The sequence below is a fragment of the Lithobates pipiens genome, unplaced genomic scaffold, assembly GCF_037356315.1.
Source record: "Lithobates pipiens isolate NorthernLeopardFrog02 unplaced genomic scaffold, aLitPip1_a1.2 Scaffold_25, whole genome shotgun sequence".
Taxonomy (NCBI): domain Eukaryota; kingdom Metazoa; phylum Chordata; class Amphibia; order Anura; family Ranidae; genus Lithobates; species Lithobates pipiens.
This window is the reverse complement of record NW_027507787.1, coordinates 205,188,970-205,310,865: the sequence shown is the minus strand read 5'-3', so window position 1 is coordinate 205,310,865 and position 121,896 is coordinate 205,188,970. Positions and strand designations below refer to the sequence as shown.

At 44.3% G+C, this 121,896-nt stretch overlaps 1 protein-coding gene across 1 annotated transcript; it reads right to left on the bottom strand.

Annotated features, from left to right (window-relative positions):
• Positions 1-4,483: 4,483 nt before the first annotated feature.
• On the bottom strand, positions 4,484-115,201 carry ABCC2 (ATP binding cassette subfamily C member 2). Its single transcript, XM_077455477.1, has 32 exons — positions 114,976-115,201; positions 96,917-97,090; positions 94,303-94,449; positions 92,809-92,943; positions 91,910-92,020; positions 88,854-88,909; positions 85,214-85,439; positions 84,178-84,353; positions 78,131-78,308; positions 71,766-72,020; positions 71,052-71,117; positions 68,395-68,532; positions 64,655-64,801; positions 63,291-63,375; positions 63,139-63,205; positions 62,746-62,872; positions 61,484-61,660; positions 58,574-58,741; positions 58,103-58,286; positions 56,152-56,278; positions 53,683-53,794; positions 52,016-52,235; positions 39,767-39,921; positions 34,187-34,342; positions 30,776-30,975; positions 28,174-28,300; positions 25,568-25,669; positions 23,804-23,947; positions 20,906-21,064; positions 12,154-12,320; positions 10,253-10,447; positions 4,484-5,255 (listed from the first exon to the last, which is right to left on the bottom strand). The coding sequence occupies exons 1-32, from the start codon at positions 115,015-115,017 to the stop codon at positions 5,126-5,128; spliced, it is 4,653 nt and encodes a 1,550-aa protein (XP_077311603.1). The 5' UTR covers positions 115,018-115,201; the 3' UTR covers positions 4,484-5,125.
• Positions 115,202-121,896: the final 6,695 nt, after the last annotated feature.

Sequence of the window (121,896 nt, the reverse complement as noted above, 5' to 3'; positions counted from 1 at the left end):
CGTATGTTTTTTATTTTAATAAATACTTTATCGTTTATACTGCACTTAGTCTGGCGCACCTTCTCCCTGTTTTTTGTGTTTTCAAAATCTTTAGAGAGCCCTGCTTCTCCTCTCAAGACTGTTGCTGCCGACGGTGCTTCTCCTATATTATTACAAATGCTATTGTTATTGACATTTTAAAATACTCATACTCAAATAGAGACTATACAGTGACTGATTCTTTGCGCCATCTGATCCCAAATATCTCTCTATTCTTAAGTGAGGTCTATGCCTGGGGAGCCACATCATTGTGAACCATGCTGCCTAGGAAAGATATGGTAGGTAGTAATCCCGCGATGGCGCTATAGAAGCCAAACTTTTATTGCCATACATACATAGTTCATAGACACATTCTGCAACTGAACTCGCAAGATTTCAAACCCACATTTCAGTGCAACTTCGGGGGTGATGTGAACGACGTCTGTGTGGGTTCATGCACAGATGTCTATAGAAATGACCCTCAAAGTCGTCAAAAAGTAGTGCAGGAACAACTTTTGTAAATTAGTACGGCTCCACAAAGTCGGCCTCTCCCTGATTGAGACAGTGCCGTTGCCAGCAATAGGCTCCGATTTGACATGTCAAATTGCTTTGATGTGAACCGGGACTTAAAGGGGAGTTCCACCCAAAAATGGAACTTCCACTTTAAGGAAGTTACCCCCTGACATGCCACATTTGGTATGTCATTTTTTTGGGGGGTGGGGGCGGAAACTTTTAGAGGGTTCCAGCTCCCACTTCCACCCGAAGCACCGATTGCCTGGCCATTCGCAGCACAGCTTGCACACGCGCAGTGGGTGCCTGGCCGTGAAGCCACAGCCGGGCACCCACAGTGACAATGCCGGCGCCGCAGAGAGGAGGGGGAGATGAGTGGGGGGGCTTCGTTCCCCTACATCACTGGACCCTGGGGCAGGTAAGTGTCCGATGATTAAAAGTCAGCAGCTGCAGTATTTGTAGCTGCTGACTTCATTGTTTTTTTTTCGGAACTTCACTTTAATCACACTTCCTAAAATATATTGCACTAATGAAATTGGAAAGATAGACTTCATATATTCAAAAACAATGTATCAGTTCTTCATAATAGAAAAAAAGTAATACCTATATAAAAACCTGTATCTAAGAAATATAGAACAAATAAAAATCAAACAGCATAAATAGTTTGTAGAGGAGAATGATCACTTGGTAAGCACAAAGGAAAATTCACTTATAATTACAATAACACCGTTTTATACCCCCAGATATGTAAAAAATTAAAAACAGACAGCACAGTTCATGTTTTTGCTGAACTATTTGGCTAAAGAGACCAGATCACAAACTTAAAAAATGTCAGGTAAAAACACACAAAAATCAAGCATTTGAAAGGTTTAATTCACCTTTTGCACCATGTTATATCCGTATTTAAGGCTGGGTTAACACTGCTGCAGCTAGGAGAACCCGGATGTGATTCGCACCGCACTGCAGTGCAAATCACATCCGATCTCTGTGCGATGCGAGTTCAGCCATACAGATAGTATGACTGAATTCGCATCGCACCCACCACAAACTCGCACAGGACCCTTTTTTTGGTCCGCAGCAGAATTGGTTTGCATGGGTGTTCACACCATGCGATCCGATTCCTGTCTGAGTTTGCAGATCGCACTGCGATATGCGTACTGATCCGGGGGCGTCATTAAGGTTTCACTGACACTCCCAGCAGTCCGCATAGGGCAGTGTGAACTGCCGGCGGGAGGCATGCGATGCGGGAACCCGCCGCGGATTCGCGGCGTTCCCGCATCGCTTCAGATGTAATGTGGTGCAAGTGCTTCCCCTGGTCACCGTTAAAGTTTGCAACGCACAACCACGAGACTCATTCACAGACATTCTCGATGGACTAGAAGTGCTGTAATCAGCTCACTCCTAGTCCAATGACACTTCTCTGGCTCCAGGTGAAAGAACTGACAGCCCATAGAGAGGTACAGATGGAAAGCTGGAGCAAGTGTCTGCAGGAGCCTGACATTGCACCCGCCGTCCACTAATCGCAGGTGCAATACTTTTGAAAGCTCCTGTTTAAAAAATATGCACATTTTGTACCGGCAAAAATATGTACTTTTTTTTAAGCTGCACTTTAAATGCTTACTTACAGGGTTTTATATTTACTTGCATGTGCCTTTGCAATTGCTAGAAAATTTGACTGCTTCAGAAAATGAACATTCTACCTGGTATGTTACAGCCCTCTCCTCTTCTGAGAGTTTTTCATTTCTGTCTGTGCTGGCCCAGCATCTCTTCACCGGGAGAGGAGTGGAGGGGAATATCAGAGATCTGTGGTTGTCAACTTGTTAGTAAGGATGAGCTCCGGCGTGTTCGCATGCGCCACATGCAGAGCCCGCCAGGAAGTCGACACGGCGCTGCGCTAATCACAGGCAGTGAGACATTTCCTGATCTCTGCAGCTGCACATTGGGAAAATGGCTCACTGCATGTGATTAGCACAGCGCTGTGCCGACTTCGTGGCGGGCTCTGCAGGTGGAGCATGCGAACACGCCGGAGCTCATCCTTACTAACAAGTTGACAACCACAGCTCTCTGATATTCCCCTCCACTCCTCCCCCGGTGAAGGGATGCTGGGCCAGCACAGACAGAAATGAAAAACTCTCAGAAGAGGAGAGGGCTGTGACATACCAGATAGAATGTTTATTTTCTGAAGCAGGCAAATTTTCTAGCAATTGTAAAGGCACATGCAAGTGTGTTAGCTAAAGTAGGCCTCAAATGCAGCCCCTCGCATTACCAAAGGGGCTGTACTTAGGGGGAGATTTACTAAAACTGGGGAGAGCAATATCTGGTGCAGCTCTGCATAAAAATCAATCAATCAGCTTCCAAGATTTTTTTTTTTTTTTGTCAGAGCTTAATTGAACAAGCTGAAGTTAGAAGCTGATTGGTTTCTATGCAGAGCTGCACCAGATTTTTCAATTTCCAGTTTTGGCAAATGAACCCGATAATGTTCAATATATGTAATGCATGAGAACACAGTAACTGCAGACCTGATATAGGAAATGAGGGTCAGGGAATGTGGACATGCTACATTTTTGGCTGGGGATATGCTGCAGGAGACAAAACGAAACTGGGAACCGTTACATGAGGCTAATAGAGATCAATGCTATTGCACCCTAAGCCACGTGTCAAACACAAGGCCTGCAGGTCGAATGCGGCCCGCCAGGACATTTCATGTGGTCCTCACATCTGTCCTGCAGCTGGAGAACCCCCCTTGTCTCCACCTACACCTTGTCTTAGCAGTTAGCAGCAGAGGGAAGGATAGAATGCCTCCTACAGATCCTGCACTTCTCTTTGCAGCCACAGCACCCCCTTTCCTCACCATTCACCAGACTCTGGCAGATGACTTCAGCCCTCTTCTGGTTCTCCTCCAAACCCTACACTTTCTGTTTCCCAGCAGAAGAACAAGGTAAGGGGTTGGGGGGGGGGGGGGGGTGCACTGTGATGTAAGAGACTCTTGACCTCTGATGGTGGAGCGCTCTTGACATCTGATGTGAGGTGGGGGGTTGTGGTTGGGTGCTCTGGACATCTAGCCCTTTGAGGGTAACTGTAATACTGATGCGGCCCACTATAAAATTGAGTTTGACGCCCCTGCCCTAAGCAATGTTCCCACTACAGACCGCTGAGGTCTGGGGGCCACACATCATAAACCAAAGGTTGGGCATCAGGGCTATAGAGTGTCACGAATTTGAGTCCACTGACATAACGGTAGTCTCCGGGCTTTTAGATGTCTACACAAGGAAGGATTTTACAGGCACCATGCATAAAATGTATTGAATGTACATACTGTATAATCTTATGGGAAGATTATTGTATGAAATGAATGATTTTGTAACATGGTCTCTTTAAGGCCCTTCTACAAGGGGTGGGCTCAGTTGGAGTCCATCTGCTCAGTGGGGAATCTGTCCACTGATCCTCGCTGAGCAGGTGGATGGCAGGTCTGACACGGCCCCCTCTTCTCTATCGGTGGTTGGGTGTCAATGGACTTCCTGTCTGTCCACGCCTAAATTGCCATCGGATCTGCCAGATGGATGGGGAACAGATCCCCGTCCATCAGTTTTCAGCCAATAGGATCAGATGTTGGTGGGTCTAAACAAGCACGTCCGTTTACACCCGCCGCTCCATTGATGAGAATGGAGGATCCGATCAGGCCCACCTAAAAGACTGACAGGTGCATCTGATCAGTCCGCTAGTGTGAAAGGAGCCTGAACTGTACAATAAGCCACTAAAAGATGAACTGGTGTCCAGGTAATCTGAGCTGGCCCATTGGTTTGCACCGATACAAGAGGAGCCGTAAAAAGCCCTTGTGCTCCCTACTAAACAGAACACGCCATGGATTTGTAGTGAACAGATATGGCCACGTCATGTTAACAAAAAAAAAAAAAGGTCACTTCCAGCATACACAAAGAAAACAAAAACACAGTGATAAAAAATCACATTATACTAGTATCATTCACAGTCATATCTAAAATAAGCTTTTTCTTAAGTCAATATTTGCATAATAGAGACCGCCCCCAGGCTCCCCAGACTCTCGAGGAGAAAGCTAGGTTACCAGAAGTATCTGGAGGTCTGCTATTAGATGGACGCGGTGGTTTGGTCGGTTTTTGAACCCAGTACAGGCTCAGCTTAGTAGTAGTGGGATCAGTTTTACTCAGCAAACGCATTTCTACTGATTATGAGGATCCATCTTGTGCAAAAAAATAAAAAAAATGCTAAAATATAAGCACCTTGCATTGCAGGAAAATGAATATGTTAATATCCTTCTGAAAATACAGCAGCGTTAGAATTCGGTTTTGTCTTCAGGATCCATTAAAGGCAAAACCACAGAAGCACCACGTATAGTCCAAGTCAGGGATCACATTCTCGGCAACTACCCACAATCCAATGGCACACACACAGCATGGCGTTAGTGTCATCTTAGTCCACATCCCCTATACTGGTATCCAACATTTATCCCAATGTTCTAGAAGTACTTCCAATTTCCAGCTCAGTTTAGTTCATTTGAGTTAATGCCATCCAGTCCTTGGTTGGCCGATGTGTGGTCTAACACACATGGGCTGTACAGTTCTCATAATGAAGTATTGTTAGTGCCTTCAATTCCAGCATCCTTGGTCATAGAAGCAAAGTGCCCATTGCTATGTAGGAGCTCCTCCGGCGCACCGTACTCTATGATTTTACCTGCGTCCAGCACCATGACCCTGAAAAGAAAAAAAAAACATTTAGTGCAATGTACATAGCCATAGCATTAGATATTACGCTAAGCTTCATTATGGGGTGCATATATATTTATATATATAAAAATAAAATAGATTTGTCCTGTGCAACTGCATGTATATTCTTTATGTAGGGCAAACATGAATTATTTAGGCTATTTTCTCTCCAGGTCAAATGTTTTTAACCGCTTACCACCCAGGCCAATTCTGACATTTCTCTCCTACATGTAAAATTCATCATTCTTTTGCTAGAAAATGACATAGAACCCCCAAACATTATATAGGTTTTTTTAGCAAAGACCCTAGAGAATACAATGGCGGTTGTTGCAACTTTATTATGGCACACGGTATTTGCGCAGCAATTTTTCAAAACTTTTAAATTTTTTTTGAAAAACAAAAAAATGTTCATGCTTTAAAAAAAAAAAACACATTAAAGTTAGCCCAATTTTTTAGCATAATGTGAAAGATGAAGTTACGCCAAGTAAAAAGATACCAAACATGTCGCTCTTCAAAATTGCACACGCTCGTGAAATGGCGCCAAACTTCGGTACATAAAAATCCCCATAGGCGACGCTTTAAATTTTTTTACTGGTTACATGTTTTGAGTTACAAAGGAGGTCTGGGGCTAGAATTATTGCTCTCACTCCAACGTTCGTGGCGATACCTCACATGTGTGATTTGAACACCGTTTTCATATGTGGGCGGGACTTGCGTATTATTGTTAATTTTTCTTTTCTTTTTTTTGTTTGACACTTTTTTAAAAAAAATCAAATTTTTGATCACTTTTATTCCTATTACAAGGAATGTAAACATCCCTTGTAATAGGAATATGGCATGACAGGTCCTCTTTACAGCGAGATATGGGGTCAATAAGACCCCACATCTCACCTCTAGGCTGGGAAGCCTGAAATAAATAAAAAAAAAACGATCCTGGCTTCCCAGCCGAGGCGACGCCATTTGTTTGAATGAAGAGGCCGGGCGTGATGTCATAACATTGTGCCCGGCCTTCGAATGATTATAGAGACTCCAGCGACCATCTGGTCCACCGAAAATCTTTATGGTAAACATCCGGGGCCGGCGGATCCGTTCTCCGACTCACTAATGGAAGTGGTGAGTCGGTAGAAGCGGGGAACGTCTCCTCTCGCCGCCTGTAAGAATGATCAAGCAGTGGAACAGCCACTATGATCATTCCTATGGTGTAGGGAATCGCTGGCTGAAAAAGTCGATATCTGAATGATGCCTGTAGCTGCACCCATCATTCAGATATCCCCGCACAAATTCAAGGACGTCCTATTACGTACCTTCAGAGGCAAGTGGTTAACTCATACAGAATTGAGTGAATCAGGAAATGACAGCTTTATGGCAATTAAAAACGATTATTATTGTATTCAATTCCTGCAATCAGCTCCATCTATTGGCCATAATGCTGTATTTTCCCAAATCACTCTCATCTATAATAATGAAGAACAATAGACATGGAGTAAAAATAGCCCGATAACATTTGAACGTACATGCAGTTTCACAGGAAGAATAGCTCTACAATTTTTATATATATATATATATATTTACACACACACATAAACACACATATACCTTTTCATGTGACAACGCTGAAGAAATGACACTTTGCTACAATGTAAAGTAGTGAGTGTACAGCTTGTATAACAGTGTAAATTTGCTGTCCCCTCAAAATAACTCAACACACAGCCATTAATGTCTAAACCGCTGGCAACAAGTGAAAATGTCCAAATTGGGCCCAAACTGTCAATATTTTTTTGAGGCCACCATTATTTTTCCAGCACTGCCTTAACCCTCTTGGGCATGGAGTTCACAGGTTGCCACCGGAGTCCTCTTCCACTCCTCCATGAGGACATCACGGGGCTGGTGGATGTTGGAGACTTTGCACTCCTCCTCCTTCCATTTGAGGATGCCCCACAGATGCTCAATAGGGTTTAGGTCTGGAGAGATGCTTGGCCAGTCCATCACCTTTACCCTCAGCTTCTTTAGCAAGTGGTTGTCTTGAAGGTGTGTTTGGGTATCATGTTGGAATGATGCCCTGTGGCCCAGTCTCTTAAGGGAGGGGGGATCATGCTCTGCTTCAGTATGTTCTTCTGGGAAGACAACCATTCAGACCAATTTGATGCAGTGTGTGGTGTATGGTTTGAACACTGACAGGCTGACCCCCCCACCCCTTCCACCTCTGCAGCAATGCTGGCAGCACTGATACGTCTATTTCCCAAAGACAGCTTCTGGATATGACGCTGAGCAAGTGCACTCAACTTGTTCAGTTGACCATGGCGAGACCTGTTCTGAGTGGAACCTGTCCCATTAAACTGCTGTATGGTCATGGCCACCGTGCTGCCATGACCATACAGTAGTTTAATGGGATAGGTTCCACTCAGAATAGGTCACGCCAGGGTCTTGGCAATCTTCTTATAGCCTAGGCCATCTTTATGTAGAGCAAAAATTATTTTCTTCAGATCCTCAGAGAGTTCTTTGCCATGAGGTGCCATGTTGAACCTCCAGTGACCAGTATGAGAGAGTGAGAGCGATAACATCAAATGTAACACACATGCTCCCCATTCACATCTGAGACCTTGTAACACTAACGAGTCACATGACACCGGGGAGGGAAAATGGCTAATTAGGCCCAATTTGGACATTTTCACTTAGGGGTGTACTCACTTTTGTTGCCAGCAATTTAGACATTGATGGCTGTGCGTTGCATTATTTTGAGGGGACAGCAAATGTACACTGTTATACAAGCTGTACACTCACTACTTTACATTGTATCAGAGTGTAAATTCTCCAGTGTTGTCACATGAGAAGATAAAATAAAATATTTACAAAAATGTGAGGGGTGTACTCACTTTTGTGAGATAATGTGTGTGTGTGTGTATATATATATATATATATATATACACACGCATTACTATGTCTACATGTGTCCTCTGCATAGCTACTTGCCTATGCATAAGAACATTAGCATTGTATATACTAATTGTATTCCTCTGCAGTTTATCTCAGTGCTGAATTCCAGAGACAAAAATGGTAATATAATTATATTCCTTAAAAGCCATAAATTATATAAATCCACTTTGTGTGCACCAAACTCCTTTAAAAACCCCAGATATCTGTAAAACTAGCAGTGACATCAGAGCTGTGCAGAAAGCAGAGCTGTGGGAGGGGTCTAGGAACTCCTCCCACTACAGGCTGCCTGCAGAAAATTACAGGAGGGGGCGGAGACCAGACTAATCACCCTGCACAAGAAGAGAGAGCAGCAGTGACCGGTCTTTATTACAGGAAGCTCCTACACAGAGGAGGCAAAGTGCAGAACTTACTTTATGCTGGATTACTGCACAATTTTAAACAAATAGGACACCAAGATTCAATTAAGAATACACATGCTTCTTGTTTTAACAACTTGCTGACCTGCTCACTCAGATATACTGTGGCAGGTCAGCTCTTCTGCCTAAACTTACATACCTGTACATCAGTCCGCAAAAGCAGGATAGCGGGCGGATCCCGCTGAATCAATGTCTGCCGGTGGCCCACAATTGCGGCAAGGAGAGGCAGAACGGAGAACAGCCTATGTAAATAAGGCATTTCCCTGTTCTGCCTAGTGACAGGACAGAGATCTTCTGTTCCCGGTGGTCAGGAACAGTGATCTCTGTCATGTTTCAGTAAATCCACCCCCACCCCCCCCCCCCTACAGTTAGAACACGCTGAGGGAACACACTTAACCCCTTGATCGCCCCCTAGTATTAACCCTTTCCCTGCCAGTGTCATTTATACATTGATCAGTGCATTGTCACTGGTCCCCAAAAAGTGTAATTTGGGGTCAGATTTGTCCGCCGCAATGTCGCAGTCTCGCTAAAAATCGCAGATCGCCATTACCAGTAAAAATAATAAAAAATAAATAAAAGTCCCTAAATCTATCCTATAGTTTGTAGACGCGATAACTTTTGCACAAACCATTCAATATATGCCTATTGCGTTTTTTTTTTTTTTAACCAAAAATATGTAGAAGAAAATATATCGGCCTAAACTGCTGAAACATTTTTTTTATATATATTCTATTTTGGATATTTATTATAGCAGAAAGTAAAACATTTAAATTTTTTTTAAATTGTCACTCTATTTTTGTTTATAGAGCAAAAAAAACAAAAACGCAGAGGTGATAAAATAGCACCAAAAGAAAACTCTATTTGTGGGAAAAAAAGGGCGTCAATTTTGTTTGGCTACAGCGTTGTACAACCGTGCAATTGTTAGTTAAAGCGGCGCAGTGCCATATCGCAAAAAATGCTCTGGTCATTAAGGGGGTAAAACCTTTCCGGAGCTGAAGTGGTTAAAGGATAAGTTCACCTTTGGGAGCATGTTACATGTTCCACCTGATTTTAGACCCCTTTCACACCACACCACCCATAGCATGGGCGTTTTAACGCCGGATTTGCGGCGCATTTCGGCCGCTAACGGGGCGCTTTTACCCCCCACTAGCAGCCGAGAAATAGCTATAGCGCCTGCAAAACGCCTTGGTGTGAAAGGGGTCTTAGGGTGGAACATGTAACATGTTTCCAGTGCTTCAGCAGCAGGCGCCTGCTTCCCCCCTCCCCATGGCAGCCATTTGAAAACAGCGCAGCTGTGCGGGGCTCAGCCCACATCGCTGCGTCATTCACACACACAGACAATATTTGTTTAGTTGGATCTTCATTTGAAGCTGCAGCATGATGCAGTTTTGATCCATCTTTTCTTCCAGTTTGACCCAGCAGTCTGGTGAAAGTGGATTAAAAATGTAAAGCATCAGTCAGGCTTTTGCTGTTTTGTCCCCAGCAGAGAGTTTTTTCTTTAATTCCTGTCCCAGTGAAATGAGAGCAAGTACAGGAAAATCTCCCCAGACAGAATAACAACTAACAAAGGTCCTATCCCTTTCACACGCTCTATACAAAGCAATAAAATGGTTTTCAGATGGGAAAAGTCCTTACTTGTTGCTGTCCATGATGGTGTGCAGGCGATGTGCGATGGTCAGCACCGTACAGTCCGCAAATTCACTGCGAATTGTCTTCTGAATCAAATTATCAGTCTCCAGGTCCACCGCCGCCGTGGCTTCATCAAGAATCAGAATTTTGGATTTGCGAAGCAAAGCCCGAGCCAGACACACCAACTGCCGCTGACCAACACTGCACAAAACGACAGTTGTCAATATTTCACAGGTATGCTTTTTACCGAACTATCCATACAGTATGATATACAGTATTTATTTATTGAAGTCTTCAAAAGGAGAAACTTTTAGTTGCCAACAATGGACAACCTGGGATCGTCTCCGAGAAGGAGATCATCTGACGCTATGGAATACATGAAGAATTCTTACTCTGGATATAGAACTAATGGTGGCCACGAGATGCTTGCTAAATGATTGATGCATCTCCTTTGATAGGAATATTTGATCTATAGTCAATAACCCATCACTGACTGGAGTAGGGTTTCTCAACCAGGGCTCCAAGGAACTCTAGGGTTCCTCCAGAGGTTTCTAGGGGTTCCTTGAACAATTAGCAATTTCTGCACCTCAGATAAGTTTCCAGTGACACCATTGATCTTTTTAGCTATCTGCCAGAGGTTAATTCTTCCCAATAACCACAAGTGTAAGGAAGATTCTTCCCATTGACCTTTACACCAATGTATCATGAGGTGTAGATATAGTCATTTTTAACAGGGATTACCTGAGACCTAAAAGTTATTTCAAGGCTTTCCCTGTGTTGAAAAGGTTGAGAAAGGCTGGGCTGGAGGATAGAAAGCACAACGCACAAAGTATATGTGTGCCATACCTGTCAGATCCCAGTGGAAATCATTGCAGTTGGCACCACTTCCACAGTGATCTCCACCAGCTTTCCATGTAGAGTGGCTGCCCTCCTGCACCATGAACAGTGCTTGCTTGGCATGGGCATCGTTCAGGGAACACTGTGTTTTCTAAGTGAATGCAAAGCATTCTCTGATTGGAGGAGGTGGAGCGGTGGGGCAACGATGTCATAATCTGCACCTGGTCCAATCAGAGAATGCTTTGTATTCATTCAGAAAATGCTAAGTGTTCCTTGAATGGTGTCCATGCTGAGCAAGCAACCTCCTGTGTCAGTAAGCAACATAGCCACTTGACACAGGATCCAGAAGCTATTATAGTAGTGGTGCCCACTCCAGTGATTTCCAGCTTCCACAGGGATCACACAGGTATGGTGTATGTATAGTCACATTGATCCAAGCTGGACAAATGTAACTATGTAAAAATTACCATATCTAAACTTCAGCTTCAAGTTATGTTTTTGGACATTCCGACCATTGTTTGTGTGACGGATGTAGTGCTGGTCCTGCACAGCAGTATAAGGCCTTGTATGCACAGGTGTACTATAGCCAGGGCTGGACTGGGACAAAAATTTGGCCCTGAACTTCATCCAGATCGGGCCACTTTAATTTTGTGAACACGCACAAAAACAGTGTATATATATATATATATATATATATATATATATATATATATATATATATATATATATATATATATATATACTGTTGGGGAGTGGGGTGGAGGACACAGGGGGACACAGTTGAACACTGTGGGGGGTGGAGGACACAGGGGGACACAGTGATAGGTGGAGGATATAGTGCGGGTGGAGGACACAGTGCGGGGTAGAGGACAGAGGGGGACAGCGTGGGGTGGAACAGGAGAGTATCATGGGGCCTCCTGTGATCCTGTTGGAGCCATTACTTTGACAGGCTGTCACTCAAAGTGGCCCACTGAGCCATCGGCCCACCGGGAAACTCCCGATAGTCCCAATGGCCAGTACATGCCTGACTATAGCACAGGGATGTTGTAGATATTACTTGAGTCTCTTACCTCAGGTTCTCTCCTCCCTCACTGATTTCATAGAAGAGCTTTTCTGGTAAACCTTCCACGTAAGGCTTGAGATGAGAGAGTTCCAGGGCTTTCCATACATCCTCGTCTGTGTATTCTTCAAACGGGTCCAGATTCATCCTCAGTGTGCCCGAGAACAGAATTGGATCCTGCAAAACCACATCTGAATTCAGCATATGATACACCCTTAGATTTATGAGCTCCCTGCTTATCGCTGCCAGCCAGTAGTGACCCAAGGAGTAAGTTTTCAGTAGGGACACCAGGGATATGCAGAGGTCCTATGTCTACAGACTACCTTACCAGAAGGAAAGGTGAATTAGCAGGAGAAAGGTAAAAAAGGTAAAAGATTCTACTTGCAAACTTGCCTTATTTGCCTAATATAAAGCTAAGAAATGGAACTTCACTCTCCCAGTCAACATGATTGATGAATATTTTTAATCCTCATGCTGCTGGCATTAGTAAATAGCTAGCAAGGTTTATCATATTTACTTTTTTTTTACATGTTTTTATATTGCTTCAGTTGCTTCCTGGTTTCGGGCCTAGGCAAATGATGTCATATAGTACGTCTAAGGAGTCTTCAGGAGGGGAGGAGGGGCTTCCTCAGCTAAGCACACTCTTCTGCATGTATGGCTCTCTGATTCCTCCTGTATTGAATTGCATTGTAACTGCACTGTCTGCCGCAAACTGTTGGCGCTATATAAATCCTGTATAATAATAATAATGTTTGAGCTAAGGGCTTACGGATTTTAGAAAGTAAATGTCACATTACTTGACGACCGACCCATAGTAAAAATAGGTTGTTACTTTGACGTTAAATACCATTGTTATGGCAGATAGCTGTATTGTTTTATTACTATGGCTGTTTTTCTGTAAGATAAAAGCGGTCTCATATGCGGATTCGCCACGGGATTACTTTTACACACAGCAGGAGGGGTGGTCGCTTCCCAGTGGTTCCCAAGCTTACCTGACATATCGGTAAAGCCCGAGCATGATCTGATGGGGTCATTAGCTGGACAAGGAGACAAGTGAGGCCAAGATGGCCACCACTCATCTCTATGCCCTTGGAGGCTTGGAGCAACGTCTGACGTCACTTCGGGTTCCCCGGCCATAGTAAACAATTTTTGTTTTTTAAAGTAAAAGTAAAAAAAAAAATGTCTTTTGCTTTTAAAGGTAAATGAGAGATTTGGGGTCTTTTTGATCCCAGATCTCTCAATAAATTGCACCGGTCATCTTTTATTTTTTTCTTACATGGGATGTTTACATTCCTTGTAATAGGAAGAAAAGCGATAGAAAAAATAAATAAATAATGGGACAGTGTAAAAAAAAAAAATTGTAAAAGTGCCTCGTCCCTCTGTGCTTGTGCGCAGCAGCGAATGCATACGTAAATTGCGCACGCATATGTAAACTGAGTTTGAACCACACATGTGAGTGAGAGAAATAATTCTGGAGCGAGACCTCCTCTATAACTCTAAAGAGGTAACCCGGAAAAAGGAAATAGGCATCGCCTATGAAGATTTTTTTATACCGTAGTTGAACCGGGTCTAATAAGAGGGTGTGCACACTTATGCAACCCCCCCTTTAAAGATTTCAGTTTATTTTTAGGCTGAGTTGTACAATTTATAGGTCACATTAAAGATGGAAAAGTTCTGAACTGATTTATCTTTGTCTCATTTTTTTTTACATCACAGAAACGTAATTTTGCATGGGAAGCCTTGGTAAGAAACTTCTCCCCATGTTTAGGCTGGAGGAGGAAATGATGACAGTAATATAAGTGTGTAGATACTGCCACCTAGTGTTGGCATTGGCTAGTGCACATATTTGTGGAAGTTTTACCTCCGCAATAAGACACAGTGCACATTATGTACAGCCAATCCCAAGTATTTTTTTTTGTAGAGAAAAGCATGTCAATGTAGTCTTACTAAATCTTTTTCAATTTAGCTGATTGTACACATGCTTTATATCTTGCATTAATAATCTGTTTTGTTTAGTTAAAGCGAAGCTTCAATCATTTTTTCATCTTTCCATCTATTAAATCTTCTGCCCTTGTTGTTTTAACTTTGGATAGTAAAACATTTTTTTTTTCTGCCAGTAAATACCTTATAGAGCCCACTTCCTGTTTCCTGTCTGGTAAAAAGCCTAGGCTTATGACATCATGCACAGCTTTCTCTTGTGAGAGTTTGGCAGGGAGGGAGGTGGGATGAGTCATAAGAGGGCTAATGAGAGCTGTAGAGCTGGAGGTGTGCCTGTGTAAATCCAGGAAGCTTCAGCTGCCCACAGTTAAAATGGTTGCAGCCAGACTCAGTGGAGGGAGATTTCTGCAGCATATTTGGCAAGCACGAAATCACAGTATATATAAAATATGCAAAGTGGTTGGAGGGAAGCTTCAGAATGGCAAAGATGTTTTTATTACAAATTATGTGAGCAGACTGCAGTTCCTCTTTAAAGTGTATCTATAGTCAATGTAAATGATATGTTAATTTGCACATTATATTTCAATTATTTCCAGTCTACTCCTATTAATCCAAATGATCTTGAAGTTTGTAGACTTTGATTGTGAAGATCCCCTCACATTTACTTTCTTGTACTCTGTGATATGTAGTCACCATTTCACAGAGCCTGTGCTCTGTTAGAATCAGCGAACCGTCAGATTAGGCAACGGAAGTGACGTGATGTCAGCTGCACATGCGTTCCACCGCTCCACTGCTACCAGGTTTGCTCATCTGAGCGGACATCTTACTACACCCAGCTCTGGCTTGAATTTCGGAATCATTTTAGCAATAAAGTGAGTGTATATAAATATATATAGTATATTGACACCTGTGATACTGTTTTGATGTGACATTTTGAGAGAAGCTGGACGGCAGCAGTAGGAAGGTGGCGGGGGCCATGTTGGTACACCCTGCATTGCTCAGCGCTAAACTTTCATCCAAACAGAATCACAGATGTCAATATACTATATTTATATTCGCTCATTTTATTGCTAAAATTACTGTTAAATTCAAGGCGTAGCTGGGTGTAGTAAGGCCGCGTACACACGGGCGGACTGTTCGCCCAACCTTGTCCGCTGAACAGTGTTTGGGCGGACAGTCCGCCCGTGTGTGGGCTTTCAGCGGACAGTTTCAGCGGACAGTTGGACGGACAAAGTCTTTCGGAAATTCCGAAAAACTGTCCGCTGAAACTGTGTTTGAGCGAACAGTCCGCCCGTGTGTAGGCTACTTTCGAAATGAGCAAACTGTTCCCGCTCGGAAAGTCCGCCCATTTCGAGCGCGTGTACAGGTAGGCGGGGCCCGCGAAGGAGACGTCGCGGGCTCCGCCGCCTGGAATGGGCTTAAAGGGGAACCCCAACGCCGAAAAAAATCGGCGTGGGGGTTCCCCCAAAGTCCACACCAGACCCTTGTCCGAGCACGCTACCCGGCCGGCCAGGAAAGGGGGGCGAGCGAGCGCGCCCCCCCTCCTGAGCCGCACCAGGCCGCGTGCCCTCAACATGGGGGGTGCCTTGGGGAAGGGGGGGCCGCGCGGCCCCCCCACCCCAAAGCACCTTGTCCCCATGTTGATGAGGACAAGGGCCTCTTCCCGACAACCCTGGCCGTTGGTTGTCGGGGTCTGCGGGCGGGGGGCTTATCGGAATCCGGGAGCCCCCTTTAAGAAGGGGGCCCCCGGATACCGGCCCCCCACCCTATGTGAATGAGTATGGGGTACAATGTACCCCTACCCATTCACCTGTGAAATAAAGTACAAAAAAAAACACAACACAGGGAAAAAATATTTTATTGCACAGCTCCGGGGGTCTTCCGTCTTCGGGGGTCTTCTCGCCGGACTCCTCCGCTATCTGTGTGTAGCTCTTTTACTAGCGGAGGAGTCCGGCTTTCTTCCTCCCCGCCGCCGGCCTCTTCTCCCGACTTCGGGGGTCTTGTCCCCCTCTTCGGTTCTTCTGCCGGGCCACCGCGCCTTCTTCTAGCTCTTTTACAGGCGGTGGCCCGGTCTTCTGTCGCCGCTGCCTTCCGTTCATCTGTCGCCGCCTTCGGTTCTTCTGCCGGGCCACCGCGCCTTCTTCTCTGGTACGGCTCAGGAGGGGGGGCGCGCTCGCTCGCCCCCCTTTCCTGGCCGGCCGGGTAGCGTGCTCGGACAAGGGTCTGGTGTGGACTTTGGGGGAACCCCCACGCCGATTTTTTTCGGCGTTGGGGTTCCCCTTTAAGCCCATTCCAGGCGGCGGAGCCCGCGACGTCTCCTTCGCGGGCCCCGCCTACCTGTACACGCGCTCGAAATGCGCGGATTTGTCTCCTCCTTACGTGGGCGAGTCCGTTCATTTCAAAAGTTGAGCGAACTGTTTGGCAAACAGTTCGCTGAAACAGTCCGCTCGTGTGTGGGCAAGTCCGCTCATGCAAATTTTGAGCGGACTGTTTGCCGAAACTGTTTGACGAACAAGGTTGGGCAAACAGTCCGCGCGTGTGTACGCGGCCTAAGATGTCCGCTGCCTTCTTCTGACTGTGGGTGTTCTGTCAGATGAGCGAACCTGGTAGCGGTGTACACATGCACAGTTGCCGAAAAGTCAGCAGGGAATCCAGGAAGTTGTGGAAAGACGGCCAGCAGACAGAACTCACAATATGAAAGGAGATTTTTCAGGTCTGGATTGTCAAAATAACAATAGTTTGTTTTGCTATTGTAATGCTCATGTTCTATATTCACAGCATACAATTTTTATAACTCCTTTAAAGAGGAAGTAAACCCTGATGAGTTTACTTCCTCTTTATTTCCCTGCAAAGGTAAAGCATAATGGACTACTATGCATCGCATAGTAGCCCATTATGTGTCACTTACCTGACACAGGAGCCAGCGAAGTCGCCGCTGTCCCCTGTAGTCCGCCGCATCCATCTTGCTTGTGGCGTCTCGCAGCTCCGCCGAATGACAGCGGCGAAGCCGCGATGAAGTCACTCCCGCGCATGCGCACGGGAGTCGACAAATGCGGCAGCTCCATTCTTGGAACTGCCGCGTTTAGTGCGCCTGCGCGCCGCTGTCTACGGCGCATGCGCCGTAGACAGCGGTGCCCGTTTTCGGGCAAATATCTCCTAAACCATATAGGTTTAGGAGATATTTCTTGGACCTACAGGTAAGCCTTAATCTAGGCTTACCTGTAGGTCAAAGTGGTTTGTAAGGGTTTACTTCCTCTTTAACACACACTGTATTATCATGACAACAGTGTCTGAGAAGAATATCTGTGGCAGCAACTAGATCTTTTCCTTGTCTTTGTAAACCAGATTGTTTTGACTTCTTCCGAGTGCTTTTATATGTAGCGCTGGCTCCTGACGAGCAGGCGCTATGGTTTTTGTAAAGTTAATTTGCTTGAAACCACAGTTGGGTTTCGGGATTATTTATCTAAATTTCTGGTTTCAGTACCAGTCCAGCTGGGTTGCACTGGGTTCTCCTTGACCACAGATGTCGCTGTCACCGCCGGCAAGAGTAGAAACGCAGTCTAGCTGGGTGCATTGAATGCCACAATTCTCTCGGAAACAGCCCTGTGGGAGTGTTTTCCTGCTGTGCATTCTGGGGGGTGGTATTTAAGGTACCGACGCCATGTTGGCAGGGATTATTTTCTGTCTGTTTGGGGTCCTCCTGACCCAGCCCCATGGCCCTCCTGGCCTGGGGTGCGGAACTATGCACCCTATGTCTCGGGGCTGGCTGCCCCGAGGAGATGCAACTGAAGGGATAGGCCCAAGCGAATTTCGGGGGCCTACTGATCCAGGGATGGTTCGGTGCCGTCTCATCAGAATGGAGAGACCCAGCAACTGACGAACCCCAGGGGAGGACTTTTTCAGGAGAAGACCGTGCGCACGGCTGGCTTCTCTGAAGGAGCCTGGAGACTTAGTTGAAGGACGCAACCTGGATCAACACTCATACGGTATCGCCGGATCGGCTGAGAGATACTGGTACCGTATGTCAGTTCTTTAAATTTATCCACATCCCTCAGTAACGCTCAAGTGTATCTCGCAAGTCTGTGGCAGAGACTTTACCGAGCATCCCACCGGCTGCTAGGCCTAGTGAGAGAAGCCTATCCGGGGGGTTGTTGAATCCAGTCGTGGAACAGTTTTAGTCTCTGGATTCTCTTAATACTTTCACCTTGCAATGTAAGTGGCTGAACTCACTCCTAACCCTCTACCCTCCATTAAGAGACTTTGTTTTTTCTAAATAAATAACCCAAAAGAGGATTCAGTGTCAGTTTCAACATTCTTTGGGCCATTTACCACGGGAACCCCAAGACGGAGAGGCGAGGAGTTGAGGTAACGGTAAGCTCAAATCAAACTAGCAGCTCCTTCGGGGGTCAGTGCTACATATACATTAGGACTCTCATACACTGTTTATTATAGCATGTGTATGTAGACTAATCTATATTTGGCTATACAGTGTATATTATGCACATGCAACTATTATGCCGCGTATACACAATCAGACTTTTCGGCAGACTTGGTCCGGCGGAACGCAATCCGTCGGACAATTTCATCGTGTGTGGGCTCCAGCGGACTTTTTTTTCCCCAAAAGTCCGATGGACCTAGAAATAGAACATGTTTCAAATCTATCCGACAAACTAAAAATCGGGAAAACTGTTCATCTGTGTGCTGGTCCGACGGACAAAATACGACACAAGGGCAGCTATTGGCTACTGGCTATTGAACTTCCTTGTTTAGTCCCATTTACGTCATCACGTTCAAAAATAACAGACTTTCAAACAGACTTAGTCCTGTCGTGTGTGGCCAAGTTCGTTCATTCAGAAAGTCTGTCGGACCTCTGCCGAAAGTCCGTCGGGAAGACTGTCGGACCTAGTCTGTCGAAAAGTCTGCATTAGGGATATAGAGAGAAATGTATCAAAACTGGAGGAGTCAGAATCTGGAGCAGTTGTGCATGGCATCCAGTTGGCTTCTATCCTTAAAGTGATTCTAAAAAGGTAAAACTAATTTCTTAAATAACAAACATGGATTTAACCACTTGCCGACCGCCGCACGCCGATGTACGTCCTATTTTTGAAGAGGTATATCTCGGTAACGGCAGCAGCTGCTGCCACAACGAGATATCCATCTCTTCAGGCGGCGGTCGGCTGTACGATAACGGTGGTCTCCGCGGCGGATTCGCCGTGAGATCACCGCTTTCGGTGGCGGGAGAGGTGCCACCCCCCCTCCCGCCGCCCACCCGCACCTTCCGCCGCTTACCGGAGCCGTCGGTAGCGGCGGAGGCAATCGGGTCCTCTTCCTAGCTGGGCATAGAGACAAGTGAGGCTAAGATGGCCCCCACTCGTCTCTATACCATAGGAGGGCGGAAGCGACGTCAAAATGTCACTTCCGCCCATACCTCTTAAAGGTATATTTTTTTTAAATGTCAGATTTTCTTCTTTTTTTTTTTGTTGCATTTTAGCCCAAATATGAGATCTGAGGACTTTTTGACCCCAGATCTCATATTTAAGAGGACCTGTCATGCTTTTTTCTATTACAAGGGATGTTTACATTCCTTGTAATAGGAATAAAAGTGATCCATTTTTTTTTTTTTTTTTAAAACAGTGTAAAAATAAATAAAATCAATTAAAATGAATAAGAAATTTTTTTTTTTTTTTTTAAAAACACCCCGTCACGACGAGCTTGCGCACAGAAGCGGGCGCATACGTGAGTAGCGCCCGCATATGAAAACAGTGGTCAAACCACACATGTGAGGTATCGCCGCGATCGGTAGAGCGAGAGCAATAACTCTAGCCCTAGACCTCCTCTGTAACACAAAAAATGCAACCTGTAGAATTTTTTAAATGTCGCTTATGGAGATTTTTGAGGCTAAAAGTTTGGCGCAATTTTGAAGCGTGACATGTTGGGTATCAATTTACTTGGCGTACCATTATCTTTCACAATATAAAAAAAATTGGGCTAATTTTACTGTTGTCTTATTTTTTTATTCAAAAAAGTGAATTTTTTCCAAAAAAAGTGCGCTTGTAAGACCGCTGCGCAAATACGGTGTAAAAAAAAGTATTTCAATGACCGCCATTTTATTCTCTAGGGTGTTAGAAAAAAAATATATAAAATGTTTGGGGGTTCTAAGTAATTTTCTAGCAAAAAAAACTGTTTTAAACATGAAAACACCAAGTCTGAAAAAGAGGCCTGGTCTTTAGGTGGTTAAATAAAAATAAATCAAATAAATGAATTAAATAAAAAACAATGGAATTGCACAGAGGCCCGCCACCCTCTTCTCAGGCCCCCCCACCCCCCTTGGCGCTCCTGGCCCTTCCTCTCTGTCCAGTGCCCCCATGAGAAGCCACCTCCTAAGGGGGCACTCATGCATGCTTACTCCTAAGCCCCGCTGCTGCGTCTATTGACACAGACAATGGGATCCGGCCCGCCCCCTGCTCCCTTGTCATTGGCTTTAATTGACAGCACTGGGAGCCAATGGCCCCCGGTGCCCCAGCAAAGCCAGCGACACCCAGAAGTGAGGGGAGAGAAGAGCTGCAGCGAATCGAATGAAGGCTCAGGTATTTAAAAAGGGGGTTTGAGGGGGGATGCTGATGCCTAAATATTTTTTTACCTTATTTCAAGGAATGCATTGAGGTAAAAAAATGTTTAGGCTTTAGAGCTACTTTCATTTTTAAAGCTTAGGGGTGAACAAGCTGAAGATACAAGCTGATTGGCTGCCATGCACAGCTGTTCCAGATTCTGTCTGCTCCGGTTGTGATGAAGGTTCCCCCATGTTCTCCTCTATAGATCTTTACCTGGGGAATGATGGTGAGTTTCTTGCGCAGGTCATGGAGGCCGATGGTGGAAATGTCCTGCCCATCGATCACAATTTGCCCTCCTGCTGCTTCAATAATCCGGAAAATGCAGTTGGTAAGTGAAGACTTTCCAGCGCCTGTCCTTCCGACTATTCCCACCTGGGGGGCAGATACAAAGAAATAACAAGAAAATTATTACATTTACTTATTACAATATGGGTGTTTTTTGTTTTTTTTAGTTTAGTCTAGTGTTTCAGTCGAACAGCCAATCAGATTACAGGGAACCTGAAAACACCTGTGCTGTTTTTTCCCTACCCCTTTCTGAAAAGGCTACATTCCTGGCTGCCATACCAATCAAGAGTCACCGACTTGCAACAAGTATGTCGATTCAGAATTACGGCTTATTCCATGTCAAATATTTACTAAGCAGTAAATGCCAAGGAGGATCACACCCAGGCACCAATTGTTATTTTAGGAAGTTGCTGGGAATAGTCTATTGTTGCAGGGTGGATATAAATCAATGATTTAATTTCTTGTGAAAAAAAATCAAAAAAATCAATGATTTAAAAAAATAAATACCGTATATACTCGAGTATAGGTCGATCCGAATATAAGCCGAGGCCCCTAATTTACCACAAAAAAACTGGGAAAACTTATTGACTCGTGTAAAAGCCGAGGGTGAGACATGCAGCAGCTACTGTTACAGCTTAAAAGAGTGGAAAAGAGGGTCAACAATGCCCATCTGCAGCTGCATACCTCCCTGTGTCCCTCCCTGTGTCCCTCCCTGTGTCTATCCCTGTGTCCATCCCTGTGTTCCGTCCATCCCTGTGTCCATGCCTGTGTCCCGTCCATCCCTGTGTCCCGTCCATCCCTGTGTCCATCCCTGTGTCCCGTCCCTCCCTGTGTCCATCCCTTGTGTCCCGTCCCTCCCTGTGTCCATCCCTGTGTCCCGTCCATCCCTGTGTCCATCGCAGCCTACCTGTGCCAATCAGCAGCCTCTTTGCCTTCTGCAGCCTCTGTGTGCCATGCCGCACCTCTCCTCCTCATCTGACAGACGGCGGCCATTCCACTGTTCAAAAGCCGTGCCTCTCTGTCTGTGATAGGCGGAACACTCAATTTCCCAGTAGTCAGTGTTCCGCCTATCACGGACATTCTCTCATCCTCGTCCGTAGTATGAGAATGAGCGGATGTCCGTGATAGGCGGAACACTGACTGCTGGGAAATTGAGTGTTCCGCCTATCACAGACAGGGAGGCGCGGCTTTTGAATAGTGGAATGGCCGCCGTCTGCCTACCTGATCTGCGTGACTCGAGTATAAGCCGAGGGGGGCACTTTCAGCCTAAAAAAAGGGGCTGAAAATCTTGGCTTATACTCGAGTATATACGGTAAATCAGATTTCTTTGATTTAAATCTGATTTTTCTTTTTTTAACTTAAAATGTATTTTTTTAATTTTATAATTTTTTTTTTAAATAAAATTGTTTTGGAGTAAAGATCTATCTATAAAAAAAAAATAGATAGTTTTCTATTTAGGAAACATTAATAATTGAGTTTATTCAGCATGAAATGGAGCTTAGCTATGTAACATGAGGCTGTATATTCTGCAATATTAAAAATTTTGGTAAACCCATTCAATGAATCCAAGCTCTGCAAGCTGAGATAACATGCATTGCATTGATGCATAGCTCCCAACTGTCCCTGATTCTGAGGGACTGTCCCTGGTTTGGGGCAATGTCCCTCTGTCCCTCATTCCTCCTCATTTGTCCCTCATTTTGGTCTGATCTATATAGTTGTATATAAAATGCACTTTTCATCTTTCAAAAAGTACTTTCCAGAGCTAAACCTTTCATCCGATTTCTAAATTGCTGCATTTATACATTTTAAAAACCAATATAAAGGAATAATAGTGGTAAAGAAAAACCCTTGTGGATTTTGTTTACTTTTTTTTTTCAATTCTCCTTTAAGAGGGTGTGGCAGGGGACGTGGCCATATGCCTACATACGTTTGGTAGTAGGTGTCCCTTATTCCCATCTCAAAATGATGGGAGGTATGTTGATGCGCTCACACAATTTCACAGTAACCATGAGATAAAACAAAGTTCAAGGATATTCCTTTATGCCATTGTTTTGAAAATGTATTGTACACTACAAACTGTATGATTGTTTGAAGAGAAATGCAGCTGTACTTGCCTCTAAGTGTGAAGAGGAAGGCTATCAGTAAAAATGAAAGTGAAACCTTCTAAGCAGCTTATAAACCTTGTGATGTTTCTGCACATAGCTTGAAGTGCTTTATTCCTCCATTGAGGAGCAAAATGGCAGCAGGCCGTAAAAGAGACCGAGTTTAGGAATATTTTAATGAAATTCCTCTACCTATGGGTAAAGCAGGTATGCATGCAAAATGCAAGCAAGCAACAAACATCTCTGTACACTACAAACTGTATGATTGAATTTTTTTCTGATATCGCTGTTTTACTAACCTGACAGCTTATTATTCTAAATAGGAAACCTTCATTTTATTTGCAAATATTAAAGATTCCAACTACCAGCGAGAATAAGTCCTTACATTTAAAGAGCACCTGTCATTTCAGATCCATCATGGCAGCACTCGTTAGCGGGCATCCACTCACCTGCTGCCGCCACGTCCCTCACCTTGTTGTGTCACTGCCACATCACCAGCCGTACCATTAAAGTGAATGGAACTGTCGGTGAGTCAACAGCAGATCAGAGGAGGAGCCGCTGCACAACAGAGATGACTTGTTCTTGCTGTTTTTTAAAATTTTTGTTTTAAATCAAGCCCGTTTTACTAGAGATTTAAATCCTGATTTAAAATCGACTTGATTTAAATCAAATCCACCCTGTTTTGTTGTAATTGACTTTTAGGAAATACAAAGAACTAAGTTACCTTCTCCATACTGTTCACAGTACATGTGATCCCATGAAGGACGAGGTCTAGCTCATTCCGATAACGCACTTTGTAGTCCACAAACTTCACAACGCCCTTATCGGGCCAGTTCTCTGGTGGCCGCTGATCTGTTTCCCATAGTGCCTACATGAGGACCAGACACAGAGTTAAGTGTTTTGTGCAGACCAGACTGTTGGCTCTCATCAATGTCTTTGCTATTCCTGTCCTTAGTGTAGTCTCGTAGTCCAGGGGTGCTCAACATGTGGCCCAAGGAGCCCTCTGATGTGTCCCACGACCTTAAACCAGGCAAGCGCACGCCCAGGGTCAGCAACTTGTTGATTGCAATCTGGGCTTGCCGACCCGCCATTGCAGAGCATTAGAGTGCATTGAGCCGGCGCCAACAGCCGAGGAAGCAGGAGCCGCATAAGCCGATGCTTCCCCTGTAGCGTCGGTTCCTGTCCCAAGCAGGGTGATACCAAGTGCACTTCACCTAGGACCTTTCTACCAGAACAATGCGGGCAGAAGCTGGAACAATAAGTAAAGTCAGTCAGTGTATTAAACAACAAATACACTACGCTTTTGCAATGGGCATATTATCAGCTATAAAAGGCTTAACAACTATTAGGCTGCTTTCACACTGACCTGCGGGTGCAGCGCAGTGCACCTCGGCTTTCCTGCGGGTTAGGTGCACCGAGCCACAGACTTCTATTATATCCTGCGGGTTTAGTGCGTTATTTGAAAGCGTACCAAAACTCCTGAATGCAGGAGGAGGATAAAGTACTTGATCTCCCAGAGTGGGTCGTGTCTGTCCCCGTGGGGGGAAGGGAGAAGAGGGTGGGAAGGAGAAAGGGGGGTAGGAAGGAGAAAGGGAGGGTCGGAGGGTAATTTTTTTTCCTCACTAGTTTTGGGGGGGTGAAAAAGGGGAAAGAAGAAAGAAGGAATTGGTTGAGTGGGCCAGGATGTAGGGATTCATTATATAATGCCATTAGGTTATGAATTGAGGATATAGATACCTATGTTATGGAACATTTAAGTTAAAAATGTATCTAAGGGATTGTTCATATGAATATGGTTGTTTAAATAAAGAATAAGAAAAAAAAATGCACCACACTGGCAAGATTTAACCACTCCAGCTCTGGAAGATTTACCCCCCTTCATGACTAGGCCATTTTTTGCGGTACAGCACTGCGTTACTTTAACTGACAAGTGCGCGGTCGTGTGACGATCTACCCAAATAAAACTTATGTTCTTTTTCCCACAAAATAGAGTATTCTTTTGGTGATAATTGATCACCTCTGCGTTTTTTTTTTTCTGTGCTATAAACAAAAAAACAGCAATTTTGAAAAAAAAAATAAAAAATCCCACCGTCATTCATCGGCTGCAGAAGGAAAACGTTATTATGTCATTCAAAACTCTGAACCATGTAATTTCACTGTGGCCCACAACTGGTTACCAATTCACTTAAGTGGCCCCCTTCTTCAAAAGGTCGAGCACCCCTGCTGCAATCCATATTTTGAAGCGGAGTCTTTCCAGTTACATATACCAACTACATTCAAATACTTAGACACAAGATAATGACTGCCCAATTGGGCTCAATGCTCAATACAACTGGCTCAGGAAACAGTCGGCTGGGTTGGATGTGAATTTTCATTCTCCAATCTTAGTGGAACTTGTACCCTTTTATACAGGCCCTTTCAATAAGACTATAAGGATGACCATGGAGTCCTCGCTGTGTGTTTATAGAAGACATGTCTCAGAACGTACCTCGTTCTCCACTTTGATGTACTCATCCACACGCTCCACAGCCACAATATTGGTCTCCAGCTCTGATGTCATCCTGACCAGCCAGTTCAGGGTCTGTGTGATCTATAAAATGGAAACAAACACATACGTAGTAGGTGAGGTCGAAAAAAAAAGACAAGTCCTTCATGTCTAACCTATGTGTGTGAATTTATGTCAGTATTACATTGTATATCCCTGTATGTTGTGGTCATTCAGGTGCTTATCTAATAGTTTCAAGAAAATATTGATGCCCCCCGCTGAGACCACCACCTGTGGAAGGGAATTCCACATCCTTGTCACTCTTACAGTAAAGAACCCTCTACGTAGTTTAAGGTTCAACCTCTTTTCTTCTAATTTTATTGAGTGGCCACGAGTCTTGTTAAACTCCCTTCCACGAGTTGGTACGAGGTTCCATGTGACATGTCCATAGGTTACAGGTCATATATACATAACAGTATAAGTAGCAGAAACTTCTACTGCAGAGGATTATCACAGGATTACTTAGAATTACATCCACGTTAAATCATAAAATCCATTGATCTGAATAGCTTTACCCTCTAAAAGATTTGCAATTCTGGCCAGACTTGTGATCCAAAAACTTTTCCTGGACAGGTTATGAACATCTCTGTAAGGCCGCGTACACACGGGCGGACTGTCTGGCCAACTAAGTCCGTCAGACAATCCGACAGACAGTCCGTCCTACTTTTGAATGAACGGACTTGACCACACACGATGAACAGACAGTCCGCTGAAAGCTTGCGCGATGACGTGTACAGCACGTACGACGGGACTAGAAATACGACGTCCAATACACTGCAATGCAACCTTCGGCCGTGTAAATCCTTTCTGAGCATGCGCCATACTTAGTCCGTCCAACTTGCCTACTCACGAGCGGACTGTCCGCTGAAACCAAAGTTGGACGGACAATATTACGGAAATTCCGAAAGACTTAGTCCGCCAGACTATCCGCTGAAAAAGTCAGCTGAAGCCCACACACGAGCGGACTGTCCGCTGAAACACGTTTCAGCGGACCAAGTCCGTCAGACAGTCCGCCCGTGTGTACGCGGCCTAATACTGCACTGCAATTAAGCAATATAGCATGACCTGTCTATCAGGGATGTGCAGTCAGGAGAGGCAAGTGAGGCAGAGTGGAACATTAAAAAAAATTTAATAAATGAGGGTTGTAGCTTGGTGACCTGAGGTCACAGAGACCCCAGATTTGGGACTCCTTCCTCAGCCTGTCAGAAGCTACATACAGAGCAGCCAGTTTAAATACAAGCTGGCACACTCTGTTTGCATCAGACTGAGAGGATGAGCTCACAGTGCCTCTCCTCACTTCGCCAGAAGCACTGAGCTCAATGGACAGCTTGGAGTCTTGGATCAATGGTAAAGTACCATTGGCCCCAGCTGTCCAATAAAAATGCTGCAATAGAGGCATGCCTCTCACTGCAGTGTCATGGAAAAGGGCATGTATCTAAAAGACAAATACGCCCTTGTAACTTTGATCATCAGCAGTATATAGCAGTCTTGTGACTTCTATCAGTATCTGGTAAAAGCTTGTAGGAGGAGTTTTCATTCCCCTCTGATTGTCCTGTGAGGCTGCAGGACCCCTGACCCTCCGACTGGACAGTACTGATTGGCCTGTGCTGATCACATGCACCCTCCCAAAACGAAAAAAAAAAAACTTTCTAGCAATTCACACCAAACTGAGCATGTGCAGAGTGACTCCAAAGACTGTGTCTTATCAGGAGGTAGACTGGGGACAGTAGAAGAAAGGGGCGGATCAAAAGGCCTTTTTACACAATGCTTTACAGGTGCACAAGGTTCTACAGTGAGTATAACAAGCATGTTTTACTGCATATATACAGACTGGTTTTACTGTTGTGGGTTTAGTAACACTTTAAATGTAATTTACAGCTGCTGCCTCACATAAAGACACTGTGCCCAGGGCAGCTGCCCCTCCAGCAGCCCCTTAGTTTTGACCCTGGGGAACACCCTCTATTTTGACCATTCCTGTAAGCATTGTTCAATTGAGTTATGATTGGTTTAGGGTGGTAGCTTCTCCCTCTCCCAGTCTGAGTGCTGTTTGGTTATATGTAAAGATTTTGTTTAATGTAATATATCTAGATACAATGTAACAGTTGAATGTGACTATCTACTACTAGCTACACCATGACTGACACAGTACAGGGCTGGATATTTTATGTATATCGTTATTAATGGTATTGCTAGTGCTATCACCTGATGTCAATCTATTTTGGTGAAGTGGTCCTTTATCACACATTTCTACACAAAGGTGAAACATTGTTATGTGAACTTTACTTAGTTCCCTGTACAGTAGTTAATCGATGGTCGACTAAACAGAACCACTAACAGAGGAAAATAGCGAAAAATAGAGTTCATTTTTGGAATATTCTGTTTAAACAGAGAAATATTCTGGTCTTTGGTAACCAATCCATGTACAAGTGTTATCTATCTAGTGCACATGTCAAAATAAAAATGAATTTGATTGACTGTCGTGTACAAGATGAACTTTCCTGGAAGACAATTATAAATCATTAGTACAATGTCACGTCATTAGGACTTACATTAAGGGCTGAGGAAATAGACAATCCAACAGTCCCGCTGTCCACCGTGTTACGAGCCAGCACCGCAAAGAGGGCAGCAAAGAAAACCGCGAGGTTACCTACGAACTCCAGACGAATGGCCAGCCACCTGTTGAAGATACGTCACATTTCCATGTATAAGTTTTCATAATAATTAAGAATGGGGTTTTCCATTTTGAGTGGAGAGATTAAGAAATTCAACAGTTTACTGGGTTTTTCTCTCCAGGACCTCAACTGGATGTACTACAGTTATATGAAAAGTCATGCTTGGTTTTATATCTAGGCTTCCATGGTCAAACCTCACGTGTATGAAACAGGTGGTGAGATTCTACAGCATGGCTGCGCCCGGCACCGTCTGGTGGTAATCTGGTTAGAGTTCAGTCTCATCGGATTTCTTAAAATGAATGTAAGTTCATTTAAATGTGTCACCATGCATTTTTAAATAGCTCCATTCAATTGTCTCAATAACAGAGCGAACATCATTGCAAAAAAAAAAAATCAACATGGCAGAATTTCTTCAACTCTATTCAACTCTACTTCAACAAAAACTGTAAACAGGGAAAAATTCTGGTTGAGGGCTCCATATTTCCAGTGTCCATTACTATCACCAGCACTGGAAGACACAGCCCAAGGTATGACAACAAATTTAGTGAGAATGATCCCTCAGAAATGACAACCAACCTCAGCTGGTGACAGAAGACAGAGGACTGGACTCAGCTTGTTACACCAGAGACTCAGCTAAGAAACAAACAGGACTGGCCTCAGCTGGTGACACCAAAAGCTGATCTAAGGAATACAGGAGTTCTGGACTCAGCTTGTGACACCAGAGGTTCAGCTAAGAAATACAAAGGACGGACCCCAGCTGGTGACACCAGAGGCATAGCTAAGAAACAGACAGAACTGACCTCAGCTGAAGACACCAGAAACACAGCTAATACAGAACAGAGGATGGACCTCAGCTGGTGACACCAGAACCTTCAGCTAAGAAACCGACAGAACTGACCTAAAGCTGATTTAAGAAATAAAGACTGACCCCAGCAGTTAACATCAGAGGCTCAGCAAAGAAACAGACAGGACTGACCTCAGCTGGTGACATCAGAAACACATGGAAGGAAGACACATACCGAATTGTCCTGTCTAACAGTTCACGTTAAAAACAGGGGTTTCGTTTGCACACATTTGCAAATACGTGCGTAAGCTGCAGAGACACTTCACAGCACCCCAGTGTACTGCAGTCCTAACTCTATACATTTTGAGAGCCTCCATTGTAGGACCACCTATATAATAATGGATAGATTGAGGGCACGTATGCTTGGAGGGGGGCCACTATTCCTTGAAGATACAGGGACGCACTGAACACCCATAAAATAGCACAATGGCAGTGGTGTCCAGTGGGCAGATATAGGTTGGGGTGGTTGCCGTTTGTTTGTACAATTGGTTATGTGGTGGTGGTGGTGGGGGGGTGCACTGGACACCTTTGCTGCCATTGTGCTATGGTGTCCAATCTTGTACAGTGGGTATCCTTGTACCTTTAAGGAGGGGTGGGCTTCCTCCAGGTATACCTGCCCTCAATCCATCAATTATTATATACTGTATGTGCTCCTACTATGGAGGCTCTAAAAATGTATAGAGTAAAGACTTCAGATAATACTGGACTGCCATGATTTGGCCTCTGTAGCGTATGCATGTATTTGCAAATGTGTGAAAACGAATTCCCTGTTTTTAATGTTAATTATTAAACAGGACATTTTGGTTTATTGCAAGCTGGCTGGTAAGTTGAGCTGGGATTTTTTCTTTTTTTTTGTTTAAGAAATACAGAGAACTGATCTCAGTTGGGGACACCAGAAACTCGGGTAAGAAATCAAGACTACTGACCTCAGCTGGTGACACCAGAAGCTTAGCTAAGAAATACACAGGAGTGGCCTCAGCTGATGAAGCCAGAACCTACAGAGGACTAACCCAAGCTGGTAATACCAGAAGCTTGGCTAAGAAATACAGAGTACTGACTTTAATTGGTGACACCAGAAGCTTCGTTAAGAAATAAAGAGGAATGACCTTAGCTTGTGGCACTAAAAACTCAGTCCTGACCTATCACAGCTGCGCTGGTGGTTGGGTGGGAAGTGGATCGTATAGATCCCTGAGAATCCTAAAAGGTCCAGTATTTAGAGTGTATGTAAATCTAAAATATTTTTTGTAGTTTTGGATTGAGTAGGGAATGATTAAAAACCCTGCCAGGTTATTTATTTATTACTGTGTGTGTCCGATCAGGAAATTCTCCTTTAACATCATATCAAAGAATAAAACATGGAATCAAAGGACATCTCCCTATGGTACATGGAAATTCCCTTTTCACTAGAACAGGTGTGAAGATTTCCCCCCACCTCCCAAGTATACCATTGTAGATTTTTCATAACTTTCCGTAGTAGAGAGACAATGCTCACCAGAACAAATGAAATGGAAAAAAAATCTCCCGGGTGGGGAGGGATTTTACACCTGGCAGAGATTTTAACACTTCCCTGGCCCATACTGCAATAAACTGACTAGATGGCTTCGGGTGAAGTTCCACTTTTCTTGTGTGCAATACCTGTTGGAAACAATCCAGGAGTAAACACTCTTCTGATTGGTGTCAATTGTGTCTTCATTATGTTGGAGGAACCTTTGCTGATGTCCATAAGCACGGATAACCGACAGGCCAGACACTGTCTCCCCGAAGTGGGAATAGATGGGAGATCTTGTGACAGAATCCAACCGCCGCAGTTGTCGTGAAGTGGTGACATAAAACCTCTAAATACAAGAAATAAAAACACTTTTTATCATATAGCCCAAGTGTCTGACACACGATAAGATGGAATAAGGGACCTTATCAAAATTTCTGGAAACTCTGTGCATGGATTATAAGGTATATAACACTGATACACCCTCACACCCCTGTTGATTGGTCAGAAGACCAAGATTGCTTTGTGATATGTTAATTTCTTCCAAATCTGTTTTATAGGGTGAAAGGGCAAAGATTTTCATCAAGTCTCCAGAACAAAAGTTGGATTAGGTGGATATCTGCCTGTAAAGCTATGGCTTGTACTATGAATTGCTAGAAACCCCGCGCAGGCATCAGGTCCCCTTACTGCATTCTGTCATCATTTCCGAGCTTGTGTAGATTCCTGTAATGAGTGGAGCCCAATGTTGCCATTCCTTTTTTAAATCTATAAGGCAATTAGTCTATGAACTACTACATCAATGCAGCAACGTTTCGCCTGTCCATCTTACATGGCTCCTGTCTGATCACAGAATAAGCTAAATGTGATTGAGGAACTATTGGTAGCTCTTCCCAGGAGGCATGAAAAGTAATCTTAAAGCAGGGTTCCACCCTAAAGTGGAACTTCCGCTCATCGGAACCCTCCCCCCTTCCGGTGTCACAATTGGCACCTTTCAGGGGGGAGGGGGGTGCAGATACCTGTCTAAGACAGGTATTTGCACCCACTTCTAGGCATAGACTCCCAAGGGAGTCTATGCCTCTTCCTGTCCCTGGGGGACACACGGGTCCCAGTGACAGCGCGGACAATTCCTATTGCGCTGCGCGACTCGTGCATGTGCAGTAGGGAACCGGGAAGTGAAGCCGCAATGCTTCACTTCCTGACTCCGAGCGATCGATCGGCCTCGGCTGCCGACATCGCTGGATCCTGGGACAGGTGAGTGTCCATTTATTAAAAGTCAGCAGCTGCAGCATTTGTAGCTGCTGGCTTTTAATAATTTTTTTCACAGTGAAATCCCTCTTTAAAGACAGTCTTTCTCAACCTTTTTACCCCAGGGGAACCCCCAAAATCGTTATTAGGTCTCGGGTAACCCATTCTAAAATGAAATCAATGGGGGTAAATAAGAAAAAAAAAACTACACTGGAGGTCAGTAGGAAGAGTGCCACCCTTACAAATGATTAAAAAAGAGCATTGATATCATACTGCTTTTGGCAAGTGGTGTTGGCTATAGAACTATGTGGGCACCATCACATTGGGAGGTCCATCAGCCACAGCTCAAAAAACCTCCAGCAACCTCTTGGGGAACCCTAGTTAAGAATGGCTGCTCTAAAGCCCCGTACACACGAGAGGACTTATGTCCGACAGACTTCCGAAGGAGTTCCGTCGGAGTTCTGCCGGAGTTCCGACGGAGTTCCGACGGAGTTCTGACGGACTTTTCGGCGGAGCGGACTTGGCCACACACAATCACACTAAACTCCGACGGATTCAAACGTGATGACGTACGACTGGATTCGGATACGGAAGTTCATAGCCAGTAGCCAATAGCTGCCCTAGCGTCGGTTTTAGTCCGTCGGAATAGCATACACACGAGCGGAGTTTTCGAAGGGACCGGGTCCGGCGGAGTTCCGTCGGGAAAATTTGAAGCATGTTCCATATTCTAAAGTCCTTCGGACTTTGGCGAGTCAAAAGTCCGTTGCAGCCCACACACGATCCAATAGTCTGACGGACTCAGTCCGTCGGACTTTAGATGTTGAAAAGTCCGCTCGTGTGTACGCGGCATAAGCCAAATCCATAATGCTGGCCCTTCCCCATTAAGGTCTGGTCTTGTGATTGGCTCCCTTTTCCAGTATCTTATTTAGGACTTGCATTGATGGGCTTTGGGGTTACGTCAGTTGTATCAGTTGGAGATTAGTTTGTTGTGCTTCTGAGATCATTCAGAATTCATTGATAGTAGCATTTGACCTGCAATTGATCCTCTGACTTTCTTTAAAGCGTTTTGTTACCCGAACATTCCATATTCCTGATACACGCATGCTGTACCACGTACTTGTATGAATAATACCCTGTTCTCTTTGTATTGCTTCCTCTGTGTGATATCCCTGGTGTTCCTGCCAGGCACTCTGCTTTCCCATTAAAAACCAACCACACTAAGTAGGAGAGCACACCGTGGTCAGTTCTCTAGCTGTGCTGAAAACTCCTGCTCTCCTCCAATGATCAGACCTGCCCTGACATGCCGCTGCTGCACAGCCATTCACTGGGAAGCTCAGTATACTGCTGCTTCCCCCCCCCCCCCCCCCAGCTCTTACACAGCTGAGAACAGAGAGTATGTGATCACTTATAAAAAAAAAGGGGGGGGGAGGTATTTATAATGTTTTTTTTATATCTATACAAAAATGTTTTGCCTTGCATTTCTATTTTAAACGGAATGGGTTGTTTTACAAGGTGATCATTTCCAATCACTTTAAAGCGGGAGTCCACCGGGACTCCGCGTTTTTTTTTTTTTTTTTAAAAGCCAGCAGCTACAAATACTGCAGCTGCTGACTTTTAAATAGTGACACTTACCTGTCCAGCGCGCCCGCGATGTCGGCACCCGAAGCCGATCGCTCGCTCGGCTGCCGGGTCCCGCCGCCATCTTGGGTATGGGAATCAGGAAATGGAGCCTTTCGGCTTCATTTCCCAGTTCCCTACTGCGCATGCGCGAGCCGCGCGGCGCAATCCGGACGGTCCCCGCTGCCTCTGGGAGCTGTGTGTTTCCCAGCAGGCAGCGGGGCACTTGCTAAAGGGGGCGGGGCATTGCGGAACGGGGGCGTAACCTACGCTCGTTCCGCAGACAGCTAGCCCGGAAGTGGGTGCAGTTACCTGGATTATCCAGGTAACTGCACCCCCCTCCCCCCTGAAAGGTGCCGATTGTGGCGCCGGAGGGGGGGAGGGATCAGATGAGCGGAGGTCCATTTTAGGGTGGACCTCCGCTTTAAGCAAATGTTGCATTTCCATAGACTTGTATAGGAGGGCAAAACCCACTTAAAGTGAACAAAAGCCTGTCGACACAGACCCAGACAGTGTGGTGAAGATTTTCCCCAGACCACATCAGGAGGGGTTGGCTTAGGGGAAGATTCCAGAACTGGCCAAGGAAGAAAGATGATGATACAATCCTGTCAACATTTTCAGAGAAAGGTCTGAACAATTCACCTTCCTATATAAAGGGCAAATAGTTTGGATAAAAAGAAAATAGTTATTCAGTTTACCTGGACAAAATAATAGAAAATGGCCAGAGGGACAATGATGGCGGCAAAGATGGGCGTGGCCAAGCAGATGACAAACAATGTGCCGACGACTCCCAGTATGCAGGATATCCAGCTTCGGAATGACATGGGGATGGTCTCATCCACCGTGAAGATATCCTACACATCAATATATTTCAAAATGAACATTCATCATAAATACACTTATATAAATCTACACTTCTACAACATTATCTTAACATGATTATTTGTGTGGTTGTAACATTTATCTTTCTTGCTGTACCATATTTCCCCATTTAATAAAATGACTATTATGAACCTGCAATGCTGAGATATTTAAACAAAGTCCTAATTGTCCTTCAGAGCTATGGCTCAGTACCGATCACTCACTGTATTCATTCATAATTGAAGCATAGTAAACTGGTTTATCTTGTGAAGGAACAGGAAGCCACTCGGCACAGAGCACTTCCCATTAGTTCACTGTCCAGTGCAGCTGAGACTGCTGAGAAAGACTTCTCTGTCCTCGGTCCCTTTCTCTGTCCCAAAAGTGAGACATCAGGGGTCTATTTAGACCCCTGATATTTCACCAAAGCTTCCCAACAGGGTTCCTAAAAAAAATGCAAAAAAATAACTACTGACACTGTCCTCTGTATATACATTGGGGCGGACTGACCATTAGTGCACTCGGCACTGCCCGGGGGACAGCAGGGGGCCCCCTAAGAGGCTCCTAGTACTCTGTTTTGATCCTGGAGCCCAGTACCAGAACAAGGCACTCAGGATATATATATATATATATATATATATATATATATATATATATATACACACACACACACACAATGACCGTTCCTCTGTAGCACTAGCAGCCGGCACTGGCATCTCTCCCTACTGAGCCTGCACACATCACACAGAGAGAGCTCACAGAGGATCCTCCTCCTCGGCTCTGATATATACAGACAGGAGGTAGAGGAGCCGGGGAGGAGAGATATCCTCTGCAAGAGCTGTGCTGGTCATCTGCGGTGTGTATATAGTTTGTTGATAGGGGAGGGGGACACACCGACACAATAACCAGGAAAGGGGGGTGTCAGGATGCACACATTGAGAAGTGACGATGGGGGTTGCTTTTGGAGAATAGTGTGGTAGTGTGGGGAGATTTCAAATCCAACCACCCTATTAACACAAGTCCTTTACCCTCCAAAAGTATCCCGCAGCATATATCCTCTAAAGCCCCATACACAGTATCAGTTTTTCTGCTGAATTTTTCCTTCAGATTTACCAAAACAATATAATATGAGGTCAAACCTTAGGAGTTTCAATGTGTATGCAATCAGGCAGGCCCTTGTACTACATGGTTTTGGTAAACCTGAAGGAATAAATCAGCAGAAAATCTGAGTGTGTGTGGGGCTTTACATTCCCCAAACTCAAACAGATGCTGCTTGCCACTCGTCCCAGGAACCCCTCTCGGTGCTCTCGTCCCAGGACCCCCTCTCTGTGCTCTCGTCCCAGGACCCCCTCTCTGTGCTCTCGTCCCAGGACCCCCTCTCTGTGCTCTCGTCCCAGGACCCCCTCTCTGTGCTCTCGTCCCATGACCCCCTCTCTGTGCTCTCGTCCCATGACCCCCCCTCTGTGCTCTCGTCCCAGGACCCCCTCTCTGTGCTCTCGTCCCATGACCCCCCCTCTGTGCTCTCGTCCCAGGACCCCCTCTCTGTGCTCTCGTCCCATGACCCCCTCTCTGTGCTCTCGTCCCATGACCCCCTCTCTGTGCTCTCGTCCCATGACCCCCCCTCTGTGCTCTCGTCCCAGGACCCCTCTCTTTGCTCTCGTCCCAGGAACCCCTCTCTGTGCTCTCGTCCCAGGACCCCCTCTCTGTGCTCTCGTCCCATGACCCCCCCTCTGTGCTCTCGTCCCAGGACCCCCTCTCTTTGCTCTCGTCCCAGGACCCCCTCTCTGTGCTCTCGTCCCAGGAACCCCTCTCTGTGCTCTCGTCCCAGGAACCCCTCTCTGTGCTCTCGTCCCAGGACCCCCTCTCTGTGCTCTCGTCCCAGGACCCCCTCTCGGTGCTCTCGTCCCAGGACCCCCTCTCTGTGCTCTCGTCCCAGGACCCCCTCTCTGTGCTCTCGTCCCAGGACCCCCTCTCTGTGCTCTCGTCCCATGACCCCCTCTCTGTGCTCTCGTCCCATGACCCCCCCTCTGTGCTCTCGTCCCAGGACCCCCTCTCTGTGCTCTCGTCCCATGACCCCCCCTCTGTGCTCTCGTCCCAGGACCCCCTCTCTGTGCTCTCGTCCCATGACCCCCTCTCTGTGCTCTCGTCCCATGACCCCCTCTCTGTGCTCTCGTCCCATGACCCCCCCTCTGTGCTCTCGTCCCAGGACCCCCTCTCTTTGCTCTCGTCCCAGGAACCCCTCTCTGTGCTCTCGTCCCAGGACCCCCTCTCTGTGCTCTCGTCCCATGACCCCCCCTCTGTGCTCTCGTCCCAGGACCCCCTCTCTTTGCTCTCGTCCCAGGACCCCCTCTCTGTGCTCTCGTCCCAGGAACCCCTCTCTGTGCTCTCGTCCCAGGAACCCCTCTCTGTGCCCTCGTCCCAGGACCCCCTCTCTGTGCTCTCGTCCCAGGACCCCCTCTCTGTGCTCTCGTCCCAGGAACCCCTCTCTGTGCTCTCGTCCCAGGAACCCCTCTCTGTGCTCTCGTCCCAGGAACCCCTCTCTGTGCCCTCGTCCCAGGACCCCCTCTCTGTGCTCTCGTCCCAGGACCCCCTCTCTGTGCTCTCGTCCCAGGAACCCCTCTCTGTGCTCTCGTCCCAGGAACCCCTCTCTGTGCTCTCGTCCCAGGACTCCCTCTCTGTGCTCTCGTCCCAGGACCCCCTCTCTGTGCTCTCGTCCCAGGACCCCCTCTCTTTGCTCTCGTCAAAGGACCCCCTCTTGTCCCAGGACCCCCTCTCTTTGCTCTCATCCCAGGATTGATTTTTGATTGATTCATCCCTAGCATTTTTAAATGTCAGCCAGACAATGTATTCCTCATATTGTATATAACTTTTATATACTCTTGTGATGTGGAATAACAGATTTTTAGTTGCACACTAAGGCCCCATTCACACTTGTGCGACTTGCCAATAAGTTGCACCCCATGTTTCCCAATGAGTACCGTTCATATCTGTGCAAACTAAAGTCACAGTGTATATTGACCCTCCAGGGCTTTCAGGGATGGGAACGAGCTGGGATTCTTACCCTCTCAACTTTATGAGAAGGGTGTACTTGAATCTTTTGATCAGTTGGTTAAGGAATTCCTTTTGAACCCTAGATGGTTCTTTCAATTTTAGCAGCTGCTCCATGGCCTATATGTCAATTTTTTCCCCCAGTCCCAGTCTTGGAAAGAGTGGTTCAGGCAATTGTTATTAAAGGCCTAATATTCGTTACATATAATTCTCTACTACAGTGCCCTTCTAATAAGTTTCACTGCCCATCTAGAGAAAAATGGGAGCGCGATATCTGTCCTATCTCTGACCATGTCTGGGAAAGGACTCTTCGGGCTCTTCCCCTTGTATCTTTTTCACCCTCATTTAGATTAACACTATTTTATATATTGCATAGGGTGTATAGGACCCCAGCATTTTTGTTTAATATTGGCTTAACAACTGACTCGGCTTGCTCCAGATGTGGCAATCTGGGGTCATTGATACATTTACTATGGCAATGTCCGAAACTCCAAAGGTATTGGGCAGAGGTTGTGGGTACACTTAATGGGATCTTAGATATGAATCTTTCAGTGGATCCTTTAATGTGTCTACTGGGCTATCTTTATATCTTAGTGCTTAAACCACCAAGTGGTTTACTGTTGTAAGAGCACTTTTGTGGCTTGAAGACAAATTGCCATTAGGTGGACCTCCCCGCACCCTCCGACTATATATGATTGGATATTTGATCTGAATAGATTCATTTCCTATGAGAGGGATTTTTTTTTTTAGGAGGAATCTATCTTAGCCCTTGTACACACGGTTGGAGATTCCGACAACCAAATCTGTTGGAGTAATTCCGATGGATTATTTCCGGAAGAGGTCCGGAAGTGATGTTGCATACACACGGTTGGACAAAGTTGTCGGAAAATCCGATTGTACATAACGTGATGACGTTATTTCGTTACGACGGGACTACGTTCAGGCTAGTAGCCAATAACTTTGGTCTAGGAATATGATCTGAGTATGCGTGGCACTTTGTCCGTTGGAGTAGGCTACACATGATCGGAGTATGTCCGATCGGAGAATTTTGTCGGAAAATTTTACGGACAAGTTGAAAACTTGGTCCGTCGGATACTCCGACGGAAACAGTTCGATGGAGACCACACACGGTCGGATTATCCGACAAAACGGTCCGATAGGATACATTCCGTCGGAATCTCCGACCGTGTGTACAAGGGCTAAGAGGTTTGATACTATCTGTAAACCGTGGTTTGACCATATGGACACGGGACTGAGGTAGGAGGTACGATTATCAGAATGTGGATGTATGGGAGGAAGGGGAAAGGAAAGCAATGAGGTTTTTTTTTCTCCTGTGATGTTAAGGATATTTATGAGTTGAGGGCAATGTTTTTTTTTTTTCTTTGTTTTTGTGTATATGTTGTTGTGATATTAAAAAAAACAAAAAAAAACAACACAAACTTTAAAGTAGTTCCTGCACTACTTTGCTCCAGCTTTCATGTGACTTGAAGGCCATGGACTTCAATTCAAACCCTCAAAAGTCCCAATGAAAATCGCAAAATTGTTAAGTCGCACAAGTGTGAATGTACACTAAACTGACCATCTCAGACCTGGGGGTCCTAGTAGATGATAGTTTCAGCAATAGCATGCAATGCCAAGCTCCTGCTAACAAAGCAAACAGAATATTGACATGCATTAAAAAGGGGATCAACTCCAGAGATAAAACGATATTTCTCCCGCTTTACAAGACTCTGGTCCGGCCGCACCTGGAGTATGCTATCCAGTTCTGGGCACCAGTCCTCAGGAAGGATATACTGGAAATGGAGCGAGTACAAAGAAGGGCAACAAAGCTAATAAAGGGTATGGAGGATGTTATGAGGAAAGGTTGCGAGCACTGAACTTATTCTCTCTGGAGAAGAGACTCTTGAGAGGGGATATGATTTCAATATACAAATACCATACTGGTGTCCCCACAATAGGGATAAAACCTTTTCCTGGAAGGGAGTTTAACAAGACTCGTGGCCACTGATTAAAATGAGAAGAAAAGAGGTTTAACCTTAAACAACGTAGAGGATTCTTTACTGTAAGAGCGGCAAGAATGTGGAATTCCCTTCCACAGGCGGTGGTCTCAGGCGGGGGCATCGATAGTTTCAAGAAACTATTAGATAAGCACCTGAATGACCACAACATACAGGGATACAATGTAATATGGACATATAATCACACATAAGTTGGACTTGATGGACTTGTGTCTTTTTTTCGACCTCACCTACTATGTAACTACGTAACTGATTATGGTAGGTTACTGCATGTTATTACCACTTGCAAAATGTTAACAAGTTAGCTCCAATATCCATTAAATATAAACATGACAAACGAGAACATGGACTGACCTTGGCGAACCTGTTGACAATTCGCCCAGTTGGAGTTGTGTCAAAAAACTGCATAGGAACGTGGAGCATGTTGCGGAGGAGCTGTACATGAAGAAGCCGTGATGCACGCACTGTACCAGCAGCAACCAGAAATGCACCAGCAAACACGAAGATTCCTACAAGGGTCAGACATCACCACTTTATTATCTGCACAGAATTAGTTATTGAAGAGCGGTCTTAAGGCTGTTCAACGCCAAGCCTTAAAGGAAAACTCCACTTTCATAAACAACATTAGGTGAGCTCAGGTGAGGACACCGCTGGACTCCTGGATAGGTGAGCGTAAAGATGTGTGTCCCTTAACCACTTCAGCCCTGGAAGGGTTTACCCCCTTCCTGACCAGAGCACTTTTTGCGATTCGGCACTGCGTCTCTTTAACTGACAATTGGGCGGTCATGCAACGTTGCACCCCAACAAAATTGACATCCTTTTTTCCCCCACAAATAGAGCTTTCCTTTGGTGGCATTTGATCACCTCTGCGATTTTTTTTTTTTTTTTTTGTGCTATAAACAAAAAAACAGCAACAATTTTGAAAAAAAAAAAGTATTTTTTTAATTTTGCTCTAATAAATATCCCCAAAAAATTTATAAAAAAATTATTTTTTTCGCAGTTTAGGCCCAAATTTATTCTTCTACACATTTTTAGTAAAAAAAAAAAAAAAAAAAAAATCGCAATAAGTGTATATTGATTTATTTGCACAAAAGTTATAGTATCTACAAAATAGGGGATAGATTTATAGCATTTTTATTATAATTTTTTTTTTATTAGTAATGGCGTCGATCTATGATTTTTATCATGACTGCGACATTATGGTGAACACATCGGACACTTTTGACACCATTTTGGGACCATTGTCATTTATACAGCGATCAGTGCTATAAAATGCACTAATTACTGTGTAAATGACACTGGCAGGAAAGGGGTTAAAGATTAGGGGCGATGAAGGGGTTAAGTATGTTATGTCCTAGGGAGGTGTTCTAACTGTGGGGGGGGGGGGGGGGTGGGCTTCCGCTGACATGACAGCGATCACTGATCCCGATGACAGGGAGCACTAGATCCCTTTCATGTCACTAGGCAAAATGGGGAAATGCCTTGTACGCATAGGCATCTCCCTGTTCTACCTTTCCACACCGCAATCGCGGGCTGCCGGCGAACATTGAGTTCCCTTGACCCGTGGGCGTGCTCCCGCTGCAAATTTAAAGGGATGTATAGGTACGCCCATTTGCCTGCCTGTGCCATTCTGCCGACGTACATCTGTGTGCGGCGGTCGGCAAGTGGTTAAACATTGGCTTCAGTTTGTCCTTTGCAATACTTTCATTTAGAGTGCTTCTTTAACATTGGCTTTTTAGCTGACAAGCCTTAATATGTGGCAACACTGTTATCATAGAAAAGATGATACTAAGTGTAAGAATTAAAGATAGTTGTAGACGGCTTGGCAATACTCCCAAAAAATGTTTACAAAATATAATCTTAAATTATTGATAAATATGTCTGGGGCATAATTGGAACTAACTTTAGGATTGTACAACAATACACAAATATATACTTTATGAAGATGTGTATTACTTACTAACAGGTGTTATTAAGCGTGACAAACATATGTATATAAACTATTTTTTGAATGTGGGTTTGTCTTTAACCACTCGCCGACTGCCTTCTGCATATATACTGTGGCAAGGTGGCTTGGCTGCGCAAACCGACATTGGTCTGTGCATGTGGTACTGCGGGCGCCGCGTGCAGTGGGAGCTTGACAGCGGGTCCGGCAGACTCAATGTCCGCCAGCCACCCACAATTGCCGCAAAGAGAGGCAGAATGTAAACAAGGCGGATCCCCATTCTGACAGGGGAGGAGAGAGAGAGAGATCAGCTGTTCCTAGTGATTAGGAACAGCGATCTTTCTGTTCTCTACTCCCAGTCAGTACACTCCTTTCACATATAGAAACACCTCCCTAGGGAACACTTAACCTCTTGATCGCCCCCTAGCGTTAACCCCTTCCCTGCTAGTGCCATTTATACAGTGATCAGTGCATTTTTATAGCACTGGTCACCAAAAAGTATCACTTGGAGTCAGATTTGTCCGCCGCAATATCGCAGTCCTGGTAAAAATTTGCTGATCTCTGCCATTACTAGTAACAATAAAATAAAAAGTCCCTAAATCTTTCCCCTATTTTGTAGACACTATAACTTTTGTGTAAACCAATCAATATAAGCTTATTGCGATTTTGTTTTACCAAAAATATGTAGAAGAATACATATTGGCCTAAACTGATGAATACATTTGTTTTTTTATTTTTTTATTTTTTTGGGATATGTATTATTATTTTTTTCAAAATTGTCAGGTTTTTTTTTTTTTTGTTTATATATCTTTATGTCTCACTGTGGACGAATCTAGCACCCTTATCCTGTTATTTTTGGAGTTATAGTTTCTGTTAGCTGGAGATTTGATTGAAACCTTATTTTTTTCTGCATCCTACCCTTGTTTGTAGTGTAGACATGTCACTGGAGAAGTGATCGAGGGGGTGTACATCTCACCTAGGTTGCGACATAGTGTGAGATGGTAAATCCAGGATGGATCAGTTTCTCAGCAGCGATATGCTGTTGAGTGGTTAAGTAATTTTGCCGGGCCTGGGTTTATATGGAATGGCAGGTAGGTTTGGTAGAGGGACCTGTCATTCCACATCCCCCGATCCAGTTCTGGGTTTGGGATCAGGTGAGCTTTGATCCTAATTAGCCTGGGAAGGTAAAGGCTCTGCAAGGCCTGCAGGTGATTGCTCCCAGCCAGGGAATGAACAGCCTGTATGTTGAAGGAAGCTGCAAGCACAGACACTGCTGGAGCTAAAACCCACCCTGCGATATCCAGACGAAAAGACGCTGTCTTTATAAATGTCAGATAGGTGAGAAGAACCTGTTAGTAAGCGCCCAGCCGGGCTAGGTCTTTTGTTTATTTTGTTGTACTTAGAAAGCACGGTGTTGCTGTATGTTTTGTTTGCTGGACTGTTTGTACCACGAATAAACGCCAAGATCTGCTTCATATATTCCAAGTCTGCTGTGAACTGTGTCCAAACACACCCTACCCCGGGAAGATCCCTTACAATTGGTGTTCGAATGCGGGCAACAGACGGTTGCTAGGGGCAACGGTGTGGACAGACTTGGCTACAGCTGCTTATGTCCTGGGTGAAAGCTGCATCTAAACTCCAAGAACAGTCCAGCAACATGGAGGAGATGCTGAAGCAGTTTATGCAAGTGAGTTTGCAACAACAGCAGGCTCAGACAGAGGCCAATAAACGACATGAACAGTCCATGGCTGCACAACAGCAGATGATGGCTGCACAACAACAACTTCTCGAGCACCTGATAGCAAATCGAGAGGCGCCTGTGGTTGCTAATCCACCCACAGTGGAGGGAGCCGCTCCAGAAAATTTTTTTGGGAGAAGGACTGTGCAGAAAGCGCTGCAAAAGATGACTGCTGAGGACGATGTTGAGGCCTTTCTAACAATATTTGAGCGCGTGGCTGAGCGAGAGAAGTTACCAGCCGCTGAATGGGCAGAGGTAATTGCGCCCTATTTAACAGGTGAACCTCAAAAGGCCTACTATGACCTCAGTGAGCAAGAGGTCAAGGACTATACTCGGCTAAAAGCAGAGATACTTGCCCGACTAGGAGTTACTACTGCGGTCCGTGCCCGGAGGGTACGCAACTGGAGCTACAGTCTGGACCAATCAGCGAGGTCCCAGATGTATGACCTAATCCATTTGGCAAGAAAGTGGTTGGAGCCAGACACTTCTACTCCTGCACAAATCCTAGAGAAGATCGTGATGGATCGCTACCTCCGAGCACTTCCTACTGACCTGCAACGCTGGGTGGGACAAGGTGATCCTAAGGATGCAAACGAACTTGTCAACCTTGTGGAGAGGTTCCAGGCGACTGAGGACTACCTCCGTGATGTTCCTGCAGCATCTTCACCTCCCCGGAGCGCCAGACCTGTGCCGTCAGCTGGTAAGAGACTTCCATCTATTGGGGGAGTGTGGAGGGCTGCTGATGGAGGGATAAGGGCTCAAGTGGTGTCTCAGGGACAAAAGACTGGTGATGGTCCCGGGTGGCTAAGGGGCTCTAAAAAGGACTCCTTGCCAAGGAGACCAGCCCCTATCCAGTGTTGGAGATGCCATGAGGCGGGACACGTGTCTGCCCATTGCCCTCTTACCTCTGAACCCATGGAATGTGATGCTAGCCGGCGCCAGTCGCTATTTGCGGAACCATCTTGTGCTGCAGTTCCTGGACTAGAGACTGAACCGCAAATCTGCAACATCACAATCAATGACTTTCCTGTTAAAGCGTTAATGGACTCAGGAAGCCTCGTAACCTTGGTGCATGCTAGCCTGGTGGCTGGGGACTTAGAGCCTAACAAGCATATGAGTGTTGTGTGCATACATGGTGATACAAAAGTGTACCCTATAGTGCGGGCTAAAGTCGGGACTAAACAAGGCACCGTACAATATGAAGTGGGTGTGGTTAAAAACCTCATGCATGATGTAATATTGGGCCGCGATTTTCCGTTATTCTGGGCTCTCTGGGAAAAAAGAGAAATCCCCAAAAGGAGTGAGGATACCTCTAAGGAGGTTGCCTTGTCCGCTGTGAATGATAAAAGTATGCAGGATGAAAATGATTGTTTTCCTTTGCAGGTCCTGGTTGGGGAGGAGGATCCTCCCACTGAGCAAAATATACTAGACTTAGAGGTGTCTAGGGATAATTTTGGGGCTGCACAATTACAGGACCCCACTCTCAAAAATGCGAGAGAGCAGGTTACTGTTATGAATGGGGTACCTCAGGAACCAGATGCTGAAAAAAGATTTCCACATTTTTCGGTGACTAATGATCTTTTCTATAGAGTCAATAAGATTAAGGATGAGATTGTGGAACAGCTTCTGGTACCTAAGCCGTACCGGCGTCAGGTGCTTGACATGGCTCATAACCATGTTCTTGGGGGACACTTGGGGACTGACAAAACGAGAGAGAGGGTTCTCCAGAGATTTTTTTGGCCGGCCATATATGATGACATTAAAAAATACTGTGAGTCGTGCCCCACATGTCAGGTTAATGCCCCAGTGTCTCATTTTCGCAGTCCTTTGGTTTCGCTCCCTATTATAGAGGTGCCTTTTGAGCGTATTGCCATGGATTTAGTGGGTCCCATTGTAAAGTCAGCTAGAGGACACCAGTATATTTTGGTAGTCATGGATTATGCGACCCGCTATCCTGAGGCTGTACCCTTAAGAAACACTGCATCTAAAACAATTGCACGTGAGTTGTTTTATATGTTCTCTAGGACTGGGATCCCCAAAGAAATCCTAACTGACCAAGGTACGCCATTTATGTCAAAAGTAATGAAGGAGTTATGCAAACTATTTAAAATCTCACACATCCGTACCTCTGTATACCACCCCCAGACGGACGGATTGGTGGAGAGATTTAATAAAACTTTGAAACATATGTTGAAGAAAGTGGTGGAAAAAGATGGTCGTGACTGGGATCATTTATTACCCTACCTCATGTTTGCTATTAGGGAAGTGCCCCAAGCGTCCACCGGGTTCTCACCATTCGAGTTGGTCTATGGTCGTCACCCTAGGGGTCTACTGGACATCGCAAAAGAGACATGGGAGAATGAGTCCACCCCATACAAGAGTGTTATTGAACATGTAGCACAAATGCAGGACCGTATAGCCACTGTAATGCCCCTCGTAAGGGAACACCTCCAGAGGGCTCAAGAGGCCCAAAGTAGGATTTACAACCGGTCCGCAAGAATCAGGACATTCAACCCAGGCGATAGGGTCCTTATACTAGTCCCCACTGTTGAGAGTAAATTCTTGGCGAAGTGGCAAGGTCCTTATGAAATTGTTGAAAAGATCAGTGAGGTGAACTACAAGGTGCACCAACCAGGTAGAAGGAAGCCTTTCCAAGTTTATCACATAAACTTGATCAAGCCCTGGAAAGACAGGGAATCCTTGGTGGCGACAAATACTGTTAATAATTTGTCACAACCAATCCCTCCAGTCAAGGTAGGTGATACTCTATCAGTGTCACAGAAACAGGAGGCTCAGGAATTTCTACAGAAAAACAAAAACAAGTTCTCTGACCTCCCAGGGCGTACACACCTCATCCATCATCACATTGAAACTGAGCCTAGAAGCAGAGTAAACCTTAAGCCCTATAGGATACCGGAGGCACGTAGGGAAGCCGTATCTGCCGAGGTAAAACGTATGCTTGCTCTGGGGGTAATTGAGGTGTCCCAGAGTGAATGGTCCAGCCCAATTGTGCTAATCCCAAAGCCCAATGGAACTTGGAGGTTCTGTAACGATTTCAGAAAGTTGAATGAGATCTCCAAGTTCGATGCGTATCCTATGCCCAGGGTAGATGAGTTAATTGAGAAGTTGGGTAACGCCAGGTACATAACCACCCTCGATCTCACAAAGGGCTACTGGCAGATTCCACTGTCTGCTGAGGCTAAAGAGAAAACGGCATTCTCTACCCCTGATGGACTATTCCAGTATGTAGTGATGCCATTCGGGTTACATGGAGCGCCTGCAACTTTCCAGAGGTTGATGGACTTGATTCTGCGACCACATCGTGATTACTCAGCTGCCTACCTCGATGATGTGGTCATTTTTAGCCCTGATTGGGAAAGTCACCTCTGTAAGGTACAGGCCGTGTTGGATGCCATAAGTGATGCGGGGTTGACCATAAATGCCGAGAAGTGTGCTCTAGCCCTAGAAGAGGCCAAATATCTGGGCTACATTATTGGGAGAGGGTTGATTAAGCCACAGCTAAATAAGATTGAGGCAATACAGAATTGGCCTAGACCCCTGACAAGGAAACAGGTTAGAGCTTTCCTGGGTATTACGGGGTATTACCGTAGATTTGTGCCGAACTTTGCCTCAGTTGCTGCTCCACTAACTGACTTGACAAAGGGCGGAAAGACAGCAATGGTCACGTGGACCCCAGAGGCCGAGAAGGCTTTCCAAAGCCTTAAGTCTGCCTTGTGCCAACCACCTGTGTTAATCACCCCCGATTTCAGGCGAGAATTTCTGGTCCAGACAGATGCCTCTAACACAGGCTTAGGTGCAGTACTCTCACAAGTAGTGAATGGTGAGGAGCATCCAGTGACGTACTTGAGTAGGAAACTAACCCCGGCCGAGAAAAATTATGCCATTGTGGAGCGAGAATGTTTGGCAGTAAAGTGGGCTCTAGAAGCTTTAAAGTATTACTTGCTAGGCAGGAAATTCAAGTTGGTGACAGACCATGCCCCCCTAACATGGATGAAGTTAAACAAGGAGAGAAATGCAAGAGTGACTAGATGGTTTCTGTCCCTACAAAACTTTAATTTCACTGTGGAACACAGGCCAGGGAAATTACAGGCAAATGCTGATGCATTGTCGAGGGTAAGTTGTCTGTGGGGACAAAAGGCTCAGCCCTCCGGTCTGAAAAAGAGGGGGGGGATATGTAGACATGTCACTGGAGAAGTGATCGAGGGGGTGTACATCTCACCTAGGTTGCGACATAGTGTGAGATGGTAAATCCAGGATGGATCAGTTTCTCAGCAGCGATATGCTGTTGAGTGGTTAAGTAATTTTGCCGGGCCTGGGTTTATATGGAATGGCAGGTAGGTTTGGTAGAGGGACCTGTCATTCCACATCCCCCGATCCAGTTCTGGGTTTGGGATCAGGTGAGCTTTGATCCTAATTAGCCTGGGAAGGTAAAGGCTCTGCAAGGCCTGCAGGTGATTGCTCCCAGCCAGGGAATGAACAATCTGTGTGTTGAAGGAAGCTGCAAGCACAGACACTGCTGGAGCTAAAACCCACCCTGCGATATCCAGACGAAAAGACGCTGTCTTTATAAATGTCAGATAGGTGAGAAGAACCTGTTAGTAAGCGCCCAGCCGGGCTAGGTCTTTTGTTTATTTTGTTGTACTTAGAAAGCACGGTGTTGCTGTATGTTTTGTTTGCTGGACTGTTTGTACCACGAATAAACGCCAAGATCTGCTTCATATATTCCAAGTCTGCTGTGAACTGTGTCCAAACACACCCTACCCCGGGAAGATCCCTTACAGTAGCTACTTATTTCCCACATATATACTGTCGTGGAGTTAGTAAGGAAATTGCAAAATTGTTATCCAATACTTACTGTAATGTTATTTTCCTTATTAACTCCATGGCAGTCAGGTTCCCAGATTTCCACAAATTTGTGGCAGTGTTGAACTGTAAGTTTGTTAACTTGCTGCACATTTGCACAGGCAAGTTGTACACTTGCAGTGCACTTGAAGCACAAGTTCTAGTAGACACTTTTCCAATTTGTAGCAATTTTTTTATTTTTTATTATTGATTTGTATCCACCCTGCTAGTAACAGAACCCATGGACTGGATCAGCTTTAGGGCCGGTTCACACTGCAGGCGAGGCGAGGCGTCTCCGACTTGCCTCGCCGCCAGGGCCGCTGATAGGGCAGTACAACCAGCCCCATTGTACGGGGCCCGCCCCCATCAGCTACACAGTGGGGCCCGGGCATCTTACAGTTTGTTACTGCATTAAAAAAAAAAAAGTTTCCTAAATTCCTCTCCCGCTCCTACTTGCTTACAGAGGGGGGGTTATATAATTTTCCAGGAGGGGAGTGCAGGCGCAGCAGAGGGACTATTTCTTTATTTTCGGGCACATGTACATCATGCCGCCCCACTATTTTATTAGTCCCGGCTGGCGGAGTGATACAGTGATACTCCGTTCGTCTCCCGGCTGCATTCCTCATGAGTTATATAGAAGTTGATCGGCTGACAGGGGAGAGGAGAAGGACAGCGTGGCTGCACTGGACACAGTGAGTGGAGAATAGAGGTTAGAATACTCACTGTGTCCTATCATGTATCTCACAGCTCAGCAGGTTATCAGCATTACAATTATCACAGGTAGCAGAATAAGCAGGTGCTCTGTCATGGTTCTATCATGGCTCTAGGTCACATTGCTTTTGGGTGCTCACTGTATTATGGCTGTGCTTTGTTACAGTCTGTTACATACAGTACAGCCATAAGTTAACTCAGTGAGCACCCAAAAGCAATGTGACCTAGAGCAATGATAGAGCCATGACAGAGCACCTGCTTATTGTGCTACCTGTGATAATTGTAATGCTGATGATCATAAGAAACAACGAGATGCTACTTGAGGGTCGGTTCACACTGAGGCAGCGCGACTTACAGCGCTATTGCCTCAGGCGACCCAGACGCGACCGCTGCAGCGACTTGCAAAACGACTTCTGTATAGAAGTCAATGCAAGTCGCCCCCAAAGTCGTTCAGGAACCTTTTTCTAAGTCGGAGCGACTTGTGTCACTCCGATTAGAACGGTTTCATTGCAACAGAACGGGACGCTACAAGTCGTCCTAGTGTGAACCGACCCTTAGACTTCATTTGGGGGAGCAGTAAACATGCAGCAGAGCTACATTTTTACGGCTCCCCAAACCAATCCCCTTTAACTGCTTCCCATCCAGCAATGTACCAGTAAATCGCTGGGATAGACGGATGATATCTTGATCATCACTACAGCAATGATCAAGATATCATTTTTTTAGTCCCAGTCGAGGGTGGTTGAAGGGGGCCCCGTCAGGTAGGCTGTACAGGGCCCCATGATTTCTAACAGCTGCCCTGCTCGCCGCGACCTGCGGCGACCTCAGCGGCGACTTGCAGATGACTTCTATATAGAAGTCAATGCAAGTCGCCCCGAGGTCGCCCAAAAGTAGTACAGGAACCTTTTTTCTGAGTCGGAGCGACTCGAGTCGCTCCTCTCAGAACGGTTCCATTGTACAGAACGGGGGCGACTTGCGGGAGCGAGGCGAGTCGTGTCGCCTCGCATCGCTAAGGTTTATAGAAGAGGGGTCCTTTAGGGCAGGAGCAAAGGCAAGTCTACCTATACTTATGCTGTCGTGGAGGTAATTCAGAAAGGAAAATTCTAGTAAGTATTTAATAATTTTCTGTTTTGCATGACAGTATGGAAACTGGTTCAATTATTTTCCCAGTCTATATAGACTATAGCCTTGTCTACATGTTACAGCACAAGAAAGGCGTTTAGTAACACAGAAGCATGTGACAAACAGCTGCAGACCTGCCACGGGACACTACAAATCTGATAAATAAAGCCGCGTACACACGTAGCGGTATGTCCGACGTACTTAGTCTGGTGGACTTCCCGCCAGACTGTCCGTCGGACTTTCCGAACGGGCTACTTGCCCACACATGGCACTTTTTGAGCGGACTAATACGGCGTACTAAGTCCGCCGTACTATCCGCCCTACTTTTGAAATGAACGGACTCGCCCACACACGCAGAGGAAAGTCCGCTCGTTTCGAGCGCGTCTCCAGGTAGGCAGAGCCCGCAAAGGAGACGTCGCTGGCCCCGCCGCCTGGTATGGACTTAAAGGGGAACCCCAACGCGAAAAAAATCGGCGTGGGGGTCCCCCCCAAGTCCACAACAGACCCTTGTCCGAGCACGCTACCCGGCCGGCCAGGAAAGGGGGGGCGAGCGAGCACACCCCCCCTCCTGAGCCGTACCAGGCCGCGTGCCCTCAACATGGGGGGTGCCTTGGGGAAGGGGGGGCGCGGCCCCCCCCCACCCCAAAGCACCTTGTCCCCATGTTGATGAGGACAAGGGCCTCTTCCCGACAACCCTGGCCGTTGGTTGTCGGGGTCTGCGGGCGGGGGGCTTATCGGAATCCGGGAGCCCCCTTTAATAAGGGGGCCCCCGGATACCGGCCCCCCACCCTATGTGAATGAGTATGGGGTACAATGTACCCCTACCCATTCACCTGTAAAATAAAAGTACAAAAAAAACACAACACACGAGATAAAATACTTTATTGCACAGCTCCGGGGGTCTTCCGTCTTCGGGGGTCTTCTCGCCGGACTCCTCCGCTATCTTCTTGTAGCTCTTTTGCTAGCGGAGGAGTCCGGCTTTCTTCCTCGCCGCCGGCCTCTTCTTCCGACTTCGGGGGTCTTGTCCCCCTCTTCGGTTCTTCTGCCGGGCCACCGCGCATTCTTATAGCTCTTTTACAGGCGGTGGCCTGGTCTTCTGTCGCCGTCGCCGCCGCCTTCCGTTCTTCTTCTTCTTCTTCTTCTCCAGGAGATGTTGACTCAACGATCTCTCCGGCCGCAATGCCAGGGACGCGCTGCGCTGCCACTTATATAGGGACAAGGGGCGGTGTCACATGGGTTTATGTCACATGGGTTGGTCACATGGGTTGATGTCACATGGCGACAGTCCCAGCATCCTCCGGGACTGTGACATCGTAAGGGGGCGGGGTCACCATGTGACACCAACCCATGTGACATAAACCCATGTGACACCGCCCCTTGTCCCTATATAAGTGGCAGCGCAGCGCGTGTGTTGTGTTTTTTTTGTACTTTTATTTTACAGGTGAATAGGTAGGGGTACATTGTACCCCATACTCATTCACATAGGGTGGGGGGCCGGTATCCGGGGGCCCCCTTATTAAAGGGGGCTCCCGGATTCCGATAAGCCCCCCGCCCGCAGACCCTGACAACCAACGGCCAGGGTTGTCGGGAAGAGGCCCTTGTCCTCATTAACATGGGGACAAGGTGCTTTGGGGTGGGGGGGCCGCGCGGCCCCCCCTTCCCCAAGGCACCCCCCATGTTGAGGGCACGCGGCCTTGTACGGCTCAGGAGGGGGGGGGCGCTCGCTCGCCCCCCTTTCCTGGCCGGCCGGGTAGCGTGCTCGGACAAGGGTCTGTTGTGGGCTTGGGGGGGACCCCCACGCCGATTTTTTTCGGCGTTGGGGTTCCCTTTTAAGTCCATACCAGGCGGCGGGGCCAGCGACGTCTCCTTCGCGGGCCCCGCCTACCTGGAGACCTGCTCAAAATGAGCAGACTTTTCTCCGGGCGGGAAAAGTCCACTCATTTCAAAAGTACGGCGGACTGGCATACACACGGCCGGATTGTCCGCCGAAATGCGAGTCCGGCGGGAAGATTGGAGTGCAACACGGCATTCTAAGTCCGCCGTACTTTCGGGTCAAAAAAGTATGCCGGAGGCTACACACGGGGGGATTGTTTGGCGGACTTAAGTTTGCCGGACTTTTCCACCGGATTGTTTGATCGTGTGTACGCGGCATAAGGCTCCATTAGCCTACACTGGTTATATATTTATGATCAAATAATGCATGTAAACCATATTCTTGGATTACCTTGTGCTACTCCTAAGGCCCCGAACACGCCAACCCTCATGTCTCTCTGTGACGACGAGTAGGTCTGGTTGAAATAGGTTACAGCATCTTTAGTCCAGTCACTCAGCCAAATGTTCTGTCCAACAAAAGCTACGTTCTGTAAGATGTAGGCGACTAAGATCCACATTGAGTACCCCCACCCTACGGCACGCACGTATTTCCCGTACACCGAGAATTTCACCTGGAAGTTATGTAAAAGTGGATATATTAGTATTCATTTGAAGAACAAACATTTTAATGGTTCAGATGAACTAAGGACACACATTTTTTTCTTCGTTTTGGACAGAATGGAGAGGGATTGGAACACATGTCCAAGTCCATTGTCATTGAAAGTGAAAGTAAAACCCACATTTTGGTTTGTCCCCAGAAAATTAATAGAGGAGAAGTCTTCCAATAGGGACACTACTTCTGGTGACAAAGACTTTGGAGAGAATTGCCCTCACATCCTGTTTTGGCTATGGAACAGGAAGTGGAGGGACATCTCCTAACGGGGTAATAACCCTCTCTTACTCAATTCAAAAATGTAAAAAAGTTTTACCTTTAGTTCTACTTTAGAGCAGCCCCAGACTCTGCAGTTTAGCCTGGTAATGAGGGGAAGGCTGAGGCGATAAAGTCAGAATGAGCTAAGCTGCCCGATATAAAAAGCAGGTGCTACAATTTTGGGTCAAATGACCTTAAGAATGTATTGCGGTCATGACCCACAGCAGCACCAGATGTTTGCACTCCTACTTGCAGTAATCCTTTCACAGACCTAGGGAATTCAAACTGTAAAGATGAAAAATGCATCAACCGATGTTATCTTCAGTGAAAATGTCAATTTTAAACATTCTGTAGATATAGAGATATGGATTTAAAAAATCTTATGCCAGTTGCGACTTCTGAAAAAGTCATGTTTGGCCTCCACCTCTTCCAGGCACCCCATTTCTCACCATATTGATGAACAGCCCCACGGCCCAATAGGATGACTAAGAAGGTGGGAGGGACAAGACCAAGCTCAACTCAGTGAAAATGTATATAAATCTTGCCCATCTCTGGTTCTACTGATTGTTTAATATGATGTTTTCACTGAAGATACCGCCAGTTGTTTATTGGTTGATCATATGAGCAGTCTGTTCAGCTCTGTGGCAAGTACATCTGTAAGTGAACAAAATACATATACAGTACTAATATACCACCTTCATTACAGCTATTCAGTATTCAATAGTCAATAATCTCCAGCCTTGGGGAAGTCCCCTTAACCAGACAATTATTGGCACAACACAGCCTTTCTCAACCAGTGTTTCTCCAGAGGTTGCTTTGGGTTCCTTGAGCAAGAAGTAATTTCCACCTGCTAAATAAGATGCCACTGAAAACAATTATATTTTTAGCCACCTGTAAGAGTGGGATTCTTGCCACTGACCACAAAGATAAGAAACATTCTTCCCAGTGGCTATTACGCTAATGTGCAGTGACCTGTAGATATAGAAATTATTAGCATGGATTCCCCGCGACCAGAATGTTTTTTTTTCCAGAGTTCTTCCATTGTATAAAGTTTGAGAAAGGCTGGCACAGCAAGTCATTCCTTTCGTGGCATCTTTCCAGCTTCAGTGATACTTTATGTAGGATGCACAGATTGAGGCATTTCCTACCTTCCCCGTCTCCATCGTCTCCTTCTCAATCAGCTGTTGTCCTTTAGCTTTTATCTTCACCTCCTCCTCCTTCATTGACTTCTTCAAAGATCTCCTTAATGTGCCATTCATACTGAGAGGGAAACACTCATGTCAGAAATTCTGTATCCTATCTTACATAATACGTTTCCAAAATCACATAGATAGTATTAAAGCCGTTTTCAGAAACTACCACCATTCATTAAAGTATTTATTAAAGCTTCGAAATGCCAACGTACGTTGGTTCAAAAATCTTTTATAAGCTGTCTGTTATTCTGGACAATGTTTCTCATTGCTCTGTATTGCCAAATTCCTTGACCGCTAAATAAAGATTTTATAAGTATCATTCATCGGCACAGACAGCTGCCACCTAATGGCTGTAGGCACCTTTATTTTGATACCAAAGGCCTTATCTAATAAAGAATGTTATTTGGTGGGTGTGGTAGTCTATTGCACTAAATAAGAATTTGCTCTGCAAAGTCCAACCAGGACAAGATGATTTCACTTGGGTTGCCAACAGTTTCTGCATTTAAAGTAGAACTAGAGGCAAAACTTTTTATTTTTTTATTTTGGATAGAGTAATAACCCCTCTAAAAGTACAGGAATTTTTTTTTTTAGGAATCATACTTACATTAGTTAGTAAGGTTGAATAAAGACACCAGTCCATCCAGTTCAACCTAAATGAGTGTCTACAATTGCCCCTATCCCTGCACATTGCACACTCACATTGGTCCCTACCCTCAAGGAGCCCACAATCCAAGGTCCCCATTTATATACTAGGGTCAATTTTGGACAGAAGCCAATTAATCTACCTGCATGTCTTTGGAAAGTGGGAGGAAACCAGAATACCTGGAGGAAACCCACGCAGGCACAGGGAGAACATGCAAACTCCAGGCAGGTAGTGTTGTGGTTGGGATTTGAACCAGCGACCAGCGATTTGAACCAGCGACCCTTCTTACTGCAAGGTGACAGTGCTAACCACTACACCACTGTGCTACTTACCTAGGTGGATGCTGCATCTGTCCCCAGCTGGTTCTAAGACTGAGAGACGAGCGATCAAACACCGCCAATCGCTCGGTTCTCAGATCTCCAAGAGCAGAGAGCGGATGACTGTTCATCACTGGCTCTGCTCTTCCCCCAATGCTCACTGGAGTGTTGGGCTGTGGAGGGGTGGGATCGGGCTGAAAAGCTAAGCTGAGTGCCTGTCTATGCATGTGGGTGGATCCCAACCATATGGTCACTATCTTTCCCGAAGCCTGGAATAGCTCTGTGAAGTCAGCCAACAGTGGACTCAGCCCGCTGTCCAATGAAAACAGGTCATAGGAGTGCAGAACGAACTGCACTGTATTTTTGACATCTTTGCCCTAGTGGGGAGATTTACCTTCATTCCTGTCCCATAGCCAAACAGGAAGTAAGAGGAAATACTTAAAAATTAAGGGAATTTCTTGGGGACCCCCAGGTCACTAGTGTCCCCCATTGGAAGATTTCTCCTCTATTACTTTCCCGGGGACAACCCAAAATTTGGGATGTCCTTATACTTTCATCGATAATGGTAAGCAGGACAAATAGAGAAGGCGAATCTCCCTAATGGAGACACAGACAGCACTCCAAAACTAGAAAAAAGTTTTGCCTTTAGTCAGTGGCAGCCAAAGGGGGTGAACGGGCACTGCCCCCCCCCCCCCAGGTAGTCACAAAAAAATATATATATTTTTTTAAAACTGGCCCTTTAAAAAAAGTGCCAAATAGCTTCCGCCCGGCACCTGTAGTATCTATTACTATGGCTGGGTGGTTTGATTGACATCCAAGTTAGATGTCACTTCCTGTTTTCTCTCTCCCATTGCGCCCGAGAGAGAAAACCGGAAGTATGAGGAGCTGACTCCTCCATCGCCGCTGCCAGTGCCCGTCTGAAGGAGACACTGCAGGAGAGGACACATCAGCAAGGTAAGTGCCGCTGTGTACCGGTCCGGACCTCCTGCAGAGAAGGGAGGGGAGTTTGATGGGGCACAGGCTGCATTTGCTGGGACACAAGCTGCATTTTCTGGGACACAAGCTGCATTTGCTGGGACACAAGCTGCATTTGTTGGGGGACAGTGAGACTGCATAAGATGGGCACAGTAGCTGTATTTGATGGCAGAGTGACAGCATTTGATATAGCACAGTGGCAGCATTTGATATAGCACAGTAGCAGCATTTGATATAGCACAGTGGCTGCGATTGATGTTTTTTTTTTTTCATAACTTGTTTGCGCTCCCCCATAAATTTTCAGCACCAGCCGCCGCTGCCTTTAGTTATACTTTAAGGACAGCACATAAGGCCACATAACAACTTACAGGGTTGGGGGATGTTCTTCATACTGCTTATAAAAGACAAATATAATTCCATAAATGAAAGGATGGCAAATATTATATCGTTGTGACACAGTAGCTAGGCCCAGTATCATGTTATTCTCACCTGCCCAGTCTCTTCTTGTGTAGACTGTTTTCTCTCTTTAGTACTACACTCACAATGTCCTCTGTCGCCTTCATAGCATCTTCTACTGGATCCTCGCTGTCCTCATTCTCAACCTCAGCCAGCAATACTAGAAGACAATGCAAATGTGACTGTCAGCATTCACCTAAACACTACTTGTGTATGCAGACCCACATTACCAGATGGCAAGACCACCTATGATGGATGGTCAAAGCGTGCTCTTAATATGATCAATGCTAGGGAATCCCTAGATCTCCAAAGGACCTTCAATGTATTGCTCAAAAGGCATCCAATGAAAAATCAGAGATAGGTAGAAAAACTCATAGTCTAGTTGGTAAGTAAACCGGGACCCGGAAGCGGACAGGTGTGCAGCATGTGGAGAAAGTTTGAATGTTCGTTTGATGGATAACTTGATTACACTTGTTTTAACTTGTTACCCTGTGAGTATTTTTAATCCTTTCATTAAACGGTTTACTTATCTACTACACTATGGTATCGTGTTGGGGTGAAGACTTTCCTGCCACGTCTCTTGTTAATGGAGAAATTGTTTTTTTTAGAGGATTTACCACGTGTGAACCTGGAACATTTTATATATTTTTTGTATGGACTTTATCGTTTGATGCCGATTTTATTTCTCACTATATATTTGTTTACATGCAAATGTATTTAATACTAATCACTTATTAAGAACTTATTTATGAGTTTAAGTATCCAAATATGCCTACATGTCACAGCAATTACATGGAGGTCCCACTCTCCCTTGTGGGCTTTTAATTCATTTTATTGATATTATAAAGAGTACAACAATAGGGATGGAAAAACCCAGGAATAACCCTTTATAGAACAAGAGAGACAGAGTTGAGCAAGAATTGATCCAGGAAATGCGGGGACATCTTGCTGCTAACATCTAGCAGATGACTCCAAGACAACTTGTTTACCTTCCTGTAAATCAGACAGACATTTTCGACAAGGTTTCCGTGGAACCCTAGGGTTCATCCAGAGGCTGTTAGGGGTTCCTTCAGCTATGGCTGAATATCCTCCAATCGGACGGTGCCTGCATAGTTCCAAAGCCACTTGTCAGAGCCAGCAGATTTAACTTTAGCTTTAAACCATCTCATTGGCAATTTTGGAGAGCCTTTTGGAGAGATTTCTTTGGCAGATTTACCAGATATACCACACTTCATGATGACAAATGGAACTTAGACGTGCCACAAGTGGTGATGGGGTACATGGCTTCCCAATGTTTTGCATGCACTGATCTAGCTATTTAGGTGGAGGAGTACACAATAGAGGCAAAAGCATGTGTAAAGCCACCTATTGACATTAGAATTGGTCAGAAAAAACTATGGATAATTTAATAGAGATGTGCACAACGATAACATTTGTTTCACTTTCTTTAGTTCCTTAAATTAATAATTTTGTTTCGTCATATTCATTGTTAGAATGATTTGTTTTCGGAATTCGTTTTGTATATTCGTTATTTTCAAATCGATTTGAAATTCAAATTTCAGAAGATGGCTATATATGTTCTATTTTATTATATTCCTTTTCTATTCTTTTATTTTATATTCTGTTCTTTCATTTTATATTTTATTCAGTTCTGTTTTATTCTATTCTACTCTATAAAGCAGCCTAAGTATGAAACATCATCTTGTTTCACTCTTACACCTTACTGTATTTATTGCAATATGTTTTCATTGCGAATTGAAATTATTTTCAAATTCAAATTTGAATCCATTTTCAAACTCGAATTTGGATAATTAGTTTAGTTATAATTTATTTCAGATTCGTTGAAATTTGTTACCATTGTGATTTGGAAATTCGGATCCATCCGAATAACGAAAATGACGTCTCAATTTTGTAACTAAACGAATCGCACATCTATAAATTTAATATCAGCTGTATTGTCTACCATGATGGTTAAGGATGGTACCTGTGGGCTCTACATCATGGTTGTGGTCTTGCTTTGCATATGTCTTCAGAAAGTCAGCAAAGGCTCCTTTGTTTGCCAGTAGTGTTTTGTAGGAGCCAGTTTCGGTGACATTGCCGCTCACCAATACCACAATTTCATCTGTGTGCTTGAGAAAACTGACACCGTGTGTCACCAAGATCCGTGTCTGAGGGAAGACAAGCCAAGACAACTTCAATAAAATTATTTTTCTCTCTCACGTTTACACAGCCACTAGACCTGCTTTGTTTATATTAGTCATAATTCAAAGATGAAACTACTACATTATAACCTATCCAAGTTTAGATGCCAGCATAAACAGGTCAACTGCCATTCTTCTGCCGCTGGAAAATGTGAGAAACAAAGAATGGAACCTATAATCCTTCATGAACAGCCTTTGTGGACTATTCAATATGCTACTAGTACAGTCATTTATCTCAGTATATCTATAATCACCTTGTTTTTTAGCAATCCATTGGGACCGACCACCTTCTCAAAAATGTGTTTCCCAACATGGGCATCAACGGCTGAGAGCGGGTCATCCAGAATGTAGATATCTGTGTCCTGGTAGACTGCCCGAGCCAGGCTCACCCTCTGCTTCTGCCCTCCACTCAGATTTATACCCTATGCCAAACAGGATCACAATAAGCTTTAAGTACTTCATAATGGATGATATTATATCGTAAAATTAGGTTTTAATTGCTTATGATTTTAGGCTGTTCAGGCAGTTTATGGTATATTATAAAACGATTAAAACACTAAAAACAAGATGAATCTCTCAAAATGTACAGAACACCAAATCCCCTTGGACCCGGCCTGTTTTCTTCTGCACCATCATTCCATATCACAGAAGATTTATAAGCACTGTATCCTACACATATCCTCGACCACATAGCAATTGATGGAGGTCGATTCTGTTTCCATATATCCTATTTAACGCAGCCAAAAGCTGCATACCGGATATATGGAAACAGAATCAACCCCCATCAATTTCTATGTGGTCGAGGATATAAACAGAATAGAGGGTATTATTTATTCCAAAAATTTTTTTTAAGAAATGGTTTCGATTGCCACAAATTTACAATTTCTGCAGAATATAAATCTATTTTAGACCAATCTGATACCAATACTCCCACAGGAAATCTGTTGGGAAGCTGAATGGAATGCCCTGTACACACGATCGGACTTTCCAAAGGAAAATGTGTGATCAGAGCGTGTTGTTGGAAATTCCAACCATGTGTGGGCTCCATCTGACTTTTTCCATCAGAATTTCCGACACAGAAAGTTTGAGAGCAGGAACAAAGTGCCACGCAAGCTCAGAATAAATGACGAGATAAAAGCTATTAGCTACTGGCCTCTTTATAATCCCGTCATACGTGGTTTATGGTTTATGTCACCTTGTTCTGAACGATCGGGTTTTCTGAGAAATTTGTGCAATCGTGTGTATGCAAGACAAGTTTGAGCCAACATCTGTCATAAAAAATCCGATGGATTTTGTTGTCGGAAAGCCCATTTGGGACACAAATGGCAAAAAATAAACTCACAGGGGTTATAACCTTCCATTACTCTATCCAAAATTAAAACAAAAAGTTTTTTCCTTTAGTTCTACTTTAAGGTCCATTAATTGCATACTTATACTTTAACTATGATGTATTACAGGTGGATTTTACATTTAGAATTGTTCTGATAATTGTTCCATTGCTTATGTTTAAATGTATGTGTTTTAGGAATGTACACACCTTCCTCCTTTACAGTCTGTGTACGTTGACCTTACAGACTTTTCTGTAAAGGTGAACTTACACTTTATACTATTTACTATTTTATATCCGCTTACATATCCAGTTGCATTATATATACAGCACTTTTCAAACTGGTACTTTTGTATTATGTGAAAGCAACATGGTATGACGGGGCTGTTACTGTACAGCAGGGCTCTCAAACTGGTGGCCTTCCAGCTGTTGCGAAACTACAAGTCCCATGAGGCATTGCAGGGCTGACAGTTACAAGCTTTACTCCCACAGACAGAGGCATGATGGGACTTGTAGTTTTCCAACAGCTGGAGGGCCGCCAGTTTGAGACCTCTGCTGTACAGGAAGAGGTAAAAGCAGATTATATGCAAGCTATGCTTTTTGCTGAGCAGTGAAACTCGATGGGGTTGATTTACTAAAAGCAGTTGCTCCAGAGCTTCGTAAATGATATGATATGATATGATGCTGACTTCCATCTACCAATCATGTGTAAGAAAAAATATTGTTTTTTTTCCTTGCGAAGCTTCTTCTCAAATGCTAAGCTCTGGAGCAACTGTACTTGCAAATTACACAGTCTATTTACCTTTAGTAAATCAACCCTAGTGATTGCTTTACAGCTTTTCTGATATGATGGCAAGTCTATAGACAGTGTTATCTACTGAAATGAATCAGGCTTGTCCTGAAAATGTTTTTCCCATGGCTATAGTTTGGTAAGGATGTAGACTGCACTGTATGAAATAGTCAAAGTCCATATATAGAGTAGTTGGCTCCTAACTGTGGCCCATGGGCTAAATGCAGCTCTTTGCTTGGTTTTGGGGGAGTGTTCTTCACACTGATAGAAAACACTATTCCTCCCACAGACACCAATGATGGGGCTCAGTTCTTCAACTTAGACCAATGATGGAGCCATATTCCTTGCACTGACACCAATTATCGGGCACTAGTCCTTGCACCGACACCAATGATGGGGCTCTATTCCTCCCACTGGCACAGCGAAGGAGCACTGATCCTCCTACTGATATCAATGTTAGGGCACTGTTCCTCCCACTGGCACAGCGATGGGAAATAAGTCCCACCCCACTGACATCAGTGATGGGGCACTGATCCTCCCATCGGCACCAATGATGGGGCACCGAATCTCCCACTAACACCAATGATGGGACACCATCCCTCCTACTGACACCAATTATAGGGAACGCACCATTCCTTCCACTGACACCAACAATGGGGCATTGATCTTCCCACTAGCACCAATGATGGGGCAATATCCCTCCTCCTACTGACCACAGGGGCTATATCATGTTTTTACTCCCACCGATTACCAAGCCTTAGACATTGTCTACTCCCACTGACACTGAGGGATGTTCTTGGTCACAGTCTGGCCCTCCTAAAGTCTGATGAACAGTAAGCCAGCCCTTTTTTTAGAAAGTTTTGAAGACCCCCAATATAGAGAATCATCAAATCTGTATAATCAATAAAATCTTATAAAAGGACACAACAAACCTATAAAAAATGTATTTTCAATAAACCTTACAAAAACTGAAAATATGTACTGATATAAATCATTTTGTGATAACATTTAAGATGATAAATAAAAAATGTATTTATTAATATATACCTTTTCTCCTATTTCAGACAGGTCCTTTCCGGGCAAGATCTCCAAATCAGGCAGTAGTGCGCAGGCCTCCAGCACCTGCTGATATCGCTTCTCATCCAGAGGTGCCCCAAACAGGATGTTGTCCTTCAGGGTGGCATTCTGGATCCAGGCTTGTTGAGGAACATAAGCCAGGGAGCCCTAAAAGACATGTTCACACTCCTTATCAGGGCAACAATATCACTAAAGCAGAGCCTGGCTGGCATCACAAGCCTGTGCCTTTAAGTATGTGTAGCCCAGCCACCGCTGGGCCCCTTTTGAAAATGTCAGATGCCTTGCTTTGTGAGCAGACATCCTCAAACAGTAATAATCCAGAGCTTGTTAGGGGTTCCTTGAGCTTTGACTAACTGAACTTTCTTCTTAATGGTGCCTACATAGTTCCAGGGCCAAAGCCACTTGGCAGAGCCCGTGGCCTGACACCAATTATCTTTTTGGCTTTCTGTAGGGAGCATTTTGGCCTCCACTGTAAAGGGGCATGTTTTCCATGTCCCCAGTTGAATTGGTTTTAGCAGGGTTATCCCCACATCTGAAAATTATTTAAAGGGTTCCTCAGGTATAAAAAGGTTAAGAAAGGTTGCTTTAAAGGAACACTCAAAATTTGCCTATTTAGGGCAAAGTGACTGATTCTGTGTAAAGTCACCCTAGACCCACTGATACCTCAATCCTGAGCTGCTCCTTTCCTTGTTGCAGCCAGCGCTAATTTCCCAGTCCCTCCAAGAATGTTAACTTCCCCTAAGATACAGTGTCACATGACAGAAGGAGCAATATCATCTCTCCCTTTAGGCCCAGGCATCAGCTGACACCAAATATTTAGCATCCTCTTCAAAGGAAGGAGTACCAAAGAGGAATGTTTGAGTGGGACATTGACGAAATGAAGGGGAGGATTGCAGTAAAACATGGAGTTTTTCTTTCTACAGGTTTTGGAGAGATAATTTTCTGTTTGTTGAAGCAGCAGTTTGTCTTTTAGGTCACAGACTCGAAAAAAAGAATATTATAAATGAGTGTCAGAAAAATGCCAGAATTCCTTATGGCTATGCTTGTTCCAGGTCAGAAAGCATCAGTGTCACAACTTTCACAAATTAAAAAGTCAATAGAAAGTCAGCAGTGGTGGCCTACACAATTCTCTCGTAGCAGGTGTATTTTAAGCGTTGTCCTAAAGAAAACCGGTTACACATTTCATGAGCAGAGAACTTTTGTTTTAAATATATAAGGTGTGTCATTGCTACCTTGATACTGATGCTTCCTTTGACGTTGTCCATTTCTCCAAGCATTGCAGAAATCAAGGATGACTTTCCTGAGCCAACACTGCCGACTACAGCAACTAGATGACCTTCTTTAATGTCCAGGTTAACACTGTACAAACAGAACAATACAGTCAATTAGAATTTATTATTTGCATGGATAGCAGAGCATTTTTAGCAATTATATCATCCTGTAATCATAGGAAAACCTATCTACATACCAGAAATGTCACTATCAAGGGAGAACAAACAAACTCCATTTATATAGTAGGATAGGTGACAATAGAGCTTTATGACCCCAGTGCTACAAGGTCATATTGCCAATCACTAAACCACTGTGCTGCTCACACGCATATAACCTGATGAATGCCATCTTACTTGTTCACCGCTGGGGGGGTGTCCGGCTCCCAGGTAAAGGTGGCATCTGTGAAGCGGACAGCTGCGTCTGTGGATGAGAAATGACTACAGTATAAGAAAAGTTTAACCATTCTGACCAGCACTGTTATATAAAAAAAAAAGCAAGAACTTACCAAGATCGGGATCATTAAGAATAGTGGAGTTATCCAAGTCATCTCCTCCCAGGTACTTCTCCAAACGGGCACAGGAAACATTAGTCTGTAAAAATATCAGTGTCATTACACTAATCAGGGTTATTTCCCAACTAATACCTCTTTGTTTATAAAGAAAATTGTAAATGGTGATGCCTTTTGATTGTAGACACAGTTTGCACCATGAATATTATCTGCACCCAGTAATTCCTCCGTGATTGTGTAGGTTTTCTCCAGGAGCTGCAGTCTTCTCTCACAGGTTCTCCAGAACACCCCCCCTCCCCAACCCTTCTCCCAGAGGTGCTTCAGGCCCCTCCTCAAAACTTTCTCTTACAGGTGCTTCAGAACCCTCCCCAGACCCTTCTCCTACAGCTGCTCCAGAACCCTCCTCAGACCTTTCCCACAGGTGCTCCAGAACCCTCCCCGGACCCCTCTTCCACAAGTGCTTCAGAGCCTTTGCCAGACCCTTCTTCCACAAGTGCTTCAGAGCACACCCTGGACCCTTCTCTCACAGGTGCCCCAGAACCCTCCCCAGGCCTTTCCCACAGGTGCTCCAGAACTCTCCCCTGACCCTTCCCACGGGGGCTCTAGACTCCTTGCACAACCCAAGCACATAATGCTAGGTTAAAGGGTTTCTACCTTAGAAGGCCCCCGGTATATGTTTTTTGTCACTGGATAACTGTTAAATGATAGCTTTATAAATGCCAGTGAATTGTCCACTGCTGTCCATAAAATGTTTCACAATGCAGTCACTATGGTATAATCTATGAAAGGATTTAATTTAAAAGATATATAAAGCTAACACAAGAAACAAAATGTATGCTTATGGTAAAATTGTAATAGCCCTTGTACACACGGTCGGAGATTCCGACAACCAAATCCGTCGGATTTTGTCCGAAACTGTTGCATACACACGGTCGGACAAAGTTGTCAGAAAATCCGACGTGATGACGTTATTTCGTTATGACGGGACTACGTTCACGCTAGTAGCCAATAGCTTTGGTGTAGGAATTTGATCTGAGCATGCGTGGCACTTTGTCCGATCGGAATTCTGTACACATGATCGGAGTATGTCCGATCGGAGCATTTTGTCGGAAAATTTTACCAACAAGTTGGAAAACTTGGTCCGTTGGATACTCCGACGGAGACAGTCCGATGTAGACCACACACAGTCGGAATATCCGACAAAACGGTCCAAATCTCCGAACCGTGTGGACAAGGGCTTAGTCTTTCGTTTTTTGGTCAGGTATCAGACAATATTTTCTAATCTATGATGCAAACATTTTTGTAATCTGATTGGTGCCTTCCCTTCATTGACCCTATACATATATATATACTTGACTTACCTGCACCATGTTGGAGATGAGCATGGGCAACATGGCGAGAGGGAAGCGCAGAATATTGAAGAGTGAGATGGAGGTGAAAGCCCTTTCTGCGGTTAGGACATTACTCGGATCCTGCACCACAAAGACAGCAAAACTGGCAACGGACACCTGTGAGAAGAGGATACCAGCATCTAGTAAACAATATTCACAGTCAATAATAGTCTTATTCGACACAGGTTATACAATCTGTCCTTGTGGTGCCGATTCCAGTCACAGTTGCGGTATGTTTGCTCGGACTGGTGGAGGGGTTGGCACCTCGAAGGGCACAGAGGACTCTGATTTCTCTGGCGCTGTTCTATGCACGCAAAGCTATCCTGTTGTGTTGGAAGAAACCCGAACCTCCTACGGTTTCTTATTGGAAAGGTTTAATTAATAAAGCTTTGCCATTATACAAAGCCACCTATCTTAGCAGAGGGTGCCCTAACAAATTCGAGAGGGTGTGGCGGTGCTGGCTTGATGCCGCAGATACTGTGAATTAATTGCTAGGCGAGGGGTTTTCTCCTTGTGGGTCGGGCAAGGGGCGGGGCAGGGAGGTGCTTTCCCTCGGATTGGTTACGTCCCCATTTTAAGTGGTTCTTTATTTAGTTACGGTACGGGCTATGTGTTTCTTATATATGTGGTACTGTTGATGTTTATAGACTGAACTAAGCGGAAGGATGGAGGGCTGCACAGGCGGGAGGTTGGTTGGGTGGGGGGAGGTGGAGGGTGGAAGGGAGGGGGGGGGGGGGGGTTGGGAAGGTTTTTGGGACCGTTTGGTATGTTTGTTTGTTATTAATGTATTGAAAACCTTTAATAAAAAAATAAATTTATAAAAAAAAAATAATAGTCTTATTCAACTGGACTTGTTCTGTAATGTTGGAGACGTTTCATAGCTTCTCCAAGCCACTTCTTCACTTGAAAAGAGTGTCGGGATATCCCTCAGCAATTCTATCCATGCCTTAAAACACATCAATCTAATCACCATGGAATGTGTGGATGTAACTAGAACAGAGGGGCTTCCAAATTTCACAGTTCCAATCCTATTCTTGTACAACAAACATTTACATATTCCATAATGATTGGATTAAAAGGTCTTAACGTGTGGATATAAATTTTAGGATAGCTTCATGACTCGTTGAAGTGGTTTGTGATTCTACAAAACATCTTCAAGAACACAGAACAATTCCAGTTGAATGAGACCTACTATTATTAGCTATCCATGATACCAAAATGAATTATAACATCCTGAGGTAATTACACAGCACTGCAATAGTAGACTCTCAGATGCTGTCACCATGTTGTATGATCCCGTTTGGGCCATAAACTGGCAACAGATCTACATAATATCACACTGCTTGTACTTGGTTCTCTTTTTTAATTGTGAATATCACGGGTACATGCATTAGTAGTGATAAATCGGTTTCTCATAGGTGATCAAGTTTCCATGGTGGTGTATGTATGGGTGGGGGTTTCCTTGATAGATGAAAATACATGATGCACATTGGCTAATTTGTGGCTTTTCAAAACAAGATTTTTTTCTAACTTTTTAGGAAATATTGATTTCTTTCAATTGTTACACTCAAAAGAAGAAACCAATGGAGATCAGAATTCCTGACTTCACTTGCTTCATGCTTGTTCCAGGTAGGCGACTGATCTACAAAGAGAGGTCGGCTATGACAGCCTAGATCAGAGATCCTCAAACTACGGCCCTCCAGCTTTTGCAAAACGACACATCCCATGAGGCATTGTAAAACTCTGACATTCGCAGACATGACTAGGCATGATGGGAATTGTAGTTCCTAAACAACTGTAGGGCCATAGTTTGAAGACCCATGGCCTAGATATTTCTCTCATAATCGGTTTCCTTTAAATGTATATGGATGTCTCCAGTTTGAAAGCGCAAACAGAACAATCCACATCCCTTTGGACAAGTGGGAAAATCAAACTGCAGAAAGTGAATAAAGAAGCAAACTGTATCTAAACCCTAATAATAAACATGGTGCACTAACACTACCACTTTTAACCGGTCCCAGGCATGGTTCAGCCCCATGGGCCAGTTCATTTGTGTAAAGTGAGTGCTCTAAACCACGTGGTGCACCAGCGGCAAAGACTATATACAAGTCGAGGTAGGCGAGAACAGTATATTGAGAGAGTTCCAAAAACGTACAATCAGGCTTGGCGGGTGAGCACAGATGACCATAGCCACTTACGAACAGCAGCAGAGGATGGTGACCTTGAAATAATGCCTACAGGTCCTGTAGGAATGTAGCCTGACTGGTCCACACCCAAACAGGAGGCTTCCTACGAGGAGATAGTGTAGTCCCTGCACTTTCCCTACTCCTCTGGAACCTTACCCTGCCACTAGGCACTGTCCCTGCCAGACAGGGGATCCTGTCCCTACACTAGTCACTCACATAGATTCTGCCCTGCCCAAAATGGATGCCAAGGTCACATGGGGTGCCAGCATTCACTCAGCATCCACTCCTAGTGACCCCAGGAGGTCATAGAGGAGCCACGTTCCTCACAACTTCTTTACTCTTCTGAATTGCCATTTTGGACAAGTGCCGCCTACAGTGGGAAATACAGACTGCACCTGCCTACATATGCCTAGAACCAGTTAAGTACACTGCACCCAGAACCACTTGGAGCAGGTGATCCCGGGCACAGTTTACTTATGATCTGCTGTGGTTTTCCATAGCACAGGTCTCTCCATAGAGAGCTGGGTAGTAAAACAGGGATCACTGGGATGGTTAGCAGGGGAGTGTTCCCCCAGGACACTTGTAGGTGTTCTCGGGAACTCTTCCTTAGAAACCAGTGTGAGCGCAAACAAGCATGGTTCAGTTAAACTGGACCAAGTCTTGTCGGAATACCTTCCTATGCTTTCTGCCTGTGCTGCCTTTTATCAGTTAGTGTTCCCATCTCTCTTTTGCTCTTGATTACACAACACTTCCCCTTATGTTAATGAGATTAGGAGAGGAGAAGGTGTTCTTAACACACTTTTTGTAGAGTGGCAACTCTGCTTCTCCAAAGACACAGTACGTTTAATAAGCATTGCTACTATTGGACAGGAAATGTGTTACTGGCTGGATCGTTAGAGTATCACCAGAATAAAAAAAAAAGGAAAAAAAGCCTTGAGAAGAAAACAAAAGGCATCAATCACCTCTCATGACAAGCAAAAAGCAATATATTTTTAGATACAGTTATATTTTTTTCTGGATCAGACTTTCTCATTTATGGTATGCTGAGGAGGAAGAGGGGCCACACAAAAGGGGCTAAAAGGTGAAATGATGCCTCACATGGTCCTTGTTACCCCAGGCATGTGGACATAATACAAAGGAATTATGGTGTGCACACACAGATCATCTCACAGTTCCTTCCAACACACTTGAGTCATCGGCCTGCATTAAGACATTGTGTTGACCATGGCACACCTGATGAACTATGAAGAGCTTTTTGACTCCTCTCAGCATCCCCTGTACCTTCTTCCTCCCGAAGTTCTCTGGCTCAATTTATCTACAAATGACCAGAGGACGACAGATGAGGGGAAGAACGCAAGGAAAATGCAGTTTGTAAGTGTTGAGGCTTGATGTTGCCCCCTTCAATTCTGATACCCTAGGCACTGTCCCATATGTGCCATGATTGTGAATACAGCACTATCAGCCAGATGTCAGTTCATACTTGTGCTGAGTACTTTAGCAGCTTGTAACATTCACCCATCTTACCAGGAATGGAGCGCACGTAAAGACGAAAAGTGAAACTGAGAAGAGGTAGGCGAAGCGTAACATGTTCTTCAGTTCCATCTCGCGAATAACCTCCACCTGCTTCTCAAATGATGTTTCCCAGGCGTATAGCTTCAAGATCTACAATAGAAGGCTCATGATATAACACAACACATCTTGGCAAATGTTTAATCTCTGTGATGTTCTTGTATGTGTCAGCACCACAGACATAAATATATGTGGGAGAGGGAGCCAAGCTGCTGAGTCACTGCAGGTAGGGGGAACTAAGTAATTGAGTCACTGTTGGGAGAGGGAGCTGAGTTACAGAGTCACTGATGGATACGAAGCAAAGACGTCTCAGTTGAAGAGTCCCTGTAAGAATGGGGGAGCTAGGTTCAACTAATGAGTCACTGCTGGGAGGGGTGAACAAGGGGAACTGAGCTTCTGAGTCACAGCTGGGATAGGGTGGAGGGAATAGGGGAAGCTGAGTTGCTAAGACACTGCTTAGGGCAGCACAGTGGTGTAGTGGTTAGCACTTTCACCTAGCAGCAATAGGGTCACTGGTTCAAATCCTGACCACGACACCATCTGCCTGGTGTTTGCATGTTCTCCCTGTGCCTGCGTGGGTTTCCTCCCACACTCCAAAGACATGCTGGTAGGTTAATTAGACCTTGTCTAAAAAATTGGCCTTAATATGTGTATGTGTATGTCAATGTTGTATGCGTTTGTAAGCATGTCGGTACCTTACAGGGTAAAGGACCACGTAAAAGCCACAGATGGACTCTGGTGGCAAGAAAGCGCCCTGAGGCGATTCAGTTCGCATAGGTAGCCCTATACAAGTCACTCACTCACTGCTTAGGGTGGAAAGCGAAGCAGCTGAGAAAACTACTAAATACTACTCTAGAGCAGTGGTTCTCAATCTTGGTCCCCAAGTACCCCCAACAGGCTGTGTTTTGGGAATTTCCAATACAAAGCCATTGACTCTGATTTAAAGCACCTGTGCAAGATAAAGGAAATCCTGAAAACATGGCCTGTTGGGGATACTTGAGAACTGAGGTTGAGAACCACTGCTCTAGAGAGAGCTACTAGTGTCAGACACTAGAGCAGTGATATGCAATTAGCAGACCTCCAGCTGTTGCAAAACTACAATTCCCATGAGGCATAGCAAGACTAACAGCCACAAGCATGACACCCAGAGGCAGAGGCATGATGGGACTTGTAGTTTTGCAACAGCTGAAGGTCCGCTAATTGCATATCCCTGCTCTAGAGGAAGGATTTGTTTTTGGCAGTGCACTAGAATTATCAGATTTTTTTATCATCTAGAAGAGTGCCGTTTACTTACTTACCTTTAAATAAAGATTAAAAAAAAGGAAAAAAAAAAAAAAAAGACATGAAAGAGGAAGCCTCAATGAGAAATTAATGAATGTGACTTTGTAGAGGAGTTCCTAGTTAAGCCCATGTAGTAAGGATGTGCACAGATAAAAGTTGTGTTGCAGCTGGTAACCTAGTAAAGATCTGTGATGTTGATCATTTGGAAAACACTACAGGACACTTGCATTAATACACTGTTAAGACATACATAGTCAATCAGAGACATTCACATTTATGGAGAATAATTGTATTTTAAAATAACTATGACCCAGACCAATTTTTAGAGATTCTATTATGTCATCCTTATTAAAACAAGCCATGTAATATACTATAGAGCGTGGGAATAACAGCCTCTTCAGGGAAGGTTGGCATTTAGTAGGGAGTTCAAATAGCCATTAGAGCAGCCAATCTCATATAGGGGTACTCCAAGGGTTACTTGGGGTTTCTTAAGATGTTGCAGATTAACCATCCATCTGATGGTGCATACATAATTCCAGTGCCAACACTACTTGGCAAAACCAGTGACATTACCCAGTTATCTTTAAGTGTCAGTAAGGATAGCATTCTGATCACCACTATAAGGGTTGATTTTTTTCCACTGACCACCAATGTAACAGGCATTTCCCCATTGACCTCCAATGAATTGGTTTCAGTAAGGGTTCTCCAAGACCTGAACATTTTTTAAGGGTTCCTGTGCAGTAAAAAGTTTGAGAAAGGCCGGCTTAGATGCTGTTCAGTAATGTGTAAAATGTCCTCGAAAATCCATCAGTGGAAGTTCAGGATGGTGGATTTCAGTTACACCTGTGCTCCTTTCACACTCCCTTAGCCTACTTTGTAGCCGATCCAGAGAACAGGTTGAATGCTTATGGAATCTGAACCATATTGATCTATGGATGGAACCGCCAGTCTAAAATCTATAGTTATCCAGTAAGCAAATAAAACACAAAAGAAAGGTCTATCAAATATTTTGGGCTACTCTACAAAAAGGTTTAAAACAAAAAAATAATGTCCAATTTTCAGCACATACTCTGCTAGGAATGTGTCAAAAACCAAGACCACTCCCAGTAGGCAAATTGAGTTGTAAATCCACTACCCCACTGCGGCAATCAAAATGTCCATGCTTCACAGTTGGACAGTGGATAACTTTATAGATGATACATACATAACAAAGCTATGCAGGTAAAAAATTCTAGTTTGCTTCTATTTCTTCCAGTATTCACATTGTCAGCAGATTGGTGATATTAACAGCTCGGACAACATGGTAAGAATGCATTTTGTTTAACCCTTACCTTGATGCCATTGAGAATTTCATTCATTAGTTTCATACGTTTATCTTTGTTCTTCATGTTTTGTGTCTGTAAAACACAAAGTGTTATTAAAAAATGTACAAGTGATACATTACCCTATGCTCGCTTAAAATGCTTGATAGCCGGTTAAATGTTTAGAGTATCAGAATTCAAGTGTTAATGTTGCCAATAATGTACAGTAGAATACTAGGTCTGAATCAAATTGGGCTGAGGACCACTTTGGATTATGTTCTTCAAATTGGCGGCACTCTAATGCCACATACACACGATCTGAATTTTGGTCGGAAAAAGCTCTGATGGTTTTCCCAACGGAATTCCGATGGGATTTCGCTCAAGCTGCCTTGCATACACACGGACACATCAAATTCCGAACGTCAAGAACACTGTGACGTACAACAAGTACGACGGGACTAGAAAAAGGAAGTTCAATAGCCAGTAGCCAATAGCTTCTCATAGTAGAATCTGAGCATGCGTGAGTTTTTGCTCGTCGGAATTGCATACACACGCCCCGAAACTTTTTCCATCTGAAAAATTGAGAAACTTCTCTCAATCTTTTGCTGGCGGAAATTCGGCCAGAAAAATTCCGATAGAGCATACACACAGTCGCATTTTCTGACGGAAAGCTCTCATTGGTATTTTGCTGGCCGAAATTCTGACTGTGTGTATGCGGCATTAGAGTAGTGCATTATGTCCTACCTGAAATGTTTTAGATTTGGTGGCCAGCACAGCATTGATGGGGATCAGCAGGATCATCACCCCTAGGCCAGCCAGAACTGCAATCTTGAGCTCTTGCCACAAAAAGACCACTGATATAGCGATTTGCATTGGTGATGACCAGATGAGGTGGATGAAATTTGTCAGGTCCATAAATTTCTGAGAATCTGCAGACATCAGGTTCACTGTTTCCCCAACAGTCGACTCCTTACGGATAGCATTAGAAACTGTCAAAGCCTGCAAAGGCAACAATCAAAAACAAAAAGGTAGTTACAAGAAGTGAGACTCAAGTTGAATTTTTTTCTGAATCTGAATTCTTGTGAAATAAAATTCTTTTAAATTGGTTTAAATTTTGGAAAGAAAGGGTGCCATTTCTTTTTGTTTTCTTTTTTTGTGAGTCGTGTCCAATTTTGGAGACTTCCCTTCAGTTTCTGCCCTCCAGACACAGCAAATAAAAAATCTCTCCAAGTTTCCTCTAGGACAGTTCAAGATTAAAGGGATTGTAAAGTAATTAAAAAATAAAATAAAAATAACAAACATGTTATACTTACCTCCACTGTGCAGCTCGTTTTGCACAGAGTGGCCCCGGACCTGCTCTTCTGGGGTCCACGTTCATGCGAGCTCCCTCACATGGTGAGAAGCATCTGCGGGCGCGCTCCCGTGATACAGCCGGCGGCTATAGCCGCTCGCTGTATCACATGGCCCCCGCCCCCCAGCGCTCCGCGTTAGTGGATGTGATTGACAGCAGCGTGAGCCAATGGCTGCGCTGCTTTCCATTCATCCACTCCAGCCAATCAGCGGCCAGGCTGAACAGTGGAAAGGATGTCGGGGGACGAGCGCAGGACTTTCAAGGGGTGAGGTAAGTAAAACGGGGGGACTGGGGGGGCCGGGACTGTCAGATGTTTTTTCATCTTAACCACTTCAATACCGGGCACTTAAACACCTTCCTGCCCAGACCAATTTTGAGCTTTCAGCGCTGTTGCACTTTGAATGACAATTGCGCGGTCATGCTACACTGTACCCAAATGAAATTTTTATCATTTTTTTCCCACAAATAGAGCTTTCTTTTGGTGGTATTTGATCACCTCTACGGTTTTTATTTTTTGCGCTACAAATAAAAAAATACCGAAAATGTTGAAAAAAAAAATGTTTTTTTTTGTTTCAGTTTCAAAACTTTGTAAATAAGTACGTTTTCTCCTTCACTGATGGGCACTGATGGGGCTACACTGATGGGCACTGATAAGGCAGCACTGATGGGCACCAATGTGGCACCAATGAAGTGGCACTGATAGGCGGCACTGATAGGCGGCACGGATGGGCGACACGGATGGGCGACACGGACGGACACTGATAGGTGGCACAAATTGGCACTGATAGCTGGCACGGATGGGCGGCACAGATGGGTGGCACAGATGGGCATGGATAGGCGGCACAGATGGGCATGGATAGGCGGCACAGATGGGCATGGATAGGTGGCACAGATGGGCGTGGATAGGCATGGATAGGCGGCACAGGTGGGCACTGATAGGCGGCACAGGTGGGCACTCATAGGCGGCACAGGTGGGCACTCATAGGCGGCATTGGTGTTATACTATAGTAATGGATGCCAATCAGTGCCAAACAATAATGCATGCCAATCAGTGATGCCCATTGTGGGCACTGATTGGCATCCATTATGGGCACTGATTGGCACCCATTGTGCTGACTGGCATCCCTGGTGGTCTAGGGAGGATTACCTTTTCCCTGGTGGTCTGGTGGCGTCCCTGGTGGTCCAGTGTGGGCATCCTCGGGGGGGCTGATCTGATAATCGATCAGCACAGACCCCCCCTGTCAGAGGAGCAGCCGATCGGCTCTCCTCTACTCGCGTCTGACAGACGCGAGTGAGGGAAAGCCGATCACCGGCTCTTCCCATTTACACTGTGATCAGCCGTGATTGGACACGGCTGATCACGTGGTAAAGAGTCTCCGTCGGAGACTCTTTACCGAGATCGTAGTTGCCGGGTGTCAGACTGACACCCCGCAACAACGATCGCCGCGATGCGCGCCCCCGGGGGCGCGCAGCGGCTCATAATCCTGATCACGTCATATGACGTCCGGTCAGGATTATGAAACCACTTTGCAGCCGTCAATTGCCTATAGGGCGGGCGGCAAGTGGTTAATGCATAGAATGCATTAAGGTGAAAAAACATTTACCTTTACAACCCCTTTAAAGATTTCTGCTCACATCATGTTCTGGAGACAACCGAGAATTTTGGATTCTCCCATTACTTTTTGTCCCAATGACAATGGTCACGAGGATATCCCCCCCCCAGCAAAGTCATGGACAGTTGTAGCAGAGTGACCATTTACTCATTGTGCTCAGTTGCAGGCACAGGTGCCTCTAGAGTTGAACTATGTTTAATAATGTCCCCTCCCCCCTCATTGCTACCTATGCCACCCAACCTCTAGAAAAAAAGATGTGTATAATTACCTATTTTTAGACCTCTCCAGTCTGGTCATGTGATCCGCAGTGGCGGCTGCAAGGGAGAGGAGGGACCACTTGATAATGGCTGGGAATTTCAGGAGTCATGACATTACTCATAGGCTTCCAAATTCCAGCCTGTCAATGCTTCTCTTCCCTGCAGCTGCTGCTCACTGATTCAGGGAAAATGGAGCTGCGATTCATGTGACCAGACCACAGCGGACTAAAAACAGATAGGTATACACATCTTTTTTTTACACAAGTTAGGCAGCATAGGTAACAAAAGGGGATAAAGGGAACAATAAACATAGTGTTAGGCAGGAATTCCACTTGAACTCCTTTTTCCTACAACTCTCTGGTTTTCAGGACCCCTCCAGGGAAGATACGTTAATCTGCTTCCATCCCCCAGCAGCCCAGAAAGGCCACACCTGATGAGACAGAGTTCATCGCTGTGTCATCAGGTGTGGCCTATGATCAGGTATATGATCTGCAGCCAGGTGAGAGGCCTTCCATTGTCAAAACCAGTATGCGGGCAGATTCTCCAGAAGACCCAACTACTGTTGAGAGCAACTCAACTGCTACCAGAGTACTCTAGTACCAGTGGGCTAAGGCATTGTTCTTGGGTCTTGGAATCCTCCAGCTGTTCACCTGTGTTACCAGAGCTACCCTGGACTTCACCGAGAAGGATGCTGTTTATAAGGATAACTTCAAGAAGCTGTTTTCTGTACTGTTTTAGTGATTCTTAGCTTGATTCTCTGTAGTTATAAAGTCAAAGTTATAGAAGCTATGCTATACAGCCACATGTTATCCTGAATGAGTCACAGAAACATTGCTGTGAAGAGTCCATGTTTGTGTAGCTTTTTTCATTATTTTTTTTACCTGTTTAGTAAACTGCAAGTTACAGTTACTGCCTGACTGATCATTTGGCTGATTACTCATTCTGTTAGAATGTAATAAAAACCTGACCAGGGTTCTAATGCTGGCCTTATATCTGTAGAATTTTGTTTGAAAGTTTGGACAATAAAGTTTAAAATACAGTCATCCAACTATTCAATGGTGCCTTCATGGATTTGACTAGTTTTTCTTCGAATACTAATATTCTACTTCCGAGTTAGTAAGTGCAATTTATAATTTTTCACGTCTGGGAGGGAATTAAAAAACTGTGTTTATTCCTGGTACATTGAATAAAAATGTTCAATTCTTGCCCTTCAATTTTTCTACTTGCATTGGTAGAAACTGATTATTGAATCATCCCCTTTAGAGAATCGAACAATTGTTCTGAAAACAGCAACCCCCCATTGCTCCAGCCCTCCCCCACCCGCCAGTCACCACAACCCCCCCCCCCCTTCGGTCACCAGCTCTTATTCTCTGTTGGAGATAATATGGGGCTTTGTGCTGGCTCCGTGCCCAGGGATGCCAGATGAGGTCAGCGACAGGGGGTGATCGATATCGATGAGGTGTCCGTGGTGTCACAGGGCCGATCAGTGTGTGATCCTCTCTTCTGCAGCCACAGGAGGAGTTGAATGCACTCTGCATGGAGGGGCAGGAGGATCCAATTTGGCGGCTGGTGGGTCAGTCTCTTGGTCCTCGGCCATGCGTCTCTTCCCTCCTCAACCAATGGGATTGCTTCTCCTTTCAGCCAATCATAGAACGGATATCACGATCCACTTCCTGATTGGCCGGAAGATGGATCAGTGTGAGAATAGCAAATATTCTTTCGCTATTCTCACATAACTGGGTGGGCTTCAAGCCCAACCTATTTTGAAGCCTATTAGAGCCTCTGGCTCTAATCACGTGATTCAAAGACACCCCCCACCTGTGCACCCCTAATGGACATGCTGTCACTGAGTATAAGGTCAACTTAATTTACAGAGGTTTTTAACCTTTCCTCGCCCATTTTACTTTACATACATCCTTCCATGCACACTCAAACAAACTTAATGCTCCCTTGCCAAAACGAATGTGTACACTATTAAAATGGTTACTTATTAGCAGGTTCAGGTTCCCTTCAGTTACGAGGAATCAATGTCACTGACACTAACTAGTTTCTCAGTTAAAAGGTAGCTAATCAGTATCCCTTGAAATATTCCACATTTTGTCATGTTACAACCAAAAACATTAATGTATTTTAGGCCCCTTTCACACTGCCGCGACTTGAAAGTCACACGATTTTGCCGTGATTTCAGGGAATGCCTGTGTAAACTTGAGATCTATGGACCTCATCTTGCATCAAAGTCGGACCAAAGAAGTACACAGACTACTTTGAAATCGATCTTGAAATCGGACCTGCTTTGCACATCTGGAGATTGAAATTTTTTCCCATTCTTCTGTGCAAAATAGCTCCGTCAGAGCAGCAATTTTCAAGTCTTACCACAGATTCTCAATTGGATTTAGGTCTGGACTTTGAATGGGCCATTCTTACACATGAATATGCTTTGATCTAAAGCATTCCATTGTAGTTCTGGATGTATGTTTAGGGTCGTTGTCCTGCTAGATGGTGATGGCCCAGTCAAGTCTTTTGCACACCCTAACAGGTTTTCTTCTAAGATTGTCCTGTATTTGGCTACATCTATCTTCAAATCAACTCTGATCAGCTTCCCTGTCCCTGCTGAAGAAAAGCATCCCCACAATATGATGTGACCACCACCATATTTCTCACGATGGGGATGGTGTGTTCAGGGTGATGTGCAGTGTTAGTTTTCCCCCACACATAGCATTTTCCTTTTAGGCCAAAAAGTTCAATTTTGGTCTTATCTGACCAGAGCACCTTCTTCCACGTGTTTTATATGTCCCCCACGTGGCTTCTCGTAAACTGCAAACAAGACTTCTTATGGCTTTCTTTCAACAATGGCTTTCTTCTTGCCACTCTTCCATAAAGGGCAGATTTGTGGAGTCCTGTGGACAGATTTTCCCACCCAATCTTTGGAGCACTGCAGCTCCTCTAGAGTTACCATGGGCCTCTTGGCTGCTTCTCTGATTCTTGCCCGGCCTGTCAGTTTAGGTGGACGGCCAGGTCTTGGTAGGTTTGCAGTTTTGCCATACTCTTTCCATTTTCAGATGATGGATTGAACAGTGCTCTGTGAGATGCTCAAAGCTTGGGATATTTTTTTATAACCTAACCCAGCTTTAAACTTCTCCATAACATTATCCTTGACATGTCAGGGGTGTCCCTTGGCTTTCATGATGCTGTTTGTTCACTAGATTCTCTAACACACCTCTGAGGACTTCACAGAATAGCTGTATTTATACTGAGATTAAATTACATACAGGTGGACTCTATTTACTAATTAGGTGACTTCTGAAGGCAATTGGTTCCACTAGATGTTAATTAGGGGTATCGGAGTAAAGGGGGCTGAATACAAATACATGCCACACTTTTCAGATATTTGTAAACATTTTGAAAACCATTTATCATTTTCCTTCCACTTTACAATTATGTGCTGCTTTGTGTTGGTCTATCACATAAAATCCCAATAAAAATACATTTAAGTTTTTGGTCATAACATGGAAAATTTCAAGGGGTATGAATATTTTTTCAAGGCACTGTACATGGATCCTGTCTTGCAGCTGAGACCAGGAAGTAACTTGAAAGTATCACCTCTTTGATAACCAAAGGTAATTATTTTTTTTTATATATATATTCCACAAGTGTTTTCTTCATCTTCATCTTTTTCTGCATAGTTAAACTATGTCAAAAGTACTTGTCCCCTTTATACAGCCCTTTGGTTAAAGTCAATGAGCTGCAGGCTGCAAGTTACTGAAGACCTTGCCTTTAGGAGTCAACGGAAAGAGTTTTTTTTTTTTCCTGAAGTACCTATTTAATGTAGTGGGGGCCTAAATATAATTATGAGCTTGTACATGTTTAATGAGCTGAGATGGTACTCACTTTCTTGTATACAGCAGCCATCAGTGCTGTCCGCACCCGCATCCCCAAAACAAAACAGCCTTGGAAGTACTGCTGGAGACAAAGGGACTGAACTAATGCGGTAACCAAGAGCAAAGTGGCGTAGAAAAACCCCTTCCACTGGTATTCCGCTGGGTTGGAGGTGAACGAGACCATCACCCTAAAAAACAGCAATAAAAAGACACATTTGACTCCATGGCCTTAATGAGACACAGGGTTCCTTTAAAGAAAAAAAATAAAGCAAACAATGACATACAGTAGCACAAGGCAACCAATCGGAATACATTTTTCATCAGTTTAGTGGTGTAACCCTAATATGTGATTGGTTTCTGTGAGATTCTGGGCACCATGCAATAGACAAGGGCAATTCGTTCCGAATTTTTTAACAAATTTCAACAAATATTTTAATTCTGAAATATCTAAATGAACAAAAACCCTTCTAACAAATTTTTCAGAATATTCATAAAGTCGATATTTCGTAAAATCAAACAAACATTCAGAAATTTGAAAATCTAAAAATACAAAAATCTGAAATAACTTAACTACTACTATTAAATTATAGATATTGGAATTTCCTTTAAAATTTGGCTATTACTGAATGTAACCAATACGAAATTATCCAAGTTACGAATTATCCAAAAAAACGAATGCCATATCTAAACAAATGGAACGTAATAAATTAATAATAATAAATAATAATGATAATAATAACAATAATACTTATTGTTATTAATAATTCATTTGTTCTGTTCCATTCGTTTAGATGCGGCATTCATTATTTCAGATTATTTGTAACTTGGATAAATTCGTATTTGTTACACGTTCACTAAGAGCCATGTTTGAACAGAAATTAATATCCCTTTAACCACTTCCCGACCAGCGCACGACGATGTATGTCGACAGAATGGCACGGGCAGGCATATTGGCGTACATGTACGTCCAATATTCGATGCCGCCGTGCCATCGGGAGCGCGCCGCCGGCGGCGCACTCTCGCGCTGGTCGGGACCCCCGTGAGTCCGGTCGCGGGACCCGCGGACTCGATCGCCGCGGGCATCCCCGCGATCGTCTCACGGAGCGGCCGAATGGAGGAAATGCTGTGTAAACAACATTTTTCCATTCTGCCTAGCAACTAGTGACGCTGATCTCTGCTCCATGTGATTGGAGCAGAGATCAGTGTACACTAAATGAAAGCCCAACCCCCCCACAGTTAGTAACACACCCCTAGGAACACTTAACCCCTACACTGCCACCCACTGGTTAACCCTTTCACTGCCAGTGTCATTTACACAGGAATCACTGCATTTATATAGCAGTGATTACTGTATAAATGACAATGGTCCCAAAAATGTGTCAAAAATGTCCGATGGGTCCCCCACAATGTCGCAGTCACAATAAAAATCGCAGATCGCCGCCATTACTAGTAAAAAAAAAAATAATAAAAAATTATTAATAAAAATGCTATAAAACTATCCCTATTTTGTAAACGCTATAACTTTTGCGCAAACCAATCAATAATCGCTTATTGCGATTTTTTTTACCAAAAATATGTAGAAGAATACGTATCGGCCTAAACTGAGGGAAAAAAATGTTTTTTTATATATTTTTGGGGGATATTTATTATTACAAAAAGTAAAAAATAATGCGTTTTTTTCAAAATTATCACTCTATATTTGTTTATAGCGCAAAAAATATAAACCGCAGGGGTGATCAAATAACACCAAAAGAAAGCTCTATTTGTGGGAAAAAAAGGACGTCAATTTTGTTTGGGAGCCACGTCGCACGACCGCGCAATTGTCAGTTAAAGCGACGCAGTGCCGAATCGCAAAAAGTGATCTGGTCTTTGACCAGCAAATTGGTCCGGTCTGAAAGTGGTTAATTTAATAGTTATTAGTTAGTAAAATTCTTTACTTTTGGATTTTCTAATTTTCTAATTTACGAGTTGCGATCATAACAAATGACCTGAAAAAAAAAAAACAACCCCAAAAAAACTAATGATACAAAAACGAACACATTTTTCAGCAGTGCACATGTCTACCGTGCAATAGGCAGGGGTATAGCCAATAGCCACAGGTGCCTCCATATTTCCAGTCTAATGTTTGATTTAAACTCATAAAGAGCTTCAAAAATTGGTACATTCTTTCTCCAATTATACAAGCAAGTTTTTTATCCTTGACTGTTACATAGTTACTCATTTTTCTCTGGTAAGTTTCTTTTATACTGCTTCTTATTTCAAGTGCTCTCTTCTACAACCCATTTTAATAATAATAATGAGGACACATTGGGATTGATTTTCCAAAACTGGAGCGTACAAAACCTGGTGCAGCTCTGCATAGAAACCAATCAGTTTGCATTTTTTTTTTTTTGTCAAAGCCTAATTGAACAAGTTGAAGTTAGAAGCTGATTGGCCACCATGTACAGCTGCACCAGATTTTGCATGCTCCAATTTTAGTAAATAAACCTCCGTTGGGTGGGGGGCTTTACTAAAGCTGGTGCACACAGAATCTGGTGCAGCTCTACACAATATCCAATGAAATTCTAGGTTTTATTGTCAAAGCTCAGTTGAACAAGTTGACGTTAGAAACTGATTGGTTACTATACACAGCTTCACCAGATTCTGTGTGTGCCAGTTTTAGTAAATCCCCCCCCCCCCCCCCCGTTAGCTTACTACATTTCTCTCCCTACCTGACTTAATCACATTTTTATCAGAGCTACAGTCTAATATGCTACTTCAACTGCTGCTGGCCAATCTCCCTTTCCTCTTGTGTGGGTCATTTTCTCTTTCAGATCTAGAATAATTCTGCCATCTTATAAGACTCAATCATATAGAAAATATTAATGAAAAAATCCATTTATTAAAAATGTAATTTACAGGTTCTGTTAATCCATGTTTTCAGTGATTGTACCAATTTTTCTAACTGAATCGTATGTAGAAAATGTGTGAAAGTTATGTGAATCTTGTGGGAAAAAACTGACAAATAGACTCCCTATTCATACATTCAGCTAGTGTTAGCTCCGTACTCTGTCTTCATATGTGCTTTTCCTTTTGTAGCACTCAGACTGGGAGAGAAATAGAGAGAGCACGAGAAGGAAATCGGACTCTGCTGCATGCACATGTGATGAGCAAGCTGCGTTATTACTGGTTGTTAGTAAGCTGCAAGACCAGAGACACGTCATCCTGGCCTAGGTTGGAATGGCCATTGGAGGTGTGGCTAAAATCTAAAAAATGTCAATGTTAAAATTCACTCAATTCTGCTAAGGGGGGGGGTTAAAGCTGGACTAACTCCCTTTTGGCAGTTGGCTCTGCTTTAAGCCTCCTTTAGTCTAAAACAGGGATATGCAATTAGCGGACCTCCAGCTGTTCCAGAAGTCCCATGAGGCACAGCAAGACTTTCGCCGCAACCAATTCACATAGCAGGAGATTGTGACCAGCTCTCTATGGAGCCCATTTACATATCTCTACATGGGCTCCGGTGCGAACTGCACAGTCCTGTGCGTCTTTTGGTCCATTTCAGGTCTGAATTTGGACTGAAATTGGACCTGAAACGGTGAATGGAGATGCACCGGATCCCTGCTGGGAACCAATGTGAACCAATGTGTTCTCCAATGTGAAACTAGCCTAAAGTGTTTTATTATTGCACTTAGAAGCGCCTTCTTCTCTGCTTTGTAATTTTCCAGAGTAGCTAACTAACTGACCATGCTGTGTTCTCATACTTAATGTGGAAATTTTAATAAGTAGAGGGACTGTCAGGAACACCAGGGATTTCACACAAAGGAAGCAATACAAAGAGAACAGGCTACGTTTTCATACAAGTACATGGTACAGCCAGGGCCAGATTAACATAGGGGCTATTGGAGCTGCAGCTCCAGGCTCCTTACCTTAAGATAGGCCCATTTGCCAAAAAAATCTAAAAGCTCAATAATTTTTTTTGTTTGTTTTTTGAGTGTTGTAGAGACCCCAAAATTGTGGAAGGTAGCCGAAGACCTACCTCGCCACTAGCCAAAATTTGGGGCTCCTTGCGCAGCCTGTCAGAAGCTACATTCCGAGCGGCCAGTTTAAATACAAGCTGGCAAACTCTGCAGCAGATTGAGAGGTTGAGCTCACAGTGCCTCTCCTCACTTCTTGTCAGAGGAACTGAGCTCAATGGACAGCTTGGAGACTTGAACCAATGGTAAAGTACCAATGGCCCCAGCTGTCCAATAAAAGAGACATGATACCTTCCAGCCCAGCCCTCTTAATTACAAAGAAATACATGGTTTTATGGGTATAAGGTTTACCCACAATCCCATGTTTTTCTCACACAGTTAAGATGGAGAATGAGACTCTTCTGCTGCTGAAAAGGTACTGTTTTAATCGACCTAAATAATATATTATTATGCTATATGTTATAACATAATAATTTATTATTTATCTATTTACTGTGCAATTACTGGTTGGAAGTTATAACATCAAACTTCAGTAATTTGTCCTTTAACCCACCTGCTTGAGTACAGTTTTTGAAAATATAGTAAATTACCTTAAAAACAAAATAACAATTATTTGTATACTACTTATTAACCCCTTGCCACCCAGGCCAATTCTGACACTTCTCTCCTATATGTAAAAATCATAATTTTTTGGGATAGAAAATTACTAAGAACCCTCAAACATTATATATATATATATATATATATATATATATATATATATATATATATACAAGAAATATTTTTTGTAGCAGACGCGCTAGGGAATAAAATGGCAGCTGCTGCAACTTTTTATGTTACACGGTATTTTTCAAACGTGTTTGTTTTGGACAGACCTCTCTCCTCAGCCTGTCCCCACACACCCTCTCACCTGCTGACCTGTGAATGGTGTAATCACCCCCGCAGTGTTATTGTGTTCTGCCAGTGGGGAGCTTTCCCTACCCACACAATACAATGATCAGTGTTGCTAACTATAGCTGGCAGCACTGATTGTTTTGGGAAACATGGAACAGGACAGGCTGGTTTTACGTAAGTCGAATAATAGATTGACTTGTGTACAACCAGCTAGTCCATACATAGATCGACTATGGCTGGTGTCTGCTTAATTGGCTTAATTTCAATCCATGTATGGCCCGCTTAACCACTACGCAGTCCCTAAACATCCTTCAATAAACCTTTACATTTTTCCATCCCAGAATCCTTCCCAGAATCCTTCATCCTCCTCACCTGTACATGTACCAGCTGTCATACCCTCCACACTCCTATCCTGTACATACTTCCCTCTGTCATCCCCTCCACACTCCTCTCCTGTACATACTGCTCACTGTCATACCCTCCACATTCCTATCCTGTGCATACTACCCACTATCACACACTTCGACACTTTACATAGTACCCACTGTCATACCCTTAACACTCCTCTCCTGTACATACTGCCCACTGTCATACACTTCTTTCCTGTACATAGTTCCTACTGTCATACCCTCCAAATTCCTCTCCTGTGCATACTGCCCACTGTCATACCCTCCACACTCCTCTCCTGTACATATCATCCACTGTCTTCCCCTCCACACTTGTCTCATGTACATACTGCTCAGTATCATACCCTCCCTACCACTCTGTTGTGCATACTACCCACTTTCATAAACTCCTCTACTGTACATAGTGCCAGCTGTCATACCCTCCACACTCTCTCATGCCCTTTCTCCTCTCTCTCTCTCTCATGCTACCTTTCTCCATTTAATCTAATTTGTTATAACAAAAAAATTGTTTGCATTTTTAATTTATTTATTTTTTAAAAAAAGCCCCACCAAAATCCTCAGCACCAGGCCTGTGATGTTCTTAATCTGGCCCTGGGTAAAGCAGGCACATATCAGGAATATAACATGGTGGATTTGCATATACTTTAACTTTACATTAAGTATTAAAATGAGGGGAAAAGTGTGAGGACAAATAGAAATTAACAGTACTCTAGAATTTTAAACCCTTTTAAGATCGAGGCTACAGCATAATCCTACTTATTTTACCATATTTTAGGAAAATGTAAACAAGAGCAAAGCCTTACTTCAGGATCTGGGGGCTGACAAACACGAGAAGGTCGTGAATGAGTTTGAAGAACGCCGACTGAAGGAGGACACCGGAAAAAGTCTTAATGAGGGTCTTATAGAGCCAGGATTTAGGGTAATCTTTAGCTGTTCCATCTATAGATTCTTTCTTCTTTTTCTCTTTATTCTTTTCGTCCTGCAAATAAACAGTGAATCCTGATTATATATCATCCGTTCTACTTGCTCAAGGCTGTTGCTTTTCATCCCAGCACTGAACAAGTACACCAGGCTGGTCTCTGATTGCTGATAATCTGCCAATCTTGGAGCACCTAATTTTCAACCCAAATGAGGCAATGTCCTTAGCAGAGAAACAGACGGAGGTTCTAAGCTCTCACTTCTCTATTCAAAACTAAAAAAAAAAAAAAAAAAAAAAAGGAGGGGTTTGACCATTGACTTCTGACTCTAGAGTACTTTCTGTAGCTTGGCTTGCACTAGAAGTTCCTTCAATGATTCTACTTCTGGATCAAGTAAACACCTTTTATTGATGAGCTGCTCAAGCAGTTATTTTTCTACATGAACCAAGGTCTTGAAGAAACAGACAGGAGCATCATTTAGAAGGCCAGTCCACCCGAAACTGCAATTCAAAGTGTGATAAATTCTCTTGTGTAAATGTTAAACGTCCTAACTTCCTATATCTCTCAGGGACTCCGCTGGTAGGCTCTTTGCACTGAGTTTTCAGATTTGCGCAACTGTTGTGCCCATTATTCTGCTGTTGGATATGTAAATTATTTAACACTGAATACAACAAGAAATGCTGGAATGCGTAAAGGCAGATGGGAACATCCAAAACTCTCAGGTGGACAGATTCAGAGTCTGAAATTATGACAGGCTGTTCTCACATTTGGAGTCTTGGAGCATCCAAGACATTTAGGAATCTAGGAGGGAACACAGCCAAGAAGGTTCCACTGATAGCCAAAAAAAAAAAAAAAACACTTTTGCGTGGACTGACCCCTTAAGCAATACCTGTGGGAAGGGTGTGACAAAAGAGCAACTCACCAGAAGCACATTCTGACTTTGTGCTTTGCTTAGGCCATTCATTTCAATGCTGTTGCCCTTTTGCCTTCTCTTGTTTCTACGCTTCTCCAGCTCTTGCTTGGCTTTAGCAACTTCTCTCTTCATATGTTTGTCAAAAGAATCATAAATGACCTTAGTCTGGTCATGTTTATTTAATTCCCAAAGATCTTCAAGCTCTAGTGGTCGCTTATATCCTGCCATAACAATCCTGAAAAGCAAAAAAAAAAACACTGGTCTTAGTTAATATTCTCCCTTAAAATGCTAGAAGTGGACATGGCACCCAAATTCTCATGGACTAGGTTCACTTCTTACATGTTACATCGAGGAAACCTACACCCAATGAAAGGATGTTTTCTGATTAAAAAAGAGTAGTATGGAGGAGATGCAAGCGAAAGCGGATGATACATATGACAAGTTCGTTATCTTATGGTCCCTATGGCGCCATCATTCCACCTCTGATCTATTCCTCAACAATCGAACCTTATGAGGTTGAGATCAGAAGCTATGGAAGGGGTGGGGGATGGAGACACTGATCGAGTTATGAATCATATTTAAATGAAAGGTGGTGCAACTTAGCTCCTCATGGTGGCAATCATCTGTTAATCACCTGTTCAAATTAACTAGGTAATTTAGATAATTTTTTGCAAGCCCATACATGCTGAGCCCCCCTCCACTCCTTTTTTTTTACTTCTCTCCCCCCCTTTAATACCATTGGTACTCTCCTCCTGGAGACAGTGTAAAAGATGGATTTTAGCTCTGGGTTGGGCCCGAAGATTGATGGCCCTACACAGAGATGTGTCTCTCGATAATGGAGACTGTTTCTAGTTTACAAGGTTATTTGTCATTGCACTTTGATACATATTGCACTGAGGAGAGGACTTCTACTGGAAGCTTCCTCTTCCTCTTTCCCCTTTACCTTCCCTCTACTTTGTTCCTTCTTCCCCCTTCCCTGTCTTTTCCTCTTTACCTCTATCGATATGTCTTTTTGGTAATGACTTTGTTACAATGCTGATATTTTGTATTTTTTTTTCTGAAAACAATAAAAATATATTCAACCTTAAAGAGAATAGTACACACAAATGCAAAATGATGGAAAAGTGCATTATCAATTTCTAAAACACTATATGGTCAAAGGCCTGTGGACACCTCGCCACCACCCCTTTATAAGTCTATTAGACATCTCATTCCAAAACCATAGTCTCAGCCAATGAGGAGAGGAGTACCAGACACCCGAGCCTCTTGTGCAACATCGCTGGATTGAGATGGGCTCAAATAAGTATTAGGGGGGGCTGCACACAGAAGGTTTTTAATCCTAATGCATAGAATGCTTTAAAGGAGAAGTCCAGCCTGAGCTCGTTTGGCTAGGCTTCTTTGTATGGGTCACAGGAGTGCAGTTCGTTTTGCACCCTTGTGACTCGTTTTCAGCAGAGAGCAGTCTGAAGTCTTCTCTCTGCTGACATCACTGGAATCAGTCCAGGCACCACATCATCACGACAATAAAGTCTGGATCCACCAGGTGCCTGGACTGATGCCTGTCTCGAGTGAGAGTGGAGGAGCAGAGAGGAGAGATGTTGACTGAAATTCAGCAGCTCTATGCTCAGGGATCTGTGAGAGCGGTGTTGGATGGCTCGGTTCTCAGTGAAGAGAAGTGGCGGCTGGAGCTCAAAATTTTTGGGGGGCACAAACAAACTGAAAAATTCTGACAAATACTGAAACAAAAACCATAAATTGCAGCCACTGTGTTCATCATATGCAGCCACTCTGCCCAGCAAAAGAAGCCACCTGTGCCCAGCAAAAGCAGCCACCTGTGCCCATCATATGCAGCCAACTGTACCCTGTCATATGCAGCCAACTGTACCCCGTCATATGCAGCCAACTGTACCCCATCATATGCAGCCACTGTGCCCCACAAATGCGGCCACTACGCCCATCATATGCAGCCTCCGTGCCCCATCAATTGCAGCCTCCGTGCCCCATCAATTGCAGCCTCCGTGCCCCATCAATTGCAGCCTCTTTACCCATAATATGCAGCCACGGTGCGCCGCAAATGAAGCCAACTGTGCTCCATCAATTGCAGCCTTTCTGCCCATAATATGCAGCCACTGTGCAGGCCCCCCCACAAACATACTTATCTTTTAAGGTAAAAAACCTTCTGCCTTTACAACCCCTTTTATTTTGAGTTGAAACCCCCCTTCGTTGATTGCTCTAACAGTCTACCACTCTTCTGGTAAGGCTTTCTCACAAGGTTTTGGTGTGTGCCTGAGGACATTTGGGCTCATTCAACCAAAAGAGCATTTGTGAGATCAGATACTGATGTTGAACGAGAAGACCTGACTTACAATTAACGTTCCAATTCATTCAAAAGGGTTGAGATCTGATCTGTGTTCCTCCACACCAAACTCAACAAACCATTACTTTTTAGAGCAGGCTAAATCAGAAAAGTAGACTTCTTCCAAAATGTAAATGCACAATTCTCTAAAATGTTTTTGTATGCTGTAGCATTAACAGCACCCTACACTGGAAACACCTGAAAGGTACTTACATTTAGAGCAGTATGCACCCAGGGACGAATGCTCGGAATGCAGACTGCTTGTGTTCTGGATATTAGTCCCTGGGTGCCTACTTCCCTATATGCAAGAACTGCTGGATTGCTCCATCCAGCCAAGTCCAACTGCAGCAGCCATCAGCCTTTTTATAGACTTTTACAGGCCGCCTGCTGCACGGCTGGATGGTGCACCTGTATCTCCTACCCACACCGAAATGTCGGAACCTCATGTACTAGGGCTAAACACCTTGTGTGCATGTGGCCTAAGATAACGCTAGCACCAGATTGTATGCTCAGAGCATAAACATGTATGTTCAGCCAAAAGGATTATACCTGTTTATGTTTTGGTTGTTCTACAGAACAAGTTTTGGTTGGATAAATCTTCTGATTCTTGTCTCATGTACAGCAAGCCTAGTACTAGTGATTTGTCCAGAAAGTATTTTCTTTTGATTGAGCCCTGGTTCACACTGATGCAATGCGGGAAATGCACAACATTAGCTGGGTTTACCTGTTTCACATCACACTGCTTGGCAATCGCACAGCGTCCAATGCGATCTGCTGTGGGTGTCAATGTTAGATTACTGACACCCGAAAGAGATCACAAAAATGCAGGGCGATTGTCAGAATCACATCACTTGGGTGTGAATATCCATGCGATGCAATTCAGGTGCGGTGGAAAAAGGGTCCTTTATGATCTTGGTGCAGATGTAATTTGAGCCATTAAAAATGTATGGCTCAAAACGCATCGCACAGATATCACATGTGATGTGCACAGGAATGCGGTGCAATTCCTGTGTGAATGCAGTGTTTTGCATGCACCAGTGTGAACCTAGGCTGAGTCTCTTGCTAGAGGATTACCCCTTGGGTATATACAGTACTACACTTTAATATAGCAGTAGGCAATAAACCTAAGCAAATAATAAGCAGCCATCACCAATCTATAGAAAAATGTACAATCTGATTGGGTGTTGTGCCGTGCTGCACTTTGCACTGCTTTCAACTATTTCTGAGTTATGTTGTCAAGAGAAGCCAAGCAAAAAATACTATTACACCGAACAATAATGAGGAAGCACTTGCCTGTTATAAAAGTTGAAGGTGATCCTGCTTAGAAAGGACGCTGTAATCTCTGGATTCTGTATATAAGAAGAAATAATTAATTTTTTTATGACAAGGTACAGATATATTGAATTAAAAGGACAACCCAAAAAAACACCCTGGGGGGAGGGAGGAGGAGGCAATCTCTGTCCCAGAGGTTCACTATGGGTATATTGACTTGTAGTGTTGGATTACAGTTCTGAAAAATGCGCAGGTGGTTGTGCTAGTGGGAAATAATCTAGCCAGGGCTGCCAAGTGCGTAAAAATGAATTGTGTGTGTCAGTTAATATCGCTGTCTCATTCACCAGGGTACCGTATACTTAACTTTTCACCATGTTGAAGTTGAGAATAGACATCTTACACGCTTTTGCAATTGTCTTCTTTGTGGCTGAAAATATATGGATCACTAGAGTGTGCTCTCATTTGGTAGGGCCTTCTATCGGTTTTCGTTTGAGTACCTCCCAGGGGTCTTAACTTTAGGGCATGTCCACCATATATGCTTCATGTCTCTTAGGTCTGAACATCCTCTAAAGCATGTAGAGGGGTAAGAAGGTAGGCATTTCACAATTCTACCAGATGTAAACCACATACACATACCCCCAGGGGAGACCTTTGAAAGAGTTTTCTAAAGCTATAACATTGTGGGAGGAACAGAATAATGCCTCCCAGATTTTTTTCCATCTCTTTGGGGTTTGCGCAACATCAAAGACCCTTTCCTAGTTGGAGCTCTTTTCAACTGCTTCCTAGTGACAACATACCTACACAACGTGTTAGCCAAATCACCAAAACAGTACGACTCAACAACTCATGCTACATCTATAAATCTATTTAGTAGTTTTATGGGGTTTTTTAAGTTCATTTCTTTTACCTGAACTGAAATCTAGGATTCTGCTGGGAATTGTAGTGAATACTTTATTGCGCGGGGTTATCCTCATCATACAGCATGCAGGTTTATCATAATTTGTGTTATAAGGTAAGAAAATATTTTAATGCAGAGAGTCATGCTTCTGAGTCTAAATTCTACTCATTTTAATGCTATACATAGGCTGACTTTGTGATGTGGTCATGTGTGGGTTCTTTGCTTGTAGATTGTAAGGAATCAATAACTGCCCAAACATCATCAATGTTTGTTTGTTGCACCTTTAGATAACTTCAACTGCAATCAACTGTGTGAATTGATAAGATCTGGAACTGCTTACATAAACATTCTGCCTAGAGAACCAATATACTGTATGATACTCACACTTTCCTGGTTAGTACAATGTACTACTATAATTATTGTTGGAATCTACTGTACAGTATATGGAAGATTGGCAGTTTGAGGCTCAGTTCACAATGTTGCTATGTGAGAACCCTGTAAATCAATTATGGGTTTCCGCATTGCAGACAGTTCACACTACCCTATGCGAACCACTGGGAGTGTCAATACAAAGTGAATGACACCCCCAGATCAGTTCGCATATCACAGTGTGAACTGTCAATTCGGAGATGAATTGGATCGCATGGGTGTGACCAAAAAAAAGGTCTCGCATGACTTTGGCCGGAATGCGATGCAAATTCAACCATACAATCTGTATGGCTGAATTCGCATCACACAGACATGGCATGTGATTTGCACAGTAGTTCGGTGTGAATCACATGCAGTGTTGCACAGCGCACAAGTGTGAACTCAGCCTAAACCATGCTTTACACAGAATGCCAGACTCATCCAGCTGACCAACCGCTCAGTGTCCACCACCCCTGCTGCCAATCCCTCCAATGGCTCCCACTTTCCCAATGCATAAAATTCTAAATAATAACATAAAAAGCAAGTTTGCTCCCAGCTTTATCACCAACCTCAACTAAAATATCACCCAAACCATCCTCTTGCTCTTCCCAAGACCTCCAGGTCTCTACCTCTTTCGTCACCACCTCCCATGCTTGTCTCCAGGAGTCTCTCTCTTCCCCTTGAACTCCTTACCCCAATCAGTCTGGCTATCTCCTACTATTCTGCTGCAGGTGATCCTTGAAAACTTTCTTTATGGTAACTTATCTCACCTCTACCAATCAACTTGAATTTTTCTTTTTCCACCAACTCATCCCCCACAGTCATTACTTTTTGTATAACTTGACTTTAGATTGTAAGATCTCCCAAGCAGGGTCCTCTGAAATATCCTGTACTGTGTTCTGACTGTACTGCCTCCCTTAATTTTGAAACGCTTTACACCAATTGTTGCTGCAATATAAAATCCTGAGTAATAATAAGTGGTAGGTTCCCTTTTAGGAAAGAAAGGAAGGTCTGCCATATGGTTTCCTACTCTACAAATTTTGAATGTAAGAAGAATCAATATTATGGAATACAAATAACCATCTTGCATATTGTGTTTGATTATTGGATCAGAGCCTGCAATCTAAAAGGATGGTACTGTATCATATGCTATATATACTGTATATATGTCACTATTGACAAATGGAGGATGGAGCTTTTTTTAATTGTGCTGTAACACGCTACCACATTATCTTTGATGGAATTTTTGTTGCACAAAATTTTGATACATGTAGCTTACAATAAAAGAACATGAAGCCCATAGAAACTTTGTTGTCCTACACAAGATAAGGACTGTACTGACCGTTTGGGGCAATATATAAAATTATTAGCAGAAGCGTAGTTTGAAGCTTGTGGGCCAAATGAAAATGTTTACCTGGGGGCTCCCCCTCCACTATCGGCTGGACCCTCTGACTTCCAGGTTTTACATACAAGTCCACCACTTTTAACCAGCAGCTCAGAGTGTGGCCTGTTTGCCCCCACCTAGTCTGTATGTGCACACCTGAGCAGGGCGAGGAGGGGCTGTACTGGGCTGGGTAGGGGGGAGCTGAGCAGAAAGTGCACTGCTCACTGGACAATTAAGGAGAAGTAGCACCGTGATGAGGTCATTTGGCTCTCTCCTCCTGTGAGCAGGTTCCCTCTGTGAGACTGAAAACACCATACTAATCAGTAGAGCCTGTGGGAATAACTGTAAGTCAAATTAAGGATAAAAATTACACAAAACATTCAATACCTTCTTTGTGAGTTCACTATCCTCTGAGAAGGATGACATGATAATCATGATAACTTGGAGGCTAAATGAGATGAAAAACAAGCAGTAGCGAGGGAGGTCCGGAATCTCCTCCTGAAAACAAAACACAAAAAGACAATGATGGCTCTGATGCATTAACTAGAATATAGCCCAGAGAATTTAGTTAGTTGTTATAGGCAATGGAATGGGTTCTTCTCTTGGCCACTATGACGAATAAGGGCCATCATGTCAACGTGGAACTGGCAAAGTAACTCAAGCCATAGCACACCATGACACTGCTGACGGGCTCAATTCTTTCTGCCCTCATAGTGATTTATACAGATAATATTGTTTGGCAAGTACATCTGTACGTGATTTGGGAAACTCTATGCAATTGCTATAAAAGAAATTGGCATACCTCCCAACTGTCCCCGATTTGAAACAAAGTACCTCTGTCCCTCTTTTCTCCTCATTTGTCCCTCATTTTGGTCTGATCTTTAAGGTTGTATATAAAATGCACTTTTTCATCCTTTAAAAAGTGTTTCTCAGTGCTAAACCTTTCATCCAAATTCGAAATGGCTGCATTTGTAAATGTCAAAAGCCAGTTTAAAGGAATAATAGTGGTAAGAAAAAAAAAAAAAAAAGCACTAATCTTTTTTTTATATAAATCTCCTTTAAGGGGGCATGGCAGAGGGTGTTTCCTATGTCTACATACTTTTGCTAATAGGTGTCCCTCGTTCCCATCTCAAAAAGTTGAGAAGTATGAACTGGTATTTTGTCTTACTATATCTATTGCCTTTGAGAGACAGAGGACCCCACTAATGGTTTTTCCATGGGGCCCCATAACATCCTATAACACCTAGTACCCTGGGTGTACTTGTTGAATGTATATTATATTCTACCTTAAGTGCAGTTCGGATTAAAGACTGAAAGGGAAAAACGCCACAAACAATGGACAGAGTCCAAAAGATGAACAAGGTTCCAGAATCCTTTCGGACACAGTACCGCCGACTGTGATGAATTAATAACACCATGATCTGAGGAGAAAAGACAATGAACAATTACAACAAAAAAAAAAAGTAACAAATGAAGATAAGTTACTAGCAGCGCTGTTCTTACACTCTAAAATGATATATACATTCAGAGAAAATAAATTCAATCCATATATGTAAACATATTTCTGTTTGTCAAACAATATTAAAGTCCTCAGAACACCATAGTGTACAGTATATCTGTGAGTTCAATAAACATTAAAAGTTCAAATGAAAATCAAGATAACTTCTTCCACCAAATCAATAGTGGTAGCTCTTTATCTCAGTGAAGGTAGAACACTCACCAAACAATATTGCTTGTCATTTCACAGACAAGCACTATGCACTTCATGAAATAAATCTACACAAACCACTCCTTAATGAATATTGTTCCATCTTCCAATCTCTTTCATCACAACACCCAGTCTGCCACCATTTCTGGAGGCTCTGACAGCTTTGTGCACATTTATTTAAAACCGGAATGTGGCTGGTGTCTCCTCTATGTGTCCCGTAGAGCACACATGGGATACATAGAGGAGACACTGACCACACTCCGGTTTTAATTAAATGTGCACAAAGCTGTGGGAGACTCCATTTTCATGATGGAACTGATGATGCTTGTGTGAAAGAACCCTAAATAGCAGAGATGTTCCAGAACTTGTTACTGGGGTTATACAGTATCATCATTCTCGCTAGAGAAGACCTTAGGGCCTCCAAGGAAGAATTTAGGTCTGGACAGGCAGTTGGCTTATCACATAAGATGTATTATATTAAACAGAAAGATCTATCTAGATCAGCCTTTCTCAACCTTTTTACCTTGGAAGAACCCTTGAAATAATCACCATAAATAGAACCTTCAGGGCCTCGGTGTAAGAAAGCATGAAGAGCCCCCCTGACTGCTTGGGTCATTTCCATCGATCCCAGGGCCTTTTATGGTTCTGCAGTGACCCCCTTTCTACCATCTTGGGGCCTCCCCACGGTGGCGGAATGCCAGGACCCAGTTGCAAGTGTGACCTTTGCGATCATGGTAGTTCCGCCACTGAACATTGACTAAAGATCATGGTGCAATAAGTGTGATCAGTAGTTTGTAGAGAGTTTTAAATTAAAGAATGGGGTCTACTTAACCCCTCTCACTCTATATGACAAAACGATCTTTAGTAGTCATAATTTTTGGAAAAACCTCCAGAGGTCAAGTAATTCAACTAAACTAATAATACTGTCTTCAAAAGAAATTTTAGCGATCCCTTAAATTGCTGGTCAGTGAAGGCAGGGGATTGGTCTGCCACGTCTTTCTCCTCAAGTAAGCTCTGGAGGAACCTTGGTTGAGAAAGGATGGTCTGGATCTTCTTATGGGAATGTCCTTACCCATGTCACAGCGTGGAGAGGAGGATTAATATATAGGACAGTGGGGACGATTTTGTCAGGGTAAGCACTAGCTTGTTCCGTTATGTGCTCTGACACCGTGATCCCTATTTCAGCAACAGATGTGAAGAACAGCAACAAGGTCAAGAACTGCAAGAAAGGGAAGAAGAAAATCATGGTCAGGTGGAAGCCTTAAAAAGAGGACCTGTTGTTAGAAATTGTGACTTTACATTAATCTATAGCATTAATATATCTCCTACAAAACTAGCTTCCCAAGTCACATGGTCTCTGGCTACCAATCATTCCTGGAGAAAGTCAACCAGTAATAAGATACAGTAAGAGATTGAAAAAAGACACAAGTATTTATTACAAAAGAATAGAAAAAAGGTTTTAACTCATTAGTAGATTTCTTACATACAAATCTAAAAGCATTAGAAATGCTTTTAAAAGCATTTACAAATGTCTACACCCACCTAAGTGTCCCCGAGCCACCCCCATCAAATCATTTTCCGCAGTTATTACCTTTTGCACCACCACCCCCTCCCTTTAGAATGTAAGCTCTATGAGCAGGGCCCTGCTGTACCTTTTGCATTGTACTGTAATTGTGTTGTCCCCCCTATACATTGTAAAGCACTGCGTAAACTGTTGGCGCCATATAAATAAATAATAATAATAATTACAAATGGCTATAATTTACCTAAAAAAAGCACAGGTATTTGAAATAAACTAATGAAATTGATAAGGTATCTGGTCCTTCAAATAATGAAAGTTTTAATGTATTTTGAAAATATCACATGATCTGATGATGTGACTTTGTTGGTATAATCTTCTAGTGAGTGACATACAAATACTTACTTCCCCAGTTCCCTAGAGACTACATACTCCTTGGGTGGGTTAGAGGTTTTCTTCTGATATTTAGATTTTTGAATATCGTCACTCCATGCTTTCTATTTATGGCAATCATGTGAATAAGAGCCTAGGCATTTGGTCATGTGATCTTTCTTGAATATTGGCCTGAACACTGATCCCCAATTTAGTAGTTATTGTCTGACTAAAGCACGGGGTATAATGTTTGCTGTGCCTGAAACATGTCTACTACCCTTATCTGGCTGCTGAATTAGTTTAAGGCACGATCGACTACATTTTGCCACCCCCAGGTCATAGCTGCAAAAAAGTTCTTCGGTCAAATGTTGACAAAACACAAAGAACATACAAAGCATTCTCTGAATGGTGCCTATGCTGCTCCTGTGGTCACAATGCAACAAACTGGCCGCTCAGCATTGGACTCAGTGTCTACTAGAGTGAGCTTCAGCTTCCAGGGGCATTGGCCAAGTACAGTATATACATTGCCATAAGCTGGATCAATGTACCTATGTAAAAATATCCATAGTTGGAGTTCTTCTTTAAACGAAAAAGAGCAAAGGATGAAAAAACATTAAAAACATCTGCTTATGAGATCACCATCATGTACTTGCTCAGGTCCCCTCATCTGAAAAAGGATCAGCTATTTCACCTGTATGGTTTACCCTTTTTCAAGAATAAAAAGCATTTGCCTATTCAATTGACTATTCAATTATTAGCGGATTCAGTCATTTTGATTGAATTATACACCAAAGCAGGGGCGGCCCATCCATTAAAGGCACCCTCCCCCCCGTCCATTGCCACCTCCCCTATCCATGCATGCAGCTCCTCTCAGGACACCGACACATGGATTCCAATGTGGCGGGGCTGTTTTTTTTGAAGCGTTGATTAGAGCCGGAGGCTCTAATAGGATTCAATATAGGGTGGGCTCAGGTCGCAGAAAGTGCTCTCCGAGCCCACCCAAGTGTGTTACAATAGCGAATCAATATTCGCTGTTCTAGCACTGATCCCCCTCCTGGCCAATCAGGAAGCTGGTTTTGACACTGGTCACCCGTTTGGCTGAAAGGACAGGCAATCCTATTGGACACCTAGGAGGAGAAGCTGCACGGCGGAAGCTGTCGTGATACAGAGAGGACACAGGAGCCACTGCCCACTGCATATAGGAGCCCGCAACCCAGCCGCTGCCTACCGCCCATAGGAGCCCACCCGCCTGCAACCGATAGGGTAAATGTCGGGGTAGGGGAGTGATGAGGAGTTTTTTTCTGCCTCTAAACTCTTCTCTTAAAATATGCCTCGAAATGTCTTAATGTTCATGGACACATAGGATAACATTGAGCTGTTTCTATGGGGAGAAAAAATAAATAAACGCAAAACTGTAGAAGCAGTGTTTTTTAAGACCAGTGTGTGCATGGATCCTCAGGTTTTTCCAGGAGTCGGGCCAAGACCTTTCGATGCAATTTTGTGTGTTAACCAAGAAACTGCCTAATTATCTCCAGAGTCCTAAACATTACAGAACAAGTTAAGTGGAATGTAATTAATTACTACTAACTATACCATGACCTGGATAAATGAGAACCTTCACAGACATCTCAAGTAATGTTTGAACTGGCCACAGCACTTCCAAATATTCCAGTTTTCTTGCAGGAACTTTCTCTCACTGGAAACATGATGGCACTTGTATATGAAGCATACATTGGAATCTGAACAGTAGACATCCAAAACCCAAAAAGTAACACCTTTAGCCTCTGGGTCTCACCTGCTTGGCCAGGTACAGTTTAGAATTAGGGGATTTCACTTTGCCCCGTTTGCAGAAGTTGAGTAGCTGCCATGGAGCGAAGAGCCAGAAGAAGATCAGAGGAATCCACACTAAAACAGTCTGGCTAAAACACAATGGAAAGTCTGGATCTGGCCGCTCCAAGTAGGAGGAATTCTGTGAACAAGAGACATGAAACACATAGATAAATACATAACACAGTGCACTTGTTATACAGTATATGGACTACTTAAAGTGGTTGTAAACACTCCCCTACAACTTTGTCCCATGTGAATCAGCATAAAAAACCCTAATGAACACTGCTTGTAGATATCTCCTTACTTGCTTAGTATTGTTGTAATCCTTTTTGTTCTTTAGAATGATGTCACTGAGCATGCCCAGATCTCCCCTGATTTACGGCACACTCTCTATGTCTCATCTATCTGTTGTCAGGACTTCCTACGGCACAACACTGAACTCCCAGCAGACTACTAATCACTCAGAGCTTCCTTCTACACACCATGTGACCATGTCACCTCACATACAGTGTAAACCAGGGAATGGGACAGCAGTACTGCAGTCTTATCAGCTGAAGCTGACAGGACTCATGCAGGCAAACACTAGGTAATCAGCACAAGTAAATACTATGACATAAACAAGTCAGTTATGAACAGGGAAGCAGGGCTGCCATAGAAACGTTGGATTGAGAAGGAGGCTTGGTTAACAGTACAGGAAGTGCTCAATGTAAGGGCGGAAATACACTCCACTGTGGACTCAGAAAACAATACTTAAGATGGCGCTGCCTAACCCCTGGAAACAAGTTTTTTAAAGATTCTTTAAATGTTAAGTAATATGCGATTTGAGCTGGATTACAGTGGCTATAGTTTGATAATTACTTATTATACTGGAAAACCATTCTGAATCTAAATCTCTGAATTAAGAGAAGCATCAGAGTGGGAGAGTTTTCTTCCTCTTTAACCACTTGCCGACCGCCGCACGCCGATGTACGTCGGCAGAATGGCACGGGCAGGCATAAGGGCTTACATGTACGTCCCTTGCCTCCCGCGGGTCGGGGGCCCGATCGGGCCCCCGCCCGGTGCCTGCGGCGGTCGGTATTCGTTCGGGAGCGATCCCGGACGAGGGGACGGCCATTCATTCATGGCCACCCCCTCGCGATCGCTCCTGGCGAATGAAATTGTCCGGTGACATCACTTCCTCTCCTGTAATGTAAACACAGGAGAGGAAGTGATGTATTCTCTCCTCCGTGTCGGTAGTTTTCGTTCCGGCACCGAGGAGAGAGCATCGGTGAGTTGCACAAGCACTACACTACACAGTAGAACATGCCAGGCACACTCACACCCCCCCTTTACCCCCCGATCACCCCCCAATTACCCCTGCCCCCCCAGTCACAGTGACACCAATTGCTTTTTTTTTTTTTTTTTGCATTGGTGTCATTTGTGACTGTAATAACTGTTAGGGCAGTTAGGGTTAGCCCCCTTTAGTTCTAATGTGCCCCCCTAACCCCCCCAATAAAGGTTTAACCCCGTGATCACCCCCTGTCGCCAGTGTCACTAAGGCAGGGTTCACATTGCAGCGGTTTATGAGAACGAATGTGATTCGCACCGCACTGCAGTGCAAATCACATCCGATCTCTGTGCGATTCGAGTTCAGCCATTCGCCGCACCCGCCACACCCGCCGCACCCGCCGCAAATTCGCACGGGACCCTTTTTTTGGCCCGCAGCAGAATCGGATCGCATGGGTGTTCACACCATGCGATCCGAGTTTGCAGATCGCACTGCGATATGCGAACTGATCTGGGGGTGTCAGTAACATTTCACTGACACTCCCAGCAGTTCGCATAGGGCAGTGTGAACTGCCGCCGGGAGGCATGCGATGCGGGAACCCGCCGCGGATTCGTGGCGTTCCCGCATCGCTCCAGTGTGAACCCAGCCTAATAAGCGATCATTTTTCTGATCACCGTATTAGTGTCACAGGTGACGCTAGTTAGGCAGGTAGGTATTTAGGTTCGCCGCAGCTTTTTATAGCGCCAGGGACCCCCATATACTACCGCATAAAGCCCCCTGATTGCCCCCTAGTTAACCCTTTCACCAGTGATCACCATATAACTGTTACAGGTGACGCTGGTTGGTTAGTTATTTTTTTATAGTTTCAGGGCACCCGCCATTTATTACCTAATAAATAGTGATGGACGAACTTCCGACGGGACGTTTCGCGAACGCGAAACGCGAACGGACACAAACGTTCGCGAAAACGACCGTTCGCCGCGGGCTCCATTGACTTCAATGGGAGGCGAATTTCGCAAACCTTTAGGTCGAATTTGCGGCCACGGGGTAATTATTAGGGGGTAGCACGTAGTCCCACCACCTGGACAATAGCATAATACATGTATGAGGTGAATTTGGGATCGATAACTACAAGCATTTTTTTTTTATTTGGGAAATTGTTCTGACAATTCAGGACTATGGAGCTAATGAAGGCAATGGAGGAGAGGGAAGGTCAGGGACCAGGGTAGGCAAACAAGAGGGTGCAGGAGATACAGAGCACTGACAGCAGCACCGTAATACAGAGCACTGACATCAGCACCGTGACATACAGCGCTGACAGCAGCTCCGTGACATACAGCGCTGACAGCAGCTCCGTGACATACAGCGCTGACAGCAGCTCCGTGACATACAGCGCTGACAGCAGCTCCGTGACATACAGCGCTGACAGCAGCTCCGTGACATACAGCGCTGACAGCAGCACCGTGACATACAGCGCTGACAGCAGCTCCGTGACATACAGCGCTGACAGCAGCTCCGTGACATACAGCGCTGACAGCAGCTCCGTGACATACAGCACTGACAGCAGCTCCGTGACATACAGCGCTGACAGCAGCTCCGTGACATACAGCGCTGACAGCAGCACCGTGACATACAGCGCTGACAGCAGCTCCGTGACATACAGCGCTGACAGCAGCTCCGTGACATACAGCGCTGACAGCAGCTCCGTGACATACAGCGCTGACAGCAGCTCCGTGACATACAGCGCTGACAGCAGCTCCGTGACATACAGCGCTGACAGCAGCTCCGTGACATACAGCGCTGACAGCAGCTCCGTGACATACAGCGCTGACAGCAGCTCCGTGACATACAGCGCTGACAGCAGCTCCGTGACATACAGCGCTGACAGCAGCTCCGTGACATACAGCGCTGACAGCAGCACCGTAAGCAGCCCCAGGAGGAAGTCAGCACAGCACAGGGATGGTGTGATCCCCTCATAATAAGAACCCCCAGGAGGAAGTCAGCACAGCACAGGGATGGTGGGAGCCCCTCATAATAAGAACACCCAGGAGGAAGTCAGCACAGCACAGGGATGGTGGGAACCCCTCATAATAAGCAGCCCCAGTAGAAATATGACACCGCTCAACCTCTTCAAAGAGGAGGGTAGGGGCATATAGTACGGTGTGCTTTTTTGGGTCAGGGAAGTGAGCCAAATGAATTAAGAAGGTCTGTGTGCTTGATTCCAAAAATTGTTTATAGACATATACATGGTCTACTGATCACATGTGTTGAATTCCTCCGAGATCCATGCCTCATTCATTTTTAGAAATGTGAGGTAGTTAACACTGTGGTGAGCTAGGCGAGTACGCTTATCGGTCACAATCCCCCCTGCTGCGCTGAACGTCCTTTCGGACAGGACACTGGATGAGGGGCAAGCCAACAGTTCGATTGCAAATTGGGCAAGCTCTGGCCAGAGGTCAAGCCTGCCCACCCAGTAGTCTAGGGGTTCATCACTCCTCAGAGCGTCCACATCGGCCGTTAACCCAATGTAGTCGGACACCTGACGGTCTAGGCGTTCCCTGATGCTGGATCCGGATGACACCTGTCGATGGGTCGGCTGAAAGAATGACCTCATATCCGAAGTCACCAACACATCTTCAAACCGGCCTCTTCTTGCAGGCGCTGTTGGATTGGTACCCGCAAATCCTTCTCTGGGAGTGGGAATTGCTCCTCTGCCAGCGCACGCAAAAGCAGAATGCAGCATTTCTCGAAGCAAGGCCTGGAAGTGCTGCATTCTGACAGCCCTCTGCGACGGCGGTAACATTTCCGCCATTTTGTGTTTGTACCGGGGGTCTAAGTACGTTGCCACCCAGTACTGGTCCTTGACCCTCATGCTTTTTATACGGGGGTCCCTATTAAAACACTGGAGCATGAAGGCCCCCATTTGCACTAAAGTGGAAGCGGTGTGGTGGCCTGGCTCCTGCTCATCATCCAGGATAATGTCGTCCTCTTCATTCTCCTCTCCCCATCCTCGCACAACAGGGATCCCAGAAAGGTTTAAAGCATGCTCTTCTTGCTCCTGCTCATCCGCCCCGGCACCATCCTCCTCTGACTCCTCATCAGACTCCTGTTGTTGACTTGTCTCAGATAGAGTAGCCCCCCCTGGGAATTCATCCAGCATTGCGACTTCCTCATCTTCCCGCTCCTGCTCCTCCACAGCCTGATCAATGACACGACGCAATGCACGCTCCAGAAAGAAGGCATAAGGTACCATGTCACTGATGGCGCCATGGCTGCGACTGACCAGTTTGGTGATCTCCTCAAATGGCCGCAGAAGTCTGCATGTGTCGCGCATGAGCAGCCACTGGCGCGGTGAAAAAAAACCCAGCTCCCCAGAACCGTTTCTTTCGCAGAGTTCATACAGGTAGACGTTAACTGCACGTTTCTGCTGGAGCAGCCTATCAAGCATATAGAAGGTTGAGTTCCATCGCGTCGGGCAATCGCAAATAAGACGTCTGACCGGCAGATGGTGTCGCCGCTGAATGTCAGCAAGGCGAGCCATGGCCGTGTAAGATCTTCTGAAATGGGCCGAGATTTTCCTTGCCTGCCGCAAGATGTCCTGGACCCCAGGGTATTTGACAAGGAATCGCTGCACGACCAAGTTTAAGACGTGTGCCATGCACGGCACGTGCGTGATTTTGCCCTGTTTCAATGCGCTAAGCAGATTGGCACCGTTGTCACACACCACTTTACCAACTGTCAAATTGAGCGGTGTTAGCCACTCATCTGCCTGTGAACGCAAAGCTGAAAGGAGTGCCGGGCCAGTGTGGCTCTTTGCTTCCAGGCACAACAGACGCAGCACGGCATGGCAACGTCTCACCTGGCATGTGGAATAGGTTCTGGGGAGCTTGGGCGGTGCAGTGGAAGAGACGCTAGCAGCGGAAAAGGAGGAGGCAGCTGAGGAGGAGAGGGAGGAGGATGGAGTAGGAGGAGGAGAAGAAGAGTCAGGCCTGCATGCAATCCGTGGCGGTAAAACCAAATCTACACGGGTGCCACGGGTTACATGCTTGACGGCCGTCAGAAGGTTCACCCAGTGGGCAGTAAAACTGATATACCTTCCCTGCCCGTGTTTGCTAGACCACGTGTCTGTGGTCAGATGTATCTTGGCACCGACACTGTGTGCCAGAGATACATTCACTTGCCGCTGAACATGGCCATATAGCTCTGGGATGCCCTTCTCTGAGAAATACTTCCTTCCTGGGACCTTCCATTGTGGTGTTCCAATGGCCACAAATTTGCGAAAGGCCTCCGAGTCCACCAGTTTATATGGCAGTAGTTGGCGGGCTATGAGTTCTGACAAGCCAGCCGCCAACCGTTGGGCAAGAGGGTTATCCGGCGTCATCATTTTTTTACGCTCAAACATTAGGCCCACGGAAGCCTGCCTTTTTGCAGAAAAATGTGAGCTTGGCGTGATGGAAGGTGGAGTGGAGGACAATTGTGAGGAGAGAGGAGAAGGAGAAGTAGAAGACGAGGCTGGACGGTGAGAGCCTGCAGTGTGGCTTTGTGTGTTCCGTTGCTCCCACTGGGCTCGGTGATGGCTGCTCATGTGCCTTCTTAAGGCGGTCGTCCCTAGGTGAGTATTGGGCTTACCGCGACTAACGCGTTGACTGCAAAGATTGCAGATGGCAACGCTATTGTCAGCAGCGGACACGTTAAAAAAAGCCCACACTGCGGAGCCATGTGCCGGTGTCCTGGGAGCGCCAGATGTGACCGTACATGGTCGATGACTCGCTCCTGATACATTTGCAGTCTGCTTTGTCCCTGCTGTGCAATGTAAGTCATTGCTGCTTCTCCTCCCTATCTGCTGGTCCATATCTCCCTCTGAACTCCCCTCCTCTTCCTCTCTTGTGGGCACCCACGTGACATCACTAGACACGTCATCATCAACGTCACCTTCCCCACCGCTATAAGTAGAGTAGGCAGCAACACCGGGGACCAACCTCCTCCTTGGGCTGATCTGGGTACTGGCGTCAGACTGCTGAGTAGCGCTTGTTGCTACCTCCTCTTCCTGATCCAATACCAAGAGTGGCTGCGCATCAGAAATGTCCTCTTGATATGGATCGGAAAATAATTCCAGTGACTCAAGCGGAAGGTATGTGGTGGTGGTGGTGGTGGTCGTGTTGTTGGTGGTAGTGTCTTTGGGGGTGCACATAGCAGAGAGTGAAGAAGAGGGTGCAGATCGAGAGGATGAGGAGGGTGCAGAAGAGTAAGGCTGAGCGAGCCACTCAACCAAGTCTGGTGCATCCTTTAAAGTAATTGAACGCACCTTCTGCAACTTCCCACTTTGGCTCAAGCCTGTTGCTCCTGCCCTACCCCTACCACCCCTGCGGAAGGGCCTGCCTCTTCCTCTGCATGTCATTTTTTAAATGACCCTGTGACAAAACTCTTAGTCCCTATACCGCTGAAGGACTGCTGCAGTATAGGTGAGCGGTCAGCAGTGGTGCACGTCAACCCTATCTATTGTGGACCTATAGCGGTCCTTACAGAACAGCAGACTGTACCGCACTCAAGCCTATGTACCGTAGCACCCTATACCAAGTTACCAGTCCTTATAAGAACTTTTGTGGACCAAGCAGGTTGTGTATTAGTGTTTAGCAGACTGTACGTCAGTCCCTATACCGCTGAAGGACTGCTGCAGTATAGGGCAGCGGTCAGCAGTGGTGCACGTCAACCCTATCTATTGTGGACCGATAGCGGTCCTTACAGAACAGCAGACTGTACCGCACTCAAGCCTATGTACCGTAGCACCCTATACCAAGTTACCAGTCCTTATAAGAACTTTTGTGGACCAAGCAGGTTGTGTGTTAGTGTTTAGCAGACTGTGCGTCAGTCCCTATACCGCTGAAGGACTGCTGCAGTATAGGGCAGCGGTCAGCAGTAGTGCACGGCAACCCTATGTATTGTGGACCGATAGCGGTCCTTACAGAACAGCAGACTGTAACGCACTCAGGCCTATGTACCGTAGCACCCTATACCAAGTTACCAGTCCTTATAAGAACTTTTGTGGACCAAGCAGGTTGTGTGTTAGTGATTAGCAGACTGTACGTCAGTCCCTATACCAATGAAGGACTGCTGCAGTATAGGGCAGCGGTCAGCAGTAGTGCACGGCAACCCTATGTATTGTGGACCGATAGCGGTCCTTACAGAACAGCAGACTGTAACGCACTCAGGCCTATGTACCGTAGCACCCTATACCAAGTTACCAGTCCTTATAAAAACTTTTGTGGACCAAGCAGGTTGTGTGTTAGTGTTTAGCAGACTGTGCGTCAGTCCCTATACCGCTGAAGGACTGCTGCAGTATAGGGCAGCGGTCAGCAGTGGTGCACGTCAACCCTATCTATTGTGGACCGATAGCGGTCCTTACAGAACAGCAGACTGTACCGCACTCAAGCCTATGTACCGTAGCACCCTATACCAAGTTACCAGTCCTTATAAGAACTTTTGTGGAACAAGCAGGTTGTGTGTTAGTGATTAGCAGACTGTACGTCAGTCCCTATACCAATGAAGGACTGCTGCAGTATAGGGCAGCGGTCAGCAGTAGTGCACGGCAACCCTATGTATTGTGGACCGATAGCGGTCCTTACAGAACAGCAGACTGTACTGCACTCAGGCCTATGTACCGTAGCACCCTATACCAAGTTACCAGTCCTTATAAAAACTTTTGTGGACCAAGCAGGTTGTGTGTTAGTGTTTAGCAGACTGTGCGTCAGTCCCTATACCGCTGAAGGACTGCTGCAGTATAGGGCAGCGGTCAGCAGTAGTGCACGGCAACCCTATGTATTGTGGACCGATAGCGGTCCTTACAGAACAGCAGACTGTAACGCACTCAGGCCTATGTACCGTAGCACCCTATACCAAGTTACCAGTCCTTATAAGAACTTTTGTGGACCAAGCAGGTTGTGTGTTAGTGATTAGCAGACTGTACGTCAGTCCCTATACCAATGAAGGACTGCTGCAGTATAGGGCAGCGGTCAGCAGTAGTGCACGGCAACCCTATGTATTGTGGACCGATAGCGGTCCTTACAGAACAGCAGACTGTAACGCACTCAGGCCTATGTACCGTAGCACCCTATACCAAGTTACCAGTCCTTATAAAAACTTTTGTGGACCAAGCAGGTTGTGTGTTAGTGTTTAGCAGACTGTGCGTCAGTCCCTATACCGCTGAAGGACTGCTGCAGTATAGGGCAGCGGTCAGCAGTAGTGCACGGCAACCCTATGTATTGTGGACCGATAGCGGTCCTTACAGAACAGCAGACTGTAACGCACTCAGGCCTATGTACCGTAGCACCCTATACCAAGTTACCAGTCCTTATAAGAACTTTTGTGGACCAAGCAGGTTGTGTGTTAGTGATTAGCAGACTGTACGTCAGTCCCTATACCAATGAAGGACTGCTGCAGTATAGGGCAGCGGTCAGCAGTAGTGCACGGCAACCCTATGTATTGTGGACCGATAGCGGTCCTTACAGAACAGCAGACTGTAACGCACTCAGGCCTATGTACCGTAGCACCCTATACCAAGTTACCAGTCCTTATAAGAACTTTTGTGGAACAAGCAGGTTGTGTGTTAGTGATTAGCAGACTGTACGTCAGTCCCTATACCAATGAAGGACTGCTGCAGTATAGGGCAGCGGTCAGCAGTAGTGCACGGCAACCCTATGTATTGTGGACCGATAGCGGTCCTTACAGAACAGCAGACTGTAACGCACTCAGGCCTATGTACCGTAGCACCCTATACCAAGTTACCAGTCCTTATAAGAACTTTTGTGGACCAAGCAGGTTGTGTGTTAGTGATTAGCAGACTGTACGTCAGTCCCTATACCAATGAAGGACTGCTGCAGTATAGGGCAGCGGTCAGCAGTAGTGCACGGCAACCCTATGTATTGTGGACCGATAGCGGTCCTTACAGAACAGCAGACTGTACTGCACTCAGGCCTATGTACCGTAGCACCCTATACCAAGTTACCAGTCCTTATAAAAACTTTTGTGGACCAAGCAGGTTGTGTGTTAGTGTTTAGCAGACTGTGCGTCAGTCCCTATACCGCTGAAGGACTGCTGCAGTATAGGGCAGCGGTCAGCAGTAGTGCACGGCAACCCTATGTATTGTGGACCGATAGCGGTCCTTACAGAACAGCAGACTGTAACGCACTCAGGCCTATGTACCGTAGCACCCTATACCAAGTTACCAGTCCTTATAAGAACTTTTGTGGACCAAGCAGGTTGTGTGTTAGTGATTAGCAGACTGTACGTCAGTCCCTATACCAATGAAGGACTGCTGCAGTATAGGGCAGCGGTCAGCAGTAGTGCACGGCAACCCTATGTATTGTGGACCGATAGCGGTCCTTACAGAACAGCAGACTGTACCGCACCCAAGCCTATGTACCGTAGCACCCTAGACAGACCAAGTTACCAGTCCTGATAAAGAGCTTTGTGGAACAAGTGAGTTGTGAATGATTAGCAGACTGCAGCAGAAGGGCAGCAGTCAAGTATAATATTCTTTCTATATTTGGAAGAAAGAATATTATACGTGTACAAGCCTATTACCGTACCACTGATACCAGTCCTGAAAAGAACCTTTGTGGAACTAATAGTAACAGCAAGTCTTTAAAATTATCCTCACTGCCTGACACACTGCTTCCTGCCTGTCCCTATACAAATTGGCAAAAAAGAGTAGGCTGGAACGATTAGCTGGAACAGCTCTTTTGTGGACCTGATAGTAACAGCTAATGATGATGATGATGATGATGATGAAGAAAGACTAATCTGGCTGAGCTGTCCCTAAAATAGCAGCATACAGCGCTCTGTCCCTTTATCTAAACTGACAAAAGAAACTCAGGCTGCTGACCTAACACCTATACCAGTCCTGAAAAGAACTTTTGTGTACCAAATAGCTAGCGTTTTCTCTGTCCCTACTCCACACAGGATCCTTTCCCTACAGTGACAGAAGAAAGAATGTAAAATGGCCACCGGATCGGGTGTATTTATAGGTTAGGGGGAATGTCCAAGTGTCCATGAGCTGTCATGTCTCAATTGGTTGTCCTGTAACACATGATAAACGTGTCACGAAAGGTTAAAGTTCTTGTATACATTAAACACGTAAGTCCGCCGGGGCGAACGACGGAAAAAGGCGTTCGAACCCGCGGACGGCGAAAGTCGGAAATTCGCCGCGAAACGACCGCCGGGCGAACCGTTCGGCCATCACTACTAATAAAGGTTTAACCCCCTGATCACCCGGCGGGTGTCATTTGTGACTGTAATAACTGTTAGGGCAGTTAGGGTTAGCCCCCTTTAGTTCTAAGGTACCCCCCTAACCCCCCCAATAAAGGTTTAACCCCGTGATCACCCCCCGTCGCCAGTGTCACTAAGGCTGGGTTCACATTGCAGCGGTTTATGAGAACGGATGTGATTCGCACCGCACTGCAGTGCAAATCACATCCGATCTCTGTGCGATTCGAGTTCAGCCATACAGATAGTATGGCTGAATTCGTGTCGCACCCGCCGCACCCGCCGCAAACTCGCACGGGACCCTTTTTTTGGTCCGCAGCAGAATCGGATCGCATGGGTGTTCACACCATGCGATCCGAGTTTGCAGATCGCACTGCGATATGCGAACTGATCTGGGGGTGTCATTAACATTTCACTGACACTCCCAGCAGTTCGCATAGGGCAGTGTGAACTGCCGCCGGGAGGCATGCGATGCGGGAACCCGCCGCGGATTCGTGGCGTTCCCGCATCGCTCCAGTGTGAACCCAGCCTAATAAGCAATCGTTTTTCTGATCGCTGTATTAGTGTCACAGGTGACGCTAGTTAGGCAGGTAGGTATTTAGGTTCGCCGCAGCTTTTTATAGCGCCAGGGACCCCCATATACTACCGCATAAAGCCCCCTGATTGCCCCCTAGTTAACCCTTTCACCAGTGATCACCATATAAATGTTACAGGTGACGCTGATTGGTTAGTTATTTTTTTTATAGTTTCAGGGCACCTGCCATTTATTACCTAGTCTCACTAGTGTACCCCTAAATTTAGGGGTGTCTACTTTCCAAAATGGGGTCATTTGGGGGGGGTTTGTGCCATCTTGGCATTTTATGGCCTTCAAAACTGTAACGCCCTTAGAAAGCCTGAAGGCGGTGCTTGGTTTTTGGGGCCCCGTACGCGGCTAGGCTCCCAAAAAGTCCCACATATGTGGTATCCCCGTACTCAGGAGAAGCAGCAGAATTTATTTTGGGGTGTCATTTCACATATGCCCATGGCATGCGTGAGCAATATATCATTTAGTGACAACTTTGTGAAAAAAAAAAAAAAAAGTTTGTAATTTTCCCGCAACTTGTGGCAAAATATAAAATATTCCATGGACTCAACATGCCTCTCAGCAAATAGCTTGGGGTGTCTACTTTCTAAAATGGGGTCATTTGTGGGGGTTTTGTGCCATCTTGGCATTTTATGGCCTTCAAAACTGTAATAGGTAGTGAGGAGTGAAGTCAAATATTTACGCCCTTAGAAAACCTGAAGGCGGTTCTTGGCTTTCGGGGCCCCGTACGCGGCTAGGCTCCCAAAAAGTCCCACATATGTGGTATCCCCATACTCAGGAGAAGCAGCAGAATTTATTTTGGGGTGTCATTTCACATATGCCCATAGCATGTGTGAGCAATATATCATTTAGTGACAACTTTGTGAAAAAAAAATAAAAAGAAATTAAAGTTTGTAATTTTCCCGCAACTTGTGGCAAAATATAAAATATTCCATGGACTCAAAATGCCTCTCAGCAAATAGCTTGGGGTGTCTACTTTCTAAAATGGGGTCATTTGTGGGGGTTTTGTGCCATCTTGGCATTTTATGGCCTTCAAAACTGTAATAGGTAGTGAGGCGTGAAATCAAAAATTTACGCCCTTAGAAAGCCTGAAGGCGGTGCTTGGTTTTCGGGGCCCCGTACGCGGCTAGGCTCCCAAAAAGTCCCACATATGTGGTATCCCCATACTCAGGAGAAGCAGCAGAATTTATTTTGGGGTGTCATTTCACATATGCCCATAGCATGTGTGAGCAATATATCATTTAGTGACAACTTTGTGTAAAAAAAAAAAAAAAATTTTTTTTTTTGTCATTATTCAATCGCTTGAGGCAAAAAAATAAAATATTCAATGGGCTCAACATGCCTTTTATCAATTTCCTCAGGGTGTCTACTTTCCAAAATGGGGTCATTTGGGGGGGTTTTGTACTGCCCTGCCATTTTAGCACCTCAAGAAATGAGATAGGCAGTCGTAAACTAAAAGCTGCGTGAATTCCAGAAAACGTACCTTAGTTTGTAGATGTGACAACTTTTGCGCAAACCAATAAATATACAATTATTGACTTTTTTTTTAACCAAAGACATGTGGCTGAATACATTTTGGCCTAAATGTATGACTAAAATTGAGTTTATTGGATTTTTCTAATAACAAAAAGTAGAAAATATCATTTTTTTTCAAAATTTGCGGTCTTTTTACGTTTATATCGCAAAAAAAAAAAATCGCAGAGGCAATCAAATACCATCAAAAGAAAGCTCTATTTGTGGGAAGAAAAGGACGCAAATTTTGTTTGGGTACAACATTGCATGACCGCGCAATTACCAGTTAAAGCAGCGCAGTGCCAAATTGTAAAAAGACCTCTGGTCATTTACCAGCAAAATGGTCCGGTCTGAAGGTGGTTAAAGTATAACTAAAGGAAAAACTTTTATTCTTTTTTAGTTTTGTAAAGAGTGGAGATAAATTAGAGCATCTGTCAGGTTTTCATTGAATTCTGTGCCCCTGTGAAGGAGATTCACCCACTCTATTCTGTCCTATTTATCATTATTATCGAAAGTAAAAGTAAAAGAAAATTCCAAATTTTGTGTTGTCCCCAGAAAAGTAATAGAGGGAAAATCTTCCAATGGGGACACTTGTTCTGGTGGCCTGATGGTCCCCAAGGAATTCCTTTAATTTGCAGATATTTTCTGAGTTCCTGTTTGGCTATTGGACAGGAAGTGAAGGTAAATCTCCCCAACAGGATAGAGATGGCAAAAAATAAACTGACAGGAGTTATAATACTACCTTACTCTATTGAAAAAAAAAAAAAAAAAAAAAAAAAAGTTTTGCCTCTAATTCTACTTTAAGCTAGCTATACACTAGTACAATATTGTTTAGTTGCTTCACGAACCTTTGCTCGATTTTCAAATCATTAGCAGGGTCAAATTAGCAATAGTTTTTTCTTGAATGAACATAGTGTATGTGGTTTTCATTCAGTAAAGTCCAATCAGTTTAAAATTGAATGTACTGCTTGGTACTCCTATATCTCTCTGCCAGTCTCTTTCACCCTTTTCCTCATGGCTGGTGTTCCTATGTGCCTTGCTGCTCCTCTAGCACACTACTTCGTAGATGCTGCTACTCATGAGAGGTTAATACTGTTGGTAGCTGTTTATGATCGGGTGAGGGGCTACCCTACTGGACCCTAAGGTGGGCAACACCACTTGTTGATTAACAGGGTCGGCCCGATTGTTCGCGGGGGGCCCCCCCGGGGCTGGCGGTTGCCGGCCCTGGGGGGCCTACTGGAACGGGCCACTGGTTGGGTGGTCCCTGCAGCCCTCTCTTCTCTGTTCTGACTGTTCTACTATGTTGTAGTAATGCATGACGTGTAATGCACTCTTTGAATATAAATAAATATATTATTTGATAAAAAATAAAATTGAATGTAAAAAGCAAATAAAATTTTGAACATTTGTCAAGACAATGTGCAAATGTAACTGCGCCACGGGTAAGGCACGCAAATTCTAAAGAAAACTAATAGTTCTAAAAACAGACTGCTGCTACCTTAAAATTTGATGAGGCTTAAAAAAAAAAAAAAGTTAGTGAAATTATAATAAATATGAGCAGCGCTGATCTGACCCACCCTTTTTCCTATACCTATCACCCACTGGTGTCCCTTAATACTTCATAATGTAATATTCTACAGTTCAAAATAATAGGTCAATACAATTAATAACCAAAATAAATAATTCATGTGCAAAATATATCCCCTTGTAAAGTGCAAATAAAACCTGTTCAATAAAAAATATAATATTTAAACAATCTCAGAGTATAAAGTGCTATAGTGCATTAATCAAATATATCATCACTTTAAGAAATATCCTGAAAATAAACCACAAAAAAGTATATGTGATTTCCAATATAAAAGTTCCAAAATCTTCCACTATAGTGTGGTGTCCAATGTGAAATGGCTTCACCCAAGTGCTTCTTAGACCACCGTGCAGCACCCCATGTGATCCGGCACCACTCTCACTAAATCTAACTCACCAAATGTACAGGCTGGTGAGAATGTCAATTTTTTATTCTACAAATGTTAACACAAACATTTAAGTTGGGTCTTCTTGGCCTTTTGGCTAAGCCTATGTGTAGTCCCTGTGCCTATCAGAAAGAACCCTGACCCCTTTTGCCAGTTTGGGGGGGTCGCTAGTACCTCCTGGATGTAATTAGGTGGGGGAGCTTTTTCCTCCTGGGTTAAATCTGGCCTTGTCCCCAGTTGTAGGTAGGTCTCTCCATAAGCTCTCTAAGTTCTGATGCCTTCCTGGTAGGTATGGGGCAGCATTGGTCTGGCTAAAGGCCGGGACCTGAAAGAAGCCTGTGGTGTATGTGCCCCTGGAGTGGCAGTCAAGGGGTGCCGTAATCTCACTGTGAGGGTCACTTTGAGTTATGGCACCAAGGTCACTGCACCATCACACTTTTCCTCCACACTATCCTCTAAGGCCAAGCCTTTTGGCTAGGATCAGAGAATTTTTTTTCTTCCTGGCCAAAGGGCTGGCCATTGTTTTAGTTGGATGTACACTTTGTTTCACATTTGATAAGTAGAGTGTAGGTACTTGGGCCTGCCGTGAAAGTCTTGGGAGGGGCTGGACATAGCCTTCTGGCTTAGTTTGCCCTCTCTCATGGAGTTTGCCTTCGGGGGGAGCCCCACCTAGTACTTGGGGTGGCCTGTTTTGGCAGACCTCCCAGAGAACCATGTGAAGTACCCCATTTCCTGTTGGGAGCCTAATTGTTTTAATATTTAGCGTTTTTATTTCTTAAAATCTATGTGTTAATATGCTTACACATATATTAAGGGCACTTTCACAATGGGGAATTGGGGGCATCGGTGGTAAAGCGCCGCTATTTTTTTAGCTATCTTTACCGCCATTTTAGCGGCACTTTTAGGCCACCAGCGGGGCCCTTTTAACCCCCACCAATGGTCAAAAAAGGGTTAAAAGCAACAGAAAAGCACAGCTGCAGCAGCCTTTCAAGTTGCTTCGGCAGGTCTGCCCGTTCATTTCAATGGGTAGGGTCACTTTAGGAGTGGTGTATACACTGCTCCTAAAGCACCTCAAAGATGCTGCTTGCAGGATTTTTTTTTAATATCCCACAAGCGCACCGCTCCAGTGTGAAAACCCTCGGGCTTTCACACTGGAGTGAGAGGAGAGGTGCTTTACAGACGCTTTGCATTTAGCACTATAGCGCCTGTAAAGTGACTCAGTGTGAAAGTGGCCTAATACAAAAAATGAGAACTGGGTTAATATGCAAAGAAAATAAAATTAAAACATTATATGGACTTCAGTGAAGAAAGAGATATTTATTTCTAGTGTTATAGCACGTCTGTAACAAGTTAATTTGTTTGTCTAATTCTCTGAGTCTACTGTGTAAAAAGCTTTGATTTTCCACGTGCCTAGCTCCTCTCATATACCTTTTACACTAATGCAGTTTTCACTTTTAAACATGTTGTCTCAAAAATCCCCTATATTTTCAATTGACTAATTATACTTTTTAATGGAGTCTAAAGGGTTTGATTTGTTATTTCCCTGCGTTTTATCCTGTTAATATAAAATGTAATGAATAGAAGTATTCCTTGAACTGAACAAAAGAATATTCATAGTTAGCAGAGGAGACTCTGGGGCCAATCGGAAAACACTGTAATGCTTCGTACACACGATCGGAAATTCAGCCAGCAAAAGACCAAGAGGAGAGCTTTTTTGTCGGAAAATGCGATCGTGTGTATGCTCCATCTGACTTTTGCTGGCTGAATTTTCGGCCAGCAAAAGATTGAGAGCATGTTCTCAATTTTTCTGTCGGAAAAAGTTCCTATCCGAAAATGCGCTCGTGTGTATGCAATTCCCACTCACAAAAACTCACACATGCTCAGATTCAACTACGAGACGGAAGCTATTGGCTATTGGCTATTGAACTTCCTTTTTCTAGTCCCGTCGTACGTGTTGTACGTCACCGCGTTCTTGGCGGTCGGAATTTGGTGTGACCGTGTGTATGCAAGACAGCTTGAGCGAAATCCCATCGGGAAAACCATCAGAGCCTTTTCCAACCAAAATTCAGATCATGTGTACGCGGCATTAGTGTGAATATGACCAAAAATTTAATTTTCCTTGTTTCTGGTTGCGTATGAGTAACATGACTGATAAATTCACTCCCTGTACAGGTCGTTTTGTCTTCTATCAAGCCCCAATTTACTTTGTATGCAAAATTATTATTTTTTTTACTTTTTATTGTTTTAGAAAACAAGGAAAAAGGTACAAAACAGAGCCTCTGGCCATACCTCGGCTCAACGTAGTATAATAACACACATGAACTAAAACAATAGCAGGTGAGCCCAAAGTAAAACAAATAAAGAAAACCCCTACTCATAGAACTCAAGGAGAATCCCTAGACTTCTAGGGCCAGTATAACAAGAGAAAAATGTATCCTGAGGAATGGATCCCCTCTCCACTACCCAATGGGCTGAGATAGCGAAAAATTGTGAGTCATGGGACCATACAATGATCAATTGAGCCATAAGAGGCAAGGGGGCTATTTAGATACATGACCACACATACGCCGGTCTTTAAAGGAGACTGGTAGTAGTCTCAGAGTCTTGTTGATCTACAACCAGATGTCCCACACTTAGTTAAATTTTTTTGGGCAGCCTCGGGACATATACATCTCCTTTTAAAGTGGTATAGCAAAATTTACCAACACCTTACAAAAGCTCAAGGTAGGAGCAGATCCTAACTTCCATTGAATAACAGTGGCTTTCCTAGCATAAGACAAGAATAGCCCCAGCAATGTAAGAACAGCTCTGGTGGGGACCAAGGAGGCCCGTATAGTTATTTTTAACCAAATTTGGAATCATAATTTTATTTCATAATATAAGGAAAATTTGCTAAATATTGTAACTATATGGTTAGTGTGAATATTAACAGAAATATATTTTTTTATTGTTTCTGGTTAAGAAAAAGAAACATGAATGTATTTTGGTTCAATGGTTTTCTTTTAATACTTGATTATGTTTTGTACGTAACTTAAATGAAAAATTTAAATAAAGAATAAAAAAAAAAAGAAAAAGAAACATGATACGTTCACTCCCCATAGAGGTCTTTTGCTTTCTATCAAGCCCTAATTTCCTTCATTAGTGAAACATTGCATAATTGTCCATATAGATATTGTTTAAAAAATGTGTCATTATTATACCAGACGTATAAGCATAATATAAGGATATTTTCGCAAAATATTTGAAATATATATTTTTGGTGGCTTGTGTAATATGTCCCAATAACAAGGTATCGCCATAACATATGGACAATGTATGGAATATTTTACATCTATATTAAGGTGTCTTATATAATATATCCCAATAACAATTATTAAATTAAATGATTAAAAAAAAAAAACATAAAATAACAGACAACAAAAGAGACTTACCCAGAAGACAGACCCACAATATTTATCTAGAGCCTGAGACATGGTTGGAGCTGGACTGATGGCTTCTAGGCTCTGTATCCCGATATCAATGCCTTGTGTTGTTGTGTTATAAGTTCTTCATGGCTTATGGAAGCAGCAGTGTTATCACTCAGTGATTCAGCAGGTTAAAAGTCATCCCCCCACCCAACCTGGGATGTTTTACTCTGAAAAGGGCATTTCAGTGCAGAGCAGTCCTATTGGACTTGACTTGAGTTAAAAGTTAACTATGATGTTTAGAAGTCCACAGCTTAGAATGGAGTACGAGTAGGCAGCTCTTGCACTAGTTTCCCTACTGTGCAGGTCACAGAAATGATCATCATTTTTTATAATTTAACTAAATTGCTCAGTCTGGTGATGTATTCACGTCTCATGATGACACTGTAAATAATAAATTGTATACCAGTGAAAAGGGGATTGTGTAACAATAATTAAAATGATTTACAAATTTAAATATCTCTTAATTTTTCATTGCAGATTAGGCACAACTTGTCGGAATGGAAAAAAAAAAGTCTGAAAGTTCTAGGTATTGCTTGTAACTACAGTATTACATTAAAGTGTTTTACAATTTAGACTTTATTACTGTATTATTATTTTTTTATGTTGTTTAAAAGACAATCCTATACTGTTTTTATTTTCAAAAGGGAGAGATGTTATTTATATAATACATATTTTTTATTATTTCACAAGGCATTGAATGCAGCACATAGGAATCCTAATATACAGGTATGTTTTGTCTTCAGTGACAGATTGATCATCATTTTTTAATAATACTTTCAGGAAGAATGGTGCGACCATGGCTTGGTTGGATATGAATTGAATGGACAGAATAATGAATTTCAGGGCATTATTCTACTTACAGTAAAAAATATATATTTTTCTTTATAACGGTGTTAAAGTAGAAGTATGGGTTTGGGGATTATTGCAGTTTTAAACTTACCTTGGTGGATGAGGCATTGGCCTGATGCTGCATCTGTCCCCCAGCGTCTCTGCACTAAGAAACGGGCCATCGAACATCGCCGATGGCTCGGTTCTCTCGGCTCCCCGAGCGGAGAGCTGTTGACTGTCAATCAGCAGCTCTCCTCTCTGCTCTTCCACGCTCACTGGAGCACTGAGCAGTGGAGGATCAGGGAGCGGCCATCTCTGTGGCTCGCTGAGAGGCTAAGACGGCCATCAGTCCAGGCATCTGGCGGATCCAGGCTCCCGGAGTTGGGATGACGTGGTGCCTGGACTGATCTGTGTGACGTCAGCAGAGAGCGGACTTCAGACCACTCATCTGCTGAAAACAGGTCACAGGAATGCAAAATGAATTGCACTCCTATGACCCCTAGGAGAAGCCCAGCAAAATGAGCTCAGGCTGAACTTCTCCTTTAACATTACCATTATATTGCTTGGGTGTCACCGTTTACATCCCTTTCCTGTCTACTATAGGAGAGACCACCAATGGATGCAACTCCATTGTAAATAATGAATCTTTGCTCTTTGTGTAAGCAGTGGTCTTTCTGCAGAGGTCTGTCACACAACTACTTCAAAGTCAGAGCTAGTGCTGCTCAATCAGCAGGTAAGATTGTATATTGGAGAATACTAAACTCTGATTTAGCAGGGGGAAGTCAGACCTCTACAGAGAGATCACTACTTCCATATGTCCCTTGTGTCTGGAACACAGTGTCGTGATGCATGACATCCCCGCCTTCTATGTGGACCTCCAGCATAATGTGAGATGTGTATACTATATATGATCATGTGAGTGGAACGGTTCTCTATCAGTATGTGATTTGCCACATTGGTTATACATTGTTTATGTATATACGCAACTATGTATGTTTTTTTTAGAGATCCTTCTGATATGCTAATAACCATCATCCCTCTGAGGAAGACTGAACAAGTCGAAACGCATTGGGCTCTGGCTGCATGCCATCAGGATCATAATCGTTTTTTGTTTGACACCTTACTACCATCTACTGTTTCATAATAGACTTGTGCACAACGGAAAATTTTGTTTCGTTTCGGTTCGTTGTCATTCGTAAAATACATAATTTCGTTCTGTTATATTCATTATGTTACGTTAATACGTTTTCGGATAATTCGTTATTATTCGTAGAGTGTCGATATTCGTTATACTGAATATCGAATCATGTCGAATTAATTCGTTATATGCGCTATAATTTCGTTCATATTTGTTGAAATTCGATATTTATGTATGTATAGACATTCGTGATAATGATTCGTAGTTTGGAAAGTCATTTGTTTATTGAATTTTTTAACACACACAATGACAACGTCTCTTCTCCTCGGCTGAAATACAATACAACACTCTTCTAACTCAGTTCTCAGGAATGCACTTTGCCAGTAATCCAACCTCCAGCACAAAATTAATCAGCTCATTGAACTGTAAGATTTACTTTGAGCTGACCTTTTGTTTCATTAGATCTTTAAAGAATTACCAAATCATGTCGAATTCATTAGTTATATCCGCTATAATGTCTTTCCTATTCATTGTATTTCTTTATTTTTTTTATTCGGACGAATTTCGATTCGTTGCAAAACGAATTGCACAAGCCTATTTCATAATATGTGGTATTTTTATGCCATTATGTCATATGTTTTCAGTTTCCTCCCATGATGTTTGCCCGGAGTCATTTTAATGGTTATCTCAATAAATACTTGATTTTATTGGCACCACGGTCTAAGCCCTTGTCGAACATTTCGACGGAAAATGTCCGATAGGACCGTGTTGCCGGATAATCTGACTGTGTGTGGGCTCCATCGGACTGTTTCCGTCGGAATATCTGACGGACAAAGTTTTAGAGCTGGGCTATACAACTTTCTGACAACATGATCCGATCAGACTTTGTCCGATTGTGTGTAGAGAATTCCGATCGGACAAAGTGCCACGCATGCTCAGATCAAATTCCTAGACCAAAGCTATTGAACGTAGTCCAGTTGTAACAAAATAACGTCGTCACGTTATGTACAATCGGATTTTCCGACAACTTTGTCCGACCGTGTGTATGCAACACAAATTTCGGACAAAATCCGACGGATTTTGTTGTCGGAATGTCCGACCGTGTGTACAAGGGCTAACAGTTGTCTGGGTATTAAAAAGTCCCTCCATTTCCCCCATTCCCTCCCTTGTGGTATTCCCTTATGTCAATTTGGGACTGATACCGAAGTAGTTTTTCTGTTTAAAGCTACTTTATTGATGGTTTAAAACTGCTTCCACGTGCTCTGCAGCATGGTGGCAGTGGCCAGGCTTTTTAACTCCGACTGTGGCTGTTCTTCAATGAAAATGAACTGTAAGCCCTTGTACACACGGTCGGAGATTCCGACAACCAAATCCGTCAGATTTTGTCCGTCGGATTTTGTCCGAAACTGTTGCATACACATGGTCGGACAAAGTTGTCAGACAATCCGACGTGATGATGTTATTTCGTTACGACGGGACTACGTTCAGGCTAGTAGCCAATAGCTTTGGTGTAGGAATTTGATCTGAGCATGCGTGGCACTTTGTCCGATCGGAATTCTCTACACATGATCGGAGTATGTCCGATTGGAGCATTTTGTCGGAAAATTTTACCAACAAGTTGGAAAACTTGGTCCGTCGGATACTCTGAAGGAAACAGTCCGATGGAGACCACACACAGTCGGAATATCCGACAAAACGGTCCGATCGGACACATTCCATCGGAATCTCCGGCCGTGTGTACAAGGGCTAAGACTTTGCACACCTTAGGTTTTGATGCTTCTGTAACATATTTAGCTGATTTAAACTGAAAGTTCCGTTGGGCTTTAATATTCTTAAAATCAATTTGGGACATCAGTTGTACAAATCTGAAAATACATTAGGTGGGTTCACTCAGGATGACTAAGCAATTCAATGAGTTTTTAGAAAAATTGCAATGTCATCTCATTAGCGGAAAGATCTAAACTCGGGTCTCTGCCACAATAAACAAGGGGAGGGACTGGGGGTCCAATGTGCACACAGACAGGCAAGTCATCCGTCAGTTAATAATTAGAGAGGGAAAGTAATCACTCTTATCACTTCTTCATAAATAACATAAATTGCAAACCTTCACCTAGAATAAAATCACACAGCAATTTCTACCACTATCATAGCTGCAGACAACACAGCGAGGTTGTGTATATGTTCTGGAGTTCTTCAAGTCTATAAAATTATGACAACATAAATAGACAAAAAGGGCAGTTATCCTTCTAGGCCAGGGATCTGCAATTAGCGGACCTCCAGCTGTTACAAAACTACAAGTCCCATCATGCCACTGCCTCTGGGTGTCATGCTTGTGGCTGTCAGAATCTTGCTATGCCTCATGGGACTTGTAGTTCTGCAACAGCTGGAGGCCCGCTAATTGCATATCCCTGCTCTAGGCCCTCTAGGGCAGGGGCCTCCAAAACAAAGACAAGTAATGTGTTACAGATGGGCCCTTTGATAAATTCCCAAGTGTTTGAGGTCTTTAAACCACGAGTATTGTTATAACTTCTTTCACATATTTAGTAGGCGGAACCGACTTTCACATTTCAGCATTTTTTTTTTTAGACATTTGTTGGATACTTTGATGCATGTATTTACCACAAAAGGTTGTGACTCCATAAGTCCACGCTCCCTCCTACGCTTCTCCGATTAGATCTATTGGTTTCTTTAGGGAATTTTTCGAGCGACTTAAGATCTATTATAATTTGTTTATGAATTTGATCATTTTATTTTAAATTTGGGTATTAGTAACTATAGTATGGTGGCTATGTTACAGTATCTAGAATATGTAATATATGTCGTTTTTAGGCTTTCTGGTCCAGGACCAGGAATGGAATGCTTCCATCCTGTGAAGCGCAAGCTGGTTCTGGTTTTTGTATTTCCGTTTTACAGAGTATATGCAATTTCCGGGCCATGCTGTTCAGGGCCTGGGAATTTAATACTTCCGCCCTGTAAAGCGCAAGTCTTTTGGTCTTTTGTTTAGATCTGTGTGTCTCGTTTAGCAGAACGCACAGAACTTCCTGTTTATGCGTTCCAGTGACCAGGAATTAATCATTTCCGGCGTATGTAAGGCATGTCATATCCGGTGTTTTTTATGCGGTTCAGCGGCTGGGAATTAACCACTTCCACCCTCTGAAACGCAGACAATATCTGTTTTTTTTCAGCCATTTCCGTTCCTTTAATAAAGAGCAACGTCACACGTCATGACCAATCCCCTGAAGATTGTTTGTGACGAAACGTTGAGTAGGTGACGAGTGACGCAGTGCTCTGGATGGAGGAGTGGCCGCCGTTTTGTCGATAAGGAAGCACTGGACACTTTCCTTTTGACTGCGTTTTACTTATGAAATGTGAGTTTGGAATGAATTTTTTCTATAAATAAAATTGCCTATTTACTGGATGTCTGCGCAATGAGTGTCTCTTCCATTCTTTGCTTATGTGACCACCGTGCTATATCTGTGGAAGTTTACTGTATAGCCAAGCTTTAGGTGGGTCAGTGGAAGAAGGACTTCTTGCTGTAATCGAGCGGGTCATTTGATGAGTGGGAAGAAATGAGGATCTGACCAATCTAATATCCATTCATTGTGCATATCCAATGCGCTGGCGAGAAGAGTCAGTGATATCGGGTGTTGGTGGCGGTCTTTCCTCTTTTTGCCTTCTTGAGCAATCTTGATGGACTTTGTTGTGATCATTACAGCAATTTCACATTATTGATGAACTTTTCGCCTATTAATATATTTTTTTAGTGCTACACCTTTTACCTCTTATCTTAATTTTTGTATCCAGCAATATTGTGTTAGCAGCTATTTTCCTTTATTTGACATTTATATTTTAGCGCAAAAAAAATTCTTTTTTATACTTTCTTTTTTATATTTTTTTTAGTCAAGCCTGGCATGAATCAAACTACACCGCAATGTCTTATAAAAAGCATTTAATTTATATTTAATGCACATAATACAACCAGGGCCAAAACTAGGGGGGGGGGGGGCAGGGGGATTCTGCCCCGGGTGCTGCATTGAGTGAGGGGGGCGCCGTCACTGACAGGAGTAGTGACAGCAGTTTCACTTCTCCTGTCAGCCGGCTTCTGTCTCCACCCACCTGCCTATCAGACTTGGTCCATGGAGATCAGGAAATGCTCCAAAACCGCCATCAGTTCTGTGTATAAGGTGTGAGTGGCTAGAAGACACAAAAAACGTTCGGGGCAGCATCAGTACAACGCCCCTACCTGTCACAGTACAGAGCAGGAGAAGCCCTGAGTGAGCCCCTCCTTCCCCTGCTCCCTGCCAGGGGCAGCACTGGGCTCCTGTGCCTGCAGAACAAGGAAAAAATACTGATGTTTGGGTGTACGACTTCACTACACAGGAGGAGGGAGCTCAGCTGAGCATTCCTTCCTCCCAGCCAGGGTCGGGACAAAAGAGGGGCAAACTCGGAGCTTCTGGGCTTGGGTTGCCACCTGTCCGGGATTCACCCGGACAGTTCAGGTTTGTAACCATGCGTTCGGGTTTCAGACTGCCTGAAACCCGGACACATGATTCAGACTGGACTATGGCTTTCCAACAGGGTTGCTGGCTGCAGTTGTGAAAGCCGAGTGTCTGTTACACTCTCTTTCACACTGCCCAAAGCCAGCACTAACAATTACCCCTCCATCCACACAAACGGGAGAGGATAAAAGGCTTGATCTGCTCCTCTTCCTCCCGCCCCTACAACTCTGTCTGCCCACACTCCAGCAGCCTCAGCTACATCTGGATAAGAGGTTATGACTGCCAAGGGGTGAGTAAGCTCACCATCCACCCCTGTCTGTGATTGAAGTCTCCCCCCTTCTCTCTCCTGCCTCTGAGTAAGTACAGTAAGGTAAATCAGGGTTCTCAGAGAAAACCTTACATCAGAATTCCCCTTTACAC

Bases quoted from the DNA above. Each gene is read 5' to 3' on its own strand.
- ABCC2 (XM_077455477.1), bottom strand. From the start codon at position 115,017: ATGTCTCAGGCTCTAGATAAATATTGTGGGTCTGTCTTCTGG. The intron at 85,440-88,853 runs GCAAGTGCTTCC...TTTGCTTTTCAG, and splicing joins ACCTTCAACTTTTATAACAG to GATTGTTATGGCAGGATATA. The intron at 21,065-23,803 runs GTAACTTAGTTC...TCTGCCCCCCAG, and splicing joins CTGTGAACAGTATGGAGAAG to GTGGGAATAGTCGGAAGGAC.